The sequence below is a fragment of the Ciconia boyciana genome, chromosome 9 (assembly GCF_034638445.1).
Source record: "Ciconia boyciana chromosome 9, ASM3463844v1, whole genome shotgun sequence".
Taxonomy (NCBI): Eukaryota; Metazoa; Chordata; class Aves; order Ciconiiformes; family Ciconiidae; genus Ciconia; species Ciconia boyciana.
Genome location: NC_132942.1, coordinates 2,140,125 through 2,279,879, shown reverse-complemented (window position 1 = coordinate 2,279,879; position 139,755 = coordinate 2,140,125). Strand labels below are relative to the sequence as shown.

The following is a 139,755-nucleotide window of genomic DNA, read 5'->3' as shown; positions in this document are numbered from 1 at the left end:
CCATTTACATGAGGCTCCGCTAGTGTTTTCTTATCTGACATGAATAGGCTGATACTCCGGATGGTTAAGTAGTGATTTCTGATTGAGAACGCAGGCGGCAGGGTCGCTTTGGGCAGCCAGGGCACCTTCTCCAGCAGTTTCAGTTTTTCACAAAGCTTCTCCATCCATAGCGTTCCCACTGGCAGTGCCCGGCAGAACTGGCTCTTCCAGGAGCCGGTACCTGGGAGCTTGTGGGAAAGGGTCAGAGGGATCTGATGGTAATAAAGTGATTTAACAGTGTTCTTCTTGAGCAGCTCTTATTCCTAGTGTTCAAAGCACTTGCTTGGAAGCTTACGTGAACTTTGCTCTCCAGTATGCTTAGCCAGGAACATTACAGAATTACTTATTTTCTGGTTAATGAATAATTAGTCCAGTACAGACAGTTTGGAAGTTGTAGCTGTAGGTAGTTCAGCTGTGGCTGGGCTGTAGCTCCTGTGCCTGTGGCCTACTCGGCACCGGCTGTGATGGATGCAGCTTCTGAGGAAGAGGTCAAATAAGTTAAATTTCATTTTTTCCCCAATTACCGCTTGCAAGGAGTCAGCATGCAGTGAATATCTTAAAGCCCTATAAATTCAAGCACGAGTGAAATCTTACCATGTCGACGCGTGCTCAATCACTGTGCAGCACTAGGGCTCGAGCCTCCATCAGAGCGAGCGCTTTCGGGGAGGGAGGCTAGCGTTTTGGTAGAAGACAAGGCGTACCTGTAGAGTAGGGCTGTATAGATCATCGCCCAGGTCCGCGTGCTGTGTGTGGTATTGGATCGAAAATAGGCAGCGTGATTTTTTCACTCAACAGCTTCACTCAACAGCTTATACTTGGAGTCAGATGGATTTGATGTGTTTCTGTGTTTTCTGCTCAAATACAGCGAGTTCCTGTTGACAGCGACCCCTCTCCGGCCAGCCGGCTGCTGCGTGCTGTTTACCACATCCCGTAAATTTTAAAGATTCAACCCTGTATAGTAAATTTTTGCTGTCTGTGCTGTTGTGGGACAAGGTAGAGTGAACAGCTGGGTAGGAGGCATTTGGCACCAAGGAAACACAGGAAGCAACTCAGTTTCATGGGCAAGTTATTATTTAGCTGGGTTTATTTTGCAGCCAAAGTGCCTTTGGCACGGTGGAGGCATTTTAAAACCGCTGAGCCTTACCCTCAAGCGACTGAAGTCTGAAGGTCCGGGAGTAGATGCTGCACTGGCGGCCCCAGAGCGGGATGCTCAGCGCCCAGATAATTAATGATAGTCTGTATCGGCTGCTAATTCTGCCACCTCGTTTGTCACCAGCTTTCCCAGAGTGTGGGGAAAGGGAGGTGCAGGAGGACGTGGCAAAACGTCTCCGTAGCGTGGGGGCCGGGTGAGCCGGCTGGCACGGAGCTGCCGCAGCTCCCACAGCTTTCAGAAGCTGCCCCTCTGCCGCCTTTCCTTCTTCCCTGCTCGCACTGTGTAAAGAAACTTTTCCTTTTAACAGTTTCCTAAAGCTGAATTTTTCTTTGTTTTAAATAGGGGGCTTGATTTCCACCCAGCTTCTTTACAGAAATCTCAGTTTTCTTTGACGCGTGAAACAGATCCCTGCATGTATTTTTCACGATTAGCATCCTTGAACATATCGGAGCCCTGCTGACCCGCACGCTCCCACCCACCTTATCAAATACAGCGGAGATAACCACGGGTGCACGCCCAGAACAGCCCACGCCTCACCACCTCTCCCTTGCCAGCAAGGACGAGAAAATATCTTACAGAAACGGCTGCCGTACGTTTCTTTTTGTTATTAATCAGATTGTACTGCAGACACGTCTCAGTCCTCAAATTATTGTATTGTAGACACGTGTCTGTATTGCAGTCACGTGTATTGCAGACACGTCTCAGTCCTCAAATCGCCATGTTCCCGTGTTAAAGACTCCGTGTGTTTCTCAGGAGGAGGCATGGGCTGCGTTTTGAAGCTCAGTTCATCTCTTTTGGTCACGTAGCTGGTGTTACTTTGCAAGCTGGGCAGAGGGGCAGAGGTACCCGGCTCCCCATCGCTGGCAGCGTACCTTCGTTCTGCCTGAAAATAGGCATTGATTGCATCTCTTCCCTAAATTATAGTCCAGAGCAAACCGCATCAAACCACACCACATCCCCCTTTGCTTTGGGGTTTACTTCTGCTTGTTCTTCTGCGGCAGCAGCAGAAGTGAAGCCCGGCCGCTGACCCATCGGCTGTTTGGTTTGGTTTCAGCAGGACTCACAGTGCTGTCAGATGGCATCTGGGTCTCTTTGTAATGCAAGAGTTGCTCCTTTTTGTTGCCTGCAGCTGAGCTGAGGAGTGGGCAGGAGCCTGAGCAGCCCAGAGGGGAGGTTTCTGCTCCACCACCCCTGCCTTTGCTTGGGCTTGGCCACTGCTTGCCGAGACAGCTCGGCCCCTTCGTTCCCTTCCCTGGGCCCAGGGTGAGCGCTGGTGCGGGCGATGTCCCCGCTCTCTGATAGCACGGCTAATTATTAAAATTATGCTATACTTTGATCTGTGATCTAATTAGCTTACCTTTGCGGTAGAATTATCTAATTTGAGACTGACATGTTTGAAGTCTATCCATAAGCACTCCTGGCAGGCATCCCTTAACTGGGAGATTAGTCACTGGGACGGGAGCAAGCCATGGCAGAAACACGCTCAGCTGTAGCTTCAGTGGATGGAGATTCACGATGCTGTTTTTATTTTTTTAAACCTTGTCTGGGGTTACGAGCGGCTTTAGGTGGAAGTTTCCATGCTGGCTCCTGTCCTAAGCCTCCAGCCCCAGCCGGGTCCGGTCACGAGGCTGAGTGATGGGCAGTGAGTCAGCCCTGCAGGTTGTGGGGATGGAAGAGAATTTGGAAACACGTCAGCATGGGAAAAGATATTTTATTCTGTGCACCTTCTTGCATATGTCTTGTTGAACCCAGAAATTAGAGAAATGCAGCAGGTTTTGTGCTGGCAGAGGCCAGGTAAATTGGAAACCATCCCTAGCCAGGGATGGGGCAGCCTCCTGCCCATCTCCATCGCTCTGCTTTTCTTGGGGAGCATCCTGGGGAGCATCTTGGGCCATGGGGAGCCAGGTCCTGGGTGTCAGGGGGCCTGACGGGCGCGCGGTGGGGAGATTGTGCTGGAAATGGGGCCAGGGCAGCCCCCGGGCTGCACAGGCTGACTGCCCATCGGGTTTGGCATTGCTGGGCTGCTCACCCACTTCGGAGGTGATGCGGTCCCGTCAGACGGCTGCCAGTGTTTCAGCCTGATGGGGCTTGCGTGGGGAGGCAACCGCTTTGTCTTTTTTTTGTGCTTTAAGCAGGGTGTTCCGGCAGTGACCTTCGCTGTGAAAACAGTGCTGGTGCCAGCGATGGCTGGAAATGTGGGTGTGGGGAAACTACATTAAATTACCTGGAAATGTGTGTGTCTCCAGCCAATGACCTCTGCGCCTGGGTGAGGCTCGACGCAGCGTTGCGGCTGCATCTGAGCACGGGCCCTTCTCTTGCAGTGGAACCTGGTGTGTGAGGACGACTGGAAACCCCCGCTGACCACCTCCCTCTTCTTCGTGGGGGTCCTCATCGGCTCCTTCATCTCGGGGCAGCTCTCGGACAGGTAACACTGCTGCTCCTGGTCCGCCCGTGGGCAGAGGAGGGCAGACCCGGTGCCACGGCTGGTGCATTTGTTCTTAAGAGGCGTAAGGGAGTTAAATGTCCAGTTCTCTGAGTTTTGATCAAAATGAGGTAACTGGCCTGGCTTCTTCAAAAATCCCAACCTTGATCTACCCCAGGCGTAGGATTACTGCCTCTTGAGCGCTTTAGGAGACCAAGAGCTGATCTCTGCAAGGAGCCCATGTGGCTGCTTTGCAGATTGATGTGGTGGTTTTCACTTCACGACCACATTTGTTTCTTTGTCCGGCCTTTTTAGTACTTTAAAAGATGTTGTTCTCTGTCACGCATTAACTGACAGTCCATTCTTAGAGCTACAGGATAGAAACTTGCCCTTTGAATGGAAGCTCTGCATAGAAGAGGTGGTTTGCTGGAAATAAAGTAAGCATAACGAGGAAGAAAAAAAGATAACCTGTAAATGGATAGCGATCATGTCATACCGTCTGACTAAGTAGATGCAAAATATCAAGAAAACATTACAGGCACTTGACAATTATCTCAGCAGTGTTGAAGTTCTGGCCTTAGAAGTGTCAAATGCAGAATATATGTTCCTTCTGTGAGTCTCCGCTTCCCTCTTCATACATCCCTTAGCCTTTTTTTCCATATCATTATGGCAGGGTCTCAAATATTGCTTTGATTGCTGCCTGTTAGTGAGGCATTCATAAGAGTTTCAGCGCTCCTCTGGGTGTTTAGCAGAGAGGTTTCAAAACTCGATGGGAGTCTTAATCCTAAAGCCTCCAGCGTTAAATTCCATGTGATCTGAATTTAATCTCCCGACTCCTGCCCCTGATGCACAAGTCAGTCGGTGTTACTGTTTGAAAGGGAGACGAGATAATCACTAAATCCCACCGGTGCCATGTGCCCACTGGGAGCATCTGAGAAAGCATGCGTGCCCCGGCGGCCGGTCAGCCTGCCCGACAGCCCGGTCACCTTCTAGCATGAGCTATTTGTTGAATTTTAATTTTTTTTAAATGGTTTGTCAGTAAAGGGATATGTTCTGAGCCCGTACCTGAGCCGTTTCCCCTGCGCTGCTGCAGAAACCTTTCCTAAGTCAAGGGCTGCTGCAGGCAGCCGGCGATGCGGCCCGCGCAGAGGGCAGCATGCCCTGGGCCAGCATGCGGGCGTGCAAACCCGTACGTAAACTTGCTCTTACCTTTCCATAAGAAAATGCTACGTACTTCTAATGCAGACAAGGGGGTGAGAGAAAGGGTGCAATATGTATGGCAACTCCGAGAGACTGAAGCCAGTTGATAAAGCTATTTAGCAGATTCAAAGCGTAACGGTGTTGCAATGTATAGATGCTAGTAGCCTAAACGCTATCATTTCCTAAGTTTCGGCTGTGTGGCTGGCAATCTTCAGGTGTCTCTCACTTATGTACTGTTGTCTAGTCTCTTTAGTCCCTGCCTTGTGGCTCCCTGACATTTCTGCTCATAATTTTACTTCTTGGTTTATTTTCCTGGGTCTTGGAAATTTTACTTCTTTTTTTTAGTGCTTATGAAAATGATAAAAAAAAATTCTTTAAAATGAATGAAGGTCATTCTGAGCTGCATCTCTTGAGGTTGGGTAGTTGTGCTCCCTCATGCTGTCTTATATAGCCCTGCTCCATAAATAAATGCTGTTTCAATAATAATCTCCTTTCTCTTTTGCAAAAGGTTTGGCAGGAAGAATGTCCTTTTTTCGACGATGGCCGTGCAGACTGGCTTCAGCTTCCTGCAGATCTTCTCTACCAGCTGGGAGATGTTCACAGTGCTCTTTCTCATAGTGGGGATGGGACAGATCTCTAACTACGTGGTGGCCTTCATACTGGGTATGAATTATGCCTGCATTAGATTAAATGCTTGCTTAATGTACTGTTGGGGGTTGGGGTTTTTTTTTACCCCCTCTGAACCTGCATCATTTAATTAGACACCAGTAAATCCTCACTGGTATGATTCCGAATTTAGGCCAGTATGATTATTTTTTGCTCTTGGATATTTCAAGCCTACACTTTCTACAGGTTTAGAGAAAAAGATGAGAGCAGGACACCTCTAAATAAACATCCATTTCCCTCCTCTTTGGAGAAGCCGTTCCAGGAGGCATTCAGGGTTTGTTATCAGAAGAAGCAGGTCTGAGACAGAGAAGGCATTCGGGTTCCTCCCTGTCCCCCGGCCCCTTTGCAGAGGGGTCAGTGCATACCTGGGTGCAAAGCCTGGGAGCAAACCAGCATTTCCAGGCACAGCGGACGCGTGGGGGGACTGGAGCAGAGGAGCCGGGTGGATGTCAGAGCCCCGTTAGCCATAAAGTCACTGGTCTCGGTGCCGAGGTTAGTGATAAAGTCCCTAATTTTAGAGGCCAAGGTTTGTTTTGTTTTCTGCGGGGAGCGTAGGAAGAAAGAGCCAGCGGCCACGGGGAGGCTGCAGAGCTGCAGCGACTGCCCGGGGACCCTGCGGGTAGGGGGGACCCTGTGGGGATGGGGGGACCCTGTGGGGACGGGGACCCCGCAGAGTCTCTCGCTAGTCATGGGGTTTTCAGGAAAGGCAACTGCACGGATGAATTACCGGGATGAGTGATGCAGGCCTGGGGGAGGAGCTGGGATTTGCAAGAGCTGTCTTTAAAATATGTGCGTTTACGTTTCTGTCAGCTTTTAAACCAATGGTGGCAAAATTACAATCTGTAGATTGTAAGGTGAGCTAGTCTAAATTAAAACCGTATACTAATAGTTAATGCTGTTCTTTCCTACCCCATGAGGCTTTAACGGGGAAAAAACAGAGCAGAAGAGCATGGTATGAAATCAGTGCTATGGAGGGGATACAGGATCATGTCCCCAGGCAGCCGTGAGTCACTGCCACGAGTGGCGGAGGGAGGATTAAGTAGGTCAGGCTGTCAGCAGGGAGATCCCTTGCCATTGCCATTGCCACTGCTCACTCCATCCTGGGAGTTAACTCCTGTGCGGAGCTGACGGAGCCGGAGCGAACACCCGCCGTGGGAAGGCTGGGAGGTATAGCGTGGGTCAGGAGCGCTGGCTTGGCTGAAAATCCTCTTGGAAGGACATGGGATTTGTGTAGCACGAGTCCCTCTCATGGGGGTGTGGGATCTGATCAGGCAGGAATTTAGCTCCGCAGCTTCCCCCGGGAACGTGGGGCAGTGCCAGACGCAGATCGGGATGCTGCCTCGGCAGAGGCAAAGCTGCGGGGGGGTCTAGAGCACCCCACTGCTGAGAGAGAGGACTGGGTCTCCCGAAAGCAATATTCAGGTTGTTTAATTGCACAGCTGCAGTTTGAGGGTGCTTTACCCCTTGTGTTGTCTCTTCTGCCACCCTGTTTTGTGTAGAGTTGTTGCAGCAGCAGTGACTCCCTGGGAGCGGAGAGGCAAGTGCCTCGGGCACTCGCCATGCTGGCCGTTCTCCCGGCAGCCTTGAGGCTGTTACTAAGGGCAGGATTAATCTAAACTAACTAACTTAGGCATTAGCTTCCTAATTTAAATGAGTCATCAGCTGCCTGTCATCGGTAAGGAGGGAGGCACTAATGGCGGATGATCCTCCCCACCCTGCCCTGTGTAGCTGTGTGATCAGCGTGCCCCGATGAGTCCTCTGCCCGTGGCCAGGCAAACCCAGGAAGCCACACACGACAGAGGCGCTGGGTAGGAGAATATACCCACGAAAAGAAAAGTAACTCCTTAAGAAAGCCCATCCTGATTATGGGACGCGCTGGAGATGCTTCCCTTGTTTCATCCGATGGCGGTCAGAGCTGTGACCTGCGCTCGGGAGGGGAGCAGTGACACCGGCACGTATAAAGTCCCCGTTGACGCTGGCTGTGCTGCAGCCCTGGCACTCTCCGTCCCCAAGTGGGACGGTTTGTTTTTTTTTTCAAGTGGCCCCCTCAGCACAGGTTTCTGCTGTCGTTCCAGCTTTCAACATCCAAACCTGTGTTGCCTCCCCGTGCGTAGCTCAGCCCCTGTTCCAGCATCCTCAGCCACCCGGGCTCTTCCTGCCCTTTGCACTATTGCTGCCCATCTTCATGAGAGTAGTTTCCCCCTGAAGCTGTTGGCGAAATTCTGTAGAGATTTTTTTATTTTTTTTTTTCCACAACCACGTCCTGTGAAATTACCTTTAGGCCTCGGTGGTTTTCAGTGCTCAAAACTGTTGTGCTCCAGTTCTGGGACTGTAAAACACTATGTAGATTTGTGAAGGTGTGTTGGTAGCGTCCCAGAACTGTTATTTCCTGGCCAGCGGAATGAGGGAGGAGAGGCAGGAGAGAAGAGAATTGTAGTTGAAAGATGTCATCTCATATTGGCTTTGGATGGCCACAAATTATAACGTACCGTTTAACAGGTATAAACCAATGTTTCGAGTATCAGACCTCTCCCAAGAGAGCCCCTCTAAACAAGAGCAATCAGTAGAGAAAGATGGTATAATTTATCCCCACGCACCATTTCAATCCCTAGGAGTTCTTATTTTCAGCTTTCTCACTGTGACTTTATTCAGTTACTCCAAGTTTCTAAAATGAAAATTAATGTAGCTATCAAATAGGACTTTTTTTTTTTTTTAGTCTTGTTTTTTTTCCCATTTTCTCTGCCATATTAGATGTTGGAGTTCTTACCACGCTACATAACCAAAGTATACTCTCCAAACTTCCTGAGACCCTCCTGTTTGCTCGGTGTTGTTTGCTTTTTAATTGAGTCCAGACCAAACTGTGGGAGTTACAGCCCTTGCGGTGCTCCTGATGGAGAGGAGAGCTCTGTAGGTGTGGGGCTGAGAGCTCAACGAGAAGTGAGGTGGACCTGAGGGTGTCCGTGGATTTTGTTAAGCAGTGCCTAGGTGTTTTATTGGAAAAGAAATTAGGTGGTCTTGAAGGCTTCCAGCAGTCTCAATTTTTATTAGTAGGTATTGGGATGGTACTCGGCTGCGCATGGCACGGTGGCTGCAGGACAATTTCATTGACTGCTGCCTGGCTACTGGAGCAGTAGCATTATTTGAAGATGGCATCTTCCCTGGTTGTGTCCTACAGCCCGTGATGTGCCAGCCTGACATTCCAGCCTTCTGTTCCAAAAAAATAAACGTGAAATTCATTCCCACCTCACTGTAAAGTCACGTCCTTCCGTCCCGTGTCAGTCTGCCGTCCACAGACCTGCTTTCCTCCCGAAGTGCTCAGCAATGAACTGCACCTTAAATCCCAAATGGGTTACGTGGGGGAGCAGGCTATGTCCTAGGCGAGCGTGCTGGGAAGGCTCCTGAAAGTCTGCCGGCCATTCCCCGTGCCTGCCCTTATCTGTCTCGGACAATGCATTAATCAAAGCAAACAGAAGTCGCTCCTTCATCTGAAGGTCCCCGATAATCCCAGCAGTTTTTCTGTGCCGGGTGGGTCCGTGCTGTGCTGCAGGTGACCTCTGCTATCGCTGGTGCCGGCACTGCGGGGCAGCACGGCAGCCCAGGTCTTCTCTGCCATCCCACAAACCGCTGGGTAGGGCAGAAGCAGATTTGCCAGGCAGGGAGAAGGACCAGGGAGGAGTGAAGCTCCTTCAGTTCCTCCCAGCTCTTTCAGTTCACCCAATAGTTTGGCTGGGGTTAGTGTACAGTCGTGGAGCTCAGTATTTTGGAAATGAGGCTAATGGAGATAACTGAAATCCTCTCCGCTCAGTCCTTCCCATGAGGAGAGGACACTGTGAGCTGTTTAATGCAGCTGGAACCCATGGGGCTCGCTGCGGCAGGGAAGTACTGCAGTGCCAAGCAACATTTGGGCTTTAAACATACATTCAAGTTACTGCCCATCGGCTGAGCTGCTTTAACTGTCCGGGTGCACGTTCCTAGGCTGACACAGAGGACAAAAAAAATGTGACACAAACTCTTTCACTCCAAGCTCAGCTTGTTTGCAAGTACGCAGTAGCTGACCAGCAGGCTCGGTCCTGTCCCCGCAGTACTACCAGTACGGCAGCGGCTTCACGCCTTTGCACTCGCATCTGCCTCTGACCACGGGTGGGAGCCGGACTGGGTGCTCCAGCAGCACCCAGGGATTCGTTCATCCTGGTGTCCTTGGAGCAAACCACCGAGGGTTCATGTTTCATTGTGCATTTCCACGTGGTAGCCTTCATTTTTTGTTCCCAGCTCATTTAAACTCCGGGCAGATGTGAACGAGAATACTTCGTTCAAAGGACACTGTCAGCTGTTTCTCTTTTTGCCAACCTTTGCAATAGAGGAGAACTCGCTGAACCGCGGGTCTCAAATCCTCTGCTAGATCTGTGAGCAAATAATGATGGTAATAACAGAAACTGTGTAGATGTTGCCGTTACAACTGTGTTTAGCATTGCAAATGGTTTTGTATCAGACTCTGCTGGACTGCCGGGGCGCTGGAAGAGCCCAGATGGTACTGGTCTCACGGGTGCTTCAATGGCAGCTCCATGGGAGAAGCACAACAAAAATCTGGGCAATCTCCCGCCAGATTAATATCACTGTGACGATGATCATCTCTTGGACCATTACTCCTTGGCAGTGTCCCTTTAAGTATTATAAGAGAAACTGCTCTTTTCTAAGATTGTTTAGCTTATTTTTTTTGTAAATGCAGTAAAGTATTTAGTCATGATTGAAAAGAAAGAGTTAAAATGCTAATCCAACCTCCCTTGTTTTAAACAGGAACAGAAATTCTTGGCAAATCAGTTCGTATTATATTCTCTACATTAGGAGTTTGCATATTTTTTGCAATTGGCTACATGTTGCTGCCACTGTTTGCTTACTTCATCAGAGACTGGCGGATGCTGCTGCTGGCGCTCACTGTCCCGGGGCTGTTCTGCATCCCGCTCTGGTGGTGAGTGCTCCCACGCCGCGAGGCCACGCTCCCCTGCGCCGGGTGCGGGGTAACGGCAGGGTGTCGGGGGGTCCCGTTTCTCCTCTTTGGGTTTTTTTTCCTATTTGCCATGCGAGGAGGCTTTGCCTTGAGGCGGGAGTTGGGGGGATTCTTTCTTTGGGGTTTTTTTGGCCAGTTTTAAGGCAAGTTAACTACCTGCTGAGCCTCACTGGTGCTGGCCCTGTGCTTGAAGCTACTTCTTCACCAGCTTTCCAGAGCAGCTTGGGAATTCTGTATTTGACTCCTAACTCTGGACACTGTTATCCACCTCTAGGTTTACCCCTATAGTACCGCCGCGTGATTCATTCTAACCTTCCTTCCTTGCTTTTTTCTTTAAGCCATTTGTAAATGCGGATTATTCACCTGCCGATTGGTACTAAAATCTCAGCGAAAGGCTGAGCCCGTTCACCGGGCACGCAGCAGCCGGCAGTTTATTGCACTCGACGTCATTAAGCAGCTCATTGCACTAGATGCTGTTAAGCAGAGGCGTTTGCCGGCAGAGTCGCCGGGCCAGCCTTCTCGCACAGGCTCTGCGTGCCCGGAGCTGTGTGTCCTCTCAGGCTTTGCTTTGGCTACTGGAGCAGGACTTTGATCTGGGAGCTCCTTCAGCCCATAGTAACTCTGTCTGGCTAAGCCAAAGGTTGGCTCTTCCTTACCCTGCTCCTCTGAGCCATCCCACGCTGTCTTCTTGGTGGCTGAGTCCATGTTTTCTTTCGCCTTTCCATTGCGCTCACCCACCCCTGCTCTAATGCGCGGTGGACGTGTAGGTGCACCCTCACTTGCCCATGGATGCTCTGCCCTGGGGGACTGAAAAAGCAGTTTAGGAAAACTCCCTGCTCTTCTCAGCTGGACAGAAGCACTGAAGAAGGGCAGATATCCTCGTTCTGTTGCTGTCTTGGTCATCTGTTGTTGTCCAAAGAGACACGTGATTAAAAAATAGGAAGGGAAAGGCAAGGTATCACTCACACTCTTAAAATAAGGATAATTTACCACAAAAAGAGTTCCTTCCTTTCATATTAGTCTTATCTGGGGACCTCCTTTCTCCTATTGTCCTGAAACAGTTACACCTATGAGATTAATGTCTTTATCATAATTAAGTGATTTAGACCCACTCTTCTGTAATCTAAAAGAGCTCCTGCAGATCTCAGTCTTGTCAGAAGTCTCTGCTGATGGTTTTGGTTTGGGGTTTTTTTAATCTTAGTCTTCAAACCAAACCAAACCAAACCTTTAAAATGGTTTTCAGTTCCACCTCTGCTATCATCTGACTTTAAAGATAGTCTGATTCTATTTAAGGGTTAATTTGCTTATTTAACTTGAAATGTTTCAAACTCCTTCAACACAGTGGCATTTCCCTCTGTACCAAGCAGCTGCTCTTTGGGGGAGGTTGGCTTTGGGTGGAAGCCTCTCAGATGTCTGCTATAGAACAGGCACTATGAGGCACACGAAATTGGTCCCCAAGGCATGGCTTCAGAGTCCTGCTTTGAAATGTATTTGGTGGGAATTTCCATGCTTTTTAAGAGCATACATCGTAAAGCATGCCAAAAATTTCCACGGATGGCACTTCCAGTCTGGGGCTGATGTGGCAGTAGATGGGGATGAAGGTTCACTGGCAAAGCTCTGCCGAGGCAGGTTGGTATTAGCTGGCACTTGGGCATCTGGACCCACTGCTTCCACGGGCAATGTGACTTGCACATCCCACTGCTCTGTGCTATAGCTGCTCTTTTATTCATTCCTCTTCCAAATTCTCCAGAAGGTTCCCAGCATCGTCTCTGCAGTCTCATGTTCCTCAGCTTGCCCACAAAGAAGAGCAGAGGAGACAGCTCACCTCACAGAAATTCACATTAGTGGTTGAACGATCTGCTATAAATCATCTGGCACTCGAAAACATTGACATGGCTTTGAGTCAGTCCTTTAGGGAGTTCATCAGAAAAGGAGTATCTGACCTGCTTTTTTCCAAGGAGAGGAAAAAACACTGCTGGCTAAAGGGAGGAAGGTAGCATCTGTTAAGATCAAAGGATTTAGTTAAGGAAAGTTGGGATTTTCTGTCCTGTCTTTGACTCAATTCACTCAAACACATGCCTGGAACTGACTAGAAAATGTCATCGGCTCTGCAAGGGTAGGCTGCCACTGTCCTCTGCCTGGGAGAGCCTGCCTCAGAGCTGTGGTAAAATTGTGAGGTTTGTATATAAGATTCCTATGACACAGAACCTTTAAATATACCCTCTGCATATTTAAATCATTTCCGTATTGTGTGCAGTTTCCTAAGAATATTTTTGCTCAGCACTGGTTAAGCTACCCCCATCTCTGCTGTCTATCTGGTGGCATCTGTTTTCTTCTGGTGGACATCAAGTATTCCTTAAAAAACAACCACCCAGGACAAGGGCCCAAGCGTGCATCTACTTCGGCACAAGAATAAACACGTCCCATGTATTTGAATTCTCCACTGATCCCAGTGAGACAAATCCATGAATTACATGGCTTCTGTGCTGACTGTCTTTGCTGCAAGCAATCTGTGAGATGAGAGCATAACTCATAAAAATGATACATGTGTTTTTAATAACTTTTGTGAAAACATTGAGTCATTTATTCTGAAACTTATTGCAGGATCATTCCTGAATCCCCTCGGTGGCTGATCTCCCAGGGAAGATATAAGGAGGCAGAAGTTATTATCCGAAAGGCTGCAAAAATAAATGGCGTTCCAGCCCCAGCCGTGCTTTTCAGCGCCGCGGAGGTATGTTTCATACGTCCTGGTACTTCTCCTTGCTGGCAGTTTCCCCCTTTGGCCAGTTGACTTGTTGGGAAATGCCAGCAGAGAAATGGTTTGCACCAGCAGCTCTTAGAGGCTGGCAGTGACTGTTGGTGTGAGGTAAGTGCTGGGTTGGCGAGCTCAAAATGAGAAGCCAGAGGGGGGGTTTATTCGTTTGTTTTTTTTCAGTAAAATTCTCTTCCTCAGCAGTGGTTGGTTGTGGTTTTCAGAGCAAGGGCGACCCAGATTGCTTCATCCTTTGGGCACTGAGAAGACCCGAGGAAGACGTGTTTGTCCCCATTTCAGCTTGGCGCGGTATTAGCGATTTGCAGTTTAACAGCAGCCCTTCGCGGAGGGCTGCGCAGGGGACCCTAAATGAGCACCCGTGCGTGCTGGGGCTGCGCGGAGCCCCGAGGGACTCCTCAGGTCGCACAAACCGGCCAAAGCACCCGAGTGCTACAAGGGCACTTGAAAAGCGTGACTGGAGTGAAGGCAGTGAAGAACATTAAGCTCTTCTTCAGGCCTGTTTTTTTTTCTTGTCTTTCATATTTATTGGTTAAAAGGGGAGAGCCTAGCAAGGCGGGGAGCAGCCCGGCCGCAGCGGGACGGCTGGTTCTTGTGCTCCTCTCCCCCTCTAGTGGCTCTGCCCTCTCCGGAGCTCCTGCTGAAGAAGCACAGACGTTTTTCTTGTGCAAAGAAACCAGCAATGTTTCCAGCCTTGCATCAGCAATAACTGCGTGTCTGTACGCCAGATCTTATTTTACTGCGTTATACTAGCACCTGCGTTTTATGTCTCCTGATGGAGCAGAAAGCAAAGCACCATGTGCTCCTTCGCAGCATCTGCAGGAGAGAGATGCTGCGTGCTACACCTCCTGTGGGCAGGATCCATCTCTTGAATGTCATGCTTAAATTTTGCTTGGGCTGCTGAAGATCTCTTTCCCAAGTGTATGTTCTAGTGTAAATTCAAGCGCATGTTGCAGCTATGGGAAGCTCATCCTACAGAAACCATGGAAAAGCACTTTCCTTACTTCACAGCCAGAGTTCAGATGTCTTTCATACCGGACATGACTTTTTCAGGCTCCAGCACATGCGTTTTCATCACTCCTGCGTATTTTTGAGACCAAGCAGCAGCTCAGCTGTCCTTTACTTCAAGGGAATCTCGCGTGGCAAAGCGTCCGTCCACAAAAGCCTGAGGATGATGTTTGCACATTAAGTCCTTGATTGAAGTAGGAAGACATTCTTTGGAATGCTAGAAAGACATTCCTCGGAAACCATCTTCTCTTCCTAGGAAGGGAAATCTCCTGGGCAGCCCCATAGGGCGGGCCAGGGCAGGTCACTCTCTGGGCTTGGGGGGAAGCCCGGCCACGAGTACTGGCTTCAGCGGGCGAGGATTCTCCACGCAGGCAGAAGGGCACCCTCACGCCATCCAGAAGATTCCTGCTTCAAGCCTCAAACTGAACCCTCCGTCTCCAATCTGGGGTGGTGGATGTTCCCATGACGTGCCCTGGCCACCACGGCGAGCTCTGGCATCCGTCCCCCTCCCCGGCAGGGCGCCGGCAGGCAGGCAGCAAAACTGGGCGATCTTCTGCATTTATTTCACGCCATTTGTGAAGGTTGAACAGAAGAGAGTTGAGTGGACAGTGCACGGAAAAATGCCTTTGGTAAAGAGGTTACTCCTGGAAGTACTGTGTTAGATCCTTAAGGAGGTGTTAATGCGTCTTTCTTGTCAGCTGATACTCCTTTTTAATTAGCCAGCATGGTGCAGTGTCTCAGGGCCACCTTCTTCTTTTTAACAAAAAAATGGAAACTACCGCGGAGTACAGCTGGGTGCAGAGACAAGCTCTACCTAAGGACCGCCCGCCCTGGTGCAGAAGTGGCCCTTGGGCTGGCTAGTTGTCCCCTGATAGAGTCGTAACTTCATAACTGCCCAAACTTGTGGGTGTGCAGAGGTTGTTTTGCTCTTAGGTGTGTGGGAATTTTTTTGGTTTTGTTTTCCTTTTTCCTTCAGATGCAGGATTCGAAGCCTCAGCAGCAGCAGAAGGCTATCCTTCTGGACCTATTTCGAACCCGAAACATTGCAACTATTACTATTATGTCATTACTTTTGTGGTAAGGAAATGTGTATTCCTAAAGTACCCAGGCAATAGAACGATTTCTGATTTGAGGGCACATGCCACACGTTTAGATAATAAGTCTCAGCCTCGGAGCCCATCTACACACTGCCTCAGTGTCCTTGCACCCGCACTGCATTAACACACAAGAGTATGGAGACAGTAGCCTCGACTCAGATGTAAAATAGTTAGGAAACTATATGTAACAACTTGTGTATTTAAAATTCTGTTGCTTTTTGGTTTTGTTTTTTTAAGAAGCTCCCACCTCTATAATCTCTATTTGAAGAGAAATGTCCTTCTTGGAGCAGAGGCAGCAACTCAGTAACATAACAAGAACCAGACCCATGGCCAGCGTTTTTGTTCTGTTTCTGTGCAGTGCCCATCTCAGTGAGATCCTGGTCCCTGCCTGGGCAGCTACGAGGAATGAGGACCCAATAATACCATATAGAAAAACCGGGACCCTTTTCTGTACTTTTTTCCCCCAGCAGAAAGGAACTGGCTAGCACACTTGGCATGCCATAGTAAGGCACTCTCGAGATTTGAAACCTGAGCATCCAGCTGTCTCGTGAAGATTAAATAAGATGTAACGGAACTGCTGAGGGTGGGAGATCCTGTCACTGGAGTTGGCTACAAGTAGGAACGTAGTTGGCATGGGAAGCTTTCGTGTGCCGTTAGTGAGTCCATTGCAGTGAAAAGCCTTTGTGAACGACTTCCACAAAGCCTTTTACTTGGTATAGCGTATGCAGGAAGGACAGAGAAATCAGAGGTCTCTTCAAGCCGCTGTGGATATGATCACTGGAAGGGATGACAGAATTAGAAAGATGGGGTTGCCACTGAGATTTTTTTTAAGCCACGATGCCTGTGGCGATGCGTTGCGACATCCTATTTTTGTAACAACATCTGAGGCAACCCTGGAGGCGTTCAGAGACTGCCCTGAATCCTTTGGTTTTATTGCTTTTCTCAGGTTTTTCACGTCAGTTGGTTACTTTGGCCTGTCCCTCAGCACTCCAAACTGGCATGGGAATGCCTACGTCAACTGTTTCCTCTCGGCTGTCATTGAAGTTCCAGCTTACGTGATTGCCTGGCTTCTCCTCCGCTCCCTCCCTCGGCGCTACTCTTTGTCTGGCACCTTATTTTTAGGGGGAAGTGTTGTCCTCTTCATTCAGCTGGTTCCTGCAGGTACAAGATTCAATACATGACTTAAGTATATAAAATGTTAGAAATATTTTAAGGTACTATCTGATCGTTCTGTAAAATTACTGCAAACCACAATCAGATTTAGAATTTGAGGTCAAGTTTATGCTGATCACCTGCAGCCGTGGTTTGTTTTTTTTATATGTAAATGTATATACGCTGAGTCATGCATGGCTCTCATTTATTGTGTCAAGTTGCTGAGCTTTTTATAGTCCAGGGGAACCAGCTTGCAAAATGAGAGCCAAAAGCGTACTGTGATTTATCTGGTTGTGCTTAGAGGCTAAAAAAACCTGCAAGTCTTCCAGATTTCACTGTGTGTAAATCTCTGCAGGTTTTTGCGAAAAAGGGGTGGATTTAAGCTTGTGCTGCTTTGTTGTATAATCCAGAATTTTGTTCCATTTCAAGAATGCTGTTTTACTGGGAGAGGACCAAAATCTGAGAAGTACAAAATAACCTGAGCATCTACATTATGCTCAATGGGAAGTTTGGAGCCAAGTCATCTAGGGATGGGGCTAATACACTGTATAATTTAAAAAAAAAAAAAAATCACAACCACTGGGAAAAAAACAGTGATATGATCTTTGGGATGTAGAAGAAATACAAGTAATAAGCACAGGGTGTTGTTTATTCACCTTGATTTTATTTTTTCTCCTCCAGATTTTAACGTCCTGTCTGTTGGCCTGGTGATGCTTGGAAAATTTGGCATCACGGCTGCGTTTTCAATGCTTTATGTCTACAATGCAGAGCTATACCCAACGCTAGTGCGAAACATGGCGGTCGGAGCTACTTCCACGGCTTCCAGGCTGGGCAGCATCATTGCTCCTTACTTTGTTTACCTGGGTGAGACATCCTGCGTTTCTTGCCTTGCGCTACACAACTGCCCAGAGAAGTTATCTGAGCTTCTGCGGTGCAGGCTCAGCTTTAAGTCCCTTCATTTGTTGTCTTTGAAGTCCTTTCTCTCACCTTGGGTCTGAGTTCACTGTCAAACACTGCAGAAATGAAGCGGAGCTCTTTGGGTTTCACAGAAGAATAAGGCACTTCTGTCCTTTATTGAGGCTAGGGACCGTTCGTCCAGCACCGGAGTGGGTCTGAGCTGATCCAAGACAAAGGTGGTGTTGATAAACTGTGCAAGCGGAGTGGTTGGGATGATAAGTGGTCACATCTTGGTGTCGTGGTTTAGCCCCAGCCTAAGCACCACGCAGCCACTCACTCACTCCCCCCCGGTGGGATGGGGGAGAGAATCGGAAGAGCAAAAGTAAGAAAACTCGTGGATTGAGATAAGAACAGTTTAATAATTGGAACAAAATAATAGTAATAATAATAATTAATTATAATGAGAAGGAAAACAACGAGAGAGAGAGAGAGAAACAAAACCCAAGGGAGGGAAAAAAGGGGGGGAAAAAATGATAATAATAATTAAAAAAAAAAATTATACAACCGCTCACCACCCGCCGACTGATGCCCAGCCAGTCCCCGAGCAGCGATCGCTACCCCCCGGCCAACTCCCCCAGTTTATATACTGGGCACGACATCATATGGTATGGAATAGCCCTTTGGCCAGTTTGGATCAACTCTCCTGGCTGTGCCCCCTCCCATTTCTTGGGCACCTGGCAGAGGATGGGGAGCTGAAGAAAAAAAAAGTCCTTGACCAATGTAAACACCGCTTAGCGACAGCCAAAACATCAGCGAGTTATCGATATTATTCTCATCCTAAAATCCAAAGCACAGCACAGTACCAGCTACTAGGAAGACAATTAACTCCATCCCAGCCGAAACCAGGACACTTGGCAATGGGCATTGCCCCTGGGATGCCAGTTGGTTTCCCAGGAGAGTGTGACGAGGAGCAATCCAGCAAGCAAGCGCCAGTAGGAAGCGCACTGCGTTGTACTCTTCATGTGCATCCCGAGATGGGTATGGCAGGAGCGGATGAACCAGGCAGAAATCCAAACATCCCCTGCATCTGTGCTCTCTCAAGAAATACGTGGAAAACATGCAGATTAAGCAGCACAAGAGTGTGTTTAATTGTGACCTTCGTGAAGTGATTTTTTTTTTTAGTTACTAAGCCAGGCACCTCAGCACTTATTTTGCTTTTTCTTATTGTTCATGCCTTGCTTTGTAAGCAGAATTACTGATTTCCTCACAGGCTTTTTTTTTGACACTCATTAGCATCACATTCTGAGTGCTGCACAAATATTAATTTGTGCAATAAAAAAATCTCTTTTTTTAATTACTTTTTTTTTTAAAGTACACCGAAATGATCCTCATGTTGCAGACAGGAAAGGGTGACAGAGATTAGGGCACTAAGGGTGGAAGTATCTGTGAATATCGGCTGCTCAGTCCAGTGCTCAGTCTCCTGTTTCTTTCACTTGCACATGATTTATTTCCTTCTGCCGTTGCTGGACCCGATGCAGCTCTCCCCTGCACCTAACAAGTTTTGTTTTCTGCTGAGACCTTTGATACAAAACGAGCGTGGCTGCTGGCTCTGGCGGAGCGTTGCTGGTGTACTGCTAAGGGGTTACTGCTGGTTCACCATGCCAGGAGAGGGGAGAGGAGACTACGAGCTGTAGCTCACCTGTGTGGTCTCACCTCTCCATTCCAGTGTGACTGTAACCCACTGTACCAAAAATGATGAAAATACATTGTCTTTATTTCATACTTGTACAGTGCAAGTGTAAAGTGAAAGGGACAGCATGACTGTGATGCTCCTTAGGGTCTTCAGTCTCCGTTGCAGCACAGGTAACAGCAATAGAGAGATGCAGACAGGATAAAGTTTTTACTGTTGTTTTTTTTTTCTCCCAGGTATCCATAGGCTCAGCCTTTAAAAAATCATGTTCCAGTCATCAGAATAGTTTCCTAAATTTTAGGAGGTTTTAGGAGAAACTCGTCAGCTGCTGCTATTTGCTACAGCTAAATTAGGACCTTGCAGTTCATCCAGCTCATGAACACAGAAGAGATCAAATCACAAACTTTGGCTCTATGTGAAATACCCAGGGGTCTTCACTTTAATCCTAGTTTATTCCATACATTATAAAGCATACTGCTCCATCCCAACTAAAAAATAAAGCTGTCAAGTCCAGTTTAGTACTTTCTCTACCTCGAATGCTGTGTTCAGTGTTGGGCCCCTCACTCCAAGAGAGACATTGAGGGGCTGGAGCGTGTCCAGAGAAGGGCAACGGAGCTGGGGAAGGGTCTGGAGCACAAGGCTGATGGGGAGCGGCTGAGGGACCTGGGGTTGTTCAGCCTGGAGAAAAGGAGGCTGAGGGGAGACCTCATCGCTCCCTACAGCTACCTGACAGGAGGGTGTAGAGAGGTGGGGTCGGTCTCTTCTCCCAGGTAACAGGTGATGGGACGAGAGGCAATGGCCTCAAGTTGCACCAGGAGAGGTTTAGACTGGATATTAGGAAAAATTTCTTCATGGAAAGGGTCACCAAGCACTGGAACAGGCTGCCCAGGGCAGTGGTGGAGTCGCCATCCCTGGAGGTATTTAAAAGCCGTGTAGACGTGGTGCTTAGGGACATGGTGTAGTGGTGGACTTGGCAGTGCTAGGTTAACAGTTGGACTCGATGGTCTTAAAGGTCTTTTCCAGCCTACACGCTTCTGTGATTCTATGAAATACTTTAATTTCTAGCTAATCCCTTTACTGAAAGACCTTTTCATTGCTGTGCTGTTGTGAATTGAAGGTCTTGCATCCTGCCCAAACACGTGCACTAGCTTCAGGCTGCTGGCAGAGGCCGCTGCCTTCTCATCCAAAATAATATTCTGAGTAGACCAAGGTCAGAGCCTCTTGTCTGCCACGGGGGGCCTGATGCTTTCTCCTCTTGCAATAAGGAAAGTATTTAAGGATTCCTCCCTTAATGGCCCATTAGGCTGAAATTGGCCTGTTCGGCTGCCATCAGTCTCTTCCCTTCTTTTGCACAAGCCCAGCAGGATGCACAATCCCAGGCAGCTGATGAGAGCTTGGTGGCTTATGAGCACTTTTATTCCCTCACATTGAATTATTTAACAGAGGATTTGGTTCCTAATGACACTGTAGTACTGAAGACTCCAGCAGTGACCCCAGCAGAGCTGTTACCTTGCAAAGATGTTGGCTATCCCAGTTGAAAATGTACAAAAAAACCTATTAGCTGCTACAGAAACGTGCGGAATGGCAGGAAACTGATGGTAGGTGTTGACCATCCTAGAGCATATGTTGTAGTTTTAAAACTGAAAAATCCCTTTGCTTGCTGGCAGATAACAGGCGTAACTCAGTTTTGGATTCATCTTTGATATTTATGAAGATTTCAGGCAATTATTCCAAATTAATTCTGCATTACAGCAATGTCTGGAACATAAATTTTACGCAGGGGTTTGTTGATTGTACTGTTGTCATCCTCTGTGTTCTGCCAGGTGCCTACGACAGATTCCTACCGTATATCCTGATGGGCAGCCTGACTGTGCTGATCGGGATCCTTACCCTGTTTCTCCCGGAGAGCTACGGCAATCCCCTGCCTGAGAGCTTCGAGCAAATGCTGAAGGTGAAATGGTAAGGCGGCTGTCATTCATCCCGTGCTTCACAAGAATTCAGGACCTCTTTCTGCATAGTCCCTTTTCACAATCAGTAAACATGTTTCATCAGATCCACTGCAAAACAGCAAAGCTTTCAAAGGGCCCTTTAGATTTGGTTTGGTTGTTAATTTGACAGACATTGACATTATGCAGTTTCTCCAGAACCTGAGAGCTGATGTGCTTGAAAGCAGGCACTTGCAAATCAAGGCTGACCTTCACATCACCTTGAGACTGTTGCTTCCTATCTCGCAACACTTTCCATCCTTTCACATGATTCGCTCTCCTTAACCCTTCATTTAAACTACTCATTTAGTAGGATCATTTACATTACAAAACACTTTACTCTTTCCTTGTAAGTTCATTAGGTACTACTCCAAATTAAACACAGGATTTCAATATTCTAGCTTCTTAAACTTGGGAGGCTAGAGACACGCCAGGACAGCTTTTCTCCTGGTTTACTTCGTTTAGCTATCAGCAGTGACAGTTCTCTTGCCCCACCACCATTGCTATTTCGTGGAAATAGCACCCCTGCAATCGGTGCGCGTACGAACCCGTGCAAACACCTCCCCTGAAATCGGTGCGCGTACGTTATAGTGCTGGTGCAGTGGAGATGGCCAGCGTTTGTGAGTTACTGTCGTGGGAGGAAAACTCTTGGGACCAGCAGAGGGAAACTGAATTAGCCAAAGCGCAGCTGCATAGCTACCAGCCAGCTTAGTGAGAATTTGGACTGGAACAGAATTTGCCCTTATAAGCAATAATAGCTTGAAAAAGCTGGAATTGCCTGTATCTAATTCCTGGTCGGTATAAGGAGCTGTCATTATGCTTCCAGAATAAGAAGAATTCTTGGGCCAGGTTCCTTGAGAAGGGCATACTGCTCAAATCATATGGATTTCTCATATGTCTGACCTATGGCTTTTTGGCTTTGCAGTTGACGAACTGTAGCTAGAAATCCTAGTCAAACCAGATTCCCTTTGCAGGCTTCTTGCATAAACAGACTGAAATAACTGAATTATAGTCACTGAATTACGTTCAAGTTCCAAGTGTTGTTTGCTGCACTGCTTCTGCCATCTGGAAAGGCGTATTTTACAGAGCACTTGTTTTTTTCCCTAATGTTTATATTAGTAGTGTAACATGGTTATTTTAGCGGTGCTAATTAGGAGGGAGGAGTGTCTGATGACACCCTGTAAAATGTTCCCTAGCTTCTCAGTCTTTTACTTGCTTTCAGTTTCAGAAATGGGCAACAAATCACTGGCATTAGGAATTCAAAGGAGAGTCCTAAAATGCTGGTAACACCCTTGTGAAGAAGGACGCACACTCTCAGAGGGGCTGAAAGAAGAACAAGATCTTCTCAAAATGCATTTTCTGCCAGAGGAAAACAAACAAAACCCAACAGTCAATGCTACTGCACCATAGTTATTATCCCCTGTGCTACTGTACCCAAATACACAGTGTACTGAACAGATGCTGTCTACTCCCATAGGACTTTTAGTCTGTAATTCAGTGTCCTGATACCTGGGGTTTGTCAGCAGATACAGTCCCTGTTGAGAAATGGGGGCCTGCCCGTGCTAAACACGATTTGAGGAGTAAGCTAGAAATGAGCCTTAGGAATAATACAGCAATGACTCCAGTCAGTCAGGTACTCAATGAAAGCTGCTTAAAGGAAAAAAAGACAGCAAACGTAATGCTGGTGGTTTTTCTCTGTGCGTGTTGGCTGGATGAAGGAGAGCTGGCTGGGTGTCTGTCTTTGAAAATCTCAGCACGTGCCTCTAAAGGAAAGATCCCAGCCTCCTTTGAAATCTGTGACCAAAGCCTGATAGACTAAGTGGGATCAGAATTTAGTTGTAGCAAGGCCGACAGACTTCACTGTTAAGGACATGGTTTTTAAACAAGACATTGGAGTATCTTTTGATGTCGCTTGCTTTTCCCGGGACCTGGGATCCACTTCTGATCCACTTGTCCCTGTAAAAGCTGATGCTTTTGCATAAAGCCTGAGCCCGTTGAAATCCTTGGGCTTCATGAATGTTCAGTGTCTTTGGGGATGGGGGGAAGCCTTTAGCACAGAGTACGGACTATAGCTTGCTGACCTTCTGATGGGCCATGCTCGCTTTCAAAAGAAACACGGGCTTTAGCAAGTCAATGCCCCCATCCAAACATGCCATGCGGTCTTAGCTTTCAGGTTTTTCATGGTATAGTGCCATAAGCAGTTTTTTAGATCTTTCGGGTTTGTTTCCAAAGCATTTAATTTCTCCTTTGAATATATACCACATTGTTCTGTACCTTCACAGAAAGCTCCTTGCAGTTTCAAAAGCCTCTGCAAAACCTTTGTACCATTTACAAATTTAAAGGGGATTTGATGCTCGCAAAAAGGTGATGTTCTGTACTGGAGATGTTCACCTGCAGCTCTTAAAAATGCAAAAGGGCTAATTTGGGACCACAGTTTTTTCAAAACAAACAAAAAAAAGCCAACAAAGCCAGTGCTGTGTTTTGTTTTTCAAATCCTGCAGGTTATGTATGCATTTTTTAAAAGTTCAGCAAAGCTAGATTGGATGAAAACTCAAACGTAGAGCTTAAAGTTGTGCTACTACTGTTTTATGAACACTACATAGTTTGAAAAAAGTATAATACCTTTTATTTTTCTATTTATTGGCTGTGCATGCACTTCTTGGCCACATAGAGTCTATCAGACCTGGTAGACTGGTTTTTATCCTCTATAAATAACAGTTAGCCATGATTCACCTTCTGTAAGGGCCAACAAAAGCACACTGTCTCCTCTCTTATGTGACGTTCACGGCAAGGTGTCTTGTGCTGGCACTTGGCACAGGAATGAGGCTCTCCCTGTAAGTTCAAGCACAAATATAAAGCTTTATAACATTTAAATGCGAGGAACTTGTGCAATTATTTCAAGCCGCTCTTTGGGATGCAGAAATACTATTTACTTCCCTATTAATTTTCTGCAGTCATGCTTTTGCCATAAATGTAATGTGGCGTGAGGCAACCATTATCCCGTGACCCCTGATGTTCTCATCCTCTCTCAAGCTGGAATTTCTCTAATAACAACAGTATTTAATCTTGGTTTTACTTATTACAAAGTTAATCTATAGAACAGCTGTTTAGACATAACTAAATTTCTCAACAAAGCCTTTATATCAGTGTAGGACAGGTTTGAGGACTTGGTTAAATATAGGTGGCCATATTTTTATGATGATTTTTATATTAAGTTGATATTTTATATGATCGTAGGCTTGGGTATTTCTAAGAGGTACATATTTTTGTAGTCTTGAACTTTTTAGTATCTTAAAACTTAGTTTTCCTTTTTTAAATAAGAAAAAGGGTTCTGTTTTATTTTTAATTACCTTGTTTTAATCATTCCCGTTTTTCTTGCTTATACCATTGATCTCAAGCTAGTGTCACATTTTAGTATTTTTAATGGCAGATTTTTGAAAAAACCTTTCACAAGAGTGGAATGCCTTTCTGAAAAGTATGTGATGTTGTTGTAAGGCCTTACGGTGTCTGAGCAGAGTAAAAATGAGAAAAGGAGATTGCTTCAGCTGATGAACCACTTGCAAGGAGAATTTCTGTCCTCTGCCAGTATCTTTCCCAGGCTCGCATGGGGATTTCTGAAGAAACCCAAAGAGCAATAGTCTGCGGAAGAATCAAACGGGGATGAATCTGGAGTGCCAATTTCTGGCGAGTTACTATCTTTTTAATTGTAAAGCTGAAGAAGACAGCACTGGTTTAGTAGCTATTGGCGGAGACCAAATCAGTTGCTAGTGAGCTATCTAAGCCTCTCGCTGCACTCTTCAGTGAGTTCTCCGTGTGTGTCAGACCCTCGGCGGGGCTCAGTGCGGTACCGGTGTGCTCCCGCGCAGCTGGGCGATGCCTGTGAGGCTCTGACCTGGGGATGGGAGGGAAGCACCGGCTGGATCGCTCCCGCTGACCGCAGGGGCCGATGCACTGTGCCTCATCTGTCACCTCTGTCACGTTTACTCGGGTCTCTCTGTGCAACCTTTGAGCCTCAGCTGGCTTATTGGATCTGCTAAAGCGTATGTGAAACTGTAGTAATGGTCAGTCGTTACCTTCTGTCTTCATTGTAATAAAAATGTGCACTGGCATTGTATAACCTGCTTTCCCTGTGGATTGTAATTGAAGAATAAAGTCTCCTAACTTTAACGCTTTGTGCCAAGAAGTTTAAAGAAGTAATTTAAAATGTGTTTAGCATGGATAAAGCATGAAAATAAAACCCCAAAATAAGCTCTTCCACAAATAAGCTCTTCCACACAGGAAGACTTACGACAGTACAGTTTTTCTGGCTTTCAGGTGGTTCAGTCCTGACTCTGCGATCCTACAAAGTCCCGGACACAAACCCCAGCCAGGCTCAAGGATGATTTTGAGGTTTAACTTCTATTTTGTCCATTTCATTTCCCACCTTGTGGGATTCCAGCTGTGCGATACCAACATGGAATGAAAGCTCTTTTTAAATATAAGCATTCAAAAATGCTGTAAAAGGTATACATTTGGCTTTTATCAATTAGAAGTGGAGAAAATATAAGACACAAAAAGCCAGTTGGAAATGTGAATTAGCCTTATGGAGAGCAAGGCCAATTTCTGCAGTGATAATCATAGAATCATACAATAGAACCATTAAGGTTGGAAAAGACCTCTAGGATCATCCAACCGTCCACCCAACACCTCCGTGCCTACTAAACCATGTCCCGAAGTGCCACGTCTACACGGTTTTTGAACTCTTCCAGGCATGGTGACTCCACCACCTCTCTGGGCAGCCTGTTCCAACGCTTGACCACCCTTTCGGTAAAGAAATTTTTCCTAATATCCAATCTAAACCTCTCCTGACACAACTTGAGGCCATCTCCTCTCATGCAACTTCTTAACTGAGCTCTACGGGAGACACAATCTTCGTGACAGTGCCACTAGGTAATGAGCTGGGATTTTTGGCCTAAGAATAGAATATTACTTACTACATGTATTAATTGTCGAACGCATAGTACGTGTTCCCTCAGAAAATAGTGTCATTGTCAGCAAAACTTTTTTACAGCCACAGTCCTGCCGAAGGGATGATGGAAGCTGTGGGAAGGTGCTGGTGCAGACAGAAACAAGGCAAGGAACCGTTTAACACTTGAACTTGCAGAAAGCCACCTGCCTTTGATCGCGGGAAGAGCAAAACAGTCGGTGAAAGCTCTTGCCTCATCCGTGGTGACCAAACCAAGGCCCTACCGAAGAACCCTGCGCTGGTTCACTTGGAACGTGTAGCTAAGCCCTGGGTGCTGCAGGCAGCTGAAGAATGATTCAATTCATCTCAAGCCCCGTTTCTGAACCCTTTGGGCAGTAAATAAGAGATCTGACGCCTGTATTAACGGGCAGCTTCTGACAAGGAGTCACCAGAGGGCAGGGGACATGCCACCCGGCTGGGCCGGGGCTGGGTGCCTCGTGGGGAGCTGGAGGGCGGCCCTGGGCCAGGGCGATGCTTGCCCAGAGCCCACAGCCCAGCCCCGCTTCGGCGGGCAGGGAGCACCGGTGGGAGCAGGCAGCGCTCCCGCCTGCAGGCCTCAGCGCGCTGCCCGGCATCTCCCGCCACACCGGGGTCGCCCCTTCCAGCCGGCCCTGCGAGCCGGCCCCTTCCAGCGCTTCGTCCCAGCCCGAGGCGCTGGCCGAAGCCGGGCCCGGGCCCTGCCTCCAGCCTCCCAAGGCCGCCCCGGCTCGGCTCGGCTCGGCCGAGGCAGCTCCCCCCGCGGCGGTGGAGCTCAGCGCGGCCGCCAGGCCCGGCCTCCTCTCGGGCCGAGCCTCCGCCGCGCCTCCCGAGCGGGCGGGCGAAGGGCATGCCGGGAGCCGCCCGCGCCGGGCCGGGCCGGGCCAGGCCGGGCCGGGCAGGAAGGCGGCGGCGGCGGCGGCTCCCCGGCGGCGGCCGGCCCCACCTGAAGGGCCTCCGCCTGCAAACTCCACCCCCGGCCGCTCCCCCGCCGGCGAGGCCCGGCCCATGGCGAGGCGCTCGGCGGGCTGCGCGGCGGCTCGGGGCGGCCGCTTCCTGCCCGCGCCAGTCGGGCCCGCAGGTAGCGGCGGCCGCAGCTCGGCCGCGCCATGCGCGACTACGAGGAGGTGACCGCCTTCCTGGGCGAGTGGGGCCGCTTCCAGCGGCTCGTCTTCTTCCTCCTCAGCGCCAGCATCGTCCCCAACGGCTTCAACGGCCTCTCCATCGTCTTCCTGGCCGGCACCCCCGAGCACCGGTGCGCCGTGCCCCGCGGGGCCAACCTGAGCGGCGAGTGGCGCAACGCCAGCATCCCGCTGGAGCTGCGGGGCGGGCGGGCGGCCCCGAGCCGCTGCCGCCGCTACCGCCTGGCCGCGCTCGCCAACTTCTCGGCGCTGGGGCTGCGGCCCGGCTCCGACGTGGAGCTGGGCTCGCTGGAGCAGGAGCCGTGCCTGGACGGCTGGGAGTACAGCCGCGACGTCTACCGCTCCACCATCGTCACCGAGGTGCGGGGGCGCGGCGGGAGCGGGTCCCTCTGGCCGCGGGAGGCGCGGGCGGGCAGCACCGGGCGTGCCAAGGAGCGGTTCGTGGTCACCGTAGCCCCGCTTTCTCCTGCACCTTTCCCGTGGCCGAGGGTGCCTGCCCGGGCGTCGTCCTGCTGTTAAATCGGGCACGTTATTTTATTCACACATGAATTTATTTTGAGGTCTTCTGTTCGCTTCCACTTGCAGAAGCGGTCTCCAGGCGCAGCGCCTTTCCTTACCGAGCGCGGCATGTGTCGGGTACCTGCCTCACGGGTGTCGTCTGGTATCTGTGCAAGTGGCTCGGAGCAAGGGTCGCGCAGGGATGAGGGGTTCAGCTCGCTCGGTGGTTCAGAGATGTCTCTTTGAGCTTGGGAGCTCAAAAGGGTTTGTTTTCTTTCTTTAAAAAAAAAAAAAAGGCGGTAGAAGTCACCCTGAGTTGTGCAAGACACAGCAGTTGGGGAGCCCTGGTTTGATGGTGTGACCACAGGGACCCTGAACTTTGCTGTGTGCCCACGGTGCCCGCTGCTTTGGTCGTGCCCGCTGCTTTGGTCGTGCCCGCTGCTTTGGTCTCCCCGCTCACCTGCCGGGACAGGTCAGGTTCTCCTCTGCTCAAATACCCCCCTCAGGTCAAGTCTGTGATCAGGGCAACCAAGCAAAGTTGAAGCTGTGCTGCTTGTCCCTCTTGTTTCAGGTGGAAGCTGTACCCACAGGCGCTGGTTGACTTAAGATACAAGGAAATGGATTTTGAGGTATACTTGAATTTCAGAACGTGTATAGGTTTTTTTGAGAAGCCTTACAAACAATTTGTACAGTCCCATTGCCTGTTTGTGCCTGTGGACAAGTTTTACAGAGCTGGAACTGTATTTGCCTTTATTTCTTTCTTTGCAAAATGACTTGTAGTGGGTGTTTGGATAGTGATGGGTGCGAGTACATAATGACCATAAGCTGACCCGAGCACAGAAATCTTCCTCGGGAGGACTGGAGTGAGGAAGGGAGCATGGGAGAGGAGCCGAGCCAGCGCGGGGGGGCATGGAAATGGTGACACTGGAGCTGTTGGAAACTTCCCTTGACCATGCACAGCAGCAGGGGCTTGAGTGATTCTGACAAGTGGCACAAGGCAATGCCTCACCTATTTCTAAAGACCTGCTGTCTTCCTGGAGAGGAAAGCTGCCCTGAATTTCTAGACCCCGGTCGTTGCTGAAATGCACTGTTGTGAAAGGCCGAGCCGCTCGTAGGGCAGCGTAAGGCAATTGGCATCTTCTCGGGGCAGTCCTGTTCACGGGTGAACGTACGGGTTTTGTTCCGAGTGCCTTACTACAATGGTTGACCTGGCTTAGACATGATTTCAGCCAGTACTTTTGTCTCTGGAGCTTCTTCACTGAGCTTTGTCTCGGTGCAAATTAAAACGTCTTGAGCTGCCGGAGTATCGTCGAGAAGTCTTATAATCTGTGAGAAACAGGAGCTGCTAACGTTTTGCTGAGACTCCCCAGCGGCTCTGGCCCGTTGTCTCTATGGCTTGGCAGATGTTCTGTGTCTAGGGGAGGTAATGCTGGTCTGCCCAGACATCGTGCACTGAGGCAGTATTTTTTTCCCTTTAATATTAATGCTTCTGGGGGAGTTTTGCAAGAGCCGTGGCCTTTCACATACTTGCAGGTTTTCAGTGTTCAACTTGTTTAATTTCTTGGCCTGGTGCTGCTGCTTTTATGATTCACTAATCTTGTGTTTGGTTGCATATCTCTAACTTGTTGAATAATCATGAGGACCTTTGTCCCAGATTTCCGTAGCTGACATGGGAGGGGGAAGGGGGAATTTTGTTAAGAAAGCTTTTTGCTGAATCTCTCATGACTCTAGAGAAAGTCCTTGTTTATGGTTTTGCTTTTCAGGGGAGACTTTAAACATTCAGTTCCCTCTCATTTGAAAAGAGACTTCCTTTTCTCACGCAGACTAACAACAGAAGGTTGTTATTAGCCAGTCAGCAGTATTTAACCAGCTCCCGTGTAACAGAATGCCTTTCTATCTTTTACTTTTTGAAATGCTGTAGCTTGGGGGGTAAGAAAAACTTTACTTTGGCTCAAGAAGCCATCTGTGTCATTCTTATTCCTCCATAAGTCCCATAAAAAGAGAATGTAGGAGTAATAAAAGCTCGTATGTGGTAGTAAAAGGAATAAAACCAGGGGTAATTAAGGGAAAAGGCTAACTTCTTCTGCCAGTCATATCTGTTATGGGGCTATACTGAATAATTGGGAATAGAATTGAGCAGTGGAGTTATTAAGAGCACGAGCAGACTAGAAATACGATGTAACGAGAAGATGTTAGATGATACAGCAGTCAAAACATTTTAGTCCATACAGGAGTAATTCTCACATACTGAAACATAAATAGACACCGAATTTTGTATACACATATTCATCCTCAACTTCTAAAATCGCATTGCGTTGTTCACCAATGTGAAATCAGTTCAGTGCAGGTGGGGTACTCCAGAGCCGCGTGTTTTATGCCTGTCGTGCTCTTAACAAGCTTCAGGGACTGTTGGGCGTTTGCAGAGGAAGGATGCGCATGGTGGGAATTGCCAAGTGTCCTGAGCCTCGGGGCAGGGAGAGAAAGTTCTGGGCAGATACGGGGGTCCAGAGGTTTCTGTTCCCTGCACACCAGGGATTCAAGTGCCCCGCTGTGCCGTCAGACCCCTGTCACTGAAGACCAGCGGGTTATGCCAGACCTTCGGGAAACAAGTGGAGACTGCGGCGGTGACATCTGGAGTGACACAAATGGGTGCTGTGGTACAGCTGTCGAACTAGAGGTTTCGATGTTCACTCTCTGGTGGAAGGCAGAGGGACGTATTGTTTTGCTTTACCAAACTAAAACCACACTGCTAGACATTGTAATTTCCACAGGCTTTGCTAGGAGTGGAGCCAGCAGCTGAAGTGTAAATCAAGCCCGTGACATCCCGGTTCAGCTCTCACCAAACTCTTCGTTAATGTTAGTCACCTCCGTTATTTCTCATCTTTTAACAGAGGTGCATCCGCTTTCTTGCTGTAGGTTAATACCTGCTTATTTTTCTGGCTGAAGTTCATATTCACAGCCTCTCAGCCCCAGGAGCTGATAAAGCTATGGAAAGACCTTTAGGTGATTTGCAGGTACAAAATCTTAGTATTAATAGTCTTGTCAGAAGAAGGAAAAAAAAGTCTAGTTTTCACTTAATAAGTAAATGTGAGTGTCTGACAGATGTACAAAAGTGCTTCTAAAATGCTGAGGTTTTCAAGGTGTGATTTAAGCAGAACATAGTGCAGGACTCTTCAGAATTGTACAAAGTACAAACGTTTCTGACCTTGCAACGTAAAATAGGGTTAGTATTATTAAAGAATGATAGGCCTGCAGTTGATATTGTTAAAATGGAAACAATGCTGTTTTAGAGGTACCATGGACAATTAATGAGAGGGTAATGTTCCCGTTGTGCTGTCTTTGCTTTTAGATGAAAACTCAGCTCGTGTTTCTCAGTTCCTGATGTCAGTGCCCTGTTTCCTTTTTTCCAGCCATCTCAAAAATGTGATGCGTGGGGGAGAGTTAAGTTTCTGCACTGGACTTATAAAATATTTGGCACTTTCCTTCCTGCTCTATGCCAGTTTTACCTCTGTAAAAATTTAAAACAGCTACAAGGGGAGAAATTGTACAGAATGTGTATTTTGTAGATACAGACTTCTGTTTACATTTAGATAATAAGCTTTAATGTAATGTGTAGAGAACTTCTAAGTGTTCAGGATATACAAATGTATTTTCAGAGGAAAGGGTGTTTTGTAACACTAATAGCTCTCCAGTAAGCAGAGAATATTTATCTGGGTATAAAGAAAACCAGATTCTGAGTCAACGGTCATAAGTACTCGGTTGTGAGACTGCGAGATTTTTTTGAAGAAACTGCCTCTACTTGCAGAGAGAAGCAAGTGGTAGGAGAGAGTACAGGATATTGGATTAGCTTCAAAAATTCTTGCTAACTTGTTGATTTTAAAAGGAAAATATTAGCACATGGGACTATCCCACTTCATTTTTCAGTCGTGGGTGTTATTGTCAGCAAGAGAGGAAAACAGTTTAAAAAAAAAAAAATTAGTGGGAGGACATGATACATTGTAGCTGTAAAAATTCCTTTTCCTATAAGGCTTTTCCTTACATAACAGGGGTGTAACCAAGTAAGACTCTTAAAGATTTTGTATTTGTCATAGTTCATCTTCGTTTAGGGTTCTGGTAATGGTATTAGGGAAGTGCGAGTGGTCCTGCGGTGGAACAGTTCTCTATAATCTGAGAAACACGCTCTTTTCAAGTGAGGTCCTAAATTATATTGTTGGTGGCCTTGCAACTGCTTCTGTAACTTTCCAAACATCTTTAGTAGTGGTGTAGATTTGGTGGTGGTATATATTTGTTTGCCGTGACACTGTATTGCAAGAACTTCTGATGTTTTGAAGAGTTCCCCTATGATTAGACTTGCAGTTTCCATGTTGCATTAAAAATATTGGGTAAATTTTATGCTTAAATAGGATCGGCATCTTGTTGTTAGCAGCTAGAATTCTGTTGGTTCCTGTTCTGTTATCTCTTATGAGATGATGTATTGCAGTGAAAGTGAAGCAGGATAAGGGATCTGCATCAGTGTCTGGACGAGAGCCATTGCAGGATTTACTGGTAGTAATTCATGAAGTGCCAGCTCTCCTTTCGAGGCGAGTGGTATTCTGCAAGTGCAGTGGATGCAGAGCCTCTACGCAGGAAATCAGTCTTTAGCCCTTAAGGTTTTGAAGTGCCTAGAGAACTTAGAGGAACAATATTTTTTTACTTGTGGTATGGCAGTATCTTCAACTGGACTTGTGGCATCCTGTCTGCCTACACTTGCCTTGCAATTTTAGTTTGACACCGTCGTTTTATGCTTTGAAGGTTGTTCCACAGTTTGCAGTTTAAAGAATTCAAATATTTCATCTTGGAGTCTGAATTTCATTGTGGTTGCGGTTTGTGTGAAAATTGTAGGGTAGCTTTCTTTTTGGATAGAGGTTTTATATTAATGTTCAGTTTAATATTGGAAAGGTGTAAGAGAGAATACAGGAAATGCCAGTCTAGCAAGACTGATGCACTTCTACGTATGCTGCTTAGTGTAATTCTAGCTAAACCCGCAATAATACTACTTGTTCAGGTTGTATTGTGATAAAAGGCTGGAAGCTAATAAAATGTGGCTGGGGAGGGAGGAGATCTGAGGGAGTAGGTTAGGTTTTTTTTATTCTTCTCAGTTTTGTAACTGGGCTTGACTTATAGTAAGGGATTCGGATGTGGTTCCAGGTAGCTGACTTGCCATGTAAGAGATGAAGCAGAACTTGGAAAGTGGTCTCCTAAAGAGATGCTTCGGTGATGACTGTAAATACCTAGGACTGTTTCATACTCTGGCCCCAAACCTGTGCTCGAGAAGCAACTGCTTCAGTCCCTCTCCCTTGTGGCATCCCGCTGCCTTCTCCCCCAACCTGTCCACATTTTCTGGCCATCTCCATAGCCTGTCCTCTTCCCCGTCCCCTCTTCCCACCCGTCCTCACCAGCGGCTGGTATCAGCCAGGAGTCTGTTATGGAGGTGCATAATCTCACCATGCAACTTGCCTCTGATGCATAAATGATCATTGCTATTAAGCGTGAGGCTGCTGCTGAAGACATCACCCTAAGCTGATGAATTGTTTGGGAAGTAGCTACAGCCCAAAATATCTGCAAGCTCTCTGAGTAAGAAGATAAGTTTAAACTCCAACAGAAGGATGCCTTCTTCTAAAGTTATAATAAAATTGAGTGAGAATGCTCTGTGCCATGCCTTGAGCGTTGGGTACCAGTGTTTAGGAGCTCGATGCTTTGCAACAAAGCTGAAATGTTTTTCTTCTGTTTGGAGCCCTGATATCTTGCTGAGGTTAACCTTATCTCATTCACCGGGGCAAAGGCCGTTACAGCTAGCAGGCTAACTCGAAGGAAAATAAGAAGTGAAACTAGCACATGGTTTTAGAGCACTGGGTCACAGTGTACTGTGTCCAAACAGCATGGCCAGCAGCAGAATTCAATCAGTAACTACTCCTGGGACACTCGCTCTTTGCGATGCTGGTCTTCTAACAGCGATGCTGGTCTTCTAACAGCGATGCTGGTCTTCTAACAGCGATGCTGGTCTTCTAACAGCGATGCTGGTCTTCTAACAGCGATGCTTCGGTGACTTCTTCTTGGGCAACATTCAGTTGAGGGAAGGGGCTGGTTGCAGAATGGTTCTGGAAGATTGATGCCGTCATGACTAACAGGCAATATAGTAGACCTTGTTGGTGAGTCATTAAAAAGTTGAAGACTTTAGCATTCGTTTACTGGGGCAAGGGGTAACAGACCTTAAAATCCCTTTGTTCTGATTGTTGGGTATCTGTGGAGTCTGTAAATAACTGGTATTGCACAACCAGGTAGTTTTCCCTTGGAAATTTGATATTGAAGTTCGCTTTGGTGCCTGGTTCAAGTGATCTTCAGCGTAACAGCCCCTACTATCGCTTTAATAGACCCGACAGAAAAACAAGCTGGTAATCATTGCCACATTTTAAGGACCGTTATGTTTCCACCTGCCAACACAAGAAGCTTTTGGCAGAACAGCGCAAAACATTTTAATACCGTGAACTTTTCCAAGCAATGTCTCTACCTCAGTGGTCTGAAGAAAATGTTTGTTACTGGGCACAGGCATGCCGGTGTCTGGAAAGCCAAGTGTTGTGCAGCCTTGTGCCAAAGTACAGAGTGTAAGATGGATGAAAGGAGATGGCTAACTGGCAGCACAGGGTGACCAGCTGGAAAATAATGACTTATTTAGTAATGATAGACTATAAATCACCGAGCTAGATGTTTGGCTAGTTAGACTGTAGTTCTGTTATTGGAGATGTCTGGCTCCAGTAGCTGATACAAAGATGATTCTTTGTGAGTAGGCGAGACTTTATTAATGCAGGATTTGTACTGGGAGTGGTATTTGTTTCCCTGCTAAGTGTCATCATATGAAGGCGTATGATAACCCCTGAAAGCTTTGGCCTCTATAAGTTTGATAACAATCATTTGCTGTGTATTTCCAAGGTGCCAGATACATTTTGCTGAAGCTTCCTGGATGGATTAGCCTCTGTGGTTGTCACAGAATTGCTCAAACTTTCTTTAATCTATAATGAAGTACAGCTTTTCTTGAATAAATACAGATTTAATTATAAATGTTAATTACAGTTTTTAATCCAAACTATATTGATAACTATAGTAAGTTAAATCCCTTACATGAGTGGTAAAAATTTGTTAGCACAGTAGAAAGCCACGGTTCTGAAAGGACCTTCTGTACTGATGCATAATTGGTGGTGTTGGTGGGATTTGTTGGAGCATTGCATTGAGTGCTGGTGTCTCTGCTTCACGTGGTGTGAGGCCGGAAAGGTTTGGGGAATAAGTGCAAGAATAATGTTGAGGACTATGAAATCTGCTATAAGGAGAGGTTCTTCAGACACAAAACCACAATGAGATTTATCAAAGGAGAGGTTAAGAAATGACTTGAATACCGTTACAAACTGGGAAAAGGTGCATTTTGTTTGCTCCCATGACCTTAAAAAAATAATAGCGATGAGATGAATTCATAAGATAGTCTAAGGGTTGTCAGCTAAAGTTAGACAAACACGGATGAGAGTGCAGCCTGTATGAATGAGCATCATTCATCACTAGAAAAACTTCCCGTTCTAATTCAAAACTGGAGGCTCTTCCATCAAACAAGTGAGTTCCCCTGAGTTTTGCCACGGGGATCTGGGAGCGGAAGGCAATTGCGGGTGTTGTTCATTCAGTGCATGGGTTTTAGCGATCCCCCAGCCTTAAAACATACACTGGGGTGTAGTTGTAGCGCGAACTGTTAATAGACTGAGGGCTGTGAGATTCCTGGAGTCAAAGGCTTAATGCTAAGGAGGCAGAGCTGGCGAACAAAGCAAAACGCTGGCGTTCCCATGCGTGGGACCGCAGACGAGGTGGATGGCAGAGCTGGGACACGCGGCAGCTGCAGGGGCAGATCTTAGGGGGTGTTCCAGTACAAATTTAAAAAAACTAAGAGGAAAACACACTATACTTAATTATTTGGAATTGGGGGGCAAGGGGGATTAATTATTGGGGTCAGGGTCAATATTTTCTTTTCATTTCAGCCTTTTAATACAGATTAAAAATGGAAAGTTTCCATCCCTAAAACATCAGAAGGGGCCCTGTGGGAGCTGTTTGAATAACTGAGATCAGGAGGGTTTGGCCTCACATCAGAAGCATTGGTTGCCTCCAAATTCCTCTCCTGTGGGGCTGCAGCACCTCCTGCCCTCTGCCAGCAGGGTGCTGGGGAGCGCAGCAGGATGGGGAGACCTCTGGGACCTCCTCCAGTCGCAGCATAGCAGTGAGGTAGGGGATGAGCCATCCCTGCTGGGTGGGTTTTGTCCTTTCTTCTAATATTTACGTGCTTTTTTCCCCCCCAGATAACCAAAATAAAATTAAGACTCTTTCAGTAATAGCTGTTGGTATAGACACAAAAATAACGCGAGTGTTATTTCAAAAGCATCAGACTGAAACGGGTAGGAGATTGGAAACTATTGCAGTCTTCATTTAATAAATAGCTTGTTTACTTCCTCTTTTTTGTTTTTGTTTTGGAAATCTTGGTTTGTTTGGTGGATGTTTCAGTTTGTATTCCAAAGATTATAATTTACGTTTGTTAGGTTCCCAGTGAGCAGTGAACAATCTCCAGTCTCTCAAAACCATATTAAAATGTAATAAAGGAGGAGGGGTTTTTTTTCCTGTTTTCTTGTTTGTATAGTTCAATTTCTCTTAAATTAGAAATGTGAATTTTTAAGGGCAAACTTTACCATATGCAGGGAAATCAAGTTTGGGGTCTATTCTCACTCCTTCAAAAACCAGCAGAATTGCAGCAGTTTAAGGGGCTGCAGAGCCTTTGAAAGGGAGCTGAACCATGCACATGATGAAATTATTAGTTACCGGCACTCATATACGTGCAGTGGAAATACCACAGCCATCGACTGCGGGAAGAAAGCCACACGGGTGACACCTGAAGGTAGCGTTGGGACCTCAGCTGGATCGCTCCCGGCATGGCTCCGGGCACGTGGCCTTTGCTCCCTGCTGCCCAGCGTCCCTTCCCGTTATTTTCATGGAGCTGCATCTCTGCAGTAGATTAGTTACTCATTTCTCCTGTGGAGGTTTTCTGTCCAAAGGGTACATTTTCATCCGGGCTCAGCCGAGATGTTTAGGAGGGAGAGGAAATCCTGTTTATTAGAAGACTTTCTTGTTCTCTCTCCCTGCAGTGGAATCTCGTATGTGACAACGACTGGAAGGGACCCCTGAGCACCTCCCTGTTCTTTGTGGGCGTCCTGCTCGGATCTTTCGTATCAGGACAGCTCTCAGACAAGTAAAGTATATACACCAGAGCTGCTGGCTCTTTGTTTGGTGCTGTTTTGTAAGCAATTCTTGTATGTGAAGTTTGCTATAAGTGTCTTTCTGCAACTACTAACATATCATCGTTCTGTGACCGTCTAATCTGAATGTACACAGAGTGTATAGAGTAAAGGTCCTGAACTAGAACAGAATGTTGCAAAGATTGTTAGTGGGTGTTATCTTTATCTGTTCATTTTTTCAGCAAAATAACTTCTGGAGCAAACTGGTTTTATGCCAGAAAACAGGTGTAGGAGATAAGTTTCATCTGGAAAAATCAGATCGATGACATTCTCTTCTAATTACTTTGGACTATGCTCAGAGAGTTCCCTGAGGCTTGTTTTCCTTTTTTTTTTTTTTTTTTGAGGTCAAATTTAAAATTCTCTTTTTATAAACACCCATAGCTTCTCTTCCTCATCATCAAATGCAGCATCTAAGTCCGATGATCTGCGTTTGTGGAAGCTGCAAAGCATGATTGCTGTTCAGCTGTACTCCAGAGAAGCAAGGCTTTCTTGTTTGGGGTTTTTTACACCCCCCCCCCCCCTCCATATTTCTAGTCCTAGAGTACACTGGCTTTCTTGTTTATCAGTACAAACGTGAAAAAAAATGGAAGACACCATTAATTTTTGTGATGTTGACAGTTGTTGGGTTTTTGGTTTGTTTTTTTTTTTAAGCTCAGTTTTTTCTGATTCGCTCCCTGGGATTTGCTGCGCAATGCGTTGTGTGCTGTCTTTCTGATTCCCAGAGAACAGTATGTGGTCCTCTAATCTACTGATTTACTTCTGGAGTTTCTATTTCTTTGAAATATAATCCCTGTGCCCCAAATCTCGTAGCATCCATTCAGGGCCTTTGCGTGGTTTCCTGCTCATCAGGTTCGATCAGTCTTGAGCTTGGGGGCAGTGACCCTTGAAAATCAACCAGCTCTCCTGGACTTCTCTCCAGAGCCATATACTATGGGATTTGTCCCTGATCAGGCTGGTGTTTGCTCTCCTTGTGATCCTGCCTTTTGCCTTGTTCCTCCCCTCACGATCCTGCCCTTCACCGTCACACAGCCAGCAGCCATGGCTGCTGCCGACCTTTACATCCCCAAACAGTTGTCCCTTGTTTGCAAGCATGAGGTCCAGCAGCGTCTCCCCTTGTCAGCTCCTCTGTCATCTGTGCTAGGAAGTTGTCATCGATGCACTCGAAAAACCTCCTGGGTCTTGTCCCTCCAGCAGGTATTGGAATGGTTGAAGTCCCCCGTGATGGCCAGTGCCTTTGACCGCAAGGCCTCCTGCGGTTGTCTGAAGAAAGCCTCGTTTACTTCTTTCTGATCAGGTGGTCTGCAGCGGACACCCGCAGCAGTGCCAGCGTTGGCCTGCCTGCTAATCCTGACCCGTAAGCTCTCAGCTGGCTCGTCATCTGTCCTCAGGCAGAGCTCCGTACCTTCCAGCTTCTCTCTCACGGGAGGGGTGATACCCCTGTTCCCTGCAGGGAGTGTCCCACCACTTCATCCTGGTTCTGCTGCACGTCTCGGGTGCTTCGTTCAACAGAGCAGACGAGGGGCTGGGAGCTACAAGGACACCAAGTGTCTTCCATGGTGGCTAATGGGCAGATGAAGCAGGAGCTATTCTGGTGCCAGAAGCCACGAGCTTCCCACCTTCTCCATCACGGGAGTCTCCTCCTGCAGCTCCTTCACGTGGTGACAGAGATCCTCATCGGGTGCAGTTGAGGAGGCCATCGGTGCAGCTCATCCAGTTACTCTCCTAGCCACTGAATGGCAGCTAGCTCATGGTCAAGAGACCGAGTGCATCCAGCCGCCCCACGAGGAGGCTGCTCCAGCGAGGCCACGCGTGGTGTTTTGCTGCTGCCGTTTGCCCATCTGATACAGAAAGTCCTGCAGCGAGCCCTAGCCCCGTGCGCCTGGCCAGGCATGACAGCAAGATCGTGTCGTGGTTTAACCCCAGCCGGGAGCTCAGCCCCACCAGCCGCTCGCTTGCTCCCCCCCGGTGGGATGGGGGAGAGAATCAGAAGAGTAAAAGGGAGAAAACTCGTGGGTTGAGATAAAGACAGCTTAATAGGGAAAGCAAAAGCCACGCGCGCAAGCAAGCAAAGCTAAACAAGGAATTCATGCACTCCTTCCCATGGGCAGGCAGGTGTTCAGCCATCTCCAGGAAAGCAGGGGTCCATCACCCGTAATAGTTACTTGGGAGGACAAACACCATCACTCTGAACGTCCCTCCCTTCCTTCTTCTTCCCCAGCTTTATATGCTGAGCATGAGGCCATATGGTATGGAATAGCCCTGTGGCCAGTTGGGGTCAGCTGTCCTGGCTGTGCCCCCTCCCAGCTTCTTCTGCACCCGGCAGAGCAGGGGAAGCTGAAAAGTCCTTGGCCAGTGCGAACACCACTTAGCAACAGCCAAAACATCAGCGAGTTATCGATATTATTCTCATCCTAAAATCCAAAGCACAGCACAGTACCAGCTACTAGGAAGACAATTAACTCCATCCCAGCCGAAACCAGGACAGGTTGGCAAAATATTTTGCAGGTTCAAGTAACGGTCTGTTCTTAATGCGTTGTGATCTACCTGAGGCTTGTGGCACCCAAGCGTAGACCTCCTGGTCAAGTCTAACTTTAGAACGGAGCTGTGTGAACCTGGAGTCGGCAGATGTCCTGTCGCAGGCTGCAAAGTCTGCTTGTGGTGTGGAGCTGCCCAGGCCAGGACATCGGCACTGACTCTTCTAACAGCTTGATGGGTTTGGTTTGGTTTATTTTCTTTTTTTTTAATACTTCATCAATAGAATTGCTAGAATCCCTTAAATTGGCTCATTTTTTTTACCAAGTGGAATGAAGATTGCAGCGTGAGGTCACTTACTGATAATAGCATCTTACAAACCGGAGTTTTACCTCTCTTTCAGAAGCTTTCCTTCTTTCATTTTTTTTTTAACATGCTGATCTGTGTCATGAACTGCGTGCTCCTTAGAGGAGAAGGAGCACCTAATACTCTTGCATTTTAAATAATTCGTTGCTGATGATTTGTCTCCCTGCTTACCCTCTCTGTAAGGAAGGAATAGTGTTCTAGCACATACCTATAGGCAACTTAACTAGCAGCCCATGGAATATTATTTTCTCTTGGCCAGTGGATTTCTCAGTGTATTTAGAATAGTTGTGCCTGTGTCACATTTCCTGAACCTCTGCTTTTTCCAGATGTTTTGTATCTCCCTGAGTATGCATATGAGTAATCTTATTTTTCTGTTTCTGAAGATTTCATTCATGCTGTTGTATAATAATTTTTTTTTTTCTTTTTTTTAATCTGTCCATGGAAGGTTTGGCAGGAAGAATGTGCTGTTTGCAACTCTGGCAATGCAGACTGGTTTCAGCTTCATACAGGTCTTCTCTACCAGCTGGGAGATGTTTTCAGTGTTCTTTGTGCTGGTCGGCATGGGACAGATATCTAACTACGTGGCAGCATTCGTTCTTGGTATGCAAGTTGTGCTGGGCACAGTATGTGTTCTTTAGTCTTGTGCTTTTCCTGCTCCTTTTCTGTACTGGCTTAGGGTTGATTTGTTTTGCCAAGCAACGCTGTTAAGAGCGTGTCCTCACCATGCATGGATAACTCCTGCTCTCCTTGGAAATTTCCAGTTGATAGAAGTGCAATCTGAATTAAATCTGTGGCTTACCATCCTAAAAAGGGAAAAAAAAACCCAGAAATTGATTATTCGAAACAAAATCTGTCTTCTAGTTGGAAAGATAAGACGTGTAAGACATGATTTTTCAGGGATTTGTGTTGTCCGTTTTGGGGCCTAAATGCCTAATCGATGTAAAAACTTGTAAAAGAAAAAAAAATCAAGTAAGCATTATAAACTCTCCTTAAAACTGCCTACAGTAAAAAATTAAATGGCATAATGATTCCTGCTTGGTACATTTTCAATTTAACTAAGACCATATTTGATCAGATGGGAATGTGAGTTACCTTATGAATCTGAGATTTTTTAAAAATTATGGTTGTTTTAATTAATATTATTTACAGTGGCCTCACTGTGCAAAGTACCAGATGTTGGCAAGAAATTCCTTTTGGGCCAAAGAAGAGCAGTGCAGCTGTGAAAACAGTGTTTAGCTAACCTCACTGCAGACATCCTGCTGCGACTTCTGCAATCTTCTTCCATTTCTGTGGAAGTGAGGAAGATTATATCTCTTACGATGTCTCTTGATTTGCAGGTCCCAAGGCATTTCAAAGGGGAGCATTGGCCCCTGTTAGTGCGTTGAATTCTGCTGCCAGTAGCCTGGCCTTTGTTAGTGACCCTCCACATGTGTACGCCAAAAGTCCACAAGATTTTTGGCTAATAGCGAAATAGTCCTTTAGAAGGTGATACGGGTCAGGAACCTAATTTAGGCATCTCTGAATTAGCCTTTAAAGAAGCTGGTCTCTGCATAAGCTGGAGAGGACCCTCTAGGGATCAAGCTGAGGCTAAGTGTTGTGAATGTTTTGTAGGATACCAGGTGGTTTTAGCTCCTCAAGTAAAATGGGAGATTCTGAGAACATAGAATTATAGAAGTTTTAGCTACTTCGAGTTACAGAAATGCTGTATGGCCCGGTTCTCTTCCTTTTGTATTTACCTGGGTTGATGCAGGATCACTGCATGAAGCAGATCTGTGGTGCCTCTCAAAGTGGATGGCAGAGTGCGCTGTACCCTGTACCTCCCCAGCGCAGCCGAATTCAAAGCCAATCGTTAGAGGTATTTTTAGTAAGTTTCTTGGTTGCTGTTAAGTTAAAATACTAATCTTTACTCTGCTGTTTTGAACAGGCACAGAAATTCTTGGCAAATCAATTCGTGTGCTGTTCTGCACGCTAGGCGTTTGCATATTCTATGCATTTGGCTACATGTTGCTGCCGCTGTTTGCTTACTTCATCAGAGACTGGCGGATGCTGCTGCTGGCGCTCACGTTACCTGGGCTGCTCTGCATCCCGCTCTGGTGGTGAGTATAACTAATTTAAAAGACTTTAGTCTTTAGAAGGTCCTGTCTGCAGATTTTTAAGATCCAGGCTCCAAGCCAGCCAGCCTTTACCAATGAAATTCAGGAATGGGCAGGTGAAGAACGGACGTTGTGTCCTTTACTCTTCCCTGTCGTTTAGCTGCAAGTCCATAGCTTTGTGGGTGGTCTGACTGATGCCTGAAAAGCCTATTCTTCATTTTCTGTAGGCTTCTATAAAATTGTGATGCACGTGCAAAGAAAAAAAAAGTCAATAAAACTCATCCTTCTGTACCAGCTGACATCCCTGACCTTTTAAAAGTAGGCCTGAACTAAGGGCAGGAGGAGAAACCAGTTGTTTTGGGAAGCTGGGCAATGCTGGGGTGACATAGATATGACAAGCTACAAAGCAGTACGTGCACATCTGTGAGACTTCCGTGTTTTCTTCCATAGTTAATGAAGTACTACTTGCAGGTGGCATGTAAAGTTTAAATAGTCCACATGGTGGTGGTGTTTCTTCACTTACACTAGCATTTATGTTTGTGATTCCATCCAGTTTCTTACAAAGTTGAATGACTCAGGAAAATTCTACTTTCTGACTTGCCTTTATATGATAGTATTTACAGTTACTAATTTTATATGTGTTATTCTCTAAGGATATGCCTCTTCATGTACAGCGTGCTGCTTGTGTATTCACATTTCTAAATTTCTTGAATTAAACTGTTTTCCCATACTTCGAAGGTTTTGGTTGCTCTTTTTTCTGAGTCGTTGCTTATTTCTCTAGTATTTCTAAAATCCACAAACACATTTTAGTCTGTTCTTGTTCAGTATGCTAGCCTGCTCTTGTAAATCTGATTTCTGTTGTCATTGCTTTAATGTCTGCAAGATACGGGACGTTTTGTGCTCTTCATGCCTGGAATAACGTGTAGTGGTGCCTGCAGCAGTGCTTTCTGTGGAAATGCAGGCTTGTTATTCTGAACCTTTTTTGCAGGGTCATTCCGGAATCTCCACGGTGGCTGATCTCCCAGGGGAGGTTTCAAGAGGCAGAAGACATCATCCGAAAGGCTGCAAAAACTAATGGCATTACAGCCCCAGATGTAATACTTGACCCTAGTGAGGTAAGATTCATTCGACAGTCCAGTTGTTTGCTGGACCTATTAATGACCATGTCAAGTGATTAATTTCCAGACATATGAACTGAGTTACGCCTGCAGTGTATTACATACTTCTCAAATGGGTAAAAAGTCATCCTTTTCCTGAAAAGCAGAATACCCTTTCCCCGCTTCATTAAGATTTGCAAAGCCCTTGCTGTCCCATTCCCAGGGGAATGCCAGCATGCATTCTAATGCAGACATCTTTTTGATCCAGTTTAGTCACCTTTTTCCTTTTAAACTGTAGTTTTTGGGAGAAGGTACTGAATTTGAGGTACCTGTTGCTTTTGAGGTACTTGCGCTGAACAGATTTTATGCTTGTGCAGTCTAATATAGTTCTATAAAAGTCTAACACAGGACTAATCCTGGCCAGTGGCAGTGGAAGGAATGTCATTCTAGTTCAATTCCGTATTCAACTCCAATTTCTACTCCATGTTAAGGAGAGCAAAACTTGAGCTCCTTTTGGGTGGAGGAGCTAGCAGTATCTTTTCTTCCCTATCCGTTTCTTCCAACATGTTCCTGTTTCCTCTCAGTATCCCCCATTTGTCTGAGCTGTTGGTGACCTTAAAATGTAGAAGCAGTTCCACACTCATTCAGATATGACCTCCAAAAGTCAGACAGACAAACTGTTTGCATAATCCAGGAGAATGGGCACCTCTCCAGGCAGATCTGTAGAGACTGTCTGGGCAGTTTCCTAATTGTGATCTGGTTGACAATTGACATTGTCTTGTCGTTTATGTGAAAATACCGTGTATATTCACTTGCTTTACCAGGCCTCTGTACCAGACTAAGGAAAATGGTTAGCCATTAAACTGCAGTGTGTTTGCTATTGAGATTGAAACAGCTTCACTTGGGTTGAAGTTAGCTGAGGTGCAAACCAACCTGTTTGTCCAGACTTACTTGTAGATTGTAGGACAGGCATCCTGGTCTTGCTGGAACAGAGTGAGAACGCCAGGAAAACCCAGGCCTTCTTATGATAGCTTTTTCCCTGGACTTTCATTAGAACACCCTTTTTTTTCCTTTTTTTCCTCCTTCCTTCTTATGCTGTAGGCATGAAAACTCACCCGTTGCCAGCACTACAGCAGGAGAATGGAAAATAAGCTCTGGCTCCAACATCTGCTTAAGGTCACTGTCCCTGGAATCCTCCATCTCCCGTTCATAGAAAGAAATCGTGATCTTTTGCCATCTCTGAATGGGGCTGGATTGCGAAGCAGCAGAAGGCAGGGCAAGAGTAGGGATGTTGCCCTGGGGAACACCGGACAAGGGGAAATGCTGACTTCTGCAGCAGGGCGGGCTGGAGTACACGGTGCTTATTTACAGATAAATCATTGCACATCAACTTTCAGAAACACAGATTAACATTCTGACACTGCAAGGAACATGAGCTCGATGAACAGGCACTGTTTAAATACGGAACTGCTGTCCGTCTTTTTACTTTTAAGGTAAAAGTAGTGCCATGACCAAAAAATCTGTGCAAAACTTTTCTTCTTCAGTGGTCTGTTTACACTGTTCTTTTGCCTGCTTTCTGAAGAGCTGTAAAGCAGAAGGCTCGCAGCCTCTCTTGAGTTTTTAGGAAGCATGTTTACACCGCAGAGAGGTTCTCAGAAATCTGGCTGGCCGTTAGCCCTTGTGCAGTTGGAACGTGAGTTCTGGATGGAGAAGGAACCTGAGCTCGTGGTTGGAGTATTCCTCGAACCTATGCAGCTGGGGAGCACTGCCTACAACATTTAGGCTCCAGAGATTTCAAAACCAGTTAGGATCCAGCAGGTGCCTAGTCGCAAACAAACTGTGGAGCACAAATAGGGTCTGGGAGGCTGAATTATCCCATATGAGGGGGATAGAAATGTTTGGATGATAGGCTGAATTTCAAATTGTCGTTCTACCCTCCCTGCCCTCCTCATACCTTCTTGTTCTAGCCTGTCTTGTTAAGGATTATGTTGTCTGCTTATCCAGCTCCTAAAAGGCAGCGTCCTTTTTTTCTCATCAACTGTGACTCTCTGAACGTTACTGTTCCTGGTTTTGTTTTGTGGTTTGTTTGGTTTTTCTCCTTTTTTTTGTTTCCTGTTTGCTAGTTTCTTGGCAACGAATAGTGGCAAGACTGGAGAGTACTTAGGAAAGATCATGTGATTTATGAGAAAGGGCTGGGAGCTGTAAAGCTGACTGCAGTTTGTGGGGTGGGAGGTTTAGCTTCAGGCAGAGTGAAAGCTATCAAATGTAAAGAACTGTTTGCTTTTGCAGACAATTAAGACTTATGAAAGGAAATACACTGACGTTTGGCGTGCAAGAGCATCAGACCGCTGTTTTATCCTCCAGGTCTTTAGGACAAAATATAATTGAGAAAGACTTTTCACCTGACTGCAGAGGTTACGTAAACTTCCATGTTCCCATTAGCTCAGATACAGTTTGCAAGACATTGAGGAGATAATGTGTATTTTGAGTTAAGGGACAAGAGTCAAGGGCCGCAAATCAGTGTCCAGCAACTAGCTCGCCAAAAGAAACATCACTAAGTGAATATGGAAGAGAGGTTGATGAGGAATTACGTTAAACTAATGGTTGCTTTTGTCTCTTTATTGGTGTGTTGTGTCCTGCGATACATCCAACTACTTCTGCTGGACCAGCCTGATGTTTTAGGGAAAAAAGTATTGTACGCTGAACTAATACAGAGTAGAGGATGGTATATTAGACGAGGCGGAAAGAGTTCACAAAAGTTTAAAGTAGTGAGTCATGGCACTATTTTGAAGCTACAATCAGTTTACTTCTCTTGATAACTATTTGCACATACCATGAAGGAGTACCCAGTGCCAACAAAAGGCATTCAGTCTTTAAACATATTAAAATTTAATTTGACATTCTCAGGTCATGCTGACTTAAAAAATCAAGGGAGGAAGTAATCTTTGTATACAGTTTATTGTGCTTGCACATAATAGAGGTCTGTTAGGCAAGAGTGATTCTTCCAGTTGTGGAAAGAGAAGTCTTCACTTAAATATTGTGAGGTGTCTTGGCAGCTTACAATTCAAAAAGTGTCAAAATTAAAAATATTTCAGTATCACCTTTTTTTCATTTGATAATTTTGAGCTGCTAAGGTGGTTGCTTGTTTCTTTCGTGGTTAGATTTCTAACTGTTGATAGAGTGACAGATTCAGATAGATATAAAATGTCCTAACGGACAAAAGAATCTCTGTGGAAGATTGTAAGATCAAAATCTTGTTAATGTTCTTACTGCAAGACTGTTACAAATACCATTAAACTGATGAGTAACTAGCCTATGAGAAATCCTGAGAACATACCATCTTTTGCGGTAATGAAGATATGACATGTCTAGAAAACTGTGGTTCTTCAGCCATATAGTGTTGCTTTATCAGAGTTGATAGTTTTAATCGATGGAACCTGTCCTCTTAAATCACCTTTTACATATTTTGAAAAATCTCTCTCTTGTTAATCCTTGTTGGGGTCTAAATTAAAGTCCTAAATTTAAAAAAAACTTAAATTCTTCCCTTTTTTACAGTCTTACCGAGCACAAAACTTGTTTGCGTGCTTCATGGATGAATATCTTTGCATTGTTTACATGGAAGTGGTTTTATTTTGAGAAGCTGGAAAGTTTCATGAGGAAAGGAGAAGTTTGTTGTCTTTTTGCTTATATTCTTAGAAGAAGATCTCAAAACCAGGCTAGATAATGATGGGGACTCTTCAGCTCGTTGGCCAATACATTGCTGTTAGGTCCAGCATGAGGAGTCATTTACTAAATCTGTCCTGCTGCAGTTTAATCTTGTTATTTCTTGCCTTGTCTGCAGTGGACATACAGGACAGTTTATCCCTTTTTTTGCTGGTCTTTGAAGACCATTCTTGGTCTTTTAAGACTCCATCGGTCTTCTGGCCCTTAGGCTAAGTAAACCCTCTGCTTTCAGACTTTTACAGATCACATTTTTGAAAAATGTCTCATCATCCTTGTTGCTCTCTTCTTGTCTGCGTGCGGTTGACTTGCATGATCCTCAAGGTACCGGCCTCAAAACTGGACGTGAGAACCCTGCCAGTAGTGGCATAAATCCCAAATGAATGCTGTTGCTTTATAATTCAAGTATAAAAGTAACAATAAGCAGTTGCTTTATGGAGCCTCCGGCACAGAAAATGATAACAAATTTCAGCCTAAATTATAAGTGACTTTAAATTAGGGAGGAGCAACTGCTTTCACAGGTAGTTGGCTCTTACGGCTTGTACGTGTTTGGTTGAAAGTGAGGCACCTGTTTCAGCCCTGCAGCATATCAAAATACTGATGTATAACTTGGGGGGGGGACTTATTTTCACAATAGTTCTGCTTGCAGGAAGTCAATGTTCCCATGGTTTTTTTGTTTGTTTGTTTTTTTCCAGCTGCAAGATTTGAATTCCCAGAAGCAACAGACATACACCATTTTGGATCTAATGAAAACCCGAAATATCCTAACTATCACAATTATGTCAGTGATTCTTTGGTAAGCAAGTGCGGTTCAGGAGTATGTAAGCACAAAAGCAGCAAAACAATTAAAAACTGCTCTTTGAACACTAAAGTGCTCTGAAGAGATATGGACAAAACCAGCTCAAAAACGAATGACCTGCTGGCTGAAGCAACAAAATTCTGGTTACGTAGGTTCTTCATTTCAGTAACAGTCTAGAAACACATCTGGAGTGTTATTTCTTTCTGAAGCAGTCAGGCATGTCCTGAACTGAGCAACAATCAGATCAGCTGGCAGTGATGCGTGGGAATCCTGCCTGATGTTGGGCCTTGGGGAATCCTCCTCTGACTGTAACAGAGTCTTTTCGGAGGAGTGAGTCATGCCCTGTCCCCCAGTCAGAGAACTACTGCCCAGGGGTCTGAGCACAGCGATGCCTGCCTTATCGTAAGGGGAGAACCTTCCCATCTCTTTTGTATTGCCTCTTCAAGGGATAAAGCTGCCTTTGAAGTTCTAATCTGAGATTTCCCTAGACTTCCTGCTAGCTACTCTGTCTACCTGCCATCTTCAGCTTGGTTGTGCGCTACCTGAAACCATACTGTATGCTCAATTTGATTAAACAGTCGTTATTTCCTTTTACTGGAAATCTCAGTGAAGCTGTAATTGCTCAGAAGAGAGAAAATGGAGAGGGTAACTTACAGCCTGCCAGAGGCTATAAAAGTGAGGTTTAATTAGCGCATGTACCTACAGTGTCCTAACCAAGAAGGTCCCTCAAGTGCTTAGGAGCTAACTAAATCTGTTTGCTGCCTTACTGAACAATGTTCCTGTGCTTTAGTGAGGCAAAGCCTTGGAGTTCAGTCCACTGAGCTACCAGTGCATACAAGCTGATGTGGCTTTTTGAGTCAAAGGATGATTTGGCTAATATTTAAGCCAGATTCCCTTGCCCGTCACCAAGCACAGTGCTACAAACACACTGAGAAAGGAACTTGAGCAGAAAACAGCTCAAAAAAGAAAAGTAATGTTGGTTCTTTGCAGACATGTCAGTACAGGTTCCATATACTGTTGTTTTTCCTCCAAGTCCAAATGCTGACTCTCACCTTTAACTGGAAGTGAGCTTAGAGAGTTGAGACTGCCCTACTTCTTCTAATCTGCTTGGAGTAGATCAGTAGCGAGTTCTAGGCACAGCCAATTTTGCATGCGTGGTTGTAGAAATCAAATGCAAAACCTCTTTGAACAGCATTTCTGGTAGGACAAAGCATCTGAGAGAAACAGAGCGACGTGGCAGTACGTAATCCGTTCCATATGCTGAAGGGCTTTCTACCACATGATAAGTTTTATGATAGGCAGAAAGAGTCAAACATGTGCAACTGTCTTACACAATCTTACCTCCTCTTGCAGAAAAGTATTAAGTTGATTTGGGCAATTTTTCCACTATTTTTACTTTGCACATCAGTTGCCTAACCTCCTTTTAATTAATTTCCAAAAATATAAAGCATCCTGTGCTGACTCACAGCAATGTTTTCCAACCCGTAGTATACCGATGGTGTATTCTGCATTATGAATTGAAAGATCTCATAAAAGAAGCTCTGTAAAAGAGGATGGTTGCAGATAGCAGTATATCACCTTTACATATTGCCGAGTGCCTTGTTAATTTTGAGTAAGTAGTGGGCCTTTAAACTAATCCCTTTGCTGGGTTTGCATCAGGGAGGAGAAAGTTTGGCTTCTTGTCACCCTGGGATGTGTAAATACCCCTAAAGTTTTCCTAGAAAAAGTGTAACTGCATCAAGGTTTGCCAATGTGATAAGCTAAGGCAAACTGCTACTGAAAGTGAGTTCCAGCAAGCACAGTTTGTATATAAAAATAACTCCTCGGAGCACAGGGCTAGGCGTATTGCACTGCATCGTGGAAAACACTGCATAACTACTTTTGAGAAGAATAGCGTTAGCTGGCAGGGCACACGCAGCAGCGGGGGGGTTACCCTCAGCTCTATGACTGCATACCTTCCCAGGTACACTAGGCAATTTATTTTAAGCAATTGGACCGTGAAAGCTCTTCCCATGTGAAGTGAGGAGGAGGAGGAAGAGCTAATCTTTGGTCAGTGATCCACTTCGTGCTGTGCAGTGATTTTGCTCCGGGTTCTGTTATAACAGAGATGCTGAAGGAGATACGAAGTGCTGAGTGCTCTGTGCCTCACCGTTGCACTTGGACATGTCCTAGCCCAGTGCCCGTTATCTCCTTGTTTGCCACGTGTTACTTGTTGGTGAAGCGTAACCCTCTCTTCCCAGCATCTCCCAAGACACGACAGGATTTGTCTCCAAGGCCAGTTGTGTGTTTCCCTTGATCACACGGAAGCCAGTTCTCACCTGGCAGTGGCACGGTTAAGATGGCAGTATTCCCAGCCACCAAGCTCTGTCCTGCTACGCTGACCAGCCCAGGTGCCGAGCCATGCAAATGTGACTTGGATGCTGCCCAGCCAGCTTGGGGCATGGCAGAGAAAATCCCAGATTGTTTGGGTCTGCCAGGAAGCCGTGCTCGTCCTCTCTGACTTTATACACAAAGCATGGAGGGTAATGACCCAGAAACGATGTTCTCCACCCAGAGCTCCCTGGTAAACATAATGAAAAGCTACTGTAGGCCTCAGCAGCAGTAAAATTCAGTAGTCCAAACTTTCAGGCTAAGGCTGTAATTACTGGTATAGTAGGAACTGCTGTATCGCTGCATTGTGAATGATTATCACTTATCTCCCAGGGGTGAGCTGAAATACGGGGGCATACGTGAGAAGTAGTCAGCCCCTCTCCATCAGCGCGGCTCGCAGAGACAAATAAGATGTCTAAAAGTGACAAATAACCAGAGCTTCCTTGCAAGGTCTGAATGAGAGTGGGATGGAGAGTTGCAAAGTCATGCAATGGCATCCGAAAAAAGAAGTATGACCGCTGTAGCTGCAGGACCATCCAGCACCGGTGGGCTTATAGACCTGTGCCTCAGCAAGGCTAGCAACAGCTCTAGAGTTACCTAATTGTGTTAATGCTGAATAGGATTTTTTAAAAATATATTTTATTCCTTGAATTCAAGAGAAACTTGAAAGATAAAAAGCATCAGCGCTGTGCAATTGTTATCTTGCTGTTTCCGAAGTCAACACTTAAGATGCTTCAAAGGTGAAAGAATCTGGCAGATGCTGAATTTGCCTTGCATAGTGATTTCTGTGCTTAACAGAGGTTCATGGCAACCTGAGGAAGAAGAGAGAATTGTCTGATCCAGTTGTTCTGCTTCTTTCAGGATGATAATCTCTGTTGGTTATTTTGGACTTTCTCTTGACACACCTAACTTGCATGGAGACGTCTACGTGAACTGCTTCCTCTCGGCAGTGATTGAAGTGCCAGCCTACGTTATTTCCTGGCTGCTGCTTCGAAATCTCCCTCGACGGTATTCAATGGCTGCTGCGTTATTCTTGGGAGGCTGTGTTCTTCTCTTCATTCAGCTGGTGCCTTCACGTATGGAATCGTTAGTTGATCTCAAATATGTATGAAAGGTGAAGTGCAGTACCGTGCACTGGGCAGATGTGGAGGAAAAGTCTCCTGAGGGGACTAAATACAGATATCCATTCCCTGCCTTTGCCCCTCTTCCTTGGTTCTCGGTGCTGCTGCACAGGGAGGTCCCACAACATGTCAATTGAGATACATTTTTAAAGGTGGGTCATTGGCTTTGTGGTCTGTTGGGATCAGCTCTGTAGTCCAGTTTTGCCTTAAGGCACATCCCTCGCAAGCTGTCCTGGTAAGGTCCAAGTGTAAAACCAGGACTAGACCAACCAGAATTTGGTAAGCGGAAGTTACCAAGAGGCTGCAGAACTTACTGCCCAAACAACTGTAAATGACTGTCTCTTTATGGCTTGTTTAAACAGTTATATTTGAGGGAGTCATTATGGAAGCATTTTTGATAAGCAAAAATGCTCAATTATTTTAACTATCAACACTAATTCAGTACAAGCATTTTTGATACGCAAAAATGCTTGTACTGAATTAGTGTTGATAGTTAAAATAATGTCCGGCAACTGGAAAAGAGAGGACAAAATAACATTTATTGGATATCAAACCATATGTATCTTTAGGCCAGTTAGATTAAGAGGGTTATGGACTCCTGTTGGTAATGATGTTGAATATGATGGGGGGGGTGTTGTTGCTTAGCACTTGTTTACGTACCAAAGAATAAATGAAAGGGAATGCACAAGGAGTGCCTTGCTTATTTTATACAGGTAATGCTTGTCTTGCATTCTCTTCCCTCAGTCCTTTGAGTCAGTTGGACGCTGATACGATCTGTTTTGATTTTCAAATCCAACTGTCCTGGTTAGTCAGCCCAGCTTCCTATAATTAAATTATTGACTTTAGCTAGGAATGTTAATGAGAAACCAGAGCAGGAAACCAAAAATAACTTGTTTCAAATGTTTAACTTTGTTCACCTTATTAAAAAGGGATATATGGCATTGTTTGCAATAGCAGAGATCTGGCCCCTGAAATCTGAGAGGACCTCTCCAGTTCTTGCTCTCTTCTCCTTACTTTTTTACTTGGCAGGAAGCCCCATTCTCAAGGAAATTAAAATGTTGAGTCCTAGTAATTTAAAAATAGATAGATAACTAAATAACGTTGCCCATGCTTGTAGACATGTACAGAGAAAAAAAGATACTGGAATTAATTAGACAGGAGTTGTACAAACACAATGGAATTAAGAGCTACCATGAATTTTCAGAGCTTTATTGAAATCCTTACTGCGTTTTGATTTCAGATATTCGTGCACTGTCTATTCTACTGGTGATGTTGGGGAAATTTGGGATCACATCTGCCTTTTCAATGGTTTATGTTTACACGGCTGAGCTCTACCCAACAGTAGTGAGAAACATGGGAGTTGGAGCGAGTTCCATGGCCTCTAGGCTGGGCAGCATCCTCTCGCCTTACTTCGTTTACCTCGGTAAGTTCATTCGTCTGCGCCTGTGCGGGGGAGACGCTGGCGCGTGGAAAGCAATGCTTTTTACCCAGATCAGTGTCCTGCCTCTGGGTCACTGGGATTTTGTGACTGTTCTTTGTTTCCAGGTGTGTTGTGAAACTGCAGGTAAAAACGGGGTCTCGACATCTCTGAGCAATGGTCATAACGTAGAGAAATTGTGGTTTATGCCCTGTTGAAGAGATGCTCTGAAGATTCACAATCTTATTGACTCAGGAGGGACAGCTCTTACAGCTACTGTTTCCCAGTCTCCTGAGGTCCTAAAACCACATTTAAAACAACTTGTGCTTTGAATGCCAGACTGTGAGGGGGGTTGGTTTGGTTGGTTTTTACTGAAAGCATAAATCTTACACAGATAAAGCCTTGTACCTAGGTACAAACGTTATCAGAGACTTAGAGCTGATGCTAGCTTTTTTTTTTTTGTATTCTGCTAGGTGCCTATGATCGATTCCTGCCTTACATCCTGATGGGGAGCCTGACTGTGCTATCAGGAATTCTGACTTTATTTCTGCCAGAAAGCTATGGTATGCCTCTTCCGGACACAATTGAGCAAATGCTGTTGGTGAAAGGGTAAGTGTCACCTTCTGATCTTAACCACCTCCGTCCTCTGTTCTGAGGAGTGGACTTGCCTAGGTATTGTCAGAGGGAAGGGCTGGGTTCGGTAGTGTAGTTAATGCTCTGTTGAAGATCTAAGAGCTTGGCTGGAATCCTGGTCCTTCTTCCCAAGTGTGTATGTTCGTATCTACATCTCTCGGCTCCAAATTTATCATTTTACTCTGAGGACTGAATAGAAGTACATATGAGGAATGCATTTGTAAAAGTGTATTGCTTTATAAAGGTACAGGGCTGCTTTGTGGGTTATAATCTATCTTGCTAGGTTCTGAAAGTCATAGAAGTACTGGTGAAGGGCTGAACTCTTCCAATTTAGTTCAACTGACCTAAAAAGGCTTTGAGAGCGTTTGGCCTTTTGCCACGGCTCTGGTTGAAGATGGCACATACGCATACACCTGGTGTAAGAAAGGGACCCGTCCAACTGCAGTCAACAGGATATTAAAATTAGGAGGCTGTAATGTCAAATAGGGCTCAGGATATCACAGATTTTTTTTCTCTGTTCTCTCATCTAAGTGATTTTCTTTTTTCTTTTTTTTTTTTTTCCTTTTCCCCAGATTAGAATACAGGCCTGCATCTAGTAGCACAAGGGATTCCAAGGAGGAAGAAGAAAATCCAGAGATTTTTAAAAGCACAGCTCTTTGATGGAACTCCTGTGTACTTCCTGGTGGACTGAAAGTTAAATGGACTTTTCTTCTAAAATTCATTCTAGAAAGGGCTAGTGGCAGCACTTTGTTTCCTCTAATTTTAACGTTATTTATTAATTTAAACACTGTGTTCCGTACATTCTCTTTTTATATGAACATAAATACTGTATAGCCTTCAATGCGATTTTTCAGCCACAGTTGTTTTAATGCAGTAGTACCATGGAACAGTATCCGATCAATCCTTTGTAACTTTAAGTGTATAGTTCAGCTGGAAGATACTTGAAAATGAGTTCAAGGCTTGGCAGGGTACCTGGATTCCTCAGCGAACCTTCTCCACAGCTAATGCACATTAAGAAGTAAAAATTGCCAGAAAAAACTGCTAATTGATTTTGATTCCTTGACTTCTGTCTCTGGACAGGAAACTTATTTATTATAGTGAAGGTTTTGAGAATACGCCTCTCCGCAATCTTACTCAAATGACTTTGCGCATGCTGAATTTGTTACCAAATTCAGAAAGATGCAAAGAAAGATTTTGAGAATTAATTCTAACTCGCTAAGTTTTAACTCAACATAGATTGAAAGGATTGTCTTGCACAAAATATTTCTAGCACTGAAGTTTTTTGCTCACAAAATTCACTTGATTCCAGTGGTGGTTTTCAACTGTACCTGTATGGTGAAGCTGTTTACATCTGACCTCGGATGTGGCCTGCTTCCAGGCCCTATTTATTTTAAATAATGCACAAGGTTTTACCTGTGTGAAGGGAGGGAGTGGTGTTAGTTTGGGGTTCTTCCCCTTCGATGTGTGTTGGAAGTTTTAAGTCTAAATTGTTTTAACGTCTTCTGTGCAATTTGGATGATGGAAACAATTCTGCTGTCTTTTGTGCTTTTCACACACGTGCATATACGCACACAATTAATATATTTAGAGCTAAATTTTAGTGTTCATCTATGCCGCTGCATTGACCTCATGGTGGAACGTACTGAGAACAAAATTCAGAATATATTTCCCAAGTGCCAACTGTACGATTGCTGTGAGGTCTGTTATTTCACTTAACTCATGTGATCAGTGAATGGTTTTCAAATTTTTCTAAAAAACAAAAACAAAACCAAAAAAAAACCACCCCAAAAAACCCAAACCTTGTTGACAGTCTGCCAAGAAATTGTTCCTTGGGTCGCAGAAGCACCCTCAGCATTACCTGTGTTTCCTTAAATATATACAATATATATGTACGCTCAGTCTCATTTGTGCTATTCTTATCATGCATTACATTATACTTTGACAGATGTGAGTGGTGAAAGATTTCTCTCTTCTGGCACTTGTTTGTGTGTGTTCTGTCTTGTAGAGATTTAGTGAACAGAACCTAAACCCTTGCAGCCAAAGCCGTTGGGGGCCTTACTCTCTGCTGCGGCAGCTGGTTGTGGAAGCTTTGCATTTGCCTACTGTATTTAAATATATAGGTGGCATCGGCTGATTCCAGTCTTCTGTTAACCAACACCCCGTATTCTGTCCGTGATAACCAGCTCCAGTAGTCAGACTGATGCACTGGTGTGTGCCCTCCAGACTGCTCGTCTTAAAAACAAGTAGAAAACGCTGTATAGACTATTGTGCTTTGGTTTGGGGGTTTTTTAAACTCTTCCTACCAGTGTCTTGAGCTTTACTGTTTGCTCCGCTTTCCCTGCATTTTCTCACCTACTTGTTTAGTATTTTAATTTCTGGATGCAGCAGGAAGTTGGCCAATGTTACCGGGTCAGAGAACGATACAGAGAAATGTAGTTTTGTTGTGTCAGCAGTTCTTCCGAGGAGAGAGAGCCCAGCGTTCGGGCAGGTTCAGTGTCACTCCTGTTTAATAGCTTGACAGGCCCTTGGCAGGCGGGTTTCAAATGCAGTGTGTGATTTGAAGCTAGTGGAACGATCAAGAATCTGGATTTTGCAAGCCTCACTGCACATCATGTAATAGCCTTGACATGAGCAAATACATGTCAGGAGGGAGCATGTCACAGCCAGTCGCCCTTGCCCAAAAGACATGATACAATTTGTCAGGCTTACCACCTTTTTTGAAATATTCATTGCAAACTTAAGAACATGTTCTAAAACTTGATCCAGATATTTTTCTTTGTAAACCTTATTTCTAGGAACTGGCACATTTCGAAGCAGCTGCTTTTGTCTGTGTGTTGTAAAAGAATTATCTGATAACCGCAGGAATTTGAGGCAAAACACATTTAGCTGCAACTTCCTTGTAATGAATTTGGCAATCTAAACAACCGTGTCCCATAAGTCTCCTCCTGTAAACTGTTTCAGCAAATATTCTGAAATGTAAGATAGGTGCTTGCCTGACACATGATCTAGTATGGAAATTCCTGTCCAAAAGTGCAGAGTCCATGTAACATCCAATTTAGCTGTAATCTCTTGCCCACTCTCTTATCCAGGTATGTGCCTTGACAGTGAGACTTTTGTTCTTGAATATTGATATAGTCTGATATTTACTAGGTTTTTTTGTGGGCTTTTGGGTTGGTGTTTTTTTAATCCAGACAAATTTCTCGGTTATGACTAACACTACAAAACACAATAGCAATCTCTTTGTCTCAAAAAAATATATATTTTTTTTTCCTTGCTCATCTTTTTTAAAAACAAAAAGCATGAGTCAGAAATGTAGAATATATTTAATATAGCATCCTGGGTTATTTTGTATTTACTTTTTTATCCTACTCTTCTCAAGTTTCTCTCTAAAACAAGGAGCTTGTTCTAGCAGGTAGGCAGAATCCAGCTAATCTGTGTTTCTAAAAGAAGTTGAGGGACTATTTTAATATAGGTAGGTGATCTGATCTGTGCAAATAGGATGTAGACGAGAGGAACTGACCCAGTAGCTGGCAAATCTTCGCGTGGCATCCGTGCTGGCAACAGGTCAGATCTGCAGCCCTAAGCGCGGCTATGGGTACCCGCAGAATGAAGCACCGGCGCCGCACCGTGCCTCGGCTTTGAAAGGCATCTGCCCAGCACCGCGTTTTCAGACGTGACTGACTCCTAGGCAACGTACGGTACGGTTAACAGACACGTTGGCACGTCACTTCGCGTTACGCTGATGCGAAGCAGGAGTGGGACCGACTTCCTGCGACTCTGCTGTACACGGACCGCTTTAACTCCCACTTTTCAGACGTGTTTCACTCGCCCCTGCGGAGCTGTCGCCCGAGTGTCGTGAAATGAGTCCAGTGGAGATGCTTCTCTCGGCCTCACGGTGGATGAGGGATGCGCGGGACAGCCTTGAATCCCAAGGTGAAGTCACGCACAGCTTGTCCCTTCCGTAAAGACTTGATGGTTTTTAGTAGCAGCATTTGAATGCACCCAGTGTGCAGGCTAGTGGGGAAGGGGCTGTTCTGCTGCCCTCTGGGAAGGCCAGTGCTTTGGCTCCTGTTATCCTCAAAGAAGTAGTGAGTGATGCTTTGGAAGAGGGAAGGGATAGAATTTGCCTTTGAAAGAGAAGTTGTGATAAACCTATGAGCTCCTTGTACTGCGGAGGAAGATAATACAGACTTTGACATTCAGGCTAACCTTAACCTGGGAAATACTGGGTGGTTTTGGTGCCCATAACCTGTGTTACAGCAGCAATACAGGTTATACAAAATTACCCGGTTAGGGAAGGTTCTCTGTTGCTAGAGAACAATGCACGCTACGGTATCTTCACCAAGGCAAACAGCATCTGGCCTCCAGTTGGGAACTAGGATCCCTTCCTTTCCAGCTCTTAGACAGACTTCTTTCATCACTTTGGGCATGTCGCATAATCCTGTGACTTCAGGTTCTTTGCTTGCAGGTGGAAATACCATTAACTCAAAAGGTACCGTAACTTCTTGTGAGGTTCGTGCTCCACAGCCTGTGTTCGTTAGATTCTCTGTTTGACTCTCCTGCCGGTGAACGTAATGCTCACACGAGCATCATTTAGTATTTCACCTCTGAGAAGCAGGCAACTTCGGATGACTTTGATAGTATTTTTAAGAGGCGTGAACACCTCCTCCCCCATTTCCAAGTTACCATTTGGAAGAAGGAGGCAGAGGGAGGTTGTGCATTGCCCAGGGAATTGGATTGCAGTAAGTCGAGCAAGGATTGGGTTTTGAATGCTTACTCATATTTTTAATTGCACAACCCCTTCACAGTTCTCCATGAAACTGCCTGCAGCGTGCCGCCTGCGAGGAGGGGCATTATTCAACATTTTGCCTGTGCACCTAACTACCTTGTAAAAAGACCGTTCTGTTCAGAGGACTTCCATTTTGAGATACGATGATGCTGATCTCATGGAATTTGAGATTAACGTGAGCTATACCCACCCCTGCCTCACAGCCGGTTCCATTTTATAGTCTCACCCAGAGGGGCTCGTCTTTTTAACGCTCTCCGGGGTCTACGCACACGGGCACAGTAAGCACGTGAGGCAACTGATGGGACTGTCTCTGCGAATAAATACCTATTTCAGTATTTGTAGAATGGAACCTTAATCCTGGCAGTTGTAAATGGTTTTCTTAAAGCATAGAATCGGCTTAGGCACCATAATGCCTTCCTTACAAATGCCTTTGGGGGTACTTTAAACTAGTAATGGCCACAGCCTTGTATATAGAAAGACAGAGAAATTTCTTCTAAGAATGTAAATATTCCTAGCTGTAACTAAATTGATTCTTACCCTAGTTTTTAACAGAAAAATGCTTGTTATTTGTAAAATTCAGAATAAAATCATACCTGGAATTATCTTTAAAATGAAGTATTCTTTTTTTTTTTTTCATCTTCATGTTTTAATGTGTTACTTGCATAACAGAGCTACTCCATTTTTTGGTAGTCTTGTAGGCTTTACCCTTAACCTTGTATTATATATAATGACTTTTTTTCCATAATGTTTTTGAAAAAATATTTGTTCTAAGCAAAGAGGTGGTCTTAGTAACTGGAGCGCTGTCTGTGGCTGCTGTCGGTGGAAGAGGCGAATGGGCGGTGGGTGCTGGAGCAGCAGCGCGGGCACTTGCTTCCTCTCCTCCCTGCGGAGAGGCTGCCATTCAGCAGAACGATCTCCTGAAAGGTCATCTTGTGGGTCCTGTTCTCGTGGAGCATTTCCCAAATACCGGCAACACAGAGAACCAGTAATTTGACATGTGTTTAGAAATGGCAGGTTATCGAAAAATTGCAAGGAGTTTCTCTAAGGTGACACTTAAAATGCTTGTAGCAAAACTATGTGGGAGTCTTCACGTGGCCTGAGCAACAAGCCGTGCAAATGTCATCGCTAGATTCAGTCTCGGGGGTTTTATGGGGTTCCCCTCCCCGTGCTACGTTAAGCTCTATGCTTGCAGATAAGCAGAAGTACCACCAGCAAGGTCAGCTGAGTTGGATCTACCAGGAGGTTTAAGAAACAATTTAGGGACTCTGCCTATCATTGCCTGGTTTTTCTTACTCAATAATTAGCATTTGGCCCATCTTGTACATGGTACACGCAGGTCTGGTTTATCTGTAAAAATCTTCGCCCATCTTGTGAAGAAATAGCTCCTCTGGGTTTGGACCAACCTCCACAAACTATCTTTAAAACCTGGGTCACTTCTAGTCTTCTAATGCATTCTCTTACTTACTTTTAAATAAATTCAGTAAAACGGTAAGGAAGTATGAAGATGAGATAATGGGGCAGCAAGAATTTACTTCGGATGTTTACCGAACTAAACACTTGGCTGACTGTCTACAAATGAACCCCTGCTGGCCGTAGCCTGAATTGCCAATTTTAATCCTTCAGCGAGGGGTGAAGACAAGGCCAGCAGAAAAGGAGAAGAGCCCCTTACCCAGCGGGAGGTCGGTTGGACAGCCGCTTCCCAGTTTGCGTTCAGGAAACCCACCCCTGTCTGAACGGACCACCAAGGCTGGGCGGTGAGGGCAGGCGTTCCGCTCTTGGACGGGCGCACGGTGCAGCAGCGTTTGCCCGGGGCAGCACGGGGGATGAGGTTCCCCCTGTGGCAATGTCTGAAAGCTTGGTTGTGGGTTGCTTTGGTTTTCTTTAAACTAAACGAAGCAGTGCAGACAGTTGTAGTGCAGAAATCGTGAGATGTGATAAGAAATCACAGAATCGTATAGGTTGGAAAAGACCTTTAAGATCATCGAGTCCAACCGTAAACCTGACACTACCAAGCCCACCACTACACCATGTCCCTAAGCACCTCATCCAAACGGCTTTTAAATACCCCCAGGGATGGCGACTCCACCACTTCCCCGGGCAGCCTGTTCCAATGCTTGGTGACCCTTTCCGTGAAGAAATTTTTCCTAATATCCAGTCTAAACCTCCCCTGGCGCAACTTGAGGCCATTTCCTCTCGTCCCATCACTTGTTACCTGGGAGAAGAGACCGACCCCACCTCTCTACACCCTCCTGTCAGGGCGTTGTAGGGAGCGATGAGGTCTCCCCTCAGCCTCCTTTTCTCCAGGCTGAACAACCCCAGGTCCCTCAGCCGCTCCCCATCAGCCTTGTGCTCCAGACCCTTCCCCAGCTCCGTTGCCCTTCTCTGGACACGCTCCAGCCCCTCCATGTCTCTCTTGGAGTGAGGGGCCCAACACTGAACACAGCATTCGAGGTGCGGCCTCACCAGTGCCCAGTACAGGGGACGATCACTGCCCTAGTCCTGCTGGCCACACTATTCCTGATACAAGCCAGGATGCCATTGGCCTCCTTGGCCACCTGGGCACCCTGCTGGCTCATGTTCAGCTGGCTGTCGACCAACACCCCCAGGTCCTTTTCCGCCAGGCAGCTTTCCAGCCACTCTTCCCCAAGCCTGTAGCGTTGCGTGGGGCTGTTGTGACCCAAGTGCAGGACCCGGCACTGAGCCTTGTTGAACCTCATACAACTGGCCTCAGCCCATCGATCCAGCCTGTCCAGGTCCCTCAATGGATACCTTTAAGACAAAGCTCCTACGCTGTAGAAGAGATCTGACTTTCCTTTCAGAGGGGTCACAAGCATCGCTGTGCGATGAGGTGCATGTTCACGGCTCTGTGTCTCTCCTGTGGAGAAGAGGCTGTCCTGGGCAGCTGTGGTAGCAGAGGGAATAGCATGCTTTGCTCTCGTGTATTTGGAAAAGTCTGGAACCATGACTCAGGTAAAGCAAGCCTCCAGTTATTTTGAGGAGTTTACAACTACATCATGAAAGACACACACTTTCCTCTCTCTGCACCCATCAATCTAAATGATTCTTCCCAAGTTCCCTATTTTCCCCTTCAATTCTGTCAAGGATAAAAGTTAAAACAGTCTTGTAGTGATGCAGAAATCTGAGCTGTGCACCAGGTGTCACCAGGAGATCTCTTGGTGTCACCAACTGTCACCAGGAGATCTCTTGGCAGCCAGGAACAGATCTAAGGTCAGGGCCTGAAACTGTACAAAGCACTTTACAAACTTTACAAGTTCCAGGACTAAACTCAGCCCCGAGGACGGCACCTCCCGGCATCGCAGAGGCAATTAGCAGCCGAAGTACCTGGGCGACTGGTTCCCATGACCTGCATTTCAAATAGGATTTCAGTAACTGAAGGTTCAGTAGGTCTCCCCAGTAGCTAGAATTCAGGCAACAAGTCCCCTTGGAAGCAGTGCCTTGGATTCCCAGATCACTTAAGCACTTCTTGGAAACCCGTGTAGTCCATGGGACGCTGTACCGGGACTGGGGGCTCCCGGGCTGTTTCCTTGGGAAGTTGCTCTCATTTCCAACGGCTCAATTTTTCCACCTGTGAAAAAAGATCACGATTCTCATAAAACATTTGAGGAGGGCAAGGTATTGCTTGTTCACCAAATACCAACCTTCTTCCTCTATGTAACCAGATTTTAGAAACATATCCTGGAATCTATTTGAAACGCTGTTAGTGTGAGGTTTCCTTGTTGAACAGCCAGTCTGGTATCTCTTGGACTGTTTGTATACTGGATGCTTTTGTATAAGGGGTTACTGTGTACATCCAAATAGTAACAGTCCTGCAGAGGCACCAGCATGCTCATCAGCCGAGACAGCCCAGTGCAGAGCTGCCAGCAGCCCTTGCGCAATCACGACTTGCGGCCTGGGACCCAAGGCCGAGCCGTCCCCTTGGTATTCCCCTCCCTCGCAAAAAAAAAAAAAAAAAAGAAAAAAAACCCCCAAAAAACCCAACCCAAACCCAAACAAACCAAACCCTTTTAAGAATGTAAAATCCCTGGTGCCTCTAGCAGCCTGTGCACCGGGGTGTTTCTTAGATTTGGGGTCATTCTTCTGCATGGGCCCTGTGAGCGGCATTCTGCAAATCCCTGTGCGGAAACGAGTGCTTCTGAGAAGAGAAGAAAAAAAAAACAACAAACCCAAACCCAGAGACCGCAGTCTGCTAAGCCAGTGCAGTTTCTGGGGACGGATGTCCATCGCTGTAGGGAGACAGTTTTTCTGCCTCCCGTGTGCTGTACATCTTTGACTTCTTATGCTAGCAGACCTTACCTCCATCGCTTGCCTCTTTGCCTGCCGTCTGAAAAACTGCAAGTATACCTGCTGCTAGCTCCTGTATTAGCTTTACCTCCAGGCAAGGGAAATAATAAGAGCGATAAGCAGGAAATGCCCACGAACACCAGGGAACTGATCACATTCCTGGAAAAACCAGCTTTAAAGTGTGCAGCCGTTCGGTGAGCGTTCCCCGCAGCAGCAGCTTGCCTCCCGGAGCCTGCAGCTGGGCAGGACCCAAGCAGAGCGGCCGAGGAGGAGGTTTGCTGTTCCCGCCAGTTGCTCGGGGAAGCCCCAGCTCTTCTCCCCTCGGCCGTGGCCGTGTCGGTGTGGGGAAGCTCCTTCTCCGTCGGCTCGCTGCTGGGAGTGAGGCTTCTCGAGGTGTCTTCGCTGTGACCCTCTGGAGAGTTCTTTGACCCTGAGGTGAACCAAGTTAATTTCCTTTTGATTTATTCATTAATTGTCCTTAGCCATCAGAAATCTTACGGCTCTGACAGCTTTTTCCAAGCCACCAGAGTTCATATAGCTCCTGCTTCCAACTGCAGAGAGGGGCTGGTCAGAAGGAGCCCTCCTCTGTTTCCAGACTGCTGCTTTCCCTTGAAGGAGGTCGCTCCCTACATCCCAGCACCTCTACTTCAAGTCCCAGTGGTAAATCACCCGGCAGGGGCCAGCTCTGCCACATCCAAAGGGGTCCCGGGCTCCCTGGGGAAGAGCCACGGCTCCTCTTCGCCTGCTGTGCTGCAAGCCGTGGGAAACGTCGCGCTCAGGCAGCGCGGGAAGAAATAAATAAACTCCCTCTGTAACGCGGGAGCGAGGGCTCGCCTCGCCCATCGTGGGTGCCCCGGCTCCAGGCCGGGTCCCCCCCGGGCTCCGTCTGCGCTCCTGCCCGCCCCGGGCTGCCCCAGCCCCGCCGCTCGGGCCCGGCGGGGAGCGGGGCCCCGCCGCCCCCCCAGCCCCTTCCCCGGAGGGCGGCGGGCAGCCGGGGCCGCCCCTCCTCCGCGGGGAAAGGGAAAGCGAAAGCGCCGCGCCGAGCCGCTGCCGAGCGGGGCCGCGGCGGGGCCGGGGGCGGCGGGAGCTCGGCCGGCACCGCACCGCACCCGGCCGGCACCGCACCCGGCCGGCACCGCACCCCGGCCGGCACCGCACCCCGGCCGGCACGGCTCGGCACGGCTCGGCTCGGCTCGGATCGGCTCGGCTCGGCACGGCACGGCACCCCGGCCGGCGGCCCCCGCCGGAGCGGAGCGGAGCGGCCCCGCCCGCCCCGCCGCAGCGGGAGGTAAGCGGCGCCGTTCGCCGGGCCCCGGCCGTCCCAGGCGGGCTCAGGGGAGGGGGGAGCCGGGCGGGGGGGGGCCGGGCCGCCGGGGGCCGGCGCTGCGGGGAGGGCAGGGGAGGGGAGGGTCAGGGCGGCCCGGGAAGGGGCTGCGGCGGAGGCAGCAGGGGCTGCGGAGGGCCCGTGCGGCGGGGGAGGCAGCCCCTATGGATCTATAGGTACCTGCCCGCAGCGGCGGGTGCCGGGGCAAGGGCGGGTTTCGCTGCGGGGGACGGAGGGGAGCTGCTGCCTCCGGGTCCCTGCTTGGCCCCCCCAGCGCTCTCCTCCTCTGCCGTGGGCAGGGGCGAGTCTGGGTGAGATAACTGGCGTTCGGGGGTGGGACGGTGATAAAGTCTCCTCCGTCCCCCCTCCCCGCTGCTGCCGGGGTGCCGCGGGCTCCCTGCACCCCAAGGGCCTGATTTTCGGCCCGCCGGGAGCTCCTGTTGCAGCTGGCACCTGTGAAAGTCCGACCTTTACCTTATGATTTGGGGAGTTTTCTTTCGTGCCTGCGTTCCCAGAGATAACGGGTTTGCACAGGCTGTTGCTGAGCCGGGCGCTCCTGCCCATTGCTCGGGTTGTTCAGTTTATTCCCACTGCAAGTTCCCATTTTCAAGTTTCCAGTTGCTTATAACTCTGCCAACTTTAGTTGTCCGAGCTGAAAATTTTTCCGTCCTGGATATCCGCCTCAGCTTGGCTTTCATTTCTGTATTTATTTATTTTATTGCAGCCAAGAGGGAGGTAAGGATTGACCCTTGTCTCTCAGATGGCCGTGGGTCTGGTGACCTTTCCTTGGAGCAGCACTGCCCAGCCAGCCTCCCTCGCTGCTCCGAGCAAGGACTTTGCATTTTGTAAAGATCCGTTGCCCAAATATAAGCTGATTTACACAAATTATAATAAACTCTAAGCTTAGTTTGCTTCTGTTCTACGTCAGGTCAAGCAGTAATTGAGGCTCAGGTAAACGCTGCTGGTGATGCCGCAGCAGGAAGAATAGGTCAAGGTCAGGAGCCTGAAAAAGGTGAGAAATAAATGTGGATTAGAGGAGAGCAGTGTGAAACTGTGCGAGCTGGAGCCCGGGACAAGGGCGTAAGGCCGAGGCTAGACTAAGACTAGCCTAAGTGCTGCTGAGGACGGAGACCAGTGGGGACAGGGTCCTCCCGCAGGCAGCTGCTGCTGGAGCCGAGTGCCCCAGGCTTTACCCTTGCCTTTGGCAGATGAAATTCAGTTTGTTCCTCTAGCAGCAGCTGTGATCTCTGCCCGCTCTCCCTTTGCGAACAGAGCCCTCAACACGTCAAACGGCCCAGGCCACGCTCAGGACTTGCCTTTCCCACAGCCCAGCTGTAGGTTAGCGAAAAGCAAGTAACACCCTTTCTGCTTCCTCTGCAAAGGGCAGTTGGAGCAAGTAAAAAATGGGTGCTGCAGCTGGGGAGAAGAGCCCATTCACCACACGGCCAAGGACGTGTTTGGAAAGGCAGCCCGCGTTCAGCCAGCATTCACGCCGCTGGCTTGGCTGTCACCGTGTGCTCACATTTGCTTATCTGTAAACCGAGGGCACGTGCTGACCCCAGGTATGTGCCTGGCCCCCGGTACCCTGCAGGCACTGCGACGGCCGGAGCCAGGCCACAGGGTCGGGTACGTGCTTCAGGCAGCGGCCGAGTGAAGGTTGCTCTGACATCCCTGTCCCAGGCGTGTGCGTCGTGGCCGGGAGCTGGGATGAAGGGGGCTCTGGGAGCAGCGGCTGCCTCCAAGCCCAGCCTGCTAGCAGCGTGGTTGGTGGTGACGGTGCAGGGAGGAGCAGCGGCCGAGGAGATGCTCTTTCAGAAGTGCTAAGTGCTCGGAGCAGCCAGAGAGCTGAGAGAGAGCTGAGCTTTGGATGTGTAAAGTGCTTGTTGATGTAATTTGAAAATTACGTGGTGCAGGTTGGTCGCTAGAATGGCAGCATTACTATCACTGCTCTGTCTCAGCCCAAGAAATGAGACCGCGAGGCCAAGCCCTGGAATCGCACGATAAATATTCTGGCAACGCGTACCTCAGAAGAGCTGGTGAGGTGATGCGGTTTGTCCTCAGAGCAGGGTTTTAGCAGCACGGAGAGAATGCCAGGCTCCAGCAACGCGGAGAAAGAGCATACAGCGAGCGAGCACCATTCGTCTCCTGCAGGCAACGAGGCAGGGGACAACGGAGACGCGTTTATGTTGCCCAAGTGTCTTGTAACGGTGCGAGTTGGGGGATTTCAGTGTTCAGAGTCTGAGTTTGTGAGCGCGGTCGTGTTCTTTCTCTATCGAAACATTGCTCCCAGAGCGCTCGAGCCCATTACGATTCTGTACCTAAAGATACAAATTCATCACTGGTAAAACTGGATGAGCTCTGACACAACTAAACGTTGGGTGAATTTGGCCCGCAGGCTCTTGTTCAGCTTATCCGGTCTGGAAAATCGGCACCAGTTTATGGTACGGGGAGCTGCATGCTCTGCGCTGCGCTGGGATCGGGGGCAGTGGTGGATATCTGAATCTTCAGCTCCAGCTCTGTCAGGGAACATCCTTCTTCCACTTCTCCCCAAGGAATCAGCCCGACCTCGCTGTCTTTCTTACCCTTATTGGGTTTATAACAGCAACATCATCAGAGCTTTTAAGGGCGCACTCAGGGCTGGAGGTAGGGGCGGCGGGGGGACGTCCCGTGGGAGCCATGGGTGTTGTCAGTCTCTGTTCGAGCCATGTCGAGAGCACCCAGGTGCCAGAGCCCTCGGCACAGATGCCCTTTCTTATCTTCTGCTTTCCATTTTGCAAATAAGCCACATACTAGACTGCTTTTGTGATTAACTTGCAGTTACAAAGCAAATACTGCTCAGCGCTTGTGCTAATACACACATCAACAAGAGGCTCTATTTCCGCTTTTTGCATTAAGCTGTAGATTTTATATGTAATTATCTGACTGGCTAACTAAGAAAAGCCTTCAAAGCAGAAATGTTTAGTTGTAACCGTAGCTGCTAGCTCACCAGCGTGGCCAACGTGCTCAGGCCAAGGTCCGTCCTGGCTGGCAGCCTGTGCGGCGGCTGGGGAGGAGTGCCAGGCTGGGCTGGAGCGAGGGTGCTTCCCGGGACACCTCCAAAACCAGTCCCCTGCAGCCAGCAGACTCCCTGGGGATCTGTCCTGGTCTCTCCGTGCAGCTCGGGGAAGAGCAGGGGTTCAGAGCGGTGTTCCCAAGGCCAGTCCTTGCTCCCAGCCGCACTGCAGCGAGTGTGTCTTCCCAGCCGCAGGACGAGGAGAAAGCCAGGAGGCTTGCTGGGCGTGCGGGGCTCTGCTCTGCGGAGCGGGGATCCAGCACGGTGGTGGGAGGGATAGGGTTTCGTTTGCAGGGGATGCACCAGCCCCGAGCAGAAGGAGCGGGGCTCGTGCAGGGGCAGCGTCCCCGTCACAGGGCTGGGGCAGGACGCGGCGAGGCTCGTGGCAGCACCCAGTGAGGCAGGCAGGGGTCTGGCGTCTGCCTGATGCCTCACTCCCTAAAGCCTTGGAGGGTCCAAGAGATGGTTTTGGCTGGGATCTCATGATCCCGGTGCCTGGAAAAGGGGAAAACCTGGCACTGGTGAAGGATCACCATCCCCTGTGGCTCCCTGGGAGCTCCCAGCCGCTGCCCCCTCCCTCAGCAGACACTCTGGAGGTGTCCCGACGGCTCAGCCGCTCTCTGCCTCTGGACCGTGCATCTCCATGGGTGGCTGAAGAAGTTCTGGCCCCTCTGAGCTGTCACTGCCCTGCCCTCTGTCCTGCCCAGATCCTGACCCAGCCAGGTCTCAGTGGTCTAGAAAGCTTCAGCAAGGACCTTTACGTGAGCTGCCAAAGCTGTTGTCCTCTGCAGCGTGTTCCCTCCTGGTGCTGCTCTCTGCCTCCTCACCTCGACTGCTTCGACTTCCACTTTCAGCTCAAGCCGAGTGTGTTAACACTCCACTGACTGAGTCTTTACTAACTATAAACGCAGCCTAAAGTAGCTGGTTTAGACTGACACATCCGTGCTGAGTCAGGCATGTCCCAAACTACGTGACCGAAGGCAGCGCGTGGCCACGGCTCCGCTCTCGGATGCTTGGGGCACGTTCAGCTGCGTTCTCAGGACCGGCTGGCAGAGGGAAGGTTTCCTGCGAACGGACACGGGTGGGGGGATAAGCGTGGGATAATGCTCTCTCTGCTCAGGCTTTCGGCCATTCCTTGGCACCTTCGGCAAGAACCGCAGCTCGGCTGGGGAGTTCCCAGCTGTTGCAACGCATGGGCTGGGGGGGCAGAGCCCCCGCTTGCCCCCAGCACCATTTCCAGTGCTCCCACTGCAGGCAAGTGTGTTTCTTCAGATGAATTACCTTCTGGGCTGGGACTTCGTAGGGAAGCCCATGTGAGGTGAGGCTAGAAGGAGAGGACGCTGGAGGGACGTCCCGGCTGCGTGGTGGCAAGCTGCGTGTTCCTCTGGGGACTGCAGAGGGCAGTGGCACCCACGAGGAGTGCGGGTGGCCCTGGGTGCTGGGTGCAGCTCTTGGCAGGCTGGGTGGGAGCCCTGGGGTGGTCCTGGGCGGTAATGCGGGTCGCTGCATCCCTCGCTGGGCTCCGTCTTTCTGCTTGGATTGCCTTGGTCTCGCAGAGTGCAAGCTACTGCATGTGCTGGTGGTTCGCTGCTGGCTGTCAGGGGCTGCCCTGGTGTCCTAACCTCTGGGCTGCCGTCCCTCTCTGCCAAGGCAGCGGGGAACGTCCACTCAAGACGAGACACGAGTGACCACCTCCGTGATGCTTCCCTTACGCCGCTCTGATGGCGAGCACCGTCAGCTGTCCACGGCAACGAGGAGCAGCACTGCCGAAAAGGCGATGTGAACCGAGTACGGCGCACTCTTCCCTCCCGCCTTCTTTGTCCTTCCCCCAGTGTGATTACTGGAGCCAGCTCCGATGCGAAGGAGGCTCCGAGTGCCTGAAGCGAGGCGCGGGTTAAAACAGTTGCAGAGCGCACATAGAGCTCGTCCTGCCCCACCCCAGCATCCCCCCCGAGAGGAGGGGTCTGGCAGTCTGTCCGGCTGTCTCTGCAGGTGCCGATTGCTCCTGCAGAAATACCAAGGGGAGCAGCAGCTACCTTCTGCCTGGGCAGGGTGTGAGGGTGAGGACGCGGAGCCTGTGGGGCACGAGCGTGTGGAGTTTTTCCAGTCCAGAGTTTTTCCAGTCCAGAGAGACTGGAAGATGCTCGAAGCACAACCAGGGAGGTCCCGCGGTCATGCAGTCCATGTGGTCTCAGACCTTGGAGACACCCGCCGTCGTCTAACACTTTATGGTAGCCTCCACATCTGTGTCTGGAGGAAGGGTTTGAAGGAGGAGCTCAGCTAGGAGACCCCACCACTTGCTGTTGTGGGGGACTTGGATGCTCTAAAGAGCTTCCAGATCCTGAGGAGTCCTGGGAGAAGATCAGCAGCTCCGGGAGGTCTTGGAGGAAGATCTCAGGTTGAGGGCAGAGAGCTGCTGGTCCTATCAGAGCTGTCAGGAAGAAATGAGTGCACTGAGTTCAGTTTTACCCGTCTGTGATCAAAATCCCGTGCCAGAGCTTTGCCTTGAGCACTTGGAAGAGCATGTGGTTTACTGCCAGTCTCTTTGCCCTTCTCTGCGTTTCATTTTACTCATCGCCTTTTCTCTCGCCTGCTGGAAGGGCAGCTTGCAGTTGTCACTCTTCCTCAACAGAGTGTTTCTCTGTTCTTTTTTAATCCCAACAATTGCTGTACACAGTAGCCGCGCTGACAGGCGCAAGGGAGCGTCTGCCATCCTCCCTGAGCCCCTGCCAAGCTTGTGCCCACGATGACTTCCTTACTCTTGGGGCACAAACCTCCAGCTGCCAGCCCCCAGTTCGCAAAGCCTGGGCATGGCTCTGTTTTTTGTTTCTGCCCATTTTTTTTTCTCTGGAAGCCAAAGTCAGCCTCCAGCAGCGGCTTTGAGCTGTAGGGTGGGAGACACATCTCCTACTTGTCCTGGGACCCTTGCACGGAAACCACTGGCTTCACATCCATGTTGAGTTTATCCCCAAGGCTAGAGGTCAAGTTCAGGTCTATGCTGTGACAGCAAAGACCTTTTACATAGGCTGCAGCATGGCTGGAGAGAAAGACGTAGAAAAGCATGAAAAACACAACTGGTTTTGGATCTGTGCTAATCTGGGACCCATAACATGTGCCGGGCAGCTCGGCGGGGCTTCCTTACCTTCATGGCCCAGGAGGTCTGCGGTCGCCCTTTCAGCATCCGTGGTACGTCAGGAGTTTCAGTCTCCTGCCTCATGTTTGTCACTGCCTGTTGTCGAGCTGACACCCATCCCACCCTTTCCTGTCTCATCTCGAGCTGCCGCGGGGGAAGGCAAGCTGCTGTGGCAGCCACGCTTAGTGCTTCACAGCAGCCATGGACATCTGCCAAACACAGCCCCATCCTGGAGCCGGCTCAGCTACAATAGCTTAAAAAAAGCAAATACAGTCCTTTTTTTTTTTTAAATGTTCCAGGCTTTTCGATATAAGTGCCATGGAGCGTTGTGGGGAAATCGCTGGACGCCAAATGCAGGCAGAGCTCTGCCATCTGGGAGACAGGAGGAAACCTGGAAGGGGGTTTATTTGTAGAAAAGAAAAGAAAATTTCTTTGCAGAAGTGGGCCAGGTCTGGTGGAGAAAATACAAGTGGACTTGATTGAAGAAACAGGCAAAGGAGATGTCAAGCGCTGTATGCCCTCGCTGGCACGCTGTGGTTGAGGAAGGGAAGAGCAGGTTCTTCCCCCTCTAGCTCAGATAACGCTCGCCGTGCAGTCATTCTTCCGCGGATTAATAAAAATTACTCCAGTTCGTTACCATCCTATTACCGGCCAGGCCGGGCCCTCGCTGCCGGGCGCTGCTGCCAAGGCCGTGGCTTGCAGAGGTCCAGCAGAGCAGAGCCGTCGCCTGCCTTGTGGGATCGCCTTCTGCCGTATCTTCCCGCTGGGTCAGTATCTGAGGCCACACAAAGGAAGCTCTATTCACATAGATGCGATCCAGCCGCTGCTTTGAGATGAATTCATCATGATACAGAACTCCTGTAACCGCCGTTTCGCTGCCCAGTTCATGTTGTGCAGCATAGAAGTTGCATTCATGAGCACATTAAATTACTCTGCTAATGAGCCTGTCAATCCCCACTAATTCATCAATATATAATCTATTCCTCCTCCAGCACAGCCATTCTTGCATAGCTATGGAGGAGTCTGGACGCTTTCTATGGCTGGGAAAACAACTGAGAAATCTTCAGCATAGCACGGTCTGTGCTGATTTGCTTTAGGATTATTTTCTGTATGCAATGGCCCGTTAAGCCCCCACTAAAATGGATTACATTTCGTTTTCCCCAGTCAGGAGCCCGTACATTTGTTCATCGTAATGCTCGTAGCTGTTTCCTTTGCTGTGAAAGGCAAATCTGTGGGGAGAGGTGGGGTTTCCTCACCTCGGGGCAATTAAGCTGCTGGTAAAAGTGCTCGGTGTCTGCAGAGGAGTTTGGGTCAGTCCCCTCTGCTTTATAGAGCCTTTGCGTTTATTTTAGCAAAATATGTCTACAACTTATCCTTATGCTGCTGAGTTGAAGAGCCCAAATAAGTCTCTCCCAGCTGAGACTGTGTCCCGGGAGAAAGGGGAACACCTTGTGTGACTTTATGGACCTTGGTGGTCACGGTGAAAAGCCTCAGGGCAGCTTCTCTCTTCTTCACCTCTACCAACTGTTGGGACTGACGGTCACCGGCTGTTGAGAAGGCTGTGGTTTCATGGGTGAGAGGCTCTTGTTTTAAGTGAAGCCTACTTAAGGAGGTTTTATGCTAGTTACACAACTTAAATGCTGTTCATCTGGTATACAATTAATTAACCCAGTGATTAAGCTGAATAAAGCTTGCTTGCTTGCTTGCTCTCCCTTACAAGCACATTGTTTTCCAGCAGCAAATGTCTGAAGGGCTGCAAAACCAGTTCTGCCGCTCTTTTACAGGAAAGGGATCGTCTTAAATATGAGATTCTCATAACACAGTGTTGTGTGAATCAGAGGTGTCTGCTGTCGGCTGGATGCGACTCAGCAGCTTTGCCTGCTCTTGGCTCTACAGATGAAACGGCTTTAGCCTTCGCCTCATCTGATGGTGGAAGGTGTAGAACGGGGAAATCCGGAGGTGGCAAGCTATGAGCCTGTGCGTTCTTTTCTCTGGGTTTCCCATAATACCTGTTAAAAAACATAGTTGTATGCTGTCCGCCTAAAGCTCTTACCCGCAGGATTACTGAAATATGGTAACCTCCACATCCTGCAGCGTGCAGTGTTTTTGCAAGCTTAAAAAATGGCATTGTTCCTTCCTGGGGAATGTGGGCTATGAGCCTTGTGGTGCGGAAACTAAAGATGCACGGGTCCCGGAGTTCACCCTGCCCGAATCCCGCTGAGCCATGATGCTGCGGGGCTGCCCAGGCTGGGGCGGGGAGATGGGCTGCGGGGTCCTGCCCGTCACCGCTGCGTGGGCTTGGGCAGCCTGCTAATTACCCTCACGTCGTTACGGAGTCAGTGACGCCTGCCGATGGGAAGGACCGAACTGCTGTTGCTTTCTGGAAGTGTGAAATTGGTTTTAACGTGATGTCAATGTGCCTTAATTAATTTGACTGTAGCCATCCTTGTGTGTCTGGACCAAAACCCCATGAGATGCCGCAGGAGTCCAAGTCCCGCTGTGGCTGTCAGCAGGTCCTGCAGGCAAATGGGGCGGGAGGCCACGTGCTCCTGCACCCCGGTCTCCGTGGCTGCTCGTGCTAATTGTGATTTTTGCATACAGCAGGAGTTATTAAGCAGCTGCTGGGTGAAGGGCAACCCCACAATTTCACTTTTGAGAGCGAGAGTACACTAGAAGTCTGAAAACTGAATTTAGTTTTAATCTGGACAAAATTGAGTTTTCTCAGTCTCCATTTATCCTGCTTCTGTCTGCATAGACTTTTGGATATAGAGTTAATGATTTCCAGAGGGCAATAAAAGATAATGGCTCCCAGAGAGGCCGTACAGTGGAAAGGTTACATTACCGACTATTTAATGTCACCGGAGCGGCAGCGTGCCTGCCAGCTCCTTTACACCGTGGCACTCTGCCCGGCGCGCCGCTGCAGCCGCTGCGTTCTGCTCGGTGCTCGCCTCGACACACCGCTTTCTGCTGCCGAGGAAGCGGCTCTGTGGAGCAGAGCAGGTCGACTCACCGCCTGCGCGAGCCAGGCGGTCCAGCCCTGCCTTGTCGTTTAGTAATAATCATTTTGCTTCTACTGGTTAGTTACTGTCTTGCCCACCTGCTTTTAATGCACATTCACAAGTGACTATTTATCACCTACGTTTGTTTTTATCAATATATTATGTTGTGGTTTAAATCCTTCCTTTGTCCATGTATGATGTAGAATGCCTGGATGCAGCGAGCTCCTATGAGGTTAGTGATGATGGAGATGGCTGGAACGGATGAAGCTGAACTGATTTTATTCCCCTTATGAGAGAAGGGTAACTGCAAGCTACGTACAAGAAAACGGGCAGATGTTTTAATTCCACCCATGTTATTTGCATGGGTCAAAGTTCCCCTGCGTGCTCCTTTCCCGGGGAGAGCCATGCCACCTCTGCTCCTCGGCAGCAGCCTACAGCGGAGGATGGACCAGCTCCCCCAGCCCTGCTTGCACCCCAGGCAGTGCCACGGCCGCTGCTCCCACCGAGAGAGTTTAACTGAGTGGTGGAGAGACCGACATGTGTTCGTGCCGAGATAATGCAGCAGAGAAGAGATTAGATAGAGAAAAAGGATTGTCTTATCCGCTCAGCCCTTGGAGTTCAGCCCCCAGAAGAAGCCGGAGCGGGTGCAGAGGAGGAGGCTCATGGGGCAGGGACCGTGCTGCTCGATTTTGCCGCTTCACCAGCACGCGCTAGTTTTTGTATCCTGATATTTTTGCCTCCCTTTCAGGAAAGAAAAGGCACAGCCTTCTTGAGGAGGTCGGTAAACACGGCAGCGACCATTCCATTTTGAAAGTCTCTTTTCTGAAATAATAAACAGCATTGTACAAAATAGCTGACACTTCCCATGCAGCCATTGCATCATCTTCCTCTGAACAAGTATTGTGGTTAATAAAAGCGTAGTGTGTGACATGCCAGTGATAACAAGCATAAATATGGGAGGTCCCTCAGCACATGAAGGTGCTCTGGAAGAGCTGTCTCTAAAAGAGCTTTAGTTTCTGTCGCATATACAGTGCAAATCCAACTGGCTCATGCTGTGCAGAAGGCGTTGCAGGCACAGACAGGCAACGCGCGTCCGTGGCACACGCACCCGGGCGTTGGTCTCGTGGAGCGTGCTGGGCAGGCTACGGGAGCTGCTTTAGGGGATTCTCCTATATAATCCAGTCCGTCTGGATTATATGGAGGGCTAGAAGCTGGTCTGAAAGTAAAGTGCAGCCTATTCTAATAGTGCTGATGAGGTATTTCCTCGCAGTGACTGTTATCTCCAGCTGCGAATATATACCCTGCAGCTGTAACTGGTTTTATTAGTTCCGATAGATGAAGTACAGTGCACTCTTAAGAAATTTGTGTGGGATTCCCTCTGGCTTTTCTTTTTCTTCTGCTTATCTTTGCTGCTGCACAGAGCAATGAAAAGAAAGCTGTTGTGTTTTGTTTTTTCCCTGAACGATGGATCAGTGGTGATGACTCCAATCATCTGTGTTCCCTTGTTATTCCTCATGACCAAAGTGTAGTGGGGAGAGCAGAGCAAGTGTCCCTTGCCTCTTGCCTTGAAGAGGAGAGTCAGCAGCAGCATGCTCGTCATCTAAACGAGTGCAGCCTTGCTGCTCGGAGGCAATGAGCTCTCCAGTGCCTCCGTGGTCTTCTGCAGAGTGCTCAGCGTGGGACTATTCCACGCACTTACTCACGCACCCGAATGTGGGTCTAGGAGCAGAAGACCGGATACCCATCTTTGAATTTGCCCTCTCTGCGGTAGTTTCAGCTTCGCCAGTTTTGTACGGTTGTATTTCCTTGTATGATTCATGCAAGCTCACCTCGAGAAAAACCAGCCGCCTCTGCCTGCTGCCAAGATATAGCATTGCACAAACACTTTAAGCTGGAATCACCCGCAGAAAAGCCATCCGCCTCTCTCCTCCCCGAGAGCTCCTGCCAGCCCCGGGCATCCCTCTCGGGCTGGCACGCGTGGCAGCGTGGTGGAGTCAGGCTGGCAGGAGAGGAGAGGAGGACTCGTGTAAAACTTGCATGTTTTCCAAGCAGCCACGGTGCAAACCCCCCGGCACCACACTCCATCCGTGCCCCGGGCTGTCCCAGCCGTGAGCCTTATCACCGGGACTGCTCGGTTCAAATCCAATTTGTTTTCTTCTTATCAAGCAAAACTATTGACTTATGAGCTAAAGCAGATTTTCTTGTGTCAACAACCCAATCTGCAAGTCCTCCTCTTATGTTGGTTTCCTTGTTTAGAGAGAAATTGCACATATGCCGTGGCGTGCATCTCTCTCGTGCAGCGTGCGCAGGGAGCAGCCACTGTTTGCCGTGGTGGAGTCACAGCTTCTATTTTAAGGCACTGATGCCCCAGGTGAGTTTCTCAGCTGAGAAATGACTTTTTTTTTTTGCAGACGGGTTTGAGCAATGAGCCATCCTTTCTCTCTTTGAACTGACCTCCTTCCTAGTTGAATGTAGCCCAAACAAGATGCAGCAAAATCCTGGTTTCACCCGGGTGGAGAGGAGCTTTGCTGTTGACTTTAGCAGCATCACAGCTTACCCCGTGGCTTCCTCTAGATGAAGCACTCAAGAGGACCCACGAGCTTTCCAACTTTCCTCCATTCTTCTGAGAGAAAAGCATTCCCTAAGTGCTTTTCCTCCTGTTAAGCAAATTTTTAAAGTTTTTGATACTTAGCCCATTTTAAATGAAGTTTTGATTTCCGCCCTGGGTATAACATTCAGCTGCATGCTCCAGCAAAACCAGGCCTGTGACCTTGATTACGGGAATCACGTCATTAGCTCGGGTTTTGTTTGGTATGTTTGAGAAGAATGGAGGATGCTGTCTCCTAGCCAGTATAAACAGAATCGAGACAGTTTTAGAAAAAAAAAAAAGTATATCTATTTGTTGGAGTACATCTTCCCCGCTAATTTATCTTGCCTGTTCTCCTTTGTTTAGAACCAAGAGCATACACAGAGCAAGGGACAAAAAAAGCCTGTATGCGCGTTCAATAATACGATTTTTCTCTATTATAGTCAGCAAACCTGCTTGGTAATGCCTGTTCTTTTGCCTTGGAAACATGATGGGAAAAAGAAAACAAAAATATCCCTGGTGGCTAACACTTTTTTTTAATTATTTAAGTCATACAGCTGGAATATGGATAAGCTTTCGGGTTCGGAGTCGTGTCTGCAGCTGCTGCTCGCTGTGCGTTCTGGGCTGTAGGAGTCCTGGTCTTGGGTCTCCTTCACGTCAAGGCGGTGGTGTGCACCATTGTCCTGTCCCCCTTCTCCTCACGCCCTGCTTTCCATCAGAGGGCATTTGGGCTGGGCTGGAGCATCCAGGTCTCCATCCAAATGGAGACGGCTGGAGAAGCGGAGCCAGACTTGCCAGATCGCCTTATGAATATACCCGACTGCAAGGCTGGCTGACTGTGCGGACCTTACCGCATGTTTCTGACCCCGTGCACGCCCCGGGATGAGTTTTGCCTTCCCGATGTGCCGTATGGCTCCACCGCGGGAGCCCGGCTGGTGCGGGCTGGGCGCTGGCCTCGGCTGTGGTCAGCTGGGGACTTTTGGGGCTATTTTGAGCCCAATGAAGGTGAGCCCAAGGACGTGACTGTATTATGGCCTCGAGCAGGAGGGACTGTAACTTCCAAGTGAGTTTTTTGTTTGTTAGGACCTGTAACGTTGACACGTTTGATTTGGACACGTATTTGTGAGTGCATCTGGTTTCCTCTTGGTGCTGCCTTTTCTGAGAACAGATTGGATTGCAACGCAGGGACAGCCCTGATGACCCAGTCCATGTTGGAAGAAGCTTTCCTTTGTTGTTGTTATGATCTTGGAAAAAAACCAGCCTGCTAAGGAAAGAAAAAAAAGAAAGAAAAAAAGGATGAAGCCGTGTTGTGTGTTGGTCAGTTCAGCAAATTGAACGTAAAGGCACGGAGAGCTGGCAGGAGGCAGGTGAGGTGATGGACCTGGGGTTACCGCTGCTGGGTCATTGATTCCTGCTCCCGTAATCTGGTCATTATCGCTGTTGAAGTACATAATCAAACCCTTTATAGCTTCAGTATAACTTGGAAGGCACAGAAACGTGGCAATAAGTGAATGAGAAATCGCTCGGTGCGTGTGGGTGGGCTGGAGGGATGCGCACGTGCCGGTACCGGTGGGTCGGCAGAACCCCACGCTGCCACGGTCACACCGGCTCTGCTGTGGAAGCCTGGCCGCAGGGATGGGAGAGGCTGAATTAACCAGGAATTAAACACCCTGGGAGTAAATCATGTGGTTTGAAGGAACAGACCCAACCATGATTATCAGGGTTACTGCAGTGAGGAGCGTCCGCAGTCGCTTTAAACCTGCTGGGGCGGGTAGTGCCACGTATAGCTGGAGCCAGGTAAAGGGTCAGCGTGATATAAATAAGTTATGATGTGCTGCACGAACTTTGAGTCATCAGGCTGTAAAATATTGCTTCCCATAAATCGGGGTGAAGCAGCAGAGGCATGCAGAGCTGAGGGGCAACCAGGCTGAGGGAGGCTGTTTCAGGCTGGTCTGGATAAAGAAAGCCCAAAGTGGGGTACAAGTGCAGAAAACTGGCAAAACAAAACTATTTTAATTCTCTGACAGAAAGCTGCGACAGCGGTTAACCCACTGAACATTAAGAACATGGCTGAAGGAACTTCCTTGGAAAGCAAATAATGGCTGCAAGCAAACTGTTTTGTCAAAAACTCAGTTTTCTGCTAAAAAAAAAAGCAGATTGACAGAAAAGTTTGGGCTCGTCCTCGTGCTTACGCAATGGAGTGGGCAGAGTGCTTTGTATCCAATTAATTGCAGCCTAATAGCAATCGTAAATTTGACTGCTGGACTGTGTGCACAGAAAACTGCTCTGATGTCCAGGTACTATAAAATGCACTCATAAAAAATTTGAACCATCTTGCTAAATTAATCCTCCTCTACAGCATAATAAGTTGCTAATGGAGATATATTTGATTGAATTATGACTGTTTAACAAATCGGGCTAGCGCTTTGGCTTTGGAGTCGTGTTACAGCCAATGTTTCCTAGACTTATTTATATAATTTAGTTTTATTTTAGTCTTACTATTTTAACCCCGTAATAACCCTGCCAGCTGCCATGCGGAGCATCATGTCCCGTCCCAGACTCCAGCGATAGGAAGAAACGGCCCAAGTAAGTCTGACTTCTAGGCAGCGGGGGGGGAAAGAAAGCCGTCCCATTACAGATCTCTAACAGCCGTGCAACATAATAAATCTGAAAAGGAATATTTGGTTGGGCCACCTTCCGAGGTACTTAGCCATAGCTTTTTGCCTTGTCTCATTTGTTCCCAGAGCACTTTCCTCCCCCGGTCTGGTGCTTATTTTGCACCCGCCGTGGCCCCTGCGCTGCCTGCAGAGGAATCCTGCAGCCCACGCTCACGCTCCGCCTCGGCGCTTCCCAGGGCATCGGCTCTTCGGAATCACTCACAACCTTTTGTGGTTTCATATCTTCAGCCCTTTTCGTCTCCAGTTGCCCCATAAACATTAACGAAGTGTTTTAGTATGCATCTGTGGGCTGGGAAAATTGTCAGTATTCCTGTTTTATAGATGATGAAAGTACAGAATAGAGAGGAAAAGCAAATAGTGGCAGGTTTCCTGATCCTAATCTTTTACTTTAAGTGTAGCATCGTGCTTCCTGTTGATGCAGAGCAGTTCCCCCACTGACCTTCATTATATTGTTGATTCTCATGATTAAGGTGAATGAAATTATTGGAGTTACTTAGCTAGATAGTCAGGCAGCCTATGTTTTTCCATACTCTTGGTTTTGCTTTGTTGTTTTAATTTAATTGCTAGAATGAAGCAAGGCTTGATTAAGCTGATAATTCGATATTCAGGTGTTCCTGAGATGAAGCAGTATTCCTACAGAAATTCTCAGTTGAAATTAAATGGTACGTCACACGGGAAAAATGGGAGCCGGAAGTTTTTGGGCATACAGCCGTACGCGTGCACCCGCAAACAGGCACCGCCGAGAGCTCGCCCAGCAGCCTCGCAGAACGAGCTGTTGCCCATCATCCCCCGTAGCCTGCAGAAGTGGCAACTACTTGGGCAACTTCTGGGAGCTGTCGGAAATGTCTACCAGGAGCCGATGCTGAGCATGTCAGAGGAGGCGCGGGAAACGCCTGGGTAGTGGTTTCTTGGGAGTCAGGGGTTTCGTCCCCGTTGGCACGCACAGGGGTTGTAAGCCTTTTACATCCTCGAAAAATAGAAACAAACCTGCTAGGGCAGCAGGAAAACAGATGTATGCCTGTTGGATCAGGCCCGTAGGCAAAGTACTACAGATAAAGGAGCAAATGCCGTGAAGCCGGTGGAGGCTTCCGGCAACGCGCCGATTTTCCAGCTCACCTGCTGGCGTATGTAATGCTGGCATTACATATGTAATGGCAGGTAGCGCCAAAGGCATGTTCCTGTGGTTAACTCCCTCGATGCGTGCCATTTCCCCTTTCTGATTAATTGTTCTCGTGTATCTCCAATTGCCTTCGAATTGCCTCTTGCTTGCTTCTGCGCCTTCAGAACCGCAGGGCTGAGGTCTCCCTGCTCGCGGGGTGCTCAGTCTGCCAGAGCTGTGGGCGATGGCGTTAGCTCATCCTCATCGACATCTGTATCCTCACTGATTGTCTGGGCTCTTTTAGAAAACGTGACCTTAGGCATGGTGTTTGCTATTGAGAAATGCTGCAAAGAACATTTTAAGGTAATTAGGTAATAAGGGAGGAAGATGGGTTTTACTCCAAATGATGCAAATCCATCTGGGGGGTTTCATGGGAGAGCATGGCAGCGCATAAATTTGCAACAGATGCATTTTGATTAAAAACAAAGGAAACTGAAAATATGAGTCAACGGTTTATCACGCGTAAGGTTGACTCAGCCATTTCTCGGGGCTGTAATCGCTGCTGGCTGTGCCCTGCCTTTTGCACTTGCTGGGACAGCGGGAATTTGCCCAGGGCTGGGAGCTTGAGGGCCCAAAATGCAATAATATAACTAAATATTGAGACTGAACCACCTAGAGCTGGCAAGGCATCGTCAGGGACTGCCAAAGCTTTGCCCAGCACATCTCTTAGGAAGCTGGAAGTAAAGCGTGGGTACCCCAGGTCTGCAGGGCTGTTACCAGCCCAGCGATTCTCGAGCTTTTTGATCCATCTGCCAACTACCCCGAGTATCATGGGCTGCACCAGCCTTGACACCAACATCCGCATTTCAATTTTTTGGCCATTTATTTTTGGTAGCAGGGTCACCACGCTGCGGTTCCAGTAGCATCGCAATGAATTTCTAACGGTCGTGCTCATACCCGTGTAATTTCATGGCTGTTTTGTTTGCATGGGAAGGATGCGTGGGTGGGATTGCGCACGCTGGGGGGTGCGTGGGGTTACAGCAGTCCGGAGGAGCTGGGGCTGCGACCAGGGTTATGCACTGGTTTCAGTGTCATTGAACTGGAAAGCTCTGGGGTTTGTGGGGGCTTGGTGGCCGAGTGGTGTAAGTCCAAGAAGAGCAGATTGTTTTTTGCAGCTGGCAAACTGGTTAACATGGAAGAGGAAGTGAGTGTTGTGAGTGAAGCTGAGAATTAGGCTCTCACAGTCTATCCTCAGAAGCGAACGCCTCATCCACATCTCTGGAAAGGTGCTGGAGGTTGGGCCAGGCTGGTTCGGGAGCCTCTGGGGTGTTTTTGCAGAGCTGAGGGTGTCAGACAAGGGCGCATATGAACTCTCTCCTCCTTGGCAATCCCCCGTCTTTTAGGTTTTAAAGCTTTTGGGCAATTTTGCTGTGAGAAAGCTCGCTGCATACACCTGATGTGAGAACAGGAAGAGCTTGAAGTAACATTTGCATGTCAAAAAAAAAAAAAAAAAAAAAGAAAAAGTCAAAGAATCTAAGCAGCAATTGAAAAAGGGAAGAAAAACACTTGAGTATGTCAAATGTCTGCTCGCGTTTGATGCTCTGAGTTTTTCAGCCCGGTTGCTTCCATCCCACAAGTATGCTCGCCCTGTGCCCTCCCCTTGTCTGTTCTATTAATAACCTCTGAACTTGAACTACATGGTGAGCTCTCCAGGGCGGGGAGCTGCAGCTCCGGCCGGAGCTTGGGGCAGCTCTGGACCCCACGGGGTGAATTAGCATGTGGGAAAAACCCCCAGGAGCGGCTCCTTGTCCACGGCCGTTGGGACCCGGAGCTGGTTTCAGAGCCTGAGTTCAACCGCAGTGCTCCCAGCAGCGCCAGGCACCTCCAACCTGCTCCGAACCTACACATAGCCTTTTGTTAATGTACGAGAGCAGAGAATTAGAGGTCGATCCTCTGCTGTTGTAAACTGGCATGCATAAGAGTAATATCAGGACTTGCTTGATCATAAAATCATACAATCGTTTAGGTTGGAAAAGACCTTTAAGATCATCAAGTCCAACCGTTAACCCAGCACTGCCACGTCCACCACTACACCATGTCCCTGAGCACCTCATCCAAACGTCTTTTAAATACCCCCAGGGATGGTGACTCCACCACATCTCTGGGCAGCCTGTTCCAGTGCTTGACCACCCTTTCGGTGAAGAAATTTTTCCTAATATCCAATGTAAACCTCCCCTAGTGCAACCTGAGGCCGTTCCATGTACATCCAAGACTTTTGCATGGCCCTTGTGTACCATGGGTTCGAGTTGGAGATCTGTAGGGCAGTTGGAGCTTTCTGTGCTTTGCAGGATGTCTGACGTCGGGGATGTGTGTCTGCTCGCTGTGCTTGTGCACTAACACCTCACCGCTGTCATTTCCTCCTCCTTCCCCTCTGCTTGCAAGCGGGGCAATAGCTCAGAGCCTTGGCACATACCAGGCACTCAGTGAAGTCCCCAGCAGGATGGGGAACCCATCGCAGGCTCAACAACGGTCATAAAAATGGAAGAAAAACAGCATTGCCTTCAGGTCCCAAAGCGTGTACCCAGCGGGAAGCTGCCTGGGAACTGCCTTCCTGTGGGGAAGCACCCAAATCCTTGCCCTGTTAGCTCTGAAGGGGCTGAGTCTGCTCTACTGCGATCTGTTTTGATGGGCTCTTAGTAAATAAGCTGGGTCCCCCCCTCCCAGCCTTCTCCACCCGCCCTGGGAGCTGGCACAGTTCATAAGAAATGCTGCGACTGGGCTGGGCAGATAGGCACAATGCCAAGGCAAGATGCCTTCTTGTTGACCTAGGAAGAGTAAAAATGTTGGGCTTAGTATGGAAAAAAAAGACCTACTTGGAGGAAGTTATGAAAAATCACACAAATACATCTGTGAACTTGGCCGCTGTACGGCGGCGGTGCCGAAAATAGCTGCAAAAACTGGGCTGCATCGTGGTGAGCAAAGTTCCAGAACGCTGTAGCTTCTGCTGAAGCGTGAGGAGCAGGGGGTGACAGGAGGAAGATGATGCCCCATCTCATGGCGAGGGCTCGCTCTGTCTTGAGGAATTCACCTGGTTTAGCATCTTGCATGTTTGAAGGTCAACTTGCATTTATTGGCTTGTTTTTAGATGGGCTCAAAAGGTCTTTGCATGAAGTTTGAAAAAAAAATGTAAGCAAATGAAACAATCTCCACAGGAAACTTTGACATAATTACTGTGACTCAACCTACTAATATTAGCTGTATTATGTAACTGTTGGTCTCGACGCTTTCTTCTTGTTTTGTGAGCGTGCTACTGGACATTAATGGAGATAAAAGAATTTGTCAGGTATGAAGCTGAAAATCCAAATTTTGACGTTTTTCAGTCACCCTTTCCAAATACAGCAGAAGAAGGGTCTCCACTGAGCCCCGCTCCGGGGACAGGCACCCACCGTGGTGTTCCTTAATGCCGAAACAGGGCAGGGTGCGTCGGGAAGCAGGGTTTCACCCTTGGGAACGGTCTCGTTAGTGGTCATGAACGTTCATTGGGTAGCACCAAGATTTAATTAAAGGTTAAATAGATTGTGGTGTGAGCGATGCAGTCTGGCTAAGGACTCTGACCACAGAAGTGGGGTCAGGAGGTGAAAAAATTACTTAGAAACTTCATGGCTTGATGGTAGCTCAGGTGGACACAGGTCACAGTCAGGCTGAGCAAAAATTAAATATTTCAGCTCATTTCAACAAGACAGCTATTCTTTGTGGGTTTGGTTTTTTTTTTAATAAACACAACTGGAACATTTTATTTAGATTTTATATTTATATGGGGCGATTTAAGCAAAATTCAGATGTACTTGTGGGAAATTCCCTTTTGATCTAAATCATGTTTTCTGAGACAAAAGCGCTGTGATGGGAAAGTTCCAAACAACTCAGATTTCAACATTTGTTTTAGTTATTCAAGGCAAACGATGCTCTGCACATTAAAGTATTTTATTTCATCTCGTTTCATGATGTGACTGAGTGATCCTTGTACGTCCCCATGCTTGTTATTGCCAGTAAATGGGGTTGGCAGGGTACAAGGTGCAGGGGACAGACGCCATGAGAGCGATGCCCGTTTATGACTTTCCATTAGCTACATAAGTAGCTAGCGAGTAGGACTGCCACCAGCCTCCACTTTCATACGGGGAAATGCAGCCTAAACATGGTCTGAAGCCCTGTAAATACAGGGTACAAACGCAGCTGCTTCCCAGGACGATGCATGAGTCAATCCCAGCCAAATGTAAGCGGCTGAGAAGTGATCAAGCTTCTCCAAGGGCTTGTCCTGGAGTTCACATCAGCTCTTTCCACCCTTCTCTTTAGTGGCTGTGCTTTTTGTTACTGGGAGAGTAACTACTCCAACTAGAAAAGTAAAATAAAATAAAATAAAATAAAATATACCCTTGAAACTGTTTACACTGTGACTGAGGAAAGTCCATCTGCTGTTGTGAGCCATCTTTACAGGTAATACAGCTCAAAGTCTTGGAGGCTGTCCTTTAAATGGCACGCGTGCTGGCTTTCATCTCTCAACGGTCTGTACGGGTAAATAACTTAGGAACTTGGCATATGGGTAATCCTGGTGCAGGGGGCAACAGGAGGAGGAGCTGGGCTGAGGAAACTAAGGAACGCGCGTGTGCCACAGGACCTCTGTGTTCATGCATGGAAGATACGGATGAAAGCGTCCCGAAAACGGTACCATCCCTTTGGATTTAAGGACCGTGTTTCCACGGGTGATGGATGCACCTGGTTGCGGCTGCATGGGAAGTCCTGTTAAGAAAAGAGATGTTAGGAAAGGGGTTGCCTTTTTATGCCGCTCGTCAAAATCATTATCCCAACATCACTGACTCTGGAGGCTTTGCAAGACTTTGTTCTTTTATTTTTCCAGTATAATTCTGCCTGATGGTTGTTGCTTGTTAATATTGTTGAAGGAAATTTGCATCATTCAAAGGGCGTGTTTTGTGTTGGGGGCGGAACGTCCAGCTGACTGTTGACAGGATGCCATTAAGCAGTGCCTTCGTATCTATTAAAGAAAATAATCTGAAATACGTACCAAATACAAAGTTTTTGGAGGACCAGAACAATCTGACTTACTGCTTGTTATTTACATTGCCTTTTCCAGAGAGTGAAAATGCCAGAAATAAAGGAGAGGAGCTACTTTGCAGAATTTTCACGGATTTTACAGATTGAATTTCAAATTAGTAGAAATCCGCCCTGGGACAGGACCACTGGTGAAGCTGGGGGCTCGTCCGCTCCGCCGGTGTCGCAGGGAGCGGCCAAAGCTGGAACCGGTTCCCAAAGTGTTCGTGGGCTGGTGGCTCACCAGGACTTTGGTTCGAGACATCAGACTCTAATCAATGAGTTTTGGGAGATGTGTGCACGGCCGCGTGGACCATCTTGAATAGTGTCTGTCTGTCGGTAAGGAGCTGGTCCATCTGTCCCGTCGTGTCAATGGTCCCGTGTGCTGGAGAGCATGTAGGTATGAAGCTGGGCTTTTCTTCCATCAAATAAAATAGTTTAAATCAAGTTCTGGGCATATACTAAAAAAAAAGAAAAATATTTGATTACAGGAGATGAACAGTGCACGTGCTCAGAGACTAACATTAAGCTGTCTTCGAGGTGGTAGGGACTTACATCAGAAAAAAATAGGACAGTGTTGGGCCTATTTCATTTTTATCCAGAATTACGTAATGGTTTCTTCAGTCAGCAAGGAGTCGCAGAATAATACAGATTTATCTTCTTTTGCAAGAGTATGATAAATTTGATTAATCTCATCATGAGGTCTTGAAGATTAGTCCATCTGATGTGACACAGAGCTGTTTGATCACTGTACTAGACGGGGTTGTTTTGAAGCCAAGACCTATCTTTGCAGACAGTGTGCAGGCAATGGTGACTTCTGCCGTTAAATGTCAGGCTCTTCTCCAGGTCTGCTTCCCACACTAGACAAGGCTCCAGCCTTACCCTGCCTGCTCACATGGAGGTGTTGCAAGCTTCAAGAGCTCAAAAGGGAAAGTTTGGATTTGGTCTTGAGCTTGGACAATACCAGTGGCAGATCCAAGACTGAAACCACCAAGAGATCAGGTCTTCCCTTCCTGCACGAGTGCTTCTGGCTCATTTCACGTTAGAGCATGTTTGTGTTTCTGCTGGATGGCGACGAGATCCTGGAGTCCACCATTAGCTTGAGTTAGGTCAGGAGTCCCCTGCGTGGCCATCTGCTCCCGCTTGTGGGACGGGAGCCCAGCGCAGCCATCCGCAGCTGTGAGGGGAGGCCAAGTGGCAGAGACCTCAGTGACATCCTTTGCAAACTGGGCAGGATGGCGTTTGGAACCCATGGAGAAATGTCACTGGGAGGCAAAACCACCAAGATGATATTCTGTAAGCGTCCAAAATGACGGATATCCCAAAGTATCGGAAATGGTCTAGTTGCAGGGTACCGCAGGTGCCTGGAGACGCCCTGGAAGGTGTGCTGCTTCACCAGGGACTTCTCCAATACTCTTCCCATCTTTTCACCTGCTGAGCAAAGCCTTCAACACGGCAACGAGCAAGAGGGACAAAGCGCAGCTCGGGCATCTTACACAGCGCAAGGCTTTGTGTCATCTGAGTTATAGGAAATTAGATTCCTGCAAGAGGTATCTCCTTGCAAAGATGTGTCCAAACCTATCTGATACCTGAGGCCACCTGAAATCGAACGTCAGTGCTGCCTGTTGAATACGCTACTTTGGACCCACTGGAACTGAGCAGATGTCCAAGAAGGCCTTGGAGGCTAAATTTTGTTATTGGCTTGGTTGAAAGGTACTTGAGTCTTTTGAACATTTCTGGTGTGTCAAAACCCACAAAAATGTAGAAAATTTCACGTAGGGACCTTGTGTCCCATCTTCCCCTGTCTCACCCTGATTTCTGGTACTTGCTGTTGGCTTTGGCTAAATCGGAAGTGAAAGGGTAGTATTTCTGGTTTCTCATTCTAACCCAGACCAGGAAACATGCAGAAGCATTTCTAATCTTTCTAAGCTGAAGACTTTTTTTTCAAGCCTGTAAGCAGGTAAAGGGGAATTTGCTTTTTGATCCGAGTAAGACATAGATATCCAAAACACTTCACTCACCGTGGGTAAAAAAATATTACGAGATGCTCCAGTCTTTAAATATTCTGGCTCCTGGAAGCAAAGAACTTCCTACTTTTATTTTAATTGAAGTTCATTCTGGGGTAATCAATCTTTGCTTTTCTAATCGAATATAATGCGTGTGATGTGGGGCTTTACAAAAACAACATCTGATTTGGTTGCCGTGTTCTCTGTTCCACTGGCCCTGATGGAGGGGCCAATATCTCCCCATAATCTTTCCAAAGTTTGTCTTCCTATGCGGTGTACTTCGTAACCTCCTTCATTAACAAAGAGAAAATTATTAGTTTGTGATTTTTTTTTTGAGCAGAGAAAAATTCCTGTAAAGTTTTCCATCTTACATATGGTTTAAAAATATAAGGGATTAGAAGGGGTTGAAAGCAAACAAAAATATCTGTATAAATTATCTGCTTTCCACAGAAAGTGTCCTTTTTTGTGTGATTTATGGAAAATTGCTTTGCTCTCTTCTTTCTCCTCTGCATTGCTTCCTCCCTCTTCTCATCCGAACAACTTTTTCTACACTTTGCAGACCAAGTTTTTCTGTTTTCTGCTGAAGAAAGCCAGGTATCATTCGGGTTTTTTTTCTTTGGAGGCAAAGTGAAAATTTCTCTCTCGTCTGCTATTTTTCCTCCGCAAGCACCCTCATTTTTCTGAGCCCTTTTACAGTGCCGCCTTGTTAGGGGACAGAATCATTCCAGTGATAACTTCGATCTGTTTGTTTTGGGAGAAAATGCAAATTATTGCTCAGGAGGGACCGCTTCTTTTGTGTTTTCCCAGGGTAGATCTGCATTCCCGGGCACGGTGGGTTTCCCCCATGGACCTTTATCATCTCCTGGCTGCGTGGACCGTTACCGGCTCGGGGATGAAGTGTGAAGAGCGGAAACTCGCTGCGCGCAGCCCGAGTGTCGGGAGATGCTGCGTCTGCTCCGCTCCTGCCCCAGCCCGACATCCTGTGCGACTTTCAAGCAAATCACTCGGTCTCTTTGCATCGTCGTACCTAGCCATACTCCTCCGGGGTAATTACAGCTCCCTTGCTCGTAGGGTGCTGATAGGGGAACTTCAAGCTTCGGTGGTGGATTCACACGTCGAAGCGGAGCCCCGCGTGCTGTGCTGTGCTCCGCGAGGGGAAGCAGCTTGTGGGAAAGGTATGAACCAGAGAAACAAGTGGCACCTCGAAAAAGCTGCTGCAGGTTCCGAGCAAGCTGAGGAGGGGAGTTCCTGAGATGGAACTGCACGAAACCGCAGGAGCCGCTGTGCAGACGGGGGCCGGGCTACGTTGCTGCTGGGCGATGCAGCTCCTGGGGGGACCGGGGGTTTGGGGGGCACCATCTCTGTGCCTTCATCTCTGACACCCTGGCCCTCGCTTTTATTTAAAAGCACGTCTGGGTGCTGCGCCCTGTTAAGCAGCGTATCTGGGAAATAATCAGTCAGAGGCTGGAGCTTATCCCCGTGCCAGAGCTGTCTCTCAGATGTTCGGCACAGAACTCCCCAGCTTGGTTCATATTTCTCATTATACACAACTTGCTTGAGTTTTATTGCTTAGGTAGCCGTAAACGCTAGAGCTTCAGATACCTCCCCGCTCTATTTCCAGCCAGCAGCCAGCCCTGCATTAGTCACTTCGTGACGCTCAGGACGAGGCGGTGGAAAGCCTGCGAGTCCCGGCGCGGTCGGACACCTCCAGCTGGTTCTTATTACAAGCTGGACGGTGTGCGAGGTGTGTCCTGTCCAGGTGTTTAAACATTATCTCGGGTCATGGGGAAAGCAGATCTTAGACACTTAAAGCACCTTAAGGCAGTGCAGGAGGTGAGGAATATGGGAAATTATTTTTTGTGGTGAGCTGGGTAGGCTGGAAGGGATAAACTTTTGGGAAGCGGAGACTGTGCCAAGGAATCCCGCAGCTGTTGGTGGAGGGCTACAAAAATTTTAGGCTCCCTGATCTAAGTTTTCATCTCCCAGTTGGTCTGCAAGGAGAGAATTTTTGTCTTGGAAATGACTTTAGGGTAGGAGCATTAGAAAAATGCAGTTCTCCATCTTCACATCTTGCCGTGCTGCAGCCTTCTGCAGGGCAGACCCTGCGGTCCACCTCACATGGGATGGTTTCTAGCGTGAGGAAGACGACGACGCTTTCCCACTGCAAGGGAATATAGCCAGGATAAGGCTGTGAGGTGGGAGGGGGTTGGCAGGGTGTAGCCAGACCTGCCAGTGGCTGCTCCAGTGACAGTGTTTGGAGAAGAGCTTTATAAAATATACCAAAGGTAGGACGCTGTCAGCTGTCTTGGTGCCAGTGTTGTAAAAAAATGTGTGTATTATATATTTTTTAATATATATATAGTAAAAACGTGTTTTTTATATATATGTATACATACACACCACTTGCAGGGAGAATGGCTATCAGCAGGTGAAGAAATGAATACACTTTGGGAAAGAAGGCGTACTTTTTATCAGCTGAACTAGAAATACGGTAATATTCAATATGTTAACATTGTCCCTTTCCTTACAGCGCTTGATACATGGTTTATACCCAGAAGAGGCATGGGATGAAGCCAAGGCTGGGAAATGTTCCCCATGGAAGCAGGGATGCGGAGGAGGTTTCTGGTGGAGCAGCAGCTGATGGTTCGCACACCCAGCAGCTCCGGTGCTCCCGAGCAGCGGCTGGGCGACGGCCAAGGGAAAGCTCTGGCCATCCGGCGGCTGTTGGGTGTCTAACGTGACAAGGGGACACCACAGGGAAACGTGGAAGAAAGATGGTCGAGTTAGTCCTGAATCTGAATTCAGGTTCACAGCCATGTGCTTCGCAACCGGTAAAGATTAAGATCTTAATTTTGGCGTTTCTTGTGCGTTCTGCAGCCAGAACGTGGCCTGTGTCTGCTCGGTGTAAGAGCCTTGGGAGCGCTGGCGTGCCGGGTGTCTATTTTTAGGTCACTTCCAGAGAAGTGGACTCATTTTGATGGAACCAGCCGGCCACCTGGGCACTCAGCCGTGTTGTGATGGGGATGAAGGACAGCGTCCACCTTACATCGTCTCGCTGTCGAGGGTTTTGACCTTGCTCACATGTCTGTTACTGCTTGATTTATCTTCACTGACGTTCAGACTCTGACCCTACCAAGATCATTGTCAGACTGTCTCTGGATTTCAGTGGCCAAACGCTCAAAAGCAGGGCCCCCCAGCAAGGGGTTCCTCTGCCCAACACAAAATAAAGACCAACCTGTGCTGAACTAATTCATCCGACTTTAATTCCTCTCTTCAGGAGGTCTCTTTGCCTTCCTGGAACCACCTGGGTCATTAGAAATTGGGCTTTTGAATGTATTAGGAATGTAGACCTCATATTCCCATGGGCACGTGGGGACGAATGTGCATATTGTATCTTAATAATCTAGTCTTCTGGGGTTGTCAGACTTTTTGAAGGAGGTTTGAAACAGGGACCAGTTTTATCTCACATCAGGCATTGGGTCCTCACTTAACTCACTGTGCAACTCCAGATTTCTCAACAGAAAATATAGTACTATACAATAATCAGATATTATTTAGAAAGTATTTGGTAAGTAACATCTGCTGCACTGCAAATTAAATTAAGGGTGTTAAATAGGAGTTTAAAGAAAACAGGTTTTGGGGAAAAAACTCTTTGAAGATACCTATTTTACTTCAGATTTCAAATTTAAATTTCCTCAAAGATGTTGGCAGGATTTGCTTCTCCTCTGTACATGTAACATATTTGTTCATATATGCCATTATACAGCTCTTTTCAAGCTGAATATTGTACTGGAATACAGCAAAGGACAAATTTAAGATATGAAACTGGAGGAGACCATATTTCATACTGCATAAAATGCACCTCTGGAATTTTCAGTTCTTCTTTTCTGCAGCATTACAAATGCCTTTATAAAGTGTCATGGCTGATGAGCTAAAAAAAAAAAAAGGAAAAAAAAAAAGGGAAAAAAAAAAAGAAAAAACCCTGTGGCTTTGGATATATTCACTTCAAGTTTGTGGTTACTATTTCCCAGGCTGCTTAGAGGTGAGCATAAGTTCAGTCATTGCACTGCTGCTTCACCAGTCTCTGCTGGTGTTTCTAAATGATTCTGATAAAAGGTTGTGAAAACTGATCCTGTGGTAAATTGCATCATCCTTGTTATGCATTTTAAGAGGGGGACAGAACACAAGCTGCGTGTCCGGGTCACGCTCAGCCTTCCCTCGCCCTCCTTCTCCACCCCTGCAGCAGCCGCCGGTGCGGTTCAGCCGGCGCAGCCCACGGTGGCTGCAAACCCGCTGCAGGCTGCTGCGAATTGACTGCAGAACCGTGCATCTCTAGCTGTGCTCTTTTCCTCCTTTGCACGAGAAATTTTGCATTAGCTAGCGGTCATGGAGACGCCAGATTCCTCTTTGGTGGAGGATAAGAAGCTGCTCTGGGTGGAAGTGCCCAGCCACAGTGCACAGGACCCCCGGCAGCTCTGGGTGTTCAAGTGGTGTGGAACTGTGCAACTGCTTTTTAACCCCCTGTCTTTCCAAAATACAAAGAACTTTTTCCTTCCCACTCTTTGAGAGGTTTTACTTTAACCTCATTAAACTTCATCGCCAAAATCCAAAGCGGATTGAGATGAAGCAGCTGATATGTGAGAATACGAGTTACAAATCAGTGCTGAAGAAACGCTTGCAACAAAACAGCCTTTCCATACGCGTTTTTAAACAACAGACATCGCCGTGAGTTACAATAGGACGAACGGGGGAGTCCTCAGTTCGGCAGTTACATTAGAAATTAAACCGAGCCCAGTCTCTCTGGGTACAGCCCGGGCTGTTCTCTGCTGGCTCGTTGCACGCACTTGCTTCTTGTTGTGCCGGGATATATTTCTGCGTTTTATTTGTATGTAAATATAAGAAAGCGGAAACATAAACTCTCCCGTGTACTTGGCTGTTCTAAACTAAACCCACACAGCCACGTATTTTGAGGGAGGTAACGCGGATGCTACAACCATAACAAGTGCGAGTGTCCCTGCTCGCTGCCTGCTGCGCTGGCTCGTGCTGTCCCCGCAGGTACGAGTCCGGGGTTACGTTATTCTGGGGCTGTCCGGTGATCCCCACGTGCCAACCCGACGTGCGTCCCTATCCCAAAGCAACGCCTGGTGCTTGAGGTGTATGTTAGGTACCTCAGCCAGGGAGCTGCGCTGCTGGGTAGGAGTTTGGTGCTGGTTTGCACCGGCACTTCTGCAGCACTTCCTGGCATCCGTCTGCGTCTGGGCACCAAACTGCAACGTCTCACCTGGACCTGCAGTGCTCTTTACTCTGCGTCTTGCTTCTGTCGTTCTGCGGTCATTTGCTACACCAAAATAGTCCTTAAAACCTAGCGCAAGTAACAGATACTTTTGGTTTTAGTATTTTCTCTCCTGGGTAGAAAACGAGTAAAGTTTGGCAGCAGTGAGCCAGACTTTGCAACTGAGAGGTTACTTTTCCTATTGCAGTTTTTGCCCGAGAGGGAGAGCGGTATCTTCAACAAGAAGCGCCCCGTGAATCCGGCCCACGCGCTGGTGTTTCCATTGGCACCCTGACACCCTCGGCGATCCGGAGTCCGCCTCGGACCTCTTGCTTTCCCACTCATTATAAAGCAGGAGTGATTGTGCGTGAAAGGAGGTGCCTGAATGTGAAACCAGCTGAGAAATATCCCGGCCACTTCTCTTTTCCCATCAGTAGATATTGCTTCAGTTCCCGTTTCCTAATACTGCCTCCTTCATCGGCTTCAGGCCCTTTTCACCAGTTGCTTGCCGAGGATTTCTGAGCCTTGGACCAAGACATACTTCAGCTATTTTAAACGAAATCTTTGATATTCCTATTGCATTTTGTCTTCAAATGGGCATTTATCATCCTTTCTACAATTTTTTTCCCTCTTTTATGATGACTAGCGAGTAAGATATTTACACCATGCTATCTGCAGGGCTCTGGACATGGAAATAATCTCTGTCCTCCTCACCTCTTGCCTACACCCAACTTTTCCCCACTCTTCCTTTTAGCTAGACCCTTCTGCCAGCTTTCTCCTCTGTCAAACCTTGTGTCGCTTCCCTGTCCTTTAATATTAAAGTAAAACGGACACCAACTTGTATCTCAAATACCCTGTAAAATTTGTGAGTCTCAGACCATTAGAAAATTGCTCGGATACTTGCAGTGAATCAGACTGGAGTTGGCCAAGCGATACCTGCGGTCACGCTACCATCATCTCATCGCGATATTGCTGCTTCTGTAAGTTTGTAGCTTTTTGGGTACGTCATTAGCGCTGGTTCCACCACAGAGCCCAGGGGCCTCATTTTCCGCCACGGATGGTGCTGCCATTTTGGGATCATAGTGCACAAGAGCGAGGAGGGGGAGGAAAGCGGTTCTCCCCATGGTGCAACAGGCGCCCGGGGTCTGGGTGTTGATTCTTGCTCCGACGGTGCTTGTGCTTTCTCTCCCCCGGGCTGTTAAACCGAACACACCTCGTATCTGTACAGAACTATCGCAATTCCTCTAGGACGAGGGGAAATGGCCTCAAGTTGCGTCAGGAGAGGTTTAGATTGGATATTAGGAAAAATTTCTTTACCGAAAGGGTGGTCAAGCGTTGGAACAGGCTGCCCAGAGAGGTGGTGGAGTCACCATGCCCAGAGGAGTTCAAAAACCGTGTAGACGTGGCACTTCGGGACATGGTTTAGTAGGCACGGAGGTGTTGGGTGGACGGTTGGATGATCCTAGAGGTCTTTTCCAACCTTAATGATTCTATGATTCTATGATTCTATTTCAACGCTGATTTTGGCCAGGAGCCTTGGTACTGCTTCAACATAAAAATTCAATAAGAATTTGCTTGTTTCCAAGAGCCCCTTCATCAGGCACTACCAGAAAGGAGCAGATTCAGACCCAAGCTGCCTTTGGGCTCTGACAGCCCAACGCTGCATCACCGAGCTGGTCCCTCCCCACCCCGGGCATCCCCATGCCCCACCGCCAGGTATTGCTGTCACCAAAGCTCCTCTCATAAACCAGCTTCTGCGCTGCGGTGCTTTGCACCCTGATGGTAAACCAGGTGGGAAATCAGTAGGAGAGATCAGGCTGGAAAGGATGGGGGTTTGGGACCTGGCTCCTGAGTGTGCTCAGCTGGCCCCGCAGCAGCAACGGCCTCAGCTGCCTGATGACAAGCAACTGTCCCCAACCCCCCTGACCTTTGCAGCTATTATTTTCAGAGCTGTAAGGAAACGGAAATAGGAAGTCGAGCTGCTGTAATGTATTTTTGTATGCTGCTGGCTTCTGGTGTGCTCCAATGTGTTGCTGTTCACCTTGCGAGTGTTTTTTGTTTCCATTTGCCTTTGAGCGTTGTAATCAGTAGCTGCAGCTCTTCATCTGGGCTCAGCACTCTGCCACGCGCTGGGTTTTCCACGGGGCAGTTTAGCCACGGGCATGTCTCAGTAGCTGCCTCCTGCTATCAGGAAGGGCTTTGCAGCCATGTTATTTAGCCCAGGGAGGAAGGAAAGGAGCCAGTAGGTCCATTTACCTGAAAGCAGGGCTCCTGGGGCGGCAGGGCCAGCTCTGCAAAGCCCTGGCTGTGGGCTGAGCGGGGTCTGTCCCTGCGGGGCTGTGCAGCAGGGCCAGGCTGGGAGCCCGCATCACATCAGCTCCTCTCTGCACCAGGTACTCTGATCCTGTTTGAAATGTGTATTGCTTGTTACCTGAGGAGGGAAGCGGTTGAGAGAAACTAGGAGTGCATCCCGATGGTGGGGATGCACTGGTTTGCTGGTATCCTGGGGTTAGAGAGGAGACCCCACGCTAATTTACTGGGACACCACGTTGAGAAATAAGAGCAGGTAAACTACAGGGTCTGGGTTTTAATAGCTCTTGATCTGGGGTTTCTAATGCCTGTTTTAGAAATACACCTAAGGAAGTTTGCACCTTGTGGTTTGAACTACGTGTGGCTTAAAACTGCTGCAGTCATTCCTGGCTTTAATTCCTTTTTACCCTCAGAAGATTAGTAAATAAACATAATCATTTCCACGCAGTGGGTGCTGTGGGCTATCGTCGATTGCCATGAATCAAAATGACTGAAGAGCATTACTGAGTGTCCTGAGAATGAGAGGAAAACGTTACTGGTGGAGCTGCCTGCACAGATGGGTCTCTAGCACATTAAGAGCGTTGTATTTTAAGACAAAATGACGCTGTTTCTTCCCCTTTTGTTTCCCCTTCATTCATAGACAGAAGCCAAACTCCTACTGGCTCTAGGCTTTCCTTTTCTGTTTTTTTTCCTCAATATTTCTGGTTTTTTCCTCTCTTCCTTTCACTAGTGACTGTTCCTTTCTTTGTTTCCACTTTACAGGACACTTCTCCTGTGCATATTTCTCCTGTCCTCCTGTTGCAATGCTGTGGATGCGGGCCAAGCCTGAGGGCAGGTAATGTTTGCTCCTGTGTGAATGGGAATATCACGCAAACAAGGAGAGAACTTCCAAGGCACCGAATGCCTCTTCCTAACCTCTCTGTGCCAATTGCCCTCTGCTCCTATATACTTCAGTAAGAAATGAGGAATTGTCTACTGTGGCTTATTCTAGTAAAAATGTGCATTAGAAGTGCCTTCAGAGGAGCTTCCCACATTGTATAGAGGGCAAGGGATCTCTTGTGCTTTAGTTTTCTGCATCTAGATTATTTTGTTTGAGAGGCTTCCTGAGAAATTCAAAGCACTTGTGAGCACAGCTGCAATACCACCAAACCCCGGGGCAGGCAGGGCTTCTCAAGACTTTGCAGAATTGCTGGTTGTGCTCTCCTTGGTGTCCCTCTGGAGACAGAAACGGGTGAGCAGATGGACCTCTGCCTCTTCCAGCAGCAGCAGCACCAGCCCGTGAAGGTTATTCCCCCCTTCCAGTTCAGTGAAAGCTTTTGGTCTGATGTTTCTTGGTTGGGGGGTGGAGGGTTTCTTGTTATTGATGATTCAGCTTTCCTCAGATAGTGAGTTTAGAGTCCTTTTTTTGGAGTGTGATAAAGACAATATTAAGGCAGCGCCTCAGTGCGTAGAATGCCTTAGCTAGTGTGAAAGACTTGGGTAGAAATGCCATGCAAAGTGTGGCTGGGATTCGCCTCTGCTGTTGAAGCTGGTATAGATGGTTTCGCCTAGGAGCTTTATGCTGCTGCACCTCTGTGCAGCAGAGAAACATCATACAGCAAGTGAGGGAACGGCCACCGATAGCTGTATTTCTATAGCTGTGAGGTGTGGAAGAATGGGAGACTTACTACCAGACCTTAACTGAAACATCATCAAAACTTCACAAGAAAAGAGCTCTTCTGAAAGCATGGTCTGGAAGCCAGCTGCTGATGAAAGAAAGATGTTAAAGAGATGGTAAATCAGTGCACTAAGCAGGAGGGGAAAGCAAAGAGCTTCTTGTGAACTGCACCACCTGCAATGATCTGCTTGCTCTTGGAAGAACATAGCAGAGTAGTCTTGTAGGGCAACTCACCTGGGAAGGGACCTCAGGAGGACTCTAGTCCAACCTCCTGCTCAAGCAGGGTGAGTCACAAGGTCAGACCGAGTTGCCCAGGGCTGTTTCCAGTCAGGTCTTGGAAACCGCCAAGGATGGAAACCTTCCGGGGTGACCTGTCCCACAGCTGGACTGTCCTTGCAGGAAAAGAACATCCCCTGATATCCAGGCTGAACCTGTCATTTCAGCTTCTCCCCCTTGTCTCTCGTGCCCCTACCGTGCACCCTCGGAAGAGCCTGGCTCCACTTTCTCAGTAACCCCTAGCAGGAGGGTGCTATGAGTCCCCCCAAAGCCTCTCCTCCAGCAGAACAAGCCCCCTTTGCCCCCTCCTCTTACAGCAAGGGCTCTGTGCCCCTGTCTGCTGGTGGCTTCGAGCTTTTGGGGCTTATTGCTCCAGTTTGTCGAGGTCTTTCTTGTACTGGGGGGACTCAAAACTGGATGCAGTATTCTAGGTGTGATCTGCTGAGTGCTGGCTGGAGGGGATAATCCCTTCCTTCGGTCTACTGGGTGTGTTTCTGTTTGTGTATATTGATGTGGAGGTCTGAATAGACAAGCCTGTGTGAACTGGAGACCCAAGCAGGAGGTGACCTGGTGCCCTGAGGTGGAGAGCAGAGCAGGGGAAGTGCTGAACTGGGGCGTGACTCACGGACACGCTCGATTCGGCGTTCCCGTGACTGTAGCAGAGGGGGCCGGAGCTGCCCCCGTGCCCCCGCGGCACTAACCCTCCTGTGCCGATGACTGACGCCAGCCATCAGCCTTTCCTCTGTGCTTCTTGCGAGTGTTGTGAATAATGTTGGCGAAGCATATTTTTAAGTGACAATATATAATGTGTGGCTTTTGCACGGGAGATCTCCCGGAAGCTCCTGTGGGTAGGGGCTTATCGTGCAAAGCCAATGCTCTCCAAGCATGGAGGTCTGTCTTCTCGTCTTCACTGCGTGTGGCTTGGTGGCCCCAGGCAACACTGTCTGCTGGACACTTGTTGGTATGGACTTGGTAGAATAATCAATGAGTGCCTGGAGGGATAAGAGCAAAAATAAACGCCTATGCAATGATGAGCCTGCCAGAGCCGTGGGAACATGAGTAATGGTCGAGTCACTACTCGCCTGGTCAGTGAGATGTGGAGTGGACGGAAAGGATAAAACCGTATTAGCTGTGGGGAAAAGAGGCTATCCAAGGAAGCAGGTTCTTGGTTCTTCAGGTGTGGCCTTGCCTGATGCCCACAGGCACTTCTGGCAACGCTCCTGCTGCAGTAGCATTAGACTGCATGCTCCAGTTAGGCATGCTATAGAAATACTTCAATAGAAAGTGGCTTAGACTAAGTCTACGCTGGCTCTACAAGCATTTTTACTGCCACCTCCCCAAGCAACGCAGGGAGTTTTCAATTACAGAATCACAAACAGCCACACAGGACGCACCCTGATTTATGCATCAAATACCAGGAAAGGCTTAAGTTCTGTTTGTCACTTAGCAGATGGTGACGGTTGCTCCAGCATGTGAAATATTTCATGCCTGACACCTCAATTCAGGAAATAGTGGTTTGCTCAGCAGAGGTACAGGAGGCAGCAAGTTGTTATCGAGTATAACATTAGCCTTTCTCATAGTTTTTCTCGATTTACTGAGTTTGTTTTCCAGAGCAGAAAGCTGTACTGGGCTCTGCACAGAGGGCAGTGGTGTACCCCAGGTGGCACGTGCAGGCTCGGGGTGCCCGCAGCAGGGGACGTGTCCCAAGTGCCGAGCTCTCGAGTGTTTTGTTGGGTTTTTGACACCGTAGCGAGTTCGTTTTCCTGCAGGGCTGGGCTCACGTCCTGCAGACCTCGGTCGCTGAGGTTCCTGTTCCTCAGACACAAGGTGCCTGAGGTTTGCTGAACCGCAGCGAGTTCATTGTGAAACTGTGCCACCAAAGTGGCTTGGTTTCAACCCAGTGGCCCCTGGGTTGTTTGTTATTCTGTAAAGTGGGATGAAGTCAGTCCCTTCCAGGCCCTTACCAAGAAGTCAGGAGGTAAGCGCAGGGCTGTGCTGGGCAGATGCTGTGTCCATCCCATGGGTGGGAGGGCAGCAGTGGGTTTCCTGCACCGTCCTCTCAACTTCGAGGAGAGAGCCGTGGTAAGGACAACACCTGGGTCCTCTGTCTCGCAGCTCGCCAGGTCCTGCGCTAAAAGCAAAAAGAAACAAGCTGGAAGACCAGCATCTTCCTCCTCACCTTCACAAGGGCCATGTGAAAAGGTCATGGAAACGATGGAGCGGCTCCTTCCAGCCAAGGGCCCTGGGGAGGCTGGAGCGCAGCCCCCGCTACCTGCTGGCACGGCTGCTCCCACCGTTTCTACGAAAAAACATTTCTAGAAAACCTTTGAATTTGTAAAGCAGTCGGTGTGGGTTTGGCGAGCGCTGATAACCCTGGGAGGGTTGTGGAGCTGGGGCACTGCAGGCGAGCCAGGGCTCCCCACTGGTGGCCTTCAGCCAGCCCCTGCGAGGTGGCCAGGGACGCAGGATCCCCGCAGCAGCCAAGCAGTGAAGAGGAGCTGGTTGCTACAAGTGGAGCGTAGCCCACCCATGCCTCTCCCGCAGGGTACGGGATGGTGCTCGGCAGTTTCCGGGGTCAGCAGGGAAACACCTCTGCTGCAAGGTGATCCTCGGAGCCTTTAAACGTGGCTCGGGGTGTCAGTTTGGACAGGCTGGATCGATGGGCTGAGGCCAGTTGTATGAGGTTCAACAAGGCTCGGTGCCGGGTCCTGCACTTGGGTCACAACAACCCCACGCAACGCTACAGGCTTGGGGAAGAGTGGCTGGAAAGCTGCCCGGCAGAAAAGGACCTGGGGGTGTTGGTCGACAGCCGGCTGAACATGAGCCAGCAGGGTGCCCAGGTGGCCAAGAAGGCCAATGGCATCCTGGCTTGTATCAGGAATAGCGTGGCCAGCAGGAGTAGGGCAGTGATCGTGCCCCTGTACTGGGCACTGGTGAGGCCGCACCTCGAATGCTGTGTTCAGTGTTGGGCCCCTCACTCCAAGAGAGACATGGAGGGGCTGGAGCGTGTCCAGAGAAGGGCAACGGAGCTGGGGAAGGGTCTGGAGCACAAGGCTGATGGGGAGCGGCTGAGGGACCTGGGGTTGTTCAGCCTGGAGAAAAGGAGGCTGAGGGGAGACCTCATCGCTCCCTACAGCTACCTGACAGGAGGGTGTAGAGAGGTGGGGTCGGTCTCTTCTCCCAGGTAACAAGTGATGGGACGAGAGGAAATGGCCTCAAGTTGTGCCAGGGGAGGTTTAGACTGGATATTAGGAAATTTTACTTCACCGAAAGGGTCATCAAGCATTGGAACAGGCTGCCCAGGGCAGTGGTGGAGTCGCCATCCCTGGAGGTATTTAAAAGCCGTTTGGATGAGGTGCTTAGGGACATGGTGTAGTGGTGGGCTTGGTAGTGTCAGGTTTACGGTTGGACTCGATGATCTTAAAGGTCTTTTCCAGCCTAAATGCTTCTGTGATTCTGTGATTCTTGTTCATGGCAAGAACCTTCCCCAGAGCAGTTAGCAGGTTTCCCCAAAATACAGGAATTTTGCCTTTACTTGGATCTGACTGCAAGGTACCGTGCAACATGTTTACATGGCACAGTGTCAACGCTCCAGCCTAGACACTGGGAACAGTGGAGCATCAGCCATGGGGTGCCTTGCGCTGCTCCCCCAACCCAGGCAGGGTCCTGCCGCCGTCCCGCTGCGGGGTTCCTGCTGCGAGGTCCATAGTCCCTGCAAAAGGGGCAAAAGCAGAGTCATTCCTGATCCCGGGGAGACTGTTTTGAAGGGCCCAGGCTGGCTGTGCTCGTCCATGGCAGCAGGAGATGGCACCCTGGCATGGAACATAGAAAAAGGCTTCTTCGTACCTATGCGCGGTTCGAGGGCTGTCCACGCTCCCTAACCCCTGGATGCTTGTGTTACGTCAAGGTGCACGCACTGTAATCAAAACACCTCAGTGAGTTGCTTTTCTCAAGATGCTAATTAGGTAGAAGATTTGCTACCTGTTTATCCCAAGTGAAATACTGGAGGAAAGTGAGCTGGGGTCTTTCTGAAGCTGAGCTCAGTTCATCAGGGATGGGGATGAGGGACTCAGCCTGTGCTTCCAGCAAAGCTCTCCACGCTTCTCCGTGAGGAATTGCTGTTTTGAAGGAGGGGAATTTTCCTGAATGTAGGAATTATATTCAAGCTTTGCTGCCAGCACATGCCCGTGGCGTTCGTGTGCCGCTGCCTGTCTCGGAGCGGAGGCGTGGGAGGTGTTCAGCCAGGGATGAGGCTGTTGGGTTCTGAACTGTTGGGATGAACCCGGCAGCAAACAGGATCCGGGAATTAAGGCCCCAAAATTAGTCAGCTCTGCGTACAGCTGGGCAAGGGTATAATCTAGGTGGGCCCAAGCCTTTTAAAATCAATGGAAAAAACTTCTGTTGTCTTTAGCTCTAAGGGAAGATAACATTAAATCAGCTAAGAAAGGGCAGTTTCAGTGATAGCACCTTAATTAAACACACCACCAACCTGAAATCTGGTCAGTCACAAGATGTAAATTAAAAATAGGTCCAAGTACATACCTATTAATTGCTGTGGGTTTTTAAAATCCTCTTCCTCTTCTTGATGATTGCTTTCCTCTCCCTGCCTCGGGGAGAGGAAAAAGCCAGTCAATGAGACAGGCTGATCACCCGTGCATGGAAATTGTGCGTGGAGCATCGGTGAGCTGTGCTGGTTTAGACCATTCCTCTTGACTAGCCTGGTGGCATTTTGCACAGCGGCTGGGAAGCAGCGCGTTTCTGATGCAGCCGGTCGTTGTAAAATGTTTGCAACCCTCGTGGTTCAGATAATACTCTGTAAGCAGCATCTAAGATGCTTTTGGTAATGCTCAGATGCAGTTGTTGATTGTTGGTGTGAGCCTGATGGATGTTACGCATTAGTAGATACTAACTACATGAGATTTCTTCATGGGATGCAGCTTGCGCTGGGATTTTGGCATGCAGCCTGAGATGATACAGCCGTCACGTGAACGTTAGGCAAACGAAGCACAGCTTCGCCACGGCCCCAGCCTGCACGGGGTGAGCCGGGGCCTCGCCGCAGGGTGAGGGCGGGAGGCATGTGGAGCTGCGGGGCAGAGCAAATGGCGGTGTGAATCACTGCCACCGAGGCAGCTCACCCTGGCACAGCCCTGGGAAAGCCCGTCCGTAGGCTTCCAGAGCGTGGGCTGTGGCACACGGAGCAGAAGAAACCCCGGTGGGGCTCTTCCAAAGCTGATGGCAAAGGATTGCTCTGGGCAGGAATGGGAGCTGCTGGATAGAATGCTGAATTATTATTTCCGTGTGAAATATCTATGTGCTAACACGGTTCACTTGCTGATTTGAAATAATGCCACTGGTAATCTATGCCACCTCCCTCCAGAATGTTTTAAAAATATCCTAAAAACCATTTTACCGGCATAGTCCACACTCCGCTTTCTGCTCCCTCTGCTTTCCTCAGCAATAAAGTTGGTGAAAACAAAGTCGTACCTGGCTGGACTTGGCTTCTTAATTGATTTTTTTTTTCTGCCTGAAAACTGTTGGTGAAAACTTTACAGCATTTAGCTCATGACAGAACAAACTCAGTGAAACGTATTCTTGCAATGCAGATATTAAAACTGGGCATGTTCAGTGTTTATGCCTGTGGTTAGCCTGGGTCTTGTTATTTAATAGCCCGGCTTGCAAATAGCTAGTACGCGTAATGCTTGTACTGAATTAATGCTGAACTAGGGCCAGCATCCTTGTGCTGTTTTCTGTGCTTCATTCTCAGTGCTATTGCTGCTAAGCCACCGCATGCTTTGAAAGGAGCAAAACCTCCTCCTACCCAGAGCTCCTCAGACCATTACCCTATCCTCCTCCCAACGAAACCTGCCTTTTAACCACTCCCTTGCTTTTGTATTTTTAACCATGGCTCCATGCAAACAGAGAAAATGAAGTCCTTCCCTTTGCCAGTGGCTGGCGAGGCAGCCGTTTCTGCTAAGGCAGTTGCGTGAAGCTGGCGAGGTTGAATTCCCCTGGAAGATCCCCAGAAGCCGCTGCTTGCCCCAGCATTTCTGTGCTTTGATGCTGTGGCCACGTGCCTGCGTCGTAGCGTGTCGCAGCCGTGCGATGGGGAACAAAGCACAACACGCCGGAGCGCTTACTTGAAGTATGAAATTTCCTATACGGAAATAGGTCGTGAGTTCATCTGCGATGGCTGAGCATCCTCTGCTCGGGCATCGGCAGTCGTCGTCGTTCAGGATGCTCGTGTTGTCCAGGTAGCGCACGTTGCTGCTGTTCTGGCCCAGGAGCTGGGTGCTGCTTGCCAGGGAAGAGCCGCCGGCAACCTGACGTGACACCAGCTCAGCCTTCTCCTCCCTGCAGTCTTTTGGCAGCTGAGGAGACACCGGTGGGCTGCGAGAGGCAGGTCTGTGGTGCCCGGGCTGCGAGCGCATCTCGCCCCTAAGCCCACCTGACGTCCCTCGCCGGCAGCTCCACTGGCAGGTGACAGCGGATGCATCCAGCCGTGCCCGGGCTGGCCAGGTACCGACTGTCAGGCTCTTCAAAGGCTTCACAGTGAAGTTCCTGTACGAATCGTGAGCAAAACGAATGGGGTGGATCATCCTGAAGATGAAGAGGCTGAAGAGAGCCTGACCACTTGTGTCAGCTGTCGGAGAGCAGGGAGAGAGGCTGGGTCTGCTGTCCTGTTTGCTCCCTGCAGGTTGGATTCCTTATCCCTGGAAATCTCCCGAAACCGTTCTCCAATGCCTGTTCCATCCGTGCATTTGTCCTGACTTCATTTACCAGCCTTACATACCAGAAGGGATGATTTAACTGCCTTTGTATTCATGCAGAGGCAGACCCTGGTAACTTCTGGCACCTGGGTCCCAACCCGCAGTGGGTTTGGATGGGGGGGGTGATGAGATCTGGCCCTCATCGTCTCCTGGCCCTGTGGCTACAGATCCTCCTGGCCACCCCATCCTCCTTGTTACTCCTGTCGTTGCTGTCTGTGATGTGGCACCGCTCTTCACCTTGGTCGGCAAGGCCGTTAGTGGCATGAGCATATGATTGTCCGTGCCTGGCAGCCCTGAGTCCTTAATACTGTGGTTTGACACCTCTGCTTACATCCAGCTGGTGACCGAATACGTCTGCCAGCGGGATGAGCAGGTTTTCTAGGGTTTTAGGTGTTTTATGGCTTCTGCTGGCTTGGGTTCGTGTGGCCTTTGAGTGTTCGGCTCGGTGGCGGTGCGTGCCATGCTCTTGTTTGAGCTCTGAAAAGGGCCAGGGGAAGCTTTCCCTGACCCTTCCCAGCTGCTGGGACAGGGTGGCCACCCACAGCCCAGCATGGCAGGGAGCCACGTCGGCTGAATTTTCATCCTGGTGTTATCAGAACAGATAAGACCAAAGGTTAGAGGGGAGGGACATAGCATGCAGACAGCTTGAGCTACGCGCACCATGCTGCCTGCACGAACGCCCTGTTAGTATCGCCTTGTTTCTTTTGCACATGGGGAGGCTGGGGGGGACAGGGGTGAGTTTAACAGTGAGAGGAATATTGAAGGGGATGGAAAAATGTGGAAGGAAAAGGAGCTCTGAGGTGTGGCACTGGGGTGGAAGAGGGTACAGAGTGGACTGAGGCACTTGGTGTAGGAGAAAGCACAACTCGGATAGAATTCATCCATGAAAATGGGACTTTCCTCCCTTTCTCCCTTTCTAGGGAAGCTTTTTCCTCATCTGTGCTCTAAAATTGACTTTTCTACAGACAACACTACTTCCGCTGGCCCTCGTGAGCCTCTGGGAGAGGTTTCTGTCCTGCAGAAGTTTCTGTCCTCCTTGTGTTGTGTGTACAAACATGGGGGAAAAATGGACCCTTGGGGAACCGGAGAGGAGGAATGATCCAGCACAACAGCAGAGAAATAATGTTTGCAGTCCAGGACGCTCAGTTGCTATCTAAGCAATAGTTTGCCTTTGCACCACAAACAAATATTCCACTATTTTTTGCGGTTATAAATTCATACCTTTGGTCCGAAGCACTGCTATCCTTTATAGGTGTGATATTGTAAGCCATGTGACTGTTTGGAAATGGATCCGATTATCAGGATTCCATCACCATGGCAAATAAAGGTGAAACAAGAATTGCAGGCTCTGCTGCCTGTTGGGCAAAGCTCACACAAGGTGCCACCACTCTGGGCAACCGCAAGCAAAAGGCTCCTTCAGCGAGCACGGTGCTGAGCCGCTCACAGGTCGCTCCTAATGAGCGATTAAATTATGAGCGATGTGCTGAGCGGGCCACAGGGGAGGAAGTTATGCTCCCCTCTGATTATGGAAGGGCATTTTAACAAGCCGTTTGGACAAAGATCTGGGGGAAAAGCAACAACTCTTTATTTATAGGTCAAGGGTTTTCACTAGGAAAAGCTGCAGTTAACAGATGTGTGATATCCTTGCCTCTGCAGCACTGAAAATCTCTGCTGGCATGAGCCAAGGTCTTCTGCCTTGATGCGGGATGCTGCAGCAGCAAAATCCGTGCCTGGGTCGCTGTCGGGCTTTCCCAGGTTCAGGCTGTGGGACTGTTTCTGAGACTGTCGTGCTAGTCTCAGGATGTTTTGTCCTGTTGACATCCTAAAGCTGTAAACCTAAATGAGGAGAATTTTGGATTTGTTTTTAAATACTTTCAAGGTTTGCAAGTAAGCTGCAGCCAGCGATGGTTTTGGTATGGTGTAAGTGACGGAGAGCCTCTGCTCAAGCAGCCTGCAGCATTAGCTCCATTCGCTTCCCAAATGCCCACTGGTTGTATAACGACTCCTTTTGGTTTTCCACCATAGAGAGGTGATCTCTATTTTCAAAATAGTTGCATTGCCTATAGATCTTTCTCACTGTCATGCAAGGTTCATAGCACAAGAGCAAACCCCTTGCCCTTTGAGCCCTACCCGTAAGAACTTTCCTTTTATTGCTTTGTCTGGGTTTGGCAGGGGTGAGCTCTCTCCAGTGACCTGCTCTCCTGCTATGGAATTACTTCCCAGCTGAATGTAGCTGTGTGCATATTAAAGGTGAAGACAACTCTTCTTCCAACCCAGGAAAGCCAGCTGAAGTTTTCTGGGTTTATGAAGAGCTTGATTAGGATAGGCAAGTTCAGAAGAATCCAACGTCAAGGTTTTAAAACTTGGTTTTCATCGCATAGCCTATGCAGGAGGCTTATCCTAAAGAGCTCATGATGCTCCTCTGGGTACGAGAAGCCTACAGGTCACCTTAGTTTGCACTGGGAGAAGAAATGTCGCTTCTACGAATCCCACCTGCCCTGGGTGGGTGACGGAGGAGCCAGTCGGGCATCGACAGGGCACGGCAGCCTCTGAGGCTCAGCCGGGCTTCGGCAAATCACAGCCCTCCGGAGCTGGAGAGCTTGACTCTGCTTTTTTTTTTTTCCCCCCTCCCAAAGAGTTCAAAACAACAAACCCAACAACAAAATACTTTGAATTTGGCAGTTATTCAGCCAGTGAAGCAACTGGACAGATAAATTCCACCCCATCATGGGACTTCAGTTTTCACTGGCAAAATACCTAATGTGCGGTCGGTCACGCAGGTACCTTGGCAGGCGAGGAAGGAAAGTATCTCCTCTGTCCTGGTAAAAACACACTGGGAACGTGTCTGTGGTCCCTGGGTGGGAGACACTAGCTGCTGTTTTCTTCTGTCCTCAAATCTTGGTCAAACCTTTTATCTGTGAAAATTTAAGCGCTGGGTTTTTTTGTATCTTGAGCATAACTGAAAAACTTGCTCCTTTTAATGCATGAATGGGCAAATTAATCTCTACCTTATTTTTAGCACTGTTTGCATCGTAGAAAGTTTCCCCTCTCTCTCTCTCTCTCCCCCTCCCCCCGTGTGTAACAAACTTGCAGTGGTTCCTAAACAAACCCCATTTCCTCTGGTTATGTCGATGACACTGAGATGGTGTCCCTTCCTGGGCGAACAGAGGTGGCTCTAGGTCCAGCAGCCCCACGCTCCCTCCCTGGCAGTAGCTGGGGAGATCTGGTCTGGTGGGCGATTTCTTTGCGTTCCCGCTCCGGATCTGCATCGGGTGGTTGTGCGGGATTTTAGGTGGGTGTGATCCGAGGCAGCCGTGGCCTCTGGTACCCAGCGGGTTCCCGGCTGGCTGGATCCCTTCCTGGGAGGTGGCCCAGCTGCCCCGCCAGGGAGCGTGACCACTGCAGGGGACAGCGAGGTTGTCGTCCCCGGGCTGCCACCCACGCGCACCAGGATGAAGCTGTCGGGAGCTGCTCTCTGCCTGGTGCCACCTGGAAGGGTGCTGCCGGCAGCTGCCCGCGTTGGGTTGTCTCAGAGATAGGGCCAGTTAACGACTCGCAGGCACGGCCGTAACCCTGCCCAGCTTCGCCCTCCCCGGGCTGCCATCCGCCTCGCTCTGCCGTATCCAAACCTTTTAGCCGTGCTGGATTTGAGCCCCGCCACCACCCGCTTCCTATGGCACTTCGTTTTTCCCTCGGTAAACCCCGCATCTGTCCCTGTGTATCTGCAGGGCGAGAAGCAGCAGAGCCTGTGCCAAAGGCAGTAGGAAATGTCCGCTTTGTTCCAGCCCTTTGGGTTGGGTCTTCCTCTCCCGCAGCCCGATATTCACCTCGGTCTGCCCTTGCTCTTGCTCAGTGCATGAAGTTATTCCCCGATGGCCATCCCAGCACAGCTTTGTTCAGTACAGGGGTTTTCCAGGCAGTGTCAGATGCTGCAGCTGGAGACACATTGCATCAGCCACACTTGTCTCTTGTCTCCCACCCCAGACGATACAACAACATGTCAGGCCTTTCCAGCCTGCAAGTATGGCAAATGAATCAAATATACAGGGGAAAACCAGCTTGCTTTCCCCTTGCCTTCTGGATCGTGCATGTGCTTGCCTTTTTTGAGGCAAACCTGAGTTATTTAGCTTGGTCTTCACTGCTGCTCTTCTTATCACAGAAGCTGACAGTGCTGCTGAGAGGGACATCCATAGAGGGGCTTGGTGCATAGGTTTGCGGGGTTTTTAAATAGCACAGCCTGTAACCCTGCTCCGAGTTAGGTCTGACTGTTGCGGATGATGGTAGATACAAACCAACTACCTGACACATGCACAGGACCTGGACAAGCAGGATTCCCCCATCAGCTGCACGGGGAAGCGGGGGGTAGAAAACAGGAGCAAACTCTACTAAATTCCCTGTGCTTTCATGACTCATGAAAAAAACCCCTCCAACTGTCTCTGTCTGGGCACATCTGTTTGGATATTTTCAAGGAATCTGGAATCCATTCTCAGAGCTCTCCCATGAGAAAAAGTAAACATGTCATATAGAAAACACTTTTATTAAAACAAATATACAAGACTTTATATACAAAATGTACAAGAAAATAGTCTATTACAGATTAGTGATTTAATTCCTGTGTGTCACACGGAAACGAGATCCTCTTCCATCCTGCACTCTCCTGCGCGTGCTGGCCCGGGCCGGGGCTGCAGGGCGATGGTTTGCTGCATACAGTACTGTAGGGATCCGGGGAGAGTGCCAGAAGGGATCTCGGAAAGGCATGGTATAAATAAAGAGCTCTGCCCCTATCAGTGCAAAAATTGTTTCATGCAGCAGCTCTTCAACTATTATATGGAAATAGATATGGCATGCCTATGAGCAGATAACATCCTATTGAGTAGACCCGGGTAACTGTACTATGTGGAAGCAAAGCCTGAACTAAATTTTCACATTTTATTGGTCTAAACTATTTACACAGTTTAAAGTTGAAAGATCTGAAAGATGAACTATATGATGGGGTAAATCAAAGAAGAGAGGGCCAATTAGTGCAATTTTTCTAAGTGTAATGACAGTCGTTAATAACAATGTCACCAGTGTTGCACAGGTAAGCAGCAACCAAAACTAATAGGCAAGAGACTCCTTCGCAGCGTCTCTCCTAAGCACTCCGTGGGTAAAGTGCTCATCACATCTCACGGGGGGAGGACGGTGACCTCCTCCCCAGGCCTCCGGCACACGATGCCATCCAGTGGTACCCCGCCAGGTCGGACCCCAGGGCACATCGGCAACCTTCCAGCAAAAGCTTCGCCTCCGAAGCGATGACAAGGTGCGTACTGCGGCTGAGCGTCTTCGATGCCAGGAGTCCTGCTAGTGAGAGGGGAGTCCTTTTTTCTTTTTTTTTTTTTTTAATAATGGAGTATTTCTTCCTAACCTTTTCAGGACTAAAAGTTAAACGGAATAGAAAAGCTACTTTCTTCGTTCAGTCAGTAACAAACAATTTCTTCCATTCTCTCCCGGCTTGTCAAAGTTTCTACCTAAGAGCAGTTCGTGGTCGGAGGAAGGCAGGGATTTACAAGCCACAGGGAATGACTTGCATGGTAGGTCTCACTGTCTCCAGCCAGGAGAAGTCTAGGCTGCTTTTCTGGTCGAAGAACCTGAACTCCAGCTCTCCTAGACAAAATAAACTGAGAATGAGTACTGAATCCCATGCAGCAAGAGCAAAATAGTGTATATATGTATATGTGTGCGTGTATATATACATTAAATATATAAAAAATTGAAAGATTTCTCAGATGATAGTAAATACCTTAAACTAATATTTTGCTAAAATACTCTCAACAGTCTCTATTAAACTGTCCCCTTTCAGCTATTGCTAGTGGAAATTCTGCAGCTACATTGCAAGGAGTTCCTGAAAGCTGGCACAGCTTACATGCGTATAACCTTAAGACAAATCTGTAGTATACTCTTACTGGAGGCATTTTTCTCCTTTTCCTTTTTATTTCAACAGATTCCTTACAGCCTTCCTACAGGCTACTCAGAAACCTCAGAACACAGGGATGTGCGAATCCCTCCATTTGCTTTGCTCCCTCTCAATTAGTCACTCGCATGAAAACCCTCGGCCGCATCATCCTGTGGCCTTGACCGTCAGTGATAAGGGAGGATTCTGTACCCGAAGTCGTGTCGATCTCCCCATCCTGCTCCTTGTAGCTGTAAGTGCTGCACATGGTCTGCGTGCCCGGCTCGTTGGTGAGAAAGCCTTTCCCCCCGACGCTGGTGGTGTGCCAGTCTTGGGCTGGCTCCAGCAGCTGTAAGAGAATAAGGAGACGGTAAAAACTGCTCCTTCTTTCTGTGGGTGCAATATTTTATTCCTTTCTCTTAATTAGAAGACAGGTAAGGAAAAAAGATCAAATTCTATCTTCTCATGCTAAATTATACTCTGTTTACTCCCAGTTAAAAAAAAAAAAAAAGTTAATGCAAAACTGGGAGGGCCAGAGCACCTTCGGTGATGAAGCCCCCATCTTATCAGTGGGATGAGCATGACATGTCTGGAAACACAGATTAAGCGCCATACATGTCAGAGGCAGAGAGAAGGGCAAAATAAAAAAGTCTAGAGAAGCTTTGCAGCCTCTAATACAGCAACCTCTACTTCTAGCAGTACCCAATAGCTTTCTCCGACTTTCACATGAAGAGTAAATATTTCCATGGATGTGTCCTCTCCAGCTCATGTTTGTGACGTAGCCTTCTTTTTATATTTAATTTTTCAGGCTTCCTCACTGAATAAGGGTCTTGGATTACATAAGTGTATGTTCAGCTCGTATAGGACCGGATCAGATAGCTGCTTCCCTTCCTCTCTTGGTGCAAACAACAACTTTGGCTAATTTTACTCTGACCAGAAGGGCTGGTTTTACCTTAAAAATCTCCGAATTCATTTCCTCTTCATCTTCATCTGTGACTGTTTTGTAAGCACATTAAAAAAAAAAAGAGAAGAAAACAGACATAGATGTCAACTTTTCACACGTTGGCCCTCACACTTCTGCTTCTTTGCCACACAACCCGCTTCATATTCTCTTGTCACACGCCACCACTACCTTTTACTTCCCCCCCCATGGATGACACCTCACGGGTTTGAGGCAGGGAGGCCCATCAGCAGCTCCGTGCCCCAAACTCCCCACAGCCCCTCATCTCAGGTGCTCTTCAACAACTGCACGTTGGAGTGCATGGCTCCAGCCAGCTCTTACGTCTCCCCAAGAGTCACCAAAGCAGACCCCGCTTGGTATGCAGGAGGAAGAGGATTTGCACCTCCAGTGAAGAACCACTGATATATCCATGTTGTGGGGGTTTTTTTTTCCCCCATTGGGAAGCGTGGTTACCTCCACTGTCACTATTGTACCTATCTCTGTCCTGCTTCTGGCATCACCTCCTTCCAGCAGCCTCAAGAACCCCCAGGTCCCACCCTCCTGGCTCAGAAATCTCTTCTCTTCTTTACGGGCTGACCTGTCCGTGCCATTGCGTTGAGCCTGTGAGATGAAGCCTGCCCCTTGGCCCGCACGTGCAAAGTAAATGGCATTTTGGAGCCTTTCACCCATGAGCAACTACTTCTGCCAGTGGCACGTGCCCATCTGTAACCGGCCCAGTTTGGTAGCTCCAGTCACCCAAATCCATCAGGTGGAGGTTGGGTTGGTCTTTTTTTTCTACAAGACAACTCTTGTTTCTCCTGATCCCCCAGGCACTTCTTCATCCCGCTGCCTTGCCTCCAACCTGCCTCCAGTAGACCGATGAAAGACCAGGGTAGGAAAATAGGAATACCCACCTTCCGAGGATGAAGCCAGGGGAGACACCTGGAGCTGGTAGAGGTCGTTGGTGCTGTCAGCCATGGTGATTTCCATCGGCGGCCTCCAGTCAGTCAGGGAGCCACTCACCTCGCACGGGGAGAGGTCTGCGGGATGCACCAGGAGGAGTTGGCACTCATGGGAGAGACACAACCACCTCTATTTCCTCCCTGCCCATCTGACGGCGCAGCCAGGCCCAGCCCCAAGAGCCATCTTTGTCTTTTGGTGCAGAAATTGTGGGTTTAGCACGAACAGCACTTTCCACTCTGCTCAGAGAGCTAAAAACTGAGTCTCACCTAAGGTGATGGATGTGCTCTCAACCTCCACTTCCTGCCCCGTGTAGTCATGAACGGTGTAGCCACTGTGGTCATCTGGCAGAGGAGTGTTGGTTAGTCTTTCTGCCGACTCCTCTGTCCTCATGTCTTCATACGACTACAAAAATAAGGGCAAAGAATGAAAGACTTGTCTAAGAACGCACAAGTTCCCATATGAAAAAAAATTAAGCATGAAAACCACCAAAACCTCTAGCTTCTTCAGCTGCCTCTACAGCCACATACCTTTCTCTTGCTCCTGTTTCTTGCTTCTCTTGAAGACTTTGACTTCCTTTCTGTTAAATAAAAATAGGACGAATGTGAGAAAGGGCTGCATGGCTGCATTTCGGGCGAGCGTGAGCTCTTGCAGCTTTGAGCCCTGCTCAGCCAGCTCTGCTACCACTGTCCCGGTAGCAGCGAGTCCCGACAGCCTCCTGATGATGACTTTAGGCATGCTTAAAGAATTTGGGATAAAATGAACTGTTTGTACAAACTGTTACCAAGGGCAATAACCAGTGACTAACCCCAGTGGCACGGGTGCTACCAACAGGTCTGTTATACCCCTGCCTACACGGAGCAGGAAATTTAAGCGGTGTTGAAGCGCAGTGGTGGAAGCTGCGTAACCCCAGATGGATTGCTGAGGGCTTACCTTTCTTCTGATCCTTTGTCAAGGGCGGCAGCATCCTGTAAACCCTGACAGCACTGGAGCCTTTGTTGATGCTTTTATCCTTCACTTCTTCGATGTCAGGCAGTGAATTCATAGCACAGCGGAAGTTCGCCTTCCAGGTTTTCGGGTCAGGGTCTTTCTCACCTACTTTATATCTTCCTATAAATAAGAGATGGGGTGAGTGTTTCGACTTTTCAGTGCTAGTTCTTCCCACCAAAAAATAAAATTATTTTTCTATTTGCTATATATTAGTAGTTAATATAACTACCTGAGGCGTAAGTCAAGACAAAAAAACGCCTTGTTTGAGATATTGATATGACCGATGGAAATGTAAAGCCAGCACACACCTGTATGAATGGCCCAGCTCCGGAAAAGGCAGGCATCTTTCTCCATGTCCCAGCCATGCTTAGCTGCATGTTTCCACGGGATTTGAAACATCATCTTATCCTGAAGTTAAAGCAAGAGAGATGTGAATTGAAAAAGAAGCATTACGTGCCAGTTTGGAATGATAGATTTAATCAAAGAACTCTCAGAGGCAGCTCAGAAATTTTATAAACCCTCTGCTCCGTATCTTAACCAAGCATCCACTGTTCCATCTGTTTTGTTCAATGCATACAAGGTTTTTTATGAGTTCTGAAACTGGGAAAGCCGCATGTGGTACGGTGCAGTAGAAGCAAGCAATATTGTCAATTTTATCCCAGAATAAGAGAAATACATTGCATCTAATCTATTAATGTGTCATTAACTACAGTACATTTTCCAGGTACACTTTGGTAGAGAATCCCTTTTTAAAGTTGCCCGTAAGATCTTGCAGGAATTCTAAGAAAAGCATGTCCTAGCTTAAATATCACCTTGGGATGGATACGGAAACTTCAGAGAAAGAGCCCTGGTTCAATAAGCCTAGCGATCTCGTCCTGCGGTACCAGCACAGGGACGAGCCTTCCAGGCCAAAGTGGGGTAAATCCAGAGTTTCTTTCAGGCCAAATCTTAAAACTGGGAGCAACTGGGAGTGTAACAGTAGCTACTCAACTGGGACTTGGCTCAAGTAGGCAGCAGGAGTTAAAAGAGATTTTGGAGTTTTCTTGGCTCTCCATCATGCTTGGATTGCTTTTATTTTAATTAATCATTTCCCTCCTGGGAATTTTCCCAGGAAACAAAATGGAACTCCTACATTGTGTACCAACCAGAGCTACCTTTTCTGAAAATGAAAATAGTTGTTTTTTAAACATAATGCTTGCAAGTTTTCTCCATGTCCTTCCTTCCTTTATGATCTTGACTTACGTTTAGTGTCATCTAAGAACAAGGACGATTAACGGTACAGCAGTAATAATAATAAATATTATTAGAAAAAATAATAATTACTATCCAATATCCAAGATACTAATGATACTAAACCAACCCTCACCTTGTTAATCCATATCAGTCCTGGTATTTGATTGGAATTAATCTGCATTTCCAGCCAGGGCCTCATGCGCATCCTTGACACCGGCATGTTGTCTGTGAAAGACATAACAGGTCAGCAAAAAGTCATCGCGATTTTAACCGTTCTGCAATGTCACCCCTCCCTTCCCTGCGGCGCGCTCGGCATTACCACCAACGCTACCGATGCCACCAAAACTACTTTTCTAGCACCTTAATTAGCTCTTTTGCAAATCTCCCACCCGCTCCCGGCTGGCAGCGCGGTGCTGCTGGATGGGGAGCGCCAGAAAAACCCGTCCGAAGGTCTGTGTTCTGGAAAGGGGCCGATTGCAGCGGCGGGGGGGGGGGGAGCTTTGCGTGGGCCAGGGCAGCCCGGGAGGGAGCCCACGGCCAGCACCGCCACGGTTTTCCCGGGAGTGGGTGCGGGTGTCCCCCCGCGGGGACCGGTGCGGGACCATCCCCCCTCCGGGGCCACAGAGAGGCACTAACTGCACAGTCACCTCCTTAAAAGTTTATTATTAATTAAACCGCGCAAAGGGGGGGAGGGGGGGGCACCCTGGGGGGGCACCCTGCTGCAGGGGGGATCCCTAAATAGCAACGCGACCAGCCCGGGCAGAACCGCGCCCGGCGCCCCGGCCGCGCACATCCCTTCCCCACCGTGCAGGACCCTTCCCCGTCGCGCACATCCCTTCCCCACCGTGCAGGACCCGTCCCCGTCGCGCACGTCCCTTCCCCACCGTGCAGGACCCTTCCCCGGCCGCGCACGTCCCTTCCCCACCGTGCAGGACCTGTCCCTGGCCGCTCACGTCCCTTCCCCACCGTGCAGGACCCTTCCCCGTCGCGCACGTCCCTTCCCCACCGTGCAGGACCCGTCCCCGTCGCGCACGTCCCTTCCCCACCGTGCAGGACCCTTCCCCGGCCGCGCACGTCCCTTCCCCACCGTGCAGGACCCTTCCCCGTCGCGCACGTCCCTTCCCCACCGTGCAGGACCCGTCCCCGCCGCGCAGCCGGAGCGGGGCGGCGCGGCCCTGCCAGCCCTTCCCCTGCAGAAATAATTTCCTGTTTGCGGTGGTTTTTTCCAAGACAGACAGACAGACCCAAGATTTCCCAAACAATCGTTTCTAACTTTCACCCGCACGGCGGCCCGGAGAGCGCCCGCCCGCTGCGGAGAGCACGGCTCGGGGCCGCGGGACCCGGCCCCGGGGCTCGGCGCTGGCACCCGCTCAACGGCGGAGCGGAGCCTCCGGCTGAGCCTGGCAGCCGCGCCCGGACATGCCCGTCGCCGCGGGTGCGGGGGGACATCCCGCCCTGTCCCTTGCCCTCCCGTGGGTTGGGGCTGGGTAAGGGGCCGGGACCGCTCCCCGCCGGAGGGATGCCGGTGCCTACCCGACGGCTGCCGGCGCGATCAGCCCCGCGCCCCCAACCCGCCTCCGCACGGCTAAACCCGGCGCTGCCCCCTCATGGCGAGGCAAAGCAAGCTCAGCCGAGCCGAGCCGTGCCCGCGGGGCCGCTCCCACGGACCCTGCGGGGCGCCTCCGTCCGCAGCCCCCGTGCCGTGCAAAGCGGGGATCGAGCGACGGGACGCAGCGCGACCCACCTCGCTGTGCAGTGCCGTGCCGAGCCGTGCCGAGCCGTGCACTCCTGTGCCGTGGCGTGCAGCGGTCAGCCGAGCCGAGCCGAGCCGAGCCGAGCCGAGCCGAGCCGAGCCGTCCGTCCGCGCCCGCCGCCCGCCGACCCGCCTCTGCCGCCCGCGGGGCGCGCCCTCGGGTATAACGCGGCGGCGCCCGGGATTCCCCGCCGCCCCGGGCCCGGCTGCGTCCTGGCCAATCAGCGCCGCCGCGAGGGGCGGCCGCGCCTCCCATTGGCTGCCGCCGCCAGCATCACTTCGGGGAAATCACGCTGTTGTAGCACCAGCGGCGCGGGGGGAGCGCCGCCCCCCCCGCCCCCCCCGCCGCGCGCCACGGCCCCGCCCCGCCGCTGTCCTGCGTGGGCGCGGGCTGCGCCGGCCGGCGGCCCGGAGGGGGGGGACGGGACACACACGGACTGCTGCGGGCCGCCCCACCCAGGGGCTGGCACCCCCGCCCCAGCCGGCCCCCCCAGGGATCCAGCCCAGTCCCCCCGAGGGATCGAGCCCCATCCCACTGAGGGATCCAGCCCCGTCCACCCGAGGGATCCAGCCCCTGTCCCACCAAGGGATCCAGCCCCCATACCTCCAGGGATCCAGCCCCATCCACCTGAGGGATCCAGCCCTGTCCCCCTGAGGGATCCAGCCCCCGTCCCACCGAGGGATCCAGCCCTGTCCCACCGAGGGATCCGGCCCTGTCCCCACTGAGGGATCCAGCCCCGTCCACCCGAGGGTTCCAGCCCCTGTCCCCACTGAGGGATCCGGCCCTGTCCCCACTGAGGGATCCAGCCCCGTCCACCCGAGGGATCCAGCCCTGTCCCACTGAGGGTTCCAGCCCCTGTCCCACCAAGGGATCCAGCCCCCATCCCCACCAAGGGATCCAGCCTCATCCCACTGAGGGATCCAGCCCTGTCCCCACTGAGGGATCCAGCCCCGTCCCACTGAGGGATCCAGCCCCTGTCCCCCCCACGCAGCCATTGTTCAGGCGCATCCCGGGCAGCCGGAGGCAGCACAGTAATCCCGACGTGTGAACTCCCAGACTTTCCACCAGCCCGTAGCAACCCTCATAAATTAGGAAAGGCAGAGAATGAAGTGCAGGGTCTAGACGAGGCCATTTTGAGTTGGGTGGGAGCTCGGCCAGCGGTTGGGCTGCTCCCGGTCAATTCGCCGCGGAGTATCGGGGAACTGGCCCCGGTGCCGCCTCTGAGCAGCCCGGTTCCCTGAGCACTGACTCTGGATTGGTACCGGCTCCAAAGGGCACGCTTTTGCTGTTGACAGCAGGACTAATGAACAGGGAGGGCCAAACGTGTATTTTTATTTATTCAGTGTTAGCAATTTGCAGAAGGAACGCGGTAGGGCCTGGAGTAATAGGAACAGTCACAGGTGGTAGAAAGAAGGGCAACAGAAAAGGAAATTAAATATGTGAAGGTTGTGAGTGATGTTCCTGACCATCTCCCCTGCATTTATGCTTTCATGGCGGGTAGTGGCCAGTACGCAACGAGTTGTCCAGTGTCAGCCCGATTGCTCCCAGTGATGCGAGCAGACGTACAGCAGCGTGCTGCTGCATTCCAGCGTCGAACGGTCATTAACTGCACGGCTGAAAGACGCGGGTCGGTGGAGTCGCCAGAGCAATTCCTGGGCACGTCACCGTGCACCTAGGCCAGGGGACCGGTGTGGGACACGGGTCCCCCCGCCTGGCCTCAGCAGCCCCTTTTCTGGTGAGAAGCGGTGCTACAGACACTGCCTGGACTTGCTCTGGCGTTGGTTGGAAAGCTTCGATAGTCTAACAGGAGTCCTCAGCCCAGTTATAGCTGTAACATAGACTGTTTTCAGTGCTTTTTCCCATAAAATCCCATGGACCTCCCAGCTGAGATCCAATCTCGGTCGCTTTGCTGTAGGGGTTTAAGACTTACAGATGCTCCGATTTCACAGCACTCATTTGCCATAGGTTGTGCAGTGATAACAAGAGATATATTGCCAATCACCTGTTCTCGGTGTAAATGGCACAAAGTGGGAGGCAGGCCAATGCGAGCATTTACAAAACCTGAGAATGTTTTATCTCCCATCTTCCCCTGGCCCGGGCTGTGCGTCGGGCTGGGCTGACCCGAAATAACTGTGTTAGGAGACGTAAAGTGTGACCATCGGTATTCTGTCCTCTCCTACCGCTTGCGGATGAAGGGTGCGGAAGGGAAATGACGACCTGATAGAAGGCTACTGAAACCCTCAGGATTTCTCTCCAATCCACTGGATCTGGATGACAATGAGATTAGATTTGCATCCGATGTCTTCGAGGTGCCTTCAATCCAGCAGAATATTAGAGCACTTCTAGTTATTTCATTTTCAGTTCTTTCCAGGCAGGTTTGCAGTCATACGCAATGGGAAGGTATATTGGGAGAGAGGTAGAAAGATGCATGGGCAGCTTAGACAAACAGCGTGATGTTATCACACTGCCTGCCTGCACTGGCAAGTTTTCTCTTTTTTTAACATGAAGACTAAAGAAATGCCCAAACTTGGTTTTAAGTGCAGAAAAACACCCTGCAGGTGTGCCATGCTTTCTCTAAACTAATTTTTTTTTGGTCTGCTTGACACTTGTATCTTGTGGTAGTATCCTCCAGTGGGGTCTTTGTGCTGGGTGAGGCACCGTTCAGCAGCGAGCTTTCACCATGGGTGAAGATATAACATATTAGGTAAATACAATAAATAACCAAAGAAGGAAAGAGGTACACAGACAAGGTAGGAACAGCACTAGGACATTTGTAGTTCATAGTTTGTGAGAGGGCGTAGGTTCACTCCTCAGTGTAAGATGTCCAGAAGTCTAGAGTAGCAAGAGATAACATAAAAGTAGCCTGAAAAAGAGATGACAGAAGGTATTTGAGGTTCCAGTGCAAATGTCATCTACAAAAATAGTCACAACACCTCTTGTACAACCTAAATATTGACAAAAAAGATCATGCCGTCATTCCTTTCAAGCTCCGAGCTCCTGTGGTCTGTTTTTACCCCCTCAACCAGCTTTAAGAAAAATGAATTTTGAGCTTCCTGGTCTGACGGGCCAATGTGTGCATGCACTAAATGTATCTTAAATACTTTACATGACTGAATTTTGAACAGTGACTTGTTTGATATATGACTTCAGTACTGTTGTGACCCTTACTAGCTAGTTCTAGTCTGTATCTTCATCAGGAATTGGCACCAGGCACCAAATAAATACACCTAGAACAGAAGCGCACAAAGGAAGGTTAACAGTCCCAGCCCTAAACCTCCACTTCTTTCCTCTGGTTTAAACCCATACAGATCCTACTCGGTGGAACTCACTTCACCTTTATATCTGCGCTCTGGCCCGTTCCTGCACAGCACGTTCCATGGAGCATGACCTCCCCGGGCTGCGATGCCTTACCTTTCTTTGCTTCTTTGTTATCTCTCAGCTGAAACAAGGAAATGACAACTTGTCTCTCCCCGCTGTTATTGTGTGTCAGGCTCTCCCTGCACTACGCTTACAAAGCCTTCTCCTTACAAAACCAACTCCTTCCCCCCATTTATACCACTACACTAACAATTGTTTCAGCACCCTACTGAATGTTGCAAGAACATGCACTTAAATATATAAAAGCATAACAAGGAACGCACTTAAGTATAAAAGCATGAACAAGGGATAATCCACACACCTCAAGGAGTCAATAAATGGTTGGCCATAAAACCGTCCTGCTCCACCCACTTTATCACCCCCATTTATACCACTACACTAACAATTGTTTCAGCACCCTCCTGCATGTAGCAAGAACATGCACTTAAATATATAAAAGCAACAAGGAATGCACTTTTAAGTATAAAAACATGAACAAGGAATAATCCACACACCTCAAGGAGTCAAAAAATGGTTGGCCATAAAACCGTCCTGCTCCACCCAGTTTATCAGCCAGCAAGAATTTCCAGGAATGCCAACATCTCTGATTCTCTGCAGAGCTGTAGCCCTGCTCCAGCTTTATTTCACAGCGTCTTCTCCCAGACACCTGCTTGGCCTTTTGGCTCTGAACACCCTCAAATGTTCCCCCTTTTTTCATATTCCCCCCGTGATTTGCCAGTTCTCTTGTTTTAACGGTCCACTGAGACACAGGGAAACAGATCGTTAACATATTTTATCATATTGACCCGATCGAGGGAGATCGCAGAGGAAATATTTAATAATATTTTTATTTAAAACCAAACCAAATCCCCAGCTGATGCCCCAGAAAGTGGTATTTGTTATTCTGTAATGGGCACCTCTCCATCTCAGTCAGCAGCGCCCTGAAATAAGGTGCTCCTAGGCAGACTGTATGGCAAGTAATGCTGGAAAGCATGAACTGCGTGGCACCAACTACAGAGCTCCTGGCCTACAAGAAGAGAGGGTTACGAGTTGGGCATACAGGCTCTAACACGGTTCTTTGTTCCCCGTCTTCACTGCTATGTTTGGTTAAGCAGCTCAAGGCGGCTTCACTCCTGTGCTATATAAAATAAATAGTGGTTAATATTGAAGCCTGTGTGCCGTGGAAAGGGCTGTTTCCAGCCGGCGGTACCGTATACTGGCCAGCCAAAGCTGCTGCCTCCAGCTGAAGGCCTGGCTGTCTCCTCCCTAGTGACAAGTGGCCCAGACTTTCTCGTCCGTGGCTACCCAGCCTGGTGCCAGGGCTGCTCGGAGCAGGTTGTTTTTCTGGCAGAGCATCCTTTCCACCTTATCTCTCGCAATGCTCTTCCCTCTTCGCTCCTTGCAAAATTACCCTTGAGTGGGGATGAGACCTGCCATGCTTTACCCTCAGGCAAACCTGCGAGGCTCTGAACATCCAGAAGCACTTTTTGAGGAGCTGGGGGCCGAAGGGGAGAAAACCAGCACACTCCAGCGCAAACACAGTTGCAGAAGCAGGTACTCGCTCCAGAGCCGCATTCACCTCCAGGTAAGCATACATGCCGGAGCAGCAGCGTAGGAGATTATCAGCTTTCTGATAACTTCCCAGCCCAGGGCTCCTTTCCGAGCTGAGCGAGAGGCAGCCTGCCCTTCCCTCACGGAAGGCGACGCTGCGGGAGCACGTGTGTGCGCAGCAGGACGGGGCTACCCCGCAGCACCTCGTTTAGTGCACGTACCTTCGAGCAGCCGACGCACCGGCTTGCGCTCGCCTGCTGCCATGCATGAGGTGTGGATAGGGGAGATGACCCTCGGGTTTTAAATCCCTAATGTGTCTTGCGGGGGAAAGAGCTTGAGCATTACGCCAAGTATTGACGGCAGTCTTTGCTTTGAAGACTTTGCCTTCCCGGGACGCTGAAGGCAGCCAGCGGAGATGCTCCGCACTGGGGAATCCCTGCTCAGGCGATGGGGAGATGGAGACAGGGGCTGCCACAGAAATCTGCCTCTGGCAGATGGCAGCAAGCCCCGGGAGGGAGCGGAGCCTGAGGTCTGCATGCCCAGGCAGTATTTGGGTGGGGGGAGTGAACAACCACAGGATGGAGCAGGGGTTTGTGGAGGGGAAGAGCGGGAGCATTGCGAGAGAGAGCCTCTTATCTGCTTCCTCGCGGCCCTGGCTGCTTCCTTCCATCGCTGCATCGTGACCTTTCCGTGCCCACCGGCACTCAACAGCCCTTCCAGACCCCGCTCTGCGAGGGTTTGTTCCTCCTTTCTACCTGTTTTAAGAGAAACCTGCTCTAATGCAAATCCCGTCTCATTTTCTCCCCCACCTGCCTTCCTCCCCTTTTCCCTGTCAAACTCAGAAACAATTCTTTCTTTTTGGAGCGCCTAACTGGGGCGTACAAAATGGGTGTGGAGCCTTCGCTGTCACCTGGGGAATGCCATGGTTCCCCGCTAATGAGCACCCAACAACTGTCACAGGATCGTGCCCCGGGTCACCTGCGGGCGGGCAGCGCGTGTCCCTCCTACGGGCTCTCTGTGCTGAGAGGGGTTAATGCAGAGCGGACTATTAAGGAGCAGAGATGGAGTATCAGCCTCAAAACCTGCAAAGGCTAACAACAAAAAATAGCTGCTTCTCGGGCAGTAGCCCTGAGAGCGCAGGACTTGCTGCAAGCTGTTTCCATTTCTTATAAATGCCTCTCTTACAAAAAGGAAGTTTGGTTGAAGCACATGCAGGAGAACGAATAATGTCAGAAATGTTGAAACTCTGCCCAGATGGCATGACGTAATACTACCGAGCGCTCTGATCCGCAGGCTACAATAAATATATCCTGGGATGGGCCGTTTACGGTTTCCTGGAATTGGAAAGACCTGTCTCAGGACCTGAAATCAATTCAGTTCTCCCCACTGATGGCACGGTGAATTTTTAAAGTAAACCAAAATGAGATTCGGGGCTTGGTTTGGTGGGAAAAAAGGAAATTCCAAGAATTTGACTCGTGTCCTCGGACTTTCCCTGCTCCTTACTTTTCTTTCAGCCTTGCCAGAGGACACAGACCTTTCATGAACTCTTTGCCAAGGCAAGTCCCGTGAGCTGCAGGCACCTGGCAGCTGTGATGAGTTTTGCCTAACGAGGGTGCAGACCTGCGGCAGCCTGAGCCTCCCTGCCAAAGGTCAGAGGGGCTCGGTCCTCTCCCGCTGCACGCGGGAGCACGGGAGCCAGCAGCCGCCGCCGCAGCCTTCCCCCGGGCCACTCTGCCCGCCCCGCCGAGGGCACCGTGGGGCAGCAGCGGGGCCGTGCCGACCCCGGGCTCCCGGCGGCTAACCCGCTTGAAGTCGAATGGGGAGTCCATTTTACACTGCTGAAGTCCCACCAATGCAGCTGGGGCTGGCATCGGTAGAACAAAAGGTGAGTTGTGTATTAAAGATGTTGGGGTCTTTTTTTAATATGCCCTTAGATTATCCGTCTGAAGGTGACAGGGCTGAAGGAACCCACTTGCCCAACTGGCCGTCTGAAGAGCGGGAGGTGAACCAAAGGGAGCTACAGCCGGCAGGACAAGCAGCATGTTGTGGGCAAGGCTGGCCGTGCCTCTGTCTGGCTCTGAGCTGGGAGGGTTTTCTCTTTCCTGGACTGATCGGAAAAGGTGCCCAACTTCCCAGCCGTGCAAGGGGAAGGACAGGCCAGCCGAGCCAGCGTGGTGCTGAGCCTCCAGCCCATCGCAGGCGTAGACAGGGTCCAGCCCGTGCGGTGCTCGGGCTGGGGGCTCACCGGGGCCACCCCCAGCCTCCAGCCCAGCCTCCGCACGCTCCTGCCTGCACGGAGCTCCTGCCTGCACAGAGCTCCTGCCTGCACCCTGCTGTTGCCTACCAGCCGAGCCCGGCAGCTTGAGGGGGTCAGGGTACGTGCGAGCACAGAGGCAGGGAGACCCTGAGAACTTACTGCAGCTCTCCAGGAAAAAAAGGTCTCGATCTGGAGGCTGCAGCAGAGTGACCTGTGAGCGTTTCACCTCTGCTCTGCCTCGGGAGGAACATCCGTAACCCCTGCTTTGCTTGAAATACTCCGTCCCATCCTCGTGCAAAGGGGCTGCAAAAAGGAAGCTCTTACAGATGCTGGAAAGCGCCATTGGGCTTCTCACGTTAGTGCCGTCGGAGCCAAGGGACGGGAGAGCAAAGGCAGGGCGCGCTGGGAAGGCGGCTCGCATCCAGCCTGCCGCCTGGTCGGGGCAGCTTCCGCTGGCGTGCGGCAGAAGGGGAACTCGGGTTGTGCTGCCAGGCCTGGTCCCAGGCGCTGGGAAGGGACCAGGGCAGGTTGGTATCAAGACCCTCACAGGGCGACCATAGCAAATAGCGAAAACCATGTGCTGCGAGCAAGAGATGTGAAAACCTCTGCAGGTTAGTCCCTTCTTGTATTATTAATTATTTACTGGCTATTAACCTTGAAGCAGACTGCAAACATCTCTGTCCAAATACCTGAGACCACAGGTGAGAACAGCGGCCGCCTGCACTTATGCAATTTCCATAAGCGAGACTCAAATTTGGCACTTTGAAAAATACTCAGTCGTTCCAGCACCGTGGCAGGCAATGCTGCCGCCGTGCTTGGGTTGCACCGGCGACGGCTGTCGCTTTAGGGCATTGCTTTTGGACACTCTGCAATGTGGGGGCTGTAAGCGCTGGTCTTCCCCCACCCCCGGAAAGGGAAAAGCTAAGTGACGTGTCCGGCCGGACACCCCAGAGCTCATCGCAGTTCAGACGACCGACTGCTGAAGGGACGGTGGTGGATCGGCAGCAGGGGGAAGGACCCCCCGCATCCTTCTCCCCATCGAGGAATGGGGGGGGTCCTTCCCCCTGGAGGGACCCCCAGGGGAGGGGACACCTTGCAGGGAACGGCTGTCCCTGTTCAAACACGTCACCTTCCCCCGTCAGGCGGGGGTGATTTCTTCTGAAAGCAGCACAATTTCTTTTTTTAGTATTATTTTTTAACACCCTCTGATGTCCCAGTGGAGACCCCCGGCCACCGACTCGCCTTCCTCGGCTGACATCTCAGAGCGGGGTGGCCCTCCCTGCCACGCGGCCGCCCTCGCCTCCTTTCGGGAGGGCAGGAGAGGACATCCAGCCCGCGTTCGCCACCCGAGCTCTCCGCCATGGGTGGCAGCTGTCCCCCGCTCGCTGCGGGGAGCGCGTGACTCCCTGCTGGGTTTCGTCGCAGAATTGCTGACCTGTCGGGGAGGAATGGAGAAGCTGCCCTTTCGCGGGGGCCGGCGGGCGGCTCGGCACGCGGGAGAGGTGCCGCGGCGGAGCGGGGTTGAGCCGGCAGTTTGGGACGGCTGCCGGCCCGCGTTGGCAGACAAGGTCCCCTCTCCCGAGTGACAGCAGGGCTGAAAACCTGGGCTGGTGACGCAGTGCACGGGGGGGCTGCAGGGCCGGGGCTGGCGCGGGGCTGCGACGGGACTGCCGGGCGGCGGGGGCAAGCATGGCCACAGCCCTGGGCATCGCGCCAGGGCTTCCTGGGGCACGGCCACCCCAGCCCTGTTTTTATTTTTGCCTGTTGTTTTTATTTTTGCCTGTTGTTTTTATTTTTGCCTTCTTTTATTTTTGCCTTCTTTTATTTTTGCCTTTTTTCCTTTTTTTTTTTGCCTTTTCCCTTTTCTTTTTTGTCTTTTGTCCTTTTTTTTGCCTTTTTTTCATTTTGTCTTTTGCCTTTATTTTTGCCTTTCTTTTGCCTTTTGCCTTTTCACTTTTTTGTCTTTTTTCCTTTTTTTCTTTTGCCTTTATTGCCCTTTTTTTGCCCTTTTTCCTTTTTTTTTGCCCTTTTTCCTTTTTTTTTTCCTTTTTCCTTTTTTTTTGCCCTTTTTTTTTCCTTTTGCCCTTTTTTTTTTGCCTTTTTTCTTTTACCTTCCCTCCCCCCGGCCTTTTTTGCTTGTGTTTTTTTGGGGGGGGCTCTGCTGGTGTCTGTTCGAATTTCACTCCCTCCTTCACGCCTTGCGGCCCAGCCAACGTGCCCCGCTCCTCCCCAAGCCGCGCCCGAAGCGCGAGGGCAGCCGGTGGCCGCCGGGCAGGCCCGTCCCCCCCTTCCCCTTCCTTTCCCCTTCCCTTCCCCTTCCCTTCCCCCTTCCCCCGCCGCCGCCGAGTTTCGGTTTCCCGCAGGAGGAGCGGCGCGGGTGGCGCGAGCCGCTTCCGGGAATCGGCGGGGCCGCGGGGGGGCGCCGCACCGGCGGGGGGGAGGCAGGGGCGGGGCCGGGGCCGGAGGGGCGGGGCCGGGGCCGGAGGGGCGGGGCCGGGGCCGGAGGGGCGGGGCCGGGGCCGGAGGGGCGGGCCCCGGGGCGGGGGCGGGGCCCGGGGGGCGGGCCCGGGGGCGGGCCCGGGGAAGGCCGGCCGGGCCGTGAGTCAGGGCCCGGGGCGCGGCGGGACTTCCAGCCGCCCCGCCGGGAAAACCCGCCCGCGCCGGGAAAACCCCCGGAGGCACCTGGATGCTGGTGCGGGGACCGGGGGGGGGGAGCAGCGGGGCTCGCCCGGGGGGGGGCCGCCGGCACCGCCTCCATCCGCTGCCGCCCTGCCCCCCGGGCAAGCCAAAAAAACCCCCAAACAACCCCAAAACCCAACCGAGCGACAAAAACCCGACACCCGCCGGGTCTGGAGCGGGGCCGAGCCTTGCAGCAGCACAGGCGTTGGGGCGCGGGCTGCCCCCTGCCCTTGAACGCGCAGCTGACGAACTCGGTGATTGCCACCAGAACCTTCCGCTCTGGAGCGCGTCGGTTCGTTACCCCGCACCTCTAATTTGTCCCGCAAATTATGCCATGGAGGTGAAATGACAGGTTGAAACAGAGCGGGGCCGGCGGTGGGTGCCCGCTCGGTGTCCCAGGCCAGGCTTCGGCCAGAGCAACACTGGGGTGGGGGGGTCTTGCGGGTTCCCCAAAATAAAGATGCTGGTAAAAACCTTTCTCGACCGAGTCTGCGTGTGCGGGTTGTGTGCCTTCGACTCCAACACACCCGTCCCCAGGGACCCCGCTGGCACTGCCCTCTCCAGCCCCGCACCCTCCTCCAAATCACCGGCACCCTGGTGCGCTGTGGTATCCGCTGTGCTCCGGCGTCCCCAGACACCCCTCTCGGCAGCTTGAGACAAATTTTGGTGGTTGGCTATCTGGAGATCGCAGCCTTCAGCCGGATTCACAGCTCCGCGTAGGTCACGTCACGATGCCGCGACACCCCCGGGACACGGCCCGGCGGTTTGACTTTTGCCGCTTAATTGTGTTCTGGAACGAGCAGTGAGGAGCACGACCGCTGCAAAGCACCGTCTGACTTTGAGGTGGGTTCGAGCGGTCGGCCGCCGTGTTTGACCCGTGATGGAGCTGCTTTCTCCATCTCCCCTTTGCAGGGCTGTCCAGTGCCAGCGAGGAGGTGATGGAGGCTCCTGAGCAAGGGCTGACGGCTGAGGCCACCACCGCTGAAGAGCCCAGGTCTTGCCTGGGGCTTGCGGACCCCCGCGCCCGTGGGTGAGCTCGGCGGGACTGAGCCGAAGGGGACATGCGATGGGGAGGCGAGAAGGGACGTTCCTGCGCTGGTGTCAGGCAGAGAAGGCAGCGCGGGTACGCTGCCCGTTGGGAGCAAGCTGTATTCGGTGAGCCCAGGTCCCTGCTGGAAGAGACGCTGGTCAACTGACCCCTCTCCACCCTCTCCAAGCCACGCAGGGCTTCTGAAACCGTGATTTTATAGGCAACTTCTGTATTTGCGGCAGAAATAATAATGATAAGAAGAAGAAATACAGAATTGCTCTCTGGAAATGAATAATATATGCTTACGAGGGTCAATAAAGTATAAAAGTAAAGTACTAAAAGGTTAATTAAAGTACAAGAATGTGGTTTGACATGAAGTATATGCTGATTTTTCCTGGGCATGCTAGAAAAGAGGATTATTTTGAACTTTCTATATAAAGTCAAAGTTAATATTTAAAATACAGCTGGAACCGTTTACATCGGAAGAAGGCGGATTTGGGGGGCAGGGAGCTGAGGTGGTATTTTGGGGGCAGAAGGACGAGCAGGCTGCTTTCCAGGTAGAGCTACTGGCTGCTTTAAAGTTAGAAAGTTCCTTTTTTTTTTGGTGATACTGAACTTGTCCTGCTTGACTCATGTAGGTGATGGAGCATGGTGTGTTTTCTTTGTCGTGGGTAGTTTTATCACGACCTTTTCAGTTCTTTGCACACTCATTTCTCGCTGTCATTCCCGTGGTGTTTTCCATAGCTGCGTAAAGCCGGAGGCTGGTAAGGCCTTTCCTTTCCTCCACCTTTCCAGCCCTTCTGAAATGCCCACGCTGAACCCAGTGAAATCTCACCTGGCATCTTTACAGTAAGTATTCGTGTGTGTGTATTTAACTTTTATGCCGTGATTGTACCGAGGAGTTATACTTGTTACGCTAATGCCCGCTTCTTTTCTAGTCAATGACTTTATATTTTGGGCTGACACATCCTTCCTGCTCCAGTTAAACCTGAGGCAAAAGGTTCATACGGATTAACCCGGCGGCTCGCGTCCCACCGGGACTGCCCTCGCCCGTGGGCCGCTGGGGTTTTGGCCCGGTGGCTTTGGCGCTGGGGGGCTGGGGGAGGCAGTGATTGCTGTGGTGATGTGCTGAAGACGAACGGGGCTTTGGCTCATCTCAGAACTCTGTGAAATTGCTGTGAAATGGGGCTGTTGCACTCAGGGAGCACCACGGTGTCATTCTCTCATAGAATGAAAATGTAGGTAAACGAGGGAAAAAACTTTTTTCCTTTCTTTACCTTTTCTTCTTAGTTCTAACAAACATAACTGCTGGGCTGAGCCCTCAGGACACGCCCGGGCATCCCGCCAAGGACCATCTCAGCCCACCCTGCCGAAAATGCTTTGTCACGGAGGCAGGAGTGGTCCAGCGGCCGGAGCCGGGGAGACCGAGCCGGCGCATCCGAGCGTTCCGCCGGCTTCTGCTTGGAGCTCCCCGGGGGTTTGTTTCTCCGTCCGCAGTCAGGGGCAGGGCTATAACAGTGTTTACCTGTCTTGCAGGAACAGTTAGTTGAATAAGAGGTAGCAGGAAGAAAAATAAGCATGATCGCTATGTGAAAATGTGGCAAGACCAGTCTCCTGTGCTGGCATAGCATCCAGTGCAGTCAGATCTCTGAACATGATCTCATTCGGTGCTAATAAAAAATAATACGGAAAATAATACAAATAGGGAAAAACATAACGTATTAGAAGAGCCAGTGTCATTAGGAGCTTCTTTTGGAGGTTTTCTTGTGCTGCGCTTGACATTTTGCTGGGCTGTCTATACATCCTCTGGAGTACTACTCAGAAACTACCTTTTGCTTTTCGAGGCTGTCGCGGTGCCGCCTTCTCGCTCTGCCGATTTGTTGCTTTTTTGGCACAGTTCAGCTCTTCAGAAATGCCTTCGTGGTATGAAAGCCCAGCCCTGCCTTGGCTTAGGCAGTGGCTCTCCGGTGCCGGGGCTGCCCAGTGCTGCCGCTGCCGCTTCGTGGGGTGCAGGGTAAGGCACGGGACCCGGCGGTGCTGGGTCGGACAGAGGAGCTGTGTGCGGCCGGACGTGCCGCCATCCCACCTTTCCCATCTCGGTACAAGCTTTCAGGCCAGCGTACCCTATTGCAAAGCACTCAAAAGTTTGTCGTCAGGTGTCAGCAGGCATTTGCATTGCTGATTTAAATTACTGATAAATTTATTACTGATAAATTACTGAGCTCCAGAGAACGCGTGCCTTCGACAGCCCTGCACGCACATGTTCCTGTTTCAGCATTGACTGTTTTCTCTCCGATGCGTCCCACGCAGGTATCTGGTCCGACTCTCCCGGGTGGGTGGTCGACCCTGGCTCTTTGCTTGGCCGCTCTCTGCCTGCGCGGGCGGGTGTTGCCTGTGCTGACGTGGGGCCAGAGGACCCCAGCTCGCCATCAGCCCCGACGCCCAGTGACAGCGTCCAGGAGCCGTGCGTGCGTCTCTGCTCCTGTGTTGGCTGCACGGGTGGAAAACAAGCACCAGTGGGAAGGGGCTGGCTGTGGTGTGGCTGTGCCCGCGGGCACTGCTCCTGTTCAGCTCCTGCTCGGGGTGCCAGCACATGGCCTCCCACCTCCTGTCTTTCCCAGAGAGTCCGGGATACCCAAGGATCCTTACCCCCGGATGAGCCGGTGGCTGGGGACACCAGGAGCCTCTTCCAGCCCGTTCCCCGAGGCGCCAAGTAGTTGCATCCATACAACACGTACTGTTGGAAAGCAGATCTTTGCCTGCTGGATAACGCTCATGCCTGGCATCGCTCCAGAGGTGCCCCAGCTGCCAGGGGATGACGTTTATCCACCGTATCCCAAGGATGTCATGGGTTGCCAGGTGTCTTCCAGCACCTTGGGGCTGGTTCACCGCTCTGGGCCCCCAGGAAGGGGCCCCGCACCTCCCAGCAAACCCCACATGGGGGTGAGCACTGGGGCCAGCACGGTCTCCCCCGTCATATGGAGGGGTCAGAGCTCTGAATATGGGGGGCACGGTGGCCCAGGGGGGAGCACAGCAGCCGTGTGAAGCCCAAGCCGGACCTCGATGGGGGAAGAGCCTTGGATTCAGTCTGCAGGACAGGAGACGTCGAGAGGAAGGAACGCTGCCAAAACAGGAGAAGCAGTTCAAGCCAGGGGCATTCGCTCGCAGGTGCTGGCGTCCCCGGGTTGTATCGCGATGTGTCGGATGCACATCACGGTGTATCGCGATGCACAGCCTGCGGCGGGGCACGGGGGTTGCCAGGGCAAGAGGAGGGTCTGGTTTGAGTCTTCTGTACCCTCAGCAGCTGGCTTGTGGTTCAAAGCCCGTCTCAGGAAAAAGGCTGGCTTCTGAGAGGCAGCGGGGGAGAGGGAGGCGTGCTTTGCAGCGTGGCTCACGCAGGCAGCCCAGGGAGGGGTGACCCGAGGGGCAGCCGGCACTGCTTCGCCCCGGCAGGGACTCGGCCGTGGGGCTGCCGGCAGGAGGGGTTCACCCTGGGGTGCAGCCGGGCGAGGGGTCCCCACCGAGGACGGACAACGGGCACCCCGCGATGCTCTGAGCCGCACGAAGCTTCGCCCCAGGGACAGAGGCTGAGCCTCGTCCCCCAGCCCCGTCCTGACCGGGGGGCAGCCGGGCATCATCATTCATCTTCTGCAAACCGCACTGGCTCTGTGCAGATCCAAAGGAAATCCCTGTCTGTGATTTTTTTCCTGCTCAGAAGCTAACCCGCCAAGGACTCTGCATCTTGCATTTCTGGTCTCCTGTTGCCATCTGCCGTCAGCCGCCCGGACGCCTTTCCCCTGCGCCTGTATGGGAGGCTGCTCTGGCTGCTGGGTTTTGGAGACTGGATTGCAGGCAGGGAGAGTAAAAAGTCTTATAGCTCAATGTCTGCACAAATAATTTATAAATAATTTTGCTGATTAATCCTTGTTTCACCAGCAACTGCGCCTGCTCCCCCCATCTTATGGAGCCACACGGTGCCAAACTGTATTTTTCCTTCGTAAAAGTTGGATGACAACACTTGAAAACACTGGGAAAATCAGTATTGGTGTGACAAGAAAATGTTTTACTTCTGCATATTTGTTCTGGTATGACAGGATTCTCACCCGTGCTTCAGCGAGGGTCTCCGGGGATGCACCCAAAAAAGGAGGTGTAACGGTGGCACGTTGTATCAGGACGTGTCAGACCCAGGAAATTCAGAACAAATGAAATCAAACGCTTGGGAACGCTGTGACTCAGGGCTCAGTTGCTCAGCTTCTTTTTTTACGATGTCAAAATTGGTAAGTTTTCCAAGAAGCTTTTTCTGTGGTTCGAAGGACACCGGAGGAAACCACCCCTCTCTCTCTCTCACCAAAAATGTCTTCTCAATTTGTTTCTCATTCCTTTCTCCTGTATTTAAACCTTTTTTATAAAGGAATTCATTTACGCTGGGATATTTATAGCAAAAAATGCAAGCATTGTCCAGGGAGCTAAAGGAAGCCCATTGATAAGGCAACCCAAAGGTTTCTCTAGAGCTCTCCTTTTGTGTTCTCCAGCTGAAATCGGAGCCTTTCTTGCGGCAATGAATTAAATTTGGGAGGAAGGTAGACCAATACCAGGGTAATATCGGGATTTTAAATATACCTGGCACCGGTCTTACGGAGTGACAGTGTTACCGGTGTCCTGCCTCCTCCGTGCTCTGCCTGCGTGGGGCCGTGTGCCAGCACGCCGTATTTCAGGCAGTTTTGCAAACCAGCCTGGAGCAGCGGATGGGATTGCCCCTGCGCGTACCTGCCCGTTTGTGCTGCCCCGAGCTCAGAAATAGCTTGCGAGAATTAGGGAGTCTGCGCTGAAAACGCAAAGTAGATTTCAGGCTCACGGTAAGTTTGTTTGCTTTGTTTAATACATTATACAGTCTGGTTTTGTTCTGATTGAGAAGCAGAAACGAGCACAAGAGGCAGGTTTGTTGGAGGCAGCTGATACAAGGGTTTTCTGGGATGAGATGCATCACCCACGACTGTCACAGCAGCTCACCGGGTTTGTAGCTGCTCTTGCAGGGGGGAAATTGCTAGTTCTACTAATCCGAGCTGGCAGCTAAGAGGGACTTTAGGGCTGCGGTTAAGGACAGTCCCACGCTCCAAGCCACAAGCCTGCAGGTGCGTTCCCTGAGAAAGCTGCTTTGGCTGGAAATTTTAGAGTGGCTTTGTCCAGAGCTGAAGGAGGATGAATGTACCAAGGACTCCCCCGATTTCAGGTTTTCTGTAAAGCCTGTTTTGACGTTTAAGATTCTCCAACCTACTGTGCTTTCTAGGGGCTGATACTTCTAATACAAGTATCAGAAATATTTCTTTTGTCTGTTTGTGCCCAAATTTTTGCAGGCGGTCAGGAGGCTGTTCAACAACACACATGTTGAAGTCAGTATACGAGTGCATGTCACCTGTCAAAATATCTTGAGAAAATGGGAAAGAAATCCAGAAAAACTATACAGCAGGGCAGGGGAGAGCATTCAAAGCTAGAAAGCATCTTCAGATGGCTGAAACTGTCTCCAAATGGCATCCAGGCAGTCACCCGGCAGATAAAAGGCAGAATCACCATTGTGCAAGCTAAAAGAGACAATGGAATAATTTGCAAAAAGAAGGACAAAAAATAAGGAGAAATTATTTTTCAGCACCCGCAGCCTCCACAGGGACACCTGGCAACAGGTGCTCATGCCACAGCCCAAAACAAAAGAAATAAATGCAGATTCATGTACCGTGGGCATCCCAGCCGTAACGCTGGAGGGCACAGCGAGCCTGTGGTGCTGCCTGCCTGCCCCGAGCACCCCGCTGCCTGCCCCGAGCACCCCGCTGCCTGCCCCACGCACCCCGCTGCCTGTCCTGAGCACCCCACTGCCTGCCCTGAGCACCCCGCTGCCTGTCCCGAGCACCCTGCTCCCTGTCCCGAGCACCCTGCTGCCTGCCCCAAGCACCCCACTGCCTGCCCTGAGCATCCTGCTGCCTGCCCTGAGCACCCCGCTGCCTGTCCCGAGCACCCCGCTGCCTGCCCCGAGCACCCCGCTGCCTGCCCCACGCACCCCGCTGCCTGTCCTGAGCACCCCACTGCCTGCCCTGAGCACCCCACTGCCTGCCCTGAGCACCCCGCTGCCTGTCCCGAGCACCCCACTGCCTGCCCTGAGCATCCTGCTGCCTGTCCCGAGCACCCTGCTGCCTGTCCTGAGCACCCCGCTGCCTGTCCTGAGCACCCCACTGCCTGCCCCGAGCACCCCACTGCCTGCCCCGAGCATCCCGCTGCCTGTCCCGAGCACCCTGCTGCCTGTCCTGAGCACCCCGCTGCCTGTCCTGAGCACCCCACTGCCTGCCCCGAGCACCCCACTGCCTGCCCCAAACACCCCGCTGCCTGTCCTGAGCACCCCGCTGCCTGTCCTGAGCACCCCGCTGCCTGCCCCGACCCCCCCACTGCCTGCCCCGAGCACCCCGCTGCCTGCCCCGAGCACCCCGCTGCCTGTCCCGAGCATCCCGCTGCCTGTCCCGAGCACCCTGCTGCCTGTCCTGAGCACCCTGCTGCCTGCCCCAAACACCCCGCTGCCTGTCCTGAGCCCCCCGCTGCCTGCCCCAAACACCCCGCTGCCTGTCCTGAGCACCCCGCTGCCTGCCCCAAACACCCCGGTGCCTGTCCTGAGCACCCCGCTGCCTGCCCCGACCCCCCCACTGCCTGCCCCGAGCACCCCGCTGCCTGTCCCGAGCATCCCGCTGCCTGTCCCGAGCACCCTGCTGCCTGTCCTGAGCACCCTGCTGCCTGCCCCAAACACCCCGCTGCCTGTCCTGAGCACCCCGCTGCCTGCCCCGACCCCCCCACTGCCTGCCCCGAGCACCCTGCTGCCTGCCCCGACCCCCCACTGCCTGCCCTGAGCACCCCGCTGCCTGGCCCGAGCACCCCGCTGCCTGCCGGGCTGCCTGCTCCGGAGAGGAGGCACAGGGGGAAGAACAGGAGCAGGGCACAGAAGGTGATGCAACGCTGGTGGGGGATCCTCTCGGGTCTGGTGGGAGTCGTTGTTCAGGAGAGGAGAGCTCAGCCTGCAAGGAAAGATGCTGACCCTTTGAATCGGATCTTTCCTTAGTCTTCATTCACATTTAGATATTTTGTCTTATCCCAATTCAGACTGAAATGCTGGAAAACCTCTTTTGGATCTTTTTTTTTTTTTTTTCTCCTAATAATTTCTAATTGGTATTATTTTTCCCTGCCTGCTTGGAGCGCTGATTGTAGCTGGGCATCTAAAACCCTCTGTAGGGCCGGGGAAGTCTGCGCTTGCTCTGGGTGAGGTACAACGAGCACAGGAGAAACCTATGGCCAGCATCCAGCTTCTGCATTCCCGGCTTTCTTACGTCTTCTTCATTACAACATCCTATTTCTAGAATTTTTAATAGGCAGACTGCAAGGTGCAGAGCTGTCACCTGGGGGTTATGGAGACTGGGATTTTGTTTTGAGCTATGAGAGCAACAGACGTCGACTGCGGCGTTTTGGTCTTGGTGGGAGTTCTGCTTAGCCGGGGGCTTCTCACAAATGAGTGATTTAGATCGCTTAAAAAATCACCGTCAAAGGTATTAGCAAAAGTGGTTTTAATGTGATTTATAAAAGTGCGACTTAACACAGTTCGATGGCAAGGTTCACTCTGATAGTTACTGCATGGAAGAAACATACACGGGAAAATTGGGTTGACCTCGAGTTAGAATGATTGACAGAGAGACCGAGGGTACAAAAGGGTACGGAGGACCCTCCCGTTGAGTCACGAGGTTCAGAGCAGACCCCCTCGCTTTCTAAACTCCTGATGGAGCGTAGGTGTGGCTAGGTCCAATCTTAGTCTCAGACCTGGACAATGGTTTATGTCTAAGGGATTATATCTGCAAAATTTGTCAATTCAGCATGCAATCGAAGTTACCAAGACAAAATCTAAGTTACCAGACTACAGGTTATGTGTGACATCGGTCTCTTACCACAGATCTGCCGTCGGTAAAAGGTCTCCGTGCCTCGAGGAGCGACCTGGAGAGGTGTCCCAGCTCCAGGGGAGATCACCGCCCTGCAGCCAGGCTGCCCAGCAGGGAGAGCGCAAAGAAGGCTCACTGTGGCTGTCATATTTACGGGGTCAAGTGGTTGGCTCGCAGTCAAATTACATGCGATAGGAAAGACATGCATGAGGCTCCTTGTACCCACAACTTTGTTCCTTGCTAAACGAGTCTTGGAAAAGCCACCCGCTATTCGCGTGTCGATGGCACGATGGCTGTTCCAAGCTCATACGGATCGATGCTCTCCGTGCCACTCGGCTCCTTTGTGGGTCCTCAGAGAACAGGTCGGGACCAGAGGAGCTCTTGGCCCGGCCACGGCTCAGGCCTTCACCTCCTCGGGAGCCTGTACCAAACCATTGCGAGTTCGGTGAAGAGGCGAGCGCAGCCACCGCAGGGCTCCAGAGGGGCGGATCAGGGCAGCTCTGGGGATGCTCTCGTTGTGGCAGCCTCCAGCTTCCAGGAGGAGAGTGAAAACATTTTCCACCGAAGGTACTTTCTCTGCAAATATTTATTTCTGAAAGGCAAGGGCTGTAATTTCTGGGGCAGGTCTGAGGAGATGCTTGCTTATTTATTTAAAAGGTACTTATTTTACATTAGGAACCTCACCAGCTGTTTTTTCCTCTGTTTGCAGCATGTTTATCCCCAGTGCTTGGAGTTACCCAGGCTAGGTCGGACAATCGGTACCTGGCGTGCTTGTTCAGACGCTGGCAGTGTCGGCATCTGAGAACAAGCACTGAAAAACTGTTCAGCTTCAAGCCTCAGACATTGCCACCGCCTGGAGCAGGTTTTGCAGCTTGACTGTCACTTGGATTCTCTCCCCTTCTATTTTAATTGTTGAAAAGGAGGGAGAGAGACCAGTAACCTTTGCTATGAGTACCCACTTAGGTCTCCATGGCCCTTCGGACCATGTTCTAGCAGGGGCTCCTCAACGGCTAAAACCAAATGTGCAAGCTCAGCTCGGTCGCAGAGGTGTGCACCTTAATGGTCTCCCTGGTTTTTAATTTGTGCATCGTTAGAAATAGCTTCTAGCAATACACCAGCTCATTCACCTCAAGGATCTAATTCCCTTGACCATCAGAGATTTTACAATAACTAGATTTGCTCAAGTGTGGAAATAGCTTGGAAGAAATTTGTGGGGAAAAAAAAGGCAGAGACAAACATTTATTCACTTTATTAAAGGTAGTAAAAATACAGAATAAATATTTTCTCCAAAATACATATATCTATAAAATGTAATATAATTTAATTGACACCATGGAAACGAATTCATACTGATCTAAACACTCCTATCATCACTATTAGCTTTAGAAAAAACATTAATTCTCTAAGCGGCATATGCCCAGATCCTTACAAATCTTTAGTTGCCAAATTTACACTGAGCTACCAAAGCTGCAAGTAGAGGAAAATCTCAGGATGTTTCTCAGTGCTTGTGAAAGATTTTGGGCAGAGTGCTAAGCATGCCAAATCAAGGCGATCCTCCATGCGTGAGCGCAATGTTCTCGTACTCCTTGCTGCTGAGTGATACACATATAGATAGCGAAGCTCAGGCGGAGCTTAAGAGGTGCAATATTGTGTGAACAGGACTTTTGCAGTTCTCCTCATCTGGCTTCAAAGCAGTGGCAAAGCCAGCCCTGTACTAGGAAAGTTTTGCTCGTATAATTATATCGATTAATCCTCTTTACTGTAGATAGATATTACAACGTTGAGATTTCCCCAGTATAGCCATACCAGTTCCCTGAGCTAAATCACTTATTTCAGCAGCATCAGTTGTGTACTGGTTTAATGGTCTATACATGGCATCTTGTTCTTCTAGACCTGTTATCGAGAATAATACCCATTCCGCTGAGGTTACGCGATACCAGCGAAACTTTCCAGCAGACGTTTGACCTTAAACCTGAAAAGTTACAGAACCCAACCCGTATTGCTAGAGCGCATGCCGTCCCCCCGCCACTGGTCCACCCTGGTCTTAAAGAAAGGCAAAGGGAAGATATTGATATCACATCTCGATATATCCCTCGGTGCTCACGGCACAGCGCGCGAAACCTGCGGGGCTCGGCAATGGTTAGAGAGGGCGCGGAGCGTGAACCAGCTGCTTTTGCTCACATCCATCTGTATTCATTCTCGCTGTGACTGTTCAGAAATTCACTTGACCTTTTAATGAGAAACCCAGAAGTTTTATGCCTAGTCAGGCCCTTCCATGATACCCTGCGCTACTCGCTTTATCAAGCATTTAAATTTTCATCTAGAAATACGAATCGCATTTCAAATCACGAATCACGTTCAGAGATTACATGCCAAGCATGAACCAGTACAATACCACTGAAACGGAAGATGTGTCCTGCCAGATTTTAACACAAAAGAAGAGTACTTTTAAAACAAATAAACATTTTACTGCTTGCTTAAATTTACAGCAATTCTAGGAACTTATAACTCTACACTCTTGCGTTTTTTGATGCTTTTCGGATGAACGTCATCAGCTTTTCTATGAATATTCTTGCATTCTTTCTTTCTGTATCACATTTCCCCTGAAAAGTTAATCAAGAAAATGAAACTATGTAATATTAACCATTAGGTAGAGCTTTTTCATCCTGAAATAATTTTATAAATTATATGATCTTCCTTAAACCTTAAATATGCTGATCACACATATGAATGGTTATTTTAGAGGTGGGTCAAGCTGAAGACTAGAGCAAGGGAAGGGTAGAAACGTGAAATAATGCCAGGATTTCTTCTTCCACATACTCAACGCAAGTGAGCACAAAAATTATTCTCTCTCATAGACACAAGGGCTTAGTTATGAATTATGAATCACATTTTATTACATCTCTGCTGCATGATCTCTGATAAACAAGAAATAAATTCCTACCTCTTTTGCCAGGCTTGGTGTGAGTGATTGCTTCAGTCTTTCCAATTTTTGGAAAAAAACACTGAATCTTTTCATAGCTGGGTGAGTTTTCAGCTGTTCTGTTCCTTCAAAGATTGTGCTGACACAATTCACATCCTAAGATGGAAGAAACAGCAAAACTGAGATCCAAGAATTCGTAACCATGAACTACAATAGGTTTATTAAAAATCATCTTGAGTTACGTCCAGCTGCCTGCATGGCAAATAAATTGTTACGGACTTTTGGGCTCATATTTGCAAATGCCTTCGGCAAACATGCTTAACTGATGCGCACATTTATTTACTCTGCAGACAGAAACCTGGCAGATGATAGTTTCTGCTAGCGTATGTTTTGTAATGTCCAAATAAAGCATATAATTATGTAAAGACTTGGTCCTATCTCTTCTGCGGCCATCTGAAGACCAGTTTGATTTCTTACATCTGCTCGTGTCAGCAGACAATTCTGGTTTATGTCTTCAGTTTGGATGCAAGATGCTTTCTACCACAGGAGCTAGAACTGTCTGAAAACGAGAGAAAGAAAATAAATGAACCTGAAACTACTCCAAACGTTAACCTCTGCGACAGCTGACATCTGCATGCCAGAAGGGACGGGGACAACGGTCACACTCTCATCTCCCAGCCCTGTTTGCCTTGTCCCATCCCAAGGGCGGCCATGCACTGGGCACGCTGGTCCTCTTCTACAAAGCGGTAGCGGGCATTTGTCTCCGAGACCTTATGGTCTAGGCAAGGCGGCCAGAAGGGCTAGAGGGGGTACGGGACAGAAGCAGAGCAAAGAGTGATGGTTGCTGCACTCAGCACTGCCGGTTTGTTTTGGAAGAGCTCAGCTAAACTCATGGAGAAGGAAAGAAGGAGAGGACGCTTCCATCGGCAGCTGGAACAGATTGGAGAGAAGTGTAATGGGAGAAGAAAGTGATGAAAAATGAAGCAAAAAATAATCAGGGAAGGTCAGAGGAAATGCAGAGAGCTGCTGAAGGCCAGCATCACGCCCATGATGTTCTCCACCAACATGTGGTCTTCTGTTAGTCACTCTTGGATGCTGCATGAGGAGGAAGATCATTTTTCCCACAACCTTGCTTGGGAAGCTGCTTGCTTCCGCCACTGATGAACAACAAATGCAGAGACACTGGGAAATTCGCCGTCATCTCTCTATCCGAAGCACGGGTGGGAGCGAAGCAGCTCTTCTCCCCGGAGGAGAGCTGGGCACCGGCACGGTGGGCTGCGGTGGCACCGCAGGGGACCTCGGCGGGGAAAGGGACGAGCGAGCTGCCGGCCTTCGGCACCGCTGATTCTCAGTCTGTTTTCCTTATTAAAAACTCGGGGTTAAACCCAGCCCAAGCCCCAGCCTGGGAAGAGAGCTCTTCCAGACAGCATCCAGAGAGAAGTGACAGAGCTGGGAACTTTACACCTGATTTACGAGGAATGGGCTGGATTTGCCACCAAAAAAACCCCACCCCCCTGTAGCTAGCTTATGGCACAAATGTCAACTATTCTGCTCCTCGAGTAAATTAATGACTCAGACTGCATTCCCACAAATAGCCCTCTGGCCACGATATTCTCTGAAGAGCTCTGGGCTGGGCTGCGATCTCATGTCGAAACCAAGTTTTCAGCTGATGCACAGCAGAAAAAAAAGTTTCATTAGCAGCATCTGCATCAAGAGGAAGTTGTTTAAAGTCAGCTCGCAAAGAAAAGAGCCTTTACGCCAAGAGGGAACAGGAGAAATGTATCTGAGATGCAAAAGAAGATGGCAAATGCATAAAGGGGAATTTGGTCTTTAGGACAGAGCTCATTCACGGACACGCAAGTAGCGGGTGTCTCGTTCTCGGGGCATTAACACCATCCGCCAGCCAAGATGTGGTAATACAGCTATTTCATTCCCTTACTGATGGTAAAGGTATAAAAAGCCATTTCTAAAAGTAGACGAAACAAAGTAGACTAAAAAGAAGTATATTTGCAGACGGACAAGCAACGTGAACGAGTTTGTTCTTTCCTTTTTAACTGTCCTTCGTTTAAAAAGCTGATTCAGAAAATCACTTTGTGCGTATGTGTTCCGCAGGAGATTTACAAAAACATAGAACAAGAATATTTACTGTCCTTGGCTACTTTTATATCACAGCATATTTTTCTTTGACTCACCATTTGATTGTTTTTAATAACATTTTATATGTTACAATAACATTTAATATCTTTAATAACATTTTCTATCTTCTAATACCTACATTTAAAGTCATTGTTTGTTCTTAAATACAAATAGAGTATTTTAGGAGAGAACAATTTTAAAACTATCTCAATTTCCAATGACTAAGTTCGTGAAAAAGTTAATTTTATTTAAAGAAAAGGAGTTTTACTTACGTCTATATTGTCTGGAGTTTCAATCCTCAGATTCTGAAAAATAATATATTAATTAAGCCTTTCAAATACCATCTTCATTAACACTAATGAAAATAAAGCGTCACTGAAAGAGATCGCCTGACTTTCAAAAAAGTTAAATATTCAAGAACAAGAGGATTCAATATATCACATTTTAGGTTAGCAAAGTGGAAATCGAACTTACCTGAAGGTCCTTGGTCACCGACTGCCACATTTGCTGTAATAATGTCAGTAATTCAGCCATGCTGCTCATCTGGGGAGCAGCAGAGATGCCTGCAGCCAGCAAAAGGAGGTAGAGATGGGTCCTCATCCTCCTGATGTGCTCAGAGAACCTGTAAGTGCTTCTGGCCCAGTCCTCTACCATTTTATGGTCTCTCTACAAGGAAATAACAGTTTAGGTTGATTTTTGAAACTGATAGAAAAAAGGCCATTTGTTGAGACTTTCTGAAAGAGAAAAGTTCCAGTAAATTTGGTGTTTAACCTTGGGGCACACTCCTTACCCAATCAGCATTTCCACGGAAGTAGGTAATAAAGATGTAAGGATGTGGCCTTTCAACTTTAAAATCAGTAAAACATAGCATAACCCAAAGTATGACCAAGCAGTTGCTGGCTCCACGGCACTTCTCTAGAAATCGGAGCTTCTCTGATAAAGGAGCATGCGATCTTCTGATATGCAATAGGAAAAAGATTGTGATGTAAGAAAAAAAAAACCACAAAACCCCACGGAAAATATGTGGACTGCTGCCTAGAAAGGGAAAATGACAGCATTCGTGCAATACCTGTGGCAAAATTTTGTCAAAATGCAGGTGTTCTGGAAGAATGAATTCCTTTACAGCAGGAGAAGCCCCTGCCCTGGAGCATGTCCTGGAGCGGGAGGGTGGCCCTGGGGATGGGCACAGCAAAGTGGCTCCTTTTGGGTGGGGAAGGAGGGATGCAGGATGCCCCGAGCGTGTCAGCCCGGACCCCGCGGGCGCAGTCGAGGCCAGGGAGTTGATTTTGTGCCGGGACGGTGGGGCCCTCGCTGCCCGGCTCGCCGGCCGGGAGCTGGCGAGGGGGAAGCCCACTGGGTTTGCGAGGGTCACGTCTAAGGTCTTAATTCACAGAAGATCTTAGGGCTTGTTATCTGGCCAAATTAGCCAACTCGGTGACTTGTGTTTCCTTTTCTGGAAGCCGGAAAAAGCCCTTTTTGATTCCTTTACAAAAAGGATGGTGTCATTTTGCAAAAAGTGCTATCATTTGCTTTCTGCTTGCGGGTTCCTGCCGGGGCA

General features: G+C 49.3%; 5 protein-coding genes across 6 annotated transcripts in view; 3 read left to right on the top strand and 2 right to left on the bottom strand.

The window, feature by feature from the left end:
• The window catches only part of SLC22A4 (solute carrier family 22 member 4), a 29,324-nt gene extending 4,069 nt beyond the window's left edge, over positions 1-25,255 (top strand). Inside the window, exons 2-10 of the mRNA XM_072872290.1 lie at positions 3,514-3,617; positions 5,323-5,477; positions 10,275-10,446; positions 13,090-13,216; positions 15,240-15,340; positions 16,307-16,521; positions 17,194-17,376; positions 20,923-21,058; positions 22,307-25,255. Coding sequence (XP_072728391.1) covers positions 3,514-3,617; positions 5,323-5,477; positions 10,275-10,446; positions 13,090-13,216; positions 15,240-15,340; positions 16,307-16,521; positions 17,194-17,376; positions 20,923-21,058; positions 22,307-22,382 — 1,269 coding nt within the window. The 3' untranslated portion in view covers positions 22,383-25,255. The remainder of the gene's footprint in view (positions 1-3,513; positions 3,618-5,322; positions 5,478-10,274; positions 10,447-13,089; positions 13,217-15,239; positions 15,341-16,306; positions 16,522-17,193; positions 17,377-20,922; positions 21,059-22,306) is intronic.
• Positions 25,256-26,950: 1,695 nt separating this feature from the next.
• LOC140657151 (organic cation/carnitine transporter 2-like) lies at positions 26,951-55,038 on the top strand. Of its 2 annotated transcripts, none has more exons than XM_072873775.1 (10): positions 26,951-27,567; positions 36,909-37,012; positions 40,342-40,496; positions 41,821-41,992; positions 42,978-43,104; positions 47,502-47,602; positions 50,837-51,051; positions 52,337-52,519; positions 52,987-53,122; positions 53,724-55,038. In XM_072873775.1, the coding sequence occupies exons 1-10, from the start codon at positions 27,175-27,177 to the stop codon at positions 53,740-53,742; spliced, it is 1,605 nt and encodes a 534-aa protein (XP_072729876.1). In that variant the 5' UTR covers positions 26,951-27,174; the 3' UTR covers positions 53,743-55,038. The 2 variants fall into 2 exon arrangements, with proteins under 2 accessions (XP_072729876.1, XP_072729875.1); XM_072873774.1 differs by having other exon boundaries at positions 53,719-55,038.
• A 7,325-nt stretch (positions 55,039-62,363) lies between these two features.
• On the top strand, positions 62,364-90,348 carry LOC140656836 (uncharacterized). Its single transcript, XM_072873018.1, has 5 exons — positions 62,364-62,431; positions 63,061-63,525; positions 87,026-87,393; positions 87,840-87,962; positions 88,749-90,348. Exons 1-5 carry the CDS (start codon positions 62,364-62,366, stop codon positions 88,787-88,789), a joined length of 1,065 nt encoding a protein of 354 aa, XP_072729119.1. The 3' UTR covers positions 88,790-90,348.
• A 16,670-nt stretch (positions 90,349-107,018) lies between these two features.
• On the bottom strand, positions 107,019-114,452 carry IRF1 (interferon regulatory factor 1). The gene is made up of 10 exons (XM_072873431.1): positions 114,297-114,452; positions 112,686-112,777; positions 111,628-111,727; positions 111,263-111,439; positions 110,860-110,909; positions 110,599-110,734; positions 110,284-110,409; positions 109,382-109,425; positions 108,643-108,778; positions 107,019-108,143 (listed from the first exon to the last, which is right to left on the bottom strand). Exons 2-10 carry the CDS (start codon positions 112,770-112,772, stop codon positions 108,043-108,045), a joined length of 957 nt encoding a protein of 318 aa, XP_072729532.1. The 5' UTR covers positions 112,773-112,777; positions 114,297-114,452; the 3' UTR covers positions 107,019-108,042.
• Positions 114,453-135,648: 21,196 nt separating this feature from the next.
• Positions 135,649-138,797, bottom strand: LOC140657147 (interleukin-5-like). Its single transcript, XM_072873765.1, is given in 4 exon segments — positions 135,649-135,741; positions 136,083-136,217; positions 138,470-138,502; positions 138,639-138,797. Coding segments are annotated over 4 exon segments (420 nt in total).
• Positions 138,798-139,755: the final 958 nt, after the last annotated feature.

What these genes read in the sequence shown, in the direction of transcription:
- LOC140657151 (XM_072873774.1), top strand. Translation starts at nt 27,175, where the DNA reads ATGCGCGACTACGAGGAGGTGACCGCCTTCCTGGGCGAGTGGGGCCGC. An exon ending in GCTCCACCATCGTCACCGAG is followed by an intron (nt 27,568 to 36,908) that starts GTGCGGGGGCGC and finishes CTCTCCCTGCAG; the next exon opens with TGGAATCTCGTATGTGACAA. An exon ending in TCAGGACAGCTCTCAGACAA is followed by an intron (nt 37,013 to 40,341) that starts GTAAAGTATATA and finishes TGTCCATGGAAG; the next exon opens with GTTTGGCAGGAAGAATGTGC.
- IRF1 (XM_072873431.1), bottom strand. Translation starts at nt 112,772, where the DNA reads ATGCCGGTGTCAAGGATGCGCATGAGGCCCTGGCTGGAAATGCAGATT. An exon ending in GAAACAGGAGCAAGAGAAAG is followed by an intron (nt 110,735 to 110,859) that starts GTATGTGGCTGT and finishes TTATTTTTGTAG; the next exon opens with TCGTATGAAGACATGAGGAC. An exon ending in GAGCACATCCATCACCTTAG is followed by an intron (nt 110,410 to 110,598) that starts GTGAGACTCAGT and finishes TGCATCCCGCAG; the next exon opens with ACCTCTCCCCGTGCGAGGTG.
- LOC140656836 (XM_072873018.1), top strand. Translation starts at nt 62,364, where the DNA reads ATGCCCACGAACACCAGGGAACTGATCACATTCCTGGAAAAACCAGCT. An exon ending in TTAAAGTGTGCAGCCGTTCG is followed by an intron (nt 62,432 to 63,060) that starts GTGAGCGTTCCC and finishes GTAACGCGGGAG; the next exon opens with CGAGGGCTCGCCTCGCCCAT. An exon ending in CAAGCTGGACGGTGTGCGAG is followed by an intron (nt 87,963 to 88,748) that starts GTGTGTCCTGTC and finishes CTTTCCTTACAG; the next exon opens with CGCTTGATACATGGTTTATA.